The sequence below is a fragment of the Genypterus blacodes genome, unplaced genomic scaffold, assembly GCF_046128005.1.
Source record: "Genypterus blacodes isolate CSIRO-AG114 ecotype Tasmania unplaced genomic scaffold, CSIRO-AGI_Gbla_v1 ptg000214l_1, whole genome shotgun sequence".
NCBI lineage: Eukaryota > Metazoa > Chordata > Actinopteri > Ophidiiformes > Ophidiidae > Genypterus > Genypterus blacodes.
Window position 1 is genome coordinate 3,769,544 of NW_027467013.1, and position 144,179 is coordinate 3,913,722.

General features: G+C 45.2%; 4 protein-coding genes, 1 long non-coding RNA gene and 2 other non-coding genes across 8 annotated transcripts; 2 read left to right on the plus strand and 5 right to left on the minus strand.

Moving 5' to 3' along the window:
• The first annotated feature begins 9,263 nt into the window (after positions 1-9,263).
• On the plus strand, positions 9,264-21,278 carry dcbld2 (discoidin, CUB and LCCL domain containing 2). Its single transcript, XM_076169787.1, has 15 exons — positions 9,264-9,820; positions 11,518-11,742; positions 12,512-12,649; positions 15,396-15,447; positions 15,527-15,599; positions 18,102-18,235; positions 18,368-18,408; positions 18,525-18,740; positions 18,870-18,994; positions 19,454-19,601; positions 19,690-19,830; positions 19,960-20,053; positions 20,153-20,202; positions 20,293-20,427; positions 20,714-21,278. Exons 1-15 carry the CDS (start codon positions 9,715-9,717, stop codon positions 21,115-21,117), a joined length of 2,082 nt encoding a protein of 693 aa, XP_076025902.1. The 5' UTR covers positions 9,264-9,714; the 3' UTR covers positions 21,118-21,278.
• On the minus strand, positions 11,699-14,527 carry LOC143015731 (uncharacterized). Its single transcript, XR_012965469.1, has 3 exons — positions 14,471-14,527; positions 11,882-11,945; positions 11,699-11,782 (listed from the first exon to the last, which is right to left on the minus strand). It is a non-coding gene; the product is annotated as an uncharacterized LOC143015731 (long non-coding RNA).
• A 2,903-nt stretch (positions 21,279-24,181) lies between the features above and the next one.
• On the minus strand, positions 24,182-26,946 carry tmem30c (transmembrane protein 30C). Its single transcript, XM_076169788.1, has 7 exons — positions 26,580-26,946; positions 25,777-25,893; positions 25,571-25,678; positions 25,374-25,464; positions 25,078-25,230; positions 24,772-24,984; positions 24,182-24,551 (listed from the first exon to the last, which is right to left on the minus strand). The coding sequence occupies exons 1-7, from the start codon at positions 26,775-26,777 to the stop codon at positions 24,364-24,366; spliced, it is 1,068 nt and encodes a 355-aa protein (XP_076025903.1). The 5' UTR covers positions 26,778-26,946; the 3' UTR covers positions 24,182-24,363.
• A 683-nt stretch (positions 26,947-27,629) lies between these two features.
• On the minus strand, positions 27,630-49,172 carry cmss1 (cms1 ribosomal small subunit homolog). 2 transcript variants are annotated; one of them, XM_076170035.1, is made up of 10 exons: positions 49,075-49,172; positions 29,824-29,962; positions 29,585-29,645; positions 29,185-29,317; positions 29,024-29,083; positions 28,830-28,932; positions 28,682-28,742; positions 28,503-28,590; positions 28,303-28,391; positions 27,630-28,173 (listed from the first exon to the last, which is right to left on the minus strand). In XM_076170035.1, exons 1-10 carry the CDS (start codon positions 49,121-49,123, stop codon positions 28,090-28,092), a joined length of 867 nt encoding a protein of 288 aa, XP_076026150.1. In that variant the 5' UTR covers positions 49,124-49,172; the 3' UTR covers positions 27,630-28,089. The 2 variants fall into 2 exon arrangements, with proteins under 2 accessions (XP_076026150.1, XP_076026149.1); XM_076170034.1 differs by having other exon boundaries at positions 29,585-29,647; positions 29,817-29,962.
• On the plus strand, positions 41,733-47,077 carry LOC143015895 (filamin A-interacting protein 1-like). Its single transcript, XM_076170033.1, has 2 exons — positions 41,733-41,878; positions 43,146-47,077. The coding sequence occupies exon 2, from the start codon at positions 43,285-43,287 to the stop codon at positions 45,868-45,870; it is 2,586 nt and encodes an 861-aa protein (XP_076026148.1). The 5' UTR covers positions 41,733-41,878; positions 43,146-43,284; the 3' UTR covers positions 45,871-47,077.
• A 15,179-nt stretch (positions 49,173-64,351) lies between the features above and the next one.
• trnal-caa (transfer RNA leucine (anticodon CAA)) lies at positions 64,352-64,461 on the minus strand. The gene is made up of 2 exons: positions 64,424-64,461; positions 64,352-64,397 (listed from the first exon to the last, which is right to left on the minus strand). It is a non-coding gene; the product is annotated as a tRNA-Leu (tRNA).
• Positions 64,462-85,725: 21,264 nt separating this feature from the next.
• Positions 85,726-85,819, minus strand: trnai-uau (transfer RNA isoleucine (anticodon UAU)). Its single transcript has 2 exons — positions 85,782-85,819; positions 85,726-85,761 (listed from the first exon to the last, which is right to left on the minus strand). It is a non-coding gene; the product is annotated as a tRNA-Ile (tRNA).
• Between the last annotated feature and the right edge of the window lie 58,360 nt (positions 85,820-144,179).

Consider the following 144,179-nt stretch of genomic DNA (forward strand, 5'->3'; position numbering starts at 1 on the left):
CTGTCAACTGTTTGCTACGCTTACACAAAAGGACTCTTTAATATTTGGACTTTGAGGGTGAACGCACATTGAAATAATCTGTGTAATGACTGTAAATGTTGGCATTCTCTCTGGGCAGGAGAGAGAGAACAGTTAACGTAGAGTCCACAGTCCCAGGCCGCTCATGCAGTATATTAGGCCGTTTGCAGCGCGACCCCGTGTTATTCCACCGCACACACACACTGTCTCCATCATTAAATATCAAACCGAGGACTCTGACACGGCAGGCAAACGTGCCAGATATAATATCCTTAAAGAAACACAGGGCCAACATTTACAACATAGCACAAATGTTTTTGTCTTCTGTGACTTCAGGCCTCAGCGTGGCTCCGGTCCCGTCTGACTGAGGGGCGGAGCAAAAGCATGATGTCACAGGGGAGGAGGTGATGTAGGTGTGTGTGTGTGTGTGTGTTTGTTAATCATATAAACGGGGATACTGGTGCACACTTTCGTTTCTTAGCTGGAGAGATATTCATGCAGCAGCAGAGACTCAATGATGGAAAGAAAAGGGAATTAAAACACCTTAGAGGCTAAAGATGTGTCAGTACTGACTCAGGTCACACTTAAGTGTCGTGAGATCCCAATGACATCGTGCCAAAATGTCATGTTTTTGTTGTTTGGTTTGGAGCTCAGCAAACCTCTTGGGCTCGGAGCTGAGATTGAACACTTTGCACTTAAGACTTAAGACACGTTTAAGATGCAAGATGTTCATTTCACTTTGTTTGGCTCGGCTGACAGATTGGCTTTTTCCTCTGCACATCTTCATCATCTCCCATTGGCAGGTTTTGACATTACGGGTTAGGGTTTAATATAATATAAAACACAAACAGGAAGCTGGTGAAGGAGGAGCCTACAGTGCGCTCTCTCTCTCTCTCTCTCTCTCTCTCTCTCTCTCTCTCTCTCTCTCTCTGTCCTTCTGTCTGTCCTTCTCCTCCCCTGCTCAGGCGTTGGGGGTCAGCAGGCCTCCAAATCACAGTATTCTGATAAAATACACAAATGTTGTTTCTGAATCATCGCTCCATCATTTGGTTTTCCTTGTTTTTGACTCTGATCCAAACATTTGCTCCAAATGTCTCTCTTTCTGCTCATCCATTCCCCCCTCAGGCTGCTCTATTTAAAGGCCGGTGGCTGTTTCCTGCTAAATTCCTTGTCAGTTATCTATTCTGAGGTCTGCAGGTGTGGCAGCTTTAATACATGAGTGTTAAGACTGCAGGGGAAGGAGGCGGCTTCTAGCAAATATTTGACACGTTTCCATTTTTTTTTTACTCTTGGCTGCAAAAAGTCCTGTTCCTCTACTTGTGCGACATGGATGATCTCTGACACCCTGGGACCTTCACACCACAGAGGCATGAACACACCACAATGAGAGTGTCAGCATGTGGCAGCTCATGACTCACGTGTGAAAAGACTGGAAAGAACTTACAATTAGTAAACTTGTACTGTTTACAATGAATAACTCTCACTACATACGTGAACATGAGACCACACACACACACACACACACCTCATGGACATATTGTTCCATATAGAAAGTGGAGTTGACCTTTGAACCCGTCTATATATGCTTCTCCTCCACTGTTAAATTGTAGAGCTGTAATAAATAAAAGCAGCTCCAAACATTTTGAATAAATGATGTTCTGCTGACCTGCATGTATTCATAAGAAATTCATTTCCTGTTACCTGATTTATTGGATTATTTTGCTGAAGCTGATTTAATGTGAGTAAGAGTTAAAATGTAATTTGTATCCTTCATTGGAGACAATTACTCATCATAAAGACAACAAATAGGTCCATATTTCACTGTTGCCACCCAAACCCTGCATGTGGAGCTCAAGCATACTGAAAAGAAAATACACAGCACCTGGACAAGGAATGTGTCTGAGCAGAACACGGAGGCTGGACAGTCAGACGCAGCGAGGACCCACCCGGCCGGGTCCGTCTCACGTCCCACTGTCTCAGTCCCAAGAACCTCTGGAGCCTCCAGAATCTGAGGCCTGTGTTGTTAAGTGTTCATTTCATTCCATCAGGGGTGCAGAATATTACCTGACTGATCCCCGCTGGAGCAAACGGAGAGCGATTCATCTGCAGTGCTGCAACATCAGAACAGGCCTGCTGGATCACCGAGCGTGTAAGAGTTCCGGCTCAGACGTCAATCTTCATCCATCATCAGCTGACTGGGAAAAGTGATGAAAAGGCAATGAGCTGGGAAATGAATGAATAAAACAATGACACAAGGCAACAAAAGGTCAGGTTTAAGTGTGGATGAACTCTTCTTACACAAACATGATGAGAGGGATTTCAGGGGCGTGTTCAGCATATATGTATCAGGTCATTTCTTGAGGACAGATGAGACTGATGAGACTGATGAGACAGGATGGACATGACAACCCTTTACAAACCTACTGTCTATACACTTATGAGTAACCGTGGAAGTTCCATATTAGTAATAAATTGGCAGCTGGTGGAACAAATGAACAAATGTGCGCTCGCTCGCTCGTGTGCGGCTGCAAAGGGGCGTGAATGTGTGTGTGTGTGACATGTGGCATAGCTAACACAGTGAAGAAGCAAACACAACAGGCTGACATTCCTCTCTGTATCGGAGCAAACATAAGAGCAGAGGAAAGGTCAGAGGTCATATAGTGCCGACCCACCGTGAGCGGCGATGCTGTATATCATGAATGCTGCTGCGTTTAAGTGCTGTTGGAAATTGGGAAATACAAAATTTACAACTTGGAAATTGCGATGGAAGAGGCGGCAAAGTTGAATGTTCAAGTTGCAAATTTGTGATTCTGCAGTTGTGATGTGTGACCTTTTCACCTTTTAGGCTTGTAAGATGATGTTCATGCCCATAAACGGGAAATGAACCTGAAGGAATGATTGAATTTAATTTAGGTTTTGTTTTGTGTTCTGTTTTTGTGGCCCTGTGTTCAGCAGGTGGTGTACCTTCGTCTTGAAAAGTGAGAGCGCTGCCGAAGAGGAAAATGAGAGTAAGGATGTGAGTCTGCTGTCACGTCTCTCGCTCACTTGTGTCAGTGTGCAAGTTTTATGTGTGTAAAGAATCCAGATGATCAAACAGAATGTGTAGAGGACAATACATGTAGGGGGATATCTGAGGTCAGGATGGCAATGAAAGACAGAGGGAGAGGAGGAGGAAGAGGAGGAGGAGGAGGAGGAGGAGGAGGAGGAAGATGGACCAAGAAGGAGACACAATTCTTCAAACAGTAGGATTGAGGATTTGGGCGATTATTTTTGTAATTGATTACAGAATTGTGCAAGAATTGTTTCAACTAATACTTGTTTTTACAATTGGCTTCCATAATCTGATTACAATTTAGATTTCACCTTAAATCATAGAGCAGAACTTTGACAGAATACTAAGAACATTACAGGTACTAAACGCATCAATCTGAACACCTGCATCAGTGTGTGTGTGTGTGTGTGTGTGTGTGTGTGTGTGTGTGTGTGTGTGTGTGTGTGTGTGTGTGTGTGCGTGTGTGTGTGTGTGTGTGTGCGTGTGCGTGTGCGTGTGTGTGTGTGGCCTGTTGGGGTGGGGAGAGAGTGTGTCCATCTCTCATCACGTTCACACACCGCCCCTCCTCTTTTCTGGTTTGATGGCTGACTGGCACATTTGTTGAAAGTACACTCTCATATAAAATAAACTACAGTCAAATGTGTGTGTCGGGGCGGATACACGAACACATAAACATGAAGGTGTGTTTGTTATTTGTGACGTCAGTGCCGCCCTCAGCTCAGTGTGCTGATGTTAATGAATGATGACAAAGAAATGTCAATGGAAGACAAATGGCTGCCACACAGCATGAAAGCATGTCATTGTATTTTGTTCTTTAGAAATGGTGTGCCACAGTAAGATTATTTCTATATATTACAATTTCATTCCTACAGAATTTAGTCTGTGTGCCACCAGGGGGCGCTTCGGTGTATAGTTTAACACAAACTACAGTTTTACCAATAAAGAATTTGAAAATGTTGGCTTTGTGACCTAAACAATCTCAACAAATAAGTGAGAATCCCACATGACAACACATCTCACACATCTGAGGGTTCCAGAACTCACACATGTGCCTGTTTGAACCACCAGAGAGGTTAGTAGTCCTGATGAAGAGGATGGAGGCTTCTTTTGCCATTATTCTCTCCATTTCTGTCATATCAGGCGTCTAACTGTATCGTATGTCTCTCTCCTGGTTCTTCTGCACATATGCGTGTTCGTTTTGTGAACTGGCTCTTTGTGCGTCTGTTTATCCGTGTCTATTCCCCTCTGACTGTCCCAGCCTGTAGTTGAGGAAGAATGACACTCCTCATTTACTGTCACCCCTGATTTACAAGATCTTCCGCTGATTATTTAGTCCCCAGATATCAAGGGACAACAACCACGTAGAACCCGAATGAACAGTGCAGTGTGTGTGATTGTTGCTGCTGCTATGTCTTCCATACATTGTGTGTTTGTGTATGTGTGTGTTCCTGTGTGGATGTGGGTGTCTGCAGTCTCACTGGAGGAGGCTGCGGTGAGAGCAGACACTGGTTAATGGTCGTACAGTGTGAGACCACCGGCTATGATCTCCCATAAGGCCATGCTGGTTCACTGACACCGACTCATCAAGTCACATGCGTTTATTTAATGGAACAAAAAATGCGGAACAAGCCAGTTAACCACATTTCCTTCCACATCCCTGAATCCACAGAGGAACGCAGGCCTGTAGACACTTAAAGCACACGGTGCCTCTGCCCACCGTCTGTGAAGATTGATGGAGGATTTCACGCAAACGTACACACACACACATGATTTGTATGTGCTCATGTATACACTGAGACACGAGCACATAAATAAAGGTAGATATGTGTCACTCAGAAAAACACATACGCACACACGCACATACACGCACACACACGCGCACACACGCGCACACACGCACACACGGAGGGGATCTGTTGTCTGGATAACCAAAGCTACATCAATCATGGAAAATACTGTATCATCTTTTTGATCACACACAGAACTGAAACCACAGAACATACAGGTTATTTATACACCAAACACAAACTTATATAATACACAACATATGTCCATTGTTCAGTACTGTCCTGTCCTGTAATAGTATATACGTATTATTATATTATGTACTATATTGTATTCACACTGGAGTAAAGTATATTTTAAAAATGTATGTAAGTATGCATTGTAGTAATTCACAGTGTTATTGTGGTGCAGATGGACACCAAAGTCCAACAAAACAACACAGAATTAGACATGGAGACACTGCAGCAGCTGTAATAAATAATAATAAAACACACAAAATATAATCTGTGGACAGCTCCAAGATCATCTGAGAAAAATAATTCAATCCATTATTTTATTTTATTAATTTATGTAAGTTTCCAAATTTTAAATCATCACAAACTTTCCACTTGACAGTTTTATCTTGCATTATAATAGTAATAGTTAATGATTAGTGCAGTGTGTTTGTTACCTCTTGGAGGCCACTTGTACCCTGTAGTGACTCCTATTGGCCATATTGTTTAGTACACCAGTTTAAGTCGGAGGATACAACAGGACAGGAACCACTGGTGAGATCTTAAACTGTATAACTGCTCTATAACATACTAAAGACAATTCAAACTTAAAATGTTCGGAGAGAACAACATTCATTTCTAATTCTACAATGAGGCTGATATCATTCATAACTGTGCCATATGTGTTTCCCTTGATGGACTGGTGTTTGGCACGATGCATCCATTTCCTGCATCATCTAATCATGACAGCAGGCATTACAGTGAAGCACAAAGCCTGCACTCATCTAATCCCATCAGCGGGCACTAACCTGAATCTGCTCTCAACCACAGAGAGACATCAAGAGGAACCAGAGCTGTGTGTGAGCGCTGATGAAAGACGCCCTGTGACAGGACAGAGAGGAAGCAGAGGTGTAAACGCTGCTCAGTGAGGGGAGCTTGGTCTGATTTGTTGGTTCCTGTATTAATCTCTGTGTTTATTCTTGTCTAGACCTGAAGCCAGAGGAAGAGTAGGGCCAAGTATGTGATAACTAAGCTCTTCCTCCTCTGCAGTCTTTGTTCCCCACAGACTGTGTCCAAGCTCATTCATTTGTCTCAATGAGGTAAAGAGGGGAGACTTACTGACACCTAATGATCCATCACTGTCCCACCCACACACACACTCTGTGATTATGAAACATCTGCTGGTGTATTTTTAACACAACAGTGGAAAGCCAAGTATTTTACACTAGAGCAGCATTTATACATTATTGTTCCTGTGTTGTTGTGATTATTTAATGAATAACATATGAGTGTATCTTCTACTTACTATGATTTATCCTGCAGTACTCAAACGCACCCTGCATAAATCTTTGCAGGCAGACTTTGATATCTTTTTTTGTCAAATAAACTAAATTAAAGTCCTGACTGTTAAACTGCATCATTATATGTGCAGATTGTGACTTTGCAGGTGAGTTTCAGACTCATATTATTGTTGCCAGGGAGTGACTTTGCTTGTTATATACTTTGTGTCCACCAGGTGGCGCAATCTAGTCACAGCTCAGCTTTGGTCAGGGTCTCTTTGTTTCCAGCAGGAGTCCTCACTGTAACACCTCAGCTGGTCAAGAACATTCATGATTGAAAACTCAAACTAAAAGCAGCATCTTACATTTATAGCTTGAGAATTAGATGCAGCTTAAAGCCTTGGAGTGACATAAACGTGTAAGTTTGTCTTATTGATAGTACCAATACAAATGCCTTTCATATTGATCAAATCAACTACGAATTATGTCTTTGTACTGGTGAGACACACGGTTGGAAACAATTCTGTGAGCAATCTAAAGAAAATCTAATAAAGCCGTCTAGATCCATGATACGAATACAATAAAGGTTATAATGTTCAATCATGTTGGTACTGTGTCAGCGAAATATGAAGAACACTATCCAACAAAATCCAATATAAGGCAGTACGATCTTCAACTTGGCACAAAAGTTACCACAGAATTGAGTCAACATCTCTCCAAACACAATTTGAACACGGCAGTCACAAAAGTTGGAACGTCACGTGAAATTGTAACAGGGTTTGTGTGTTTGTGTGTTTGTGCTCATCCCTTGTGCCTGGTTGGTTTGGACTTGTGTGACCGCCTCTCAGGGGAGCCTTGCTGCTGCTGGGAACACAGTGGACTTCCCCCTCGTACGAACGTGTTGGAGAGATGCAGTAAGGAAGAGACGCAGAAGGAGGGAAGGGCCGAGGGAACATGGACGACTGCAGCATGACTGTCTTTCTGGCTGCTTCTTTAAACATTACACTTACTGCACACCCCAAAGTCTCTCTCTCTCTCTCTCTCTCTCTCTCTCTCTCACACACACACACACACATGCATGGACGCACACACACACTGGCCCCGGCGAGGATCAAATTGTGAATCATCACACATATTACTCACAGGCCACAGGCTGAACACATTGTTTGTTGTCCCAAGTTTCTCTTGGTTACTCTGTCTGTTGCATCACATTGAACATTTTTGCCAAGTGAGGGTGGACTTTAGAACAACAATAACTGGATATTCTTCAAACTTTTGTCTCATTATTAACGTAGCTCTGTTCGGAAGATGACCAAGCTCAAGCCACCATGTGAAGGAAACACAATCAGCCTCATTCTGTGTGGTCTCACTATCAGTAAAGAGACCAATCAACACAGGAAGTACTTCAAATGTTAAAACTTACACCGTTTTTCAGTTTCTGCATATAACTTAGGAATCAAAGATCAAAAGAAATGAATTTAAAAGTCAAACGCCTCCATACAAGGGAGTTTTCTGCTTTTACTTTTACTGTGAATTTGAATACTTTCCCCTCTGCTGTTGACTGAAAACACTGTGTGATATCCGTCTGTTAACCTTGACAAGTCACAACAAAACACCAGGCAACTTTACATTGAAAAATATGCCAGAAAAAAGTCCAAGCAGTAGATAAACAAGTAAAACTACAAGGGCTCTCATTCTGCCAAGGCTGGGCAAGCCTCGACAAAATATGTCTCCTTCTATTATGTGCTTGAGTAAAGGGAAGGAAACGACTGTGATGAGTATTTCATTGTTCGGGATCTTTCTCAGTAGCTATTAAAGATGAGTCAAAACTGTTTACATGCCACCACAGAGGCCTGGTTTCAGCCACACATTAGGATTGGCTGCTTGTTTCCAGCCCTAAGTGTTACTGTGGCTCAGCTCTATAGCTGTGCTCCCTGTCCAAGTATAGATTAGTCCGTATCTGCATTCTCCCCTGCATCCAGACCCGATGGCACCGATTGATCGTCTATGACAGGATAAGTATGCTGGAGTCGTCTCAAGCATTGGTTTATTAGTTTTGAAGAAACAAGACAGAAAACTAAATTTGACAACGTTGAAGTGACATGCTGGCAGTTTTATTGAAGGTTTTTGGAGATCATGTTCCAGGTCAGTATAGGGCCATGAATGGATCTCTATGGATCCATAGGAAACAGAGCATGAACTACATTGAAAAGCCTCTCAAAGCTCCACTATGTGAAGTTATAAGATACAAATAACCTCACTCCAGCTTCAGAAAGTGTTTTGCTATGATTTTTTACCCTGAAACATCTGTATTTCTAATGGATTCCTATCCTATTGAGTATCCTATCCTATTCATTCATTCATCCATCCAATTCAATGCAATTTTTTTGTATTTAGTTGTACCTTTGATAGGCTCTTATTTTTTTTTTATCTCTTATCTTAATGCCCTTTATTGATTGGCACTATCCACTCTGCTGCTGTAACATGTGAATTTCCCAGTTGTGGGACAAATAAAGGTTTATCTTATCTTATCTCATTGTAACTTCCAGTATGCTGCTTGTGTGATGTCGCCTTATAACATGAGAGAACGCTGTGTTTTCACTGTGGGAAACATATTACCTATAGAAAATGGATTTTATTTATCTTAAGGCATTACTGTCATTATAGCACATCACAGTTCTGTTGGGAAATATATGATCTGGTTTGTGCATGCAAAATTTAAATTAAATGCTCAAAATCTGAAAAATTGTTAAAGGAAATCCTGGATCCACCCCTGGAACCTGGTCCAGAACGAGGGCTAATGACTCAGAAATCTTTCAGTTGTCCTGCCAAAAGACAAACTAAGGACACTTTTATAATTAACAAAAAAAAAGTAAAACTACCCATTAATTTAGATGGAATTCAGCTTTTCCAGTCAAACGATCTTAAATTAACATATTTCTTTAAAATCCTTTTAAAGATGTCTTATGTCTTTATGTTGAGGTTCTGACCCATTTAAAGAGGAGGCGGCTCCGTGTGAACACTTGTTGGGGATCCGGGATCAGCGTAGACCACTTGGGGGACTCTGGTGTTCCAGCTCGTAGTGGGAGGAGGAGCGGAAGTGGAGGAAGTCGTTCCACAGATTGGATGTGTGTGTGTGTTGATGAGAGAGTGTGTGTGTGTACGCGTGTGTGTGTAGCAGTTGCCTCGGTAAGTGAGAACGGAACTAACCACGGGGATCATAGACGGTTCGAGGCGAAGGCGACGCGAGAGGAACAACATGAGGAGTCGGAGATCCGGCGTTTAAACCCTCCTGGTCCCGGGCGGAGCGGAGCGGTCGCAGCCGGTCCCCGGAGCGCAGCAGTATGCATTCAGACTGCAGGCTGCTATGGGCAGAGCGGTAATGGTGGGCAGGGGACCGACAGGGGCCGCCGGGGTTCTCCTCCTGTCGACTCTCATCATTCTCGCCACGGGACGCGGTCGAGCTCAGAAAGGTTGGTGCTCCCACGCCCCGGCGACACTCTTGTCTTTCACCCCGGCGGCGGCGCGTCGAGGCGCGGACACGGTCTCGAGCAGGAGCCGCTGAGTCGGAGCGGAGCAGCCTACCTTACATGGCCGTGTTAGCCGAGATACGCGCCGCTCCGCCAGGTTCGCTACGCCCGCTGCCGCTCGTCACGTCACGGCAGTGGGAGCGAAGTGTGGCAATACCGGGCTAACCAGTCCCAAACCCCGGGCTAGCTGCCATTTGTCGAAACTGCTGGTTGAAGCGGAATAAACACAAACTCTGACTGACACCTCGGGGGGGATGAGTCGACTTCCACCGCCATCGGTTAAACTGCCAAATTTCGTAATGGAGTCTGACGTTCTCTCCCCCTCTCTCTCTCTCTCCGTGTGAGACGAGCAGCTTGTGGCCTTGTTGCTCGTCTCTTCCCCCGCACAGCCTCGACGTTTCCCCCCATGAACGTGACGCTTAAATCACGTAAAGTCTGACAGGTTTCGGTCGGTGACAGTGAACGCTTTGCACTTTGCCCGAACCTCAACGCGGACATTTTGGATGTTTTTCCTCAGGTGGTTGGTGTGTGTGTGTGTGTGTGAGAGAGTGAGTGAGTGAGTGTGTGTGTAGGGGGGTTGTCTGTAAACACGTGGACACAGTTTGTCATAATTGCACATTTCAAGAAAGTTTCACGTGTTTTTCCTAACTTTTTGTAGCTAATTTAACACTTACACTAATATTTAACACACGCGTCCCCTGTAAACACGACAACAGGGACTATTTACGGCAGGTCCGTGTTTTGTTTTTGAGGGCTAATCAGGACAGCAGAGTTACACCGTGAGTCACAGTGGGGTTCTGTCCACTTCTTCTGGATCGTGTCCACCCGTGGGGCTCTTACGTAACTCCAGACCGGCCGAGGATCCACTTAGCACCGTGAAGCGTGACTGTTCAGTGTTAAAGACCGCAGAACACAACACTGTCCCGGCCTGTCTGCAGAGCCTGGAGGGTCTCTGCTCAGTCTAAAGGTCACACCAGGCCTCCAAACACAGATGAGGTCACAACTCCATCTCCAAAAGTCATGCTGATTCTTCTGTTTTTGTCATAACTAGCTGTGTAATAATTTGCTGATAAGACATTAAAGCCAAAACCAGAACAAATCCCCATTATTGACAAACAACAAACCCATATCTGTTTGATTCTAGCACTTAACCTGTAACAAACCTGTTTAACATGTAAACAATGAGGTTGCCACTTGCAGCAGATCAGTTTCCTGTTTCAATTGTCGATTGAAACCTTTGGTAATAATATAAGTCGTACACTTGTTCTTGGGTGTCTTTTGGTTTTGCATCTAAATCTCTTGTTAGTCACCGTCTGTGATGTGAGCGTTGGATCAGGTCACGGCTGGTTGCTGGTGAGCGATGAGGCCACAGGAGGATCATCGGTCTGCATGTTAAGCTCTGTGGCTTTTCCCGTCTGATTTGGTTTCACCGTCCGTACATAAACTTGATTACTTGAAAAGCAAATGCAGAACTAATGTATTCAGACTAGATCATCTCACCTGCTCATGTGCTCTCGTGTGTGTGTGTGTGTGTGTGTGTGTGTGTGTGTGTGTGTGTGTGTGTGTGTGTGTGTGTGTGTGTGTGTGTGTGTGTGTGTGTGTGTGTGTGTGTGTGTGTGTGTGTGTGTGTTGTCCCTCAGGTGATGGCTGTGGCCCCAGTGTGCTCGGCCCCAGCAGTGGCACCCTGTCCTCCCTGGGATACCCGCGCACGTACCCCAACCACACCGTGTGCGAGTGGGAGATCAGCGTGCCGCAGGGCAGCAGGGTCCACTTTCGTTTTGCTGAGCTGGACATACAAGACAGCGACTGCCAGGTCAACTACCTCTGCCTCTACGACGGCATCGGGCCCCAGAGGAGCAAGATTGGTGAGGCAGTGGGCACGACATGGAACAGTCCTGGGAATTCCTGTTTTATGTAGAAGGGAACAACATATTTAAAGCTTAATTTGAGTGTGTTAGGGTGGTCTGGGCTCTTTCTCAGTCACATTGTGCGTACACACATCACCTCACATGTTGTATTCACTGGTCACATGCAGACTCATAGTAGTAAGCTGTGTTCTGCCAGAGCGCTGCAGGGCGGAGTGAGAGTGAGAATCAGATTATGATGAATGCCTCCCAACAATATCTGTTTTTCTACACTTCTTCTTTTTGGAAGACAAAGACTTCCAAAACATCCAAATCACTTTGCTGTACTGTAGTGTTGCAGACATGTATCAAGGGAGATCTGATCATAACTGGCTACAAGCAGCATGAGTGCAGCAGTGACCTCCAGCCCACACACAAGCAGAAATACATCATTCATTATTGAAGATTTGACCCTCTTGCACAACTCCATTACTGTTGTTTGGCTGCAAATCTCTGGAATTGGTTCTTCACCAGATGTGGCTGCAGCTCAAGTCTTTATTTTTTTAAAGCAGCACCTGGAACTAAACGTTGCACTGCTGCTGGTTTGAGATGCAACAGCTAAATACTGAATAAAGCTTCTCTCTGCAGTATCTTCTCATACTATAAATTGTTTTCCCCATTAACCTAAAGTGAATGTGCTCATGTAGCTAACCAGAAATGTCTCTGTCCTGTGTCTCCCATGTCTCCGATGTCCCCCCCCTCCTTGGCTCTGGCCCTCGGTGCCGTACAGTGAAGTACTGCGGTTTGGGTCTGAAGGTCAAAGATCTCATCAATTCCACCGGCAACAAGGTCACCGTCCAGTTCATGAGCGGGAGCCATCACACGGGACGTGGATTCTACCTGTCCTACTCCACCACAGAGCACACAGGTACACACACACACACACACACACACACACACACACACACACACACACACACACACACACACACACACACACACACACACACACACACACACACACACACACACACACACACACACACACACACAGAGCGCTCACATCTGTCTTCCCTGCCGCTCTCTTGTCTCTCTCCTCGTACGCTGGAGGTCCTGAGGTCACGTGATGGAGGTGTGACAGACCGGATTGGTATTCTGCTGAAGTCATCTGAAGGTTGAGCTTGGGTTACACCGCTGTTTGGGGCCCCCGGGTGCAGGAGTTGCCTTGGAAACTGTATGTTTGTGTGTGAAAGTCTTTAATGTTGCCAAATTCTATTGTGAGGCTCATTACAGCTGCTTCAGTCTGCACCACCTACTCACTTTACTCTATCAAGTAATTATGGAGTCCCGACAGACTCACAGCACCGATCAGGCAGTGACTCGTGTGTCTGTGTTTGTGTGTCTTTTCGTATCAAAGCAGATAATGAGCATCTGACGCATAAGCCTTCCAATCCATTCATTATTGAAGAGGTGCATGCTGGGCCGTGTCAGTTTAGGGGAGCGTTTGTAATGCGGCATGTTTTAACACAAACGCGCAGGACAAGATGAACGGCTGGTTGTGTTGTGATTGGCCGTCCTGAACAGCCACATGTCTGGAGTTCCACCTGGCGTGTCTCAGGGTCATGGAGGCGTCGGTCACTGCCTCACGTTGCTGTGTTTGAATTCTTGCGGACCGAAGCTAAACGTGTGTGTTTTGAGGGTCGCCAGGCGTTCTTGGGTTCTGACAGCTGAGCACCGATGCGGCAGAGATGCAGGAGAATGAAGATGGACAATAGGGGAAGTGAGAAGCAAATCAGGCCGCACGATGAGGAATGAGGAAGAGGCGTGAGAGGAAGTGAGAGCAATTGAAAGGAATGGAAAGTAATAATATTTGGTGGATATAATGCCATCCTGTCTCTGACGTGATTTAATATTGTGGAAGAAATCTGATAGCAGAACGTGAGCCTGCAGACACGGATGTCTCACGAATGACTTAGTGTGAGAGAAGAGCCACCCACACACACACACACACACACACACCACTAAACGCTGGCATGTAAATGATGATGATGATGGTTGGATATGACGAATGTTCCTTCCAACAGATTCTAAACTTCATTAAGAGTGCAGCATGGCTTTGTTTGGTACATTTAATGAGGCGTTTAAATGATATTCTACCTCCATTCAGACCATAAATCCTCTGTGACCAGACAAAATCAGCCAAGGAGGGGTCTGTTCAGGGGCTGGTTCCATTATGAAAGGGAAGCTTCCTCTCCCGCTGGTTCCCACTGCTGTGAAACGTCAACAGTCTACAAACGCCATAATCAGCTTTAATTCCTCATAAATCAGCTTTAATGCGCTCTGAGTAACGGGCCGACTCTGCTTTCTCTCCTAAGCTCATTAAGGAATCTGTTGTGAATCTGCGGCAAACGACTGAATCCTATCACATCCACTCGTGTGTGTGTGTGTTATATTTTATAGCATTTGTATACAAACAGGTTTTTAATGTGCCAGTGTGATGCTGAACGTCTCTTTGTCATTGAACGCAGTCATAAAATACAATAATCGGCTTGAAATCAGCATAAACTGACATCGATGAATCAATGAAGGAAACATTCTTCCTCATCTGATCCTCTAAAGCCACAAACACAAACCTGTCTTAGGTTAAGCCTCCATCAGTTTGAGTGTAGACATTTTCCTAACATGTGTTTAGGTTAAAAGAGGGTTTAGAGAGAGAGAGAGAGTTTGTCTGTACCTGTCTGCCACTTACCTTCATGCAGAGGGGGGGTGTGCGGCTAGAGAGAGGACCCCAGTCAGGCCGTCCTTCATGTGCCTGAAAGGAACCACGAGCAGATTCATAGTAAATAATAAGATGAAGAACTGTGAACATAGATGCAGTAACAATGACTCACCTGGTCAGAAGTTCTTATGTAAAGAAGACGAGTTTAACCGTTTGTTTCTCATAAACATTGTGAAGTTATTGCAGAAATGTCAAAGATTTCAATGTTTTTTTCTCCAGTATTGTTCAGCCTCAGTTTCAGTGGACAAACGATTATTGATTTTCTTATTGACATTTATCGCTTTGCCCCATCTGTTGTCGTGGGTTACGTGACCAGGGAGCACATTTCCACGCGGAGATCTGCGGCACACGAGCAGAAGTCACGCCGGCGCTCGATGCGTTTTGTCGTGTGTGTGTGTGTGTCTTTTCACCTCGTGTGTATAACAGCTCAGGTGAGCGTGGGCGGACAGTTTGCACAGTGCCGTCACCGCGGCTACTTGTGGTTGCTGGGTTATTGGGTCCGCTGACTCATCGGCCGGTCGGCTGAAGGGGGTTTTTTCTGAACGTGCGATCAGCAAGAATGACCGCCGCCACTGCAGAGTTACCCACAGGATTCCTGCACACACACACACACACACACACACACTGTACACCAAACACATTGTTGTTCACCCTCATGCTGCACTTTGATGTGTTATACGTGGCTTGTTGTTCCGTGTGAACATGATCTGGTCAGTGGAGAACGTGTTTTTATCACAAAGGCAGTGAGTCAACGCAGTGTGTGTGTGCTTTAAATACTCACCAGGGGGAGGGGGGGGGGGGTCGACTGGCCAGAGAGCAAAACGGAAAGATAAAGGGACGCAGAGATATCAGAGCTGTAAATAAAACACACACTATGTTCGTTTACCTTTTGCAGATCTGATCACCTGCCTCGACAAAGGAGCCAATTTCACCGAGGCAGAGTTCAGGTAAACGCTTTCTCCTCCATTGTTGTCGCCACAGCGCCGCCCCGCCGCCGCTAACGCTTGCCGTCTCCTGTCTCCTCAGTAAATACTGTCCAGCCGGCTGTGTGACGAGCGTGGAGGAGATTTCTGGAACGATCCCCAACGGCTACAGAGACGTGAGTACACCAGGTGGACAGGAGAGACATGAACCTCTCCTGCTGGTGCTGGATTATAAATGTATTCACACACACTCAACATGCTGCTGTTTGCCTGTGTTGTATTTAAGGCTGAAGTGACTCAATGTGACGTCGGCGTCCACATGAGTGATGAGAAAAGAAATTAGTTTTATTGTCTTGATTGGATTAGAATGAGACTCCAGGGCATTCAGCTGTGTGTGTGTGTGTGGTGTATGGTTACACAACTGTGTGTGTGTGGGTGTGGCTCTTCTCTCACAATAACTCTAACATCAGAGTTCAGTTCATCTGGCCTGCAAAACAAGAAGTCACATAGAAAATGTCGATCGAGAGAGAGAGAGAGAGAGAGAGAGAGAGAGAGAGAGAGAGAGAGAGAGAGAGAGAGAGAGAGAGAGAGAGAGAGAGAGAGAGAGAGAGAGAGAGAGAGAGAGAGAGAGAGAGAGAGAGAGAGAGAGAGAGAGAGAGAGAGAGAGAGAGAGAGAGAGAGAGAGAGAGAGAGAGAGAGAGAGAGAGAGAGAGAGAGAGAGAGAGAGAGGTTTGTGCTCTGTTGCGTTTGTTCCTTGATTTCATTCGCTCCAGAGTGTTCCCAGTCTTGGACTGATGACCTCACAGCACCCCCCACCCCCCCAACCCCCATGCAGGAGATCCTGGGCGCTGAGTCTCTGGCTGATGACCTCATGCTCTAGACTCAGGGGGGCTGGAAGGAGGGAGAGGAGAGGAGGGGAGAAGAGAAGTACACTTAGGGAGAGAGGTGCCCCCATAGGAGCAGAGGAGGGGCAGGGTCAGGAGGTGAGGAGGACCCGGGTCAACAGTTTGGATGAAGAAATGGTCCTTTAATCCAGTCCAGCTGCAGAGAGGGTGGTGTGTGTGTGTGTGAGAGAGAGAGTGTGTGTGAGACAGTGTGAGTGAGAAGTTGAAGCGAACCCTTGCATGTCTCTGCCTGCATGTTTGCCTCAAAGTGTGAATCAGCCTGGTTCACGTGTCATTAGCCTGTAATGTGTTGGTGTGTTAGTGTGTTGGTGTGTGTGCAGGCTCCAGTCTGTATCACACACAGATCAGAGACTCCACCCAGAGCCTGCAGCTCATTTGCTCTCTTCTTAATTCTGTCTCAGTCTTGGGTTTCTTGCTGTGATCACTTTATAAACTCCTGTATCAGTTATCCTGTACAGTGTGTGTGTGGACATGAGCGTGTGTGTGGTTTCCTGTGTTAGAGGCAGGGTGCGGCGGTTTGGAGCAGTGCTGTGTGTTTGTGTTAGTGGTCTGGTACGGTGCTCGTTTCGGATGTGGTGTGTGTGTCTTTGGGAAGTTTTAAGAGTCGTGGGCCGAAGCGTTGATTGCTTGTGGCAGCGCCGACTGCTGTGCAAGTGTGTGTGTGTGTACGCTTGTCACTGCACAGGTCACCAGAGGTTTCCTGCAGTCTTGTCTTGTGTGATCTCCAGCGTGGCTCATCTCCCCCGGCTGCTCTCAGGGAGGAGCAGCGGCCGGAATGGAACTCTGCTTTTCTCTGCGATAGGACAACAGGTTTAGATTGGAATGCGGCCCACAGTGAATCATTACCAGTGCCACTGGATTTTCTCCCTGCAGGGGGGGGGGGGGTTGTGTGTGTGTGTGTGTGTGTGTGTGTGTGTGTGTGTGTGTGTGTGTGTGTGTGTGTGTGTGTGTGTGTGTGTGTGTGTGTGTGTGTGTGTGTGTGTGTGTGTGTGTGTGTGTGTGTGTGTGTGTGTGTGTGACATCATGGTGACTCACCGGCTCTTATCTGAAGGTTATGAACTTGTGCAGTGTGATCACGCTGCGGCCTGTTCACACACACGCTGCCCCAGGTTCACACACACGCTGCCCCAGGTTCATGAGGCTGTGAGGGCTCCAGCTATTGATGGATCTGTGTATTTAGGGACAAAACTCATCAAAATTCCTCTTTAAAATGAACCAAAATGATCCCTTATAGCCTAAATGTAGGACATTGATCAGCTCAGTGTTCTGTACTTACCCATGTCTCTGCTTGTGGTCTCTGTCCCTCCCTGTCCCTCCCTGTCCCTCTCTGTCCCTCTCTGTCCCTCCCTGTCCCTCCCTGTCCCTCTCTGTCCCTCTCTGCCCTCTCTGTCCCTCTCTGTCCCTCCCTGTCCCTCTCTGTCCCTCTCTGTCCCTCCCTGTCCCTCTCTGTCCCTCTCTGTCCCTCTCTGCCCTCTCTGTCCCTCTCTGTCCCTCCCTGTCCCTCCCTGTCCCTCTCTGTCCCTCTCTGTCCCTCTCTGCCCTCTCTGTCCCTCTCTGTCCCTCCCTGTCCCTCCCTGTCCCTCTCTGTCCCTCTCTGTCCCTCTCTGCCCTCTCTGCCCTCTCTGTCCCTCTCTGTCCCTCCCTGTCCCTCCCTGTCCCTCTCTGCCCTCTCTGTCCCTCTCTGTCCCTCTCTGTCCCTCTCTGCCCTCTCTGCCCTCTCTGTCCCTCTCTGTCCCTCCCTGTCCCTCTCTGTCCCTCCCTGTCCCTCCCCAGTCGTCTCCTCTGTGTCTAGCAGCCATCCATGCGGGCGTGGTGTCTAACGCTGGCGGGGGGAGGATCAGTGTGGTCGCCAGCAAAGGCATCCCTCAATACGAAGGCACGCTGGCCAACAATGTCACGTCCACTGGGTAAGCGTGTGGGCGTGTCCCTCCATTCAGTTGCTCTGTGTCATTCTCTCCCCTCAGCTGGTTGTCTGTGTGTGTGAGTGTGTGTGTGTGTTTGATCCTCTAACGTGTAACGCTTCTCCCCTCTCTCCTCAGAGGAACTCTGTCAAACAGCCTGTTCACCTTCAAGACCAGTGGTGAGTGAGAGCAACACGGCCTGCGATCACAACTCTGCTCACCAGCTGCAGGGCGTCTCTGCTGTAAAGAGGTAAAAGTATTCAAGCGTTTCACTGCGGCTCCTCTGTGCTGGCAGGTTGCTATGGAACCCTGGGGTTGGAGTCCGGCGTGGTGGCGGACGCTCAGCTCTCGGCGTCGTCCGTGTGGGAGTGGAACGACATCAACGGGCAGCACAATGTGTGGGCCACGTCAGGGGCGAGGCTGAAGAGGGCGGGGCTTCCCTGGTCACCCGCTCACAGCGACCAGCATCAGTGGCTGCAGGTCGACCTGAAGAGGGAGAAAAGAGTCACAGGTATACACAACGCCACACAACGCCACACGGGTCCACTCACTCCATCCAGCTCATGAGTCAGACGAGTCAGCTGACATGTGCCTCCTCTTCCTCTCTCTCTCTCTCTCTCTCCCCCATCCGCCCGCACAGGCATCACCACTACAGGCTCCACCGTGAGGGGGTACCAGTACTACGTTCTGGCGTACCGGGTCCTGTACAGTAACGACGGGCAGCAGTGGCTCACTTACCAAGAAGTGGATTCCACAGGAGACAAGGTGATGGATCAACCAGGTCGATGCTCTCTGCAGTCACGTCATCGGCTTTAGAGATTTCCTTCTGTCAAATTAGTGCAAATGGGCTGAAATGTCACTTTGGAAGGCGGTCGGAGCACACAATTGGATTGTTTCCATAGTAACTGGTATTGACTAAAGGATGTTTATGGCAGGAAATTGGAGCGGTCAGTGGTTTGACTTAAGTGCTGCGGTAGACAAGTCGGGACACTCGGGCATTAATAATGAATGGATATAGATTCAGGAGCCGGGCTGCTGGAGCTGCGGCGTTATTGTGTCGGGGAAAGTAGTAATTAGCTTGCCGAGCTGAAACATTATCAGCTTAGAGTTCATAGAGCATGTTAGAGTGTGTAGTGAATTCCTGTGTAGAGTTTCCTTCATTAAACTCCAGCTTCAGTCCTGCAGTCGCTCTCACGCCTCCGGTCGTTCCTCTGTTCACGCTAGGTTTTCCAAGGCAACACCAACTACCTGCACGAGGCCAGGAACAACTTCATCCCCCCCATCGAGGCGCGCTACCTGCGGATCAACCCCACCCACTGGCACCAGAGGGCGGCGCTCAGGCTGGAGCTGCTGGGCTGCCAGATCCACGCAGGTGAGCCGGAGTGGAGGCCCAATATCAGAGCGGCTAGGAGATCCAGCTCCGTTCTGACCTCTCCTCTCTCTTTCCATGCTCTGAGCAGCCAGGCCGAGGATCTCCTCCCCGCAACCCGCTCCCCGGGCGCCCCAGCCCCCCAGGGTCACCCGCCTCCCCCCTCAGCAGGGCCGCACCACACACACCCCCGACATCAGAAACACCACCATGCCCCCTCACACAGGCAAAGGTGCGTCGCCTCCATCCTGTTTGTTAGAATTGTACTGTTGGGGCTCTGGTTCCGACTGAGAACCTGCTACTCCTCAGAGCGGGTCGGACCTTAGTTCAAACATTAACGCTGTGTTGTTTCTTCTGGTAGACGTGGCGTTGACGGCGGTGCTGGTGCCGGTGTTGGTCATGGCTCTGACTGCTCTCATCTTGACGGTAGTTTGTACCTGGCACTGGAAGAACAGGTGGAGCTCATAACCATGGAGAGAGAAATGATTAAAGCCTTTAAAGACTAAAGCCAACACTGATAAATCTGTGCTGTGTCTATTATTCTTTCTTTGTAGGAAGAAGAGCTCTGAGGGAACATACGACCTCCCGCACTGGGACCGCACAGGTTAGTTGTAACTCCGCCTCTGAAAGTCTACAGGCGCTCATGGAGAGTTCACGTTGGCCTGTGATTGACGGCGTGCGTTTCCCTCTGTAGATTGGTGGAAGAGCATGAAGCAGCTGCTGCCGTCCAAGATGGTGGAAACGGAGGATTCAGTGCGATACAGCAGCAGCGAGGTGGGCCGGCTCACGGGGAGAGGAGCCGTGCCAAGACTACACGCAGAACCTGCAGGTAAAGATGGAACTCTGTCCTTTTGCTCCTTTATTGTGAAAGGAACAGCTGTTAAACAATCACAGATGGAAACAGAGTAAATAATGAACAATCAATGCTATTGAAATAGTCAGGATGGGGTTAATTCTTTGGTAAACGTATTGATGGTCTGATACTGTGGCTGATAGGTGTTGACGGTCGATGAAGTTTCCCCAGCTGCTTCACAGAAACTGAACTCGTGATGACTTCAGAATGTTGGATGTCTTTGGTGATGTGTGTGTGTGTGTTATGTCATGTTGTGTTCCAGAGTACGCCCAGCCCCTGGTGAGTGGAGTCACAACATTAGGTGCTCGTTCAACCTTTAAACCAGATGAGGGGCCGGACCCGGGCTACACCGACCCAGATCTGTACGACGCCCCCATCTCCCCGGACATATACCACGCCTACGCAGAGCCCCTGCCCGCCTCGGGGGCCGAGTACGCCACGCCCATCGTGGTGGACATGGGCTGCCACCCGTCAGGGGCCGCCGCCACAGTGTGTAGTTTCATGGGCACCGGGCCCGGCGCCACGCTCACACAGACAGACAGCGGGCAGTCGGGGCGGTCGGCCTACGACACGCCAAAGTGTGCCACTGGACAGGCCACGCCCACCGAGGACTCCACCTATCAGGTCCCTCAGTGTAGCACTCAAAAGACAGCAGGACAGAGCTGAGGAGTAAAGGACGCACACAGCCTCCCCCTGCCCCTCCCCCTAGAGTGGACACGCACGCACACACACACACACACACACACACACACACACACACACACACACACACACACACACACACACACACACACACACACACACACACACACACACAGACACAGACACAGACACAGACCCAGACCCGACGGAGGAGTGGTGCACCAGTGAGCCCTTGAGCCCGGGCTCAAGTCTTGAACGAACACTACCTTAGCTTTAGTTTCATCTGGAGATGTCTGTATTGCCTATTTGTTTCTGCATGGCCACCACCCGCTTGTGTAGCGCCATAACAGTCCCATCACTGAATCCACAAAGATGAATGTGTAAGTCGGTATGTTTACATGCACTCAGACATGTGATCCTCCTCACCCAGTGAACGTGAACGTGTTGCGTAATGGCAGCGCATTGAGGAGACGCACACACGCATGAGGAGCAAACCTGGACCTGGATGTTTACATGCTGGGGTGCATTGATTCCATTTCTGCCCTCTTTCTGTCACATTCACTTTTGAAAAGCAGATTAATTGCAGTACAATCAAAGTTTTAAAGTGCATGTAAACGTACCGAGGTGTGTGTGAGTGTGTGAGTGGGAAATGGCTGGAGGGAGGCGAGGAAGAGGAGAGAGCCGACTACTGTTTGAGAAGTTCTTTGTCCCTGTTCTGTGATTAGTAGCTCTTTTGCATTTTGTGAAACTGTGATTGCCATTTGTTCTGTTACATACTGAGGTGGGTCAAAGCCCGACACCACGGGTCGCGTTCATCACAGGGTCGCATCCACACACACACACTCACACACACACGGTCCAAAGAACTCCTCCTGTCCAGAGACCCTCTGAATTCCACGGTACGCTTTGTCTTACTTTGCTACGACTTGAAACCCTGTATAGTTTTAATAATTCCATCACTGCAAATCTGTAAAAACAAAGAAAATCTCAAATGATTTACTGATATTTATTCTTTCACATCCTGCTGATAAGGAGACGTTAAAACAAACCAACCGACCCACCGGGACCCTCGCTGACTACAAATGAGCAGAACTGTGGTTGCACTGTTGTAACACACACACACACACACACGAACGAACACACACACAGGTGCATGAACTTGAAGAGGCTGGAGCCAAAAACGTTTAACGGAACGTTTTTGATTGTAAAAGACCAAATGATCAAACTTTCACACCCGGTGCCATGAGTGTGAGTCACAGCCAAATCAACCTTACAACAGTCTTAATGTAGAACACAGAGGGATTTGATCACATGTCCTAGAGAATAAGGTACAACGAGAGGAGGTAGTTGGTTCAATCTGAGTTTCTTGTGTTTGTGATATTTTCTTTTAGCGTTCTTGTGCGTTGTGGTGTAAATGGGTGTTTGGGTGTGACTTGCGTTTTTGTCTTTGTATCCATGTGCATCAGCGTTTCTACATGACAGACCTGTGTTGTTGTTGTAGGGTTTATATTTGTAGTAGGGCACGTTGGTTCATTCACTGTCTGACACACCAACACGGTGACCGGAGGCCACAGTGGACTGCATTCCTCTCCCATCGTCTGTGGTACTGACCCAAATACTGGCCCACTAGAGGTTCAGATGGAGAATGGAGAATGAAACAAGCTGCTTTATTAGAGGAGCGCAACCTGGAGCTGTAGGAAGGTTGCCGTGTCGCCGCTCGTGCTTTGATAAGCGAGGCAGTGTGTGGAGCGGCGACGGAGCGACGGTGCTCTGCAGTCACACAGGGGTTGCATTTGTCACTGGCTGTATATAGAGAAATAAAGAGTTTATAAAAATACAACGATTTATTACAGCTTTTGGTTGTCAAAACATTCATAAGCCTGTTACAGAGCAGAACACATGGCTGATCTGTGCCAGTTATCTTATTGCACACACACACACTTAAGCCTTCCCCCCTGAGAGCTTCTGTTAAGACACTGGCTGGAAATGCATTTCATTAGCGACGCTGCCAATGCAATGCAGCGGCCCTGGAAGAGGTCTGGGCTTTGTAAGGCTGCTAATGCTCAGTCTTTACCGGCACAGAGGCAAGCTAAGGTCAGGCTTTATAGCAGCGTGGCTGATTGATTACAAATTTGGATGATTTGTGTATCCAGGTGCTCGAAAGACTTGCATTCACACATTTCCTGTTCTGGATCCTTCCTGTGATGTGATTGGTCGTTACCAAATCAAAGCCCAGCCTCCCTCTTTGTTCCATGGACCGTCTCGACCCATATTTCTGCCCCGTCACTGCCCACTCTCAAGGTGCATGTACACACTTATGCCTCATCTATTCGTCTCAGCTCTACTCGTCGTGTCAGAGATCCAATATGTCCGACGCATTACAAAGCAAAGAAGTTCCCAGAAACAATGACATAATGCTCTCAGGCAGCACATCCAGACAAGGAGACTGCGTGTTAATGGGTCTATAGTGCTGCCTGTTTAAATTGAATCCCCCTCATATACATGGTAGACAAAGTAAAATAATACAACCAAGTGCATCAACTTACTTAAGTCTTTGGCTCTAATTGGATTGAATGAATTGAATCAGTGCCTCTCTGACACGGAGCCAACAGAAGCCCAACAATACAATCTAAACAAAGATTGGATTTATTGCAGGGCTGCCACATTGCATTTGATTGTACAGATGTAGCTAATAAAGTGGTATTTGATCAACAAACTCAATCTGGTCTAACGTACAGCTCAGGGGAGAAGAGCTCTGAATCACATCGTCCCTCATCTGCCAATTTAGACAACATGATTATAATCCTCCATCATTGTTTTCTCATCACTTCTTCAGGCAGGACTTCACTTTTTCTACCGCAGTGCTTCTGTAAACTCAATACTTCCACATGAAGACAATGAACTCATACTGGCTGCATGTTATTGGTGCTGGAGTTGAGAAGTTGTATTCCTGGTTGGTTCCCAAAACTGAGCTCTGCCAGTTTGCAAAGGAGTGAGCAGAGAAGCTTCCACACATGTTTACATTCATTTATGTACAGTAAAAAAATGAAAAACTATCAAAAAGAGTAATTGACATTTGACAATTGACAATTTTTGCAAGATTTACAGCGGAATTCTTCATCGTTTTCCCTACAATTACAGCAGTTTCTTCTTAAACATTCTCCTCATCCTTCGATTCCTCAAACCTTTCCAGTCCTTTTCTCATTTGGGATGAGTTTCCTCTTTGGAACACACACTTTCCCCAAACATCCCTGTGAGCTGCGTTTACCTTCACTCCTCCATGTTCCTCCCATCCTTTCCAAACTTCCACCAGATTACTGTGAGGAAGACGGCCACCAGGAAGATCAGGCCGCCGGTCACGAGGTAGGCGATGGGCAGGAAGTGGTTCTGACCTCCGAACCAGGTCAGCGTGGTCAGCACCACCAACTTTCTTCCTTGGAAGAACTGCGCAGGAAAGTCTGGGGGAGGGGGCAAACGTCAAGGCTGAAAATAGGCGACGTCACTGGAACATAAAAACCTCAAAATAGTCTCCATGGTTTCACAGGAGATGAGACGGAGGAAACACGCTCACAATGGGATACATGTGTTTCCTGTGGTGGGTCTTGCCGTCTTGCACACTCCCTCCTCCCTCCCCCCCTGATAATTCTCCCTTAAAAGGCTCAACAAGCTGAAGGATACTGTAGGATATGTCGATGCTGTAGCTCCCCGCCGGCAGCCCGTTGGTGAAAGGCTCGTCGGCCCGATACAGAACCCCGTACAGCTTCTTGAAGTTGGGGAAGGCCGCCTCTCTCATCCAGACGAGGAAGTCGTCGTTGATGAAGCCGTTGTTGGTTGGGTCGCTTGGGTCGAGCTCGTAGATGGGCTTCTGCCAGTACAGAGGCTGTGCTGTGCCTGTAGAGTCAAACACACATTAACACACTGCCTGAGACCCACCGGCCTCTCGGTGCTCCACGCCACTGGGCTTGAGACCCGTGACTCCTTTACCATTAAACACCTGCGCCAGGGTTTGGTTCTCCGTTGTTTTCGGGTTGCGATATTTGACATTTTCGTCAGTGTACCAGGCGATGCCCCTCCTTAACAGCGTGACGGGCCGTAACGACGGGGACCCGGGCTCGCTGTAGCTCAGAGTGAAGGAGTCTGGGAGGAGACAGAGACAGAGACAGAGACAGAGAGAGAGAGAGAGAGAGAGAGAGAGAGAGAGAGAGAGAGAGAGAGAGAGAGAGCACTGAGAACACGGAGAATGTGATGATGTAACGTTAAGTGTTGTGAGCTGCGTTTACCATTGAAGATGCTGTTGGCTACAGCACCACAGGGGGCAATGGGGACTCCATTTGGGTCTCTGGCAAACGGGACGCAGTATGACGTGGGGTTCTAGTCAGAGAAAGAAACGGAGAAATCATTATTGAGTCATAGCTTCAGGCATCAACTCCAGATGTGCACAGATGTATTTCAGTGTCCTTTAGGGTTTGGGAGTTACCTTTAGGTTTCGCATTCTGCCAACCATCTGCCCGTCATCCCTGGAGTCCATGTACCTGCGGAGGTTCTGATGGAAGTTTTGGAGGCCGTAATACACAAACACGTCTCCCTGAGAGAGAGAGAGAAGCAGGACATCAAACATCAAACGTCAAAGCTCAGACTCACTCAGAATGTTAACGTTTGGGTAAACTTTAACCTCATTCTTACCTTGAAGGGCTTCTCAATGTTGAATATCACTTTGCAGGTGCATGGCTCAGACGCGAGGCTTACATTCTTACGCTTCTCATAGCAGATATTACACGTCCCCGCCTCTGTGTAGTCCATCTGACACAACAGAGGAGAAGCAGAGACACCAGCAGGTTAAAGAGATACTCAGGAAACTTCACAAAATGTCATAAACTTTGTCACCAACAATGTATTTTGAATGTTAAGAGCAATTTTCCCCAATTCCCAAATAGATCTATGAAGACAGTTACACCTGGCAAACATTCTCTCAGCTTCTACTTCTACTACAGGATGACAATCCACGAAAATCCAGTATTTCAGGGTGAAATTTCATAAGAAAAACAGTTTGAGGCACCGGTGGTCATGTTTGTACCTGAGTGAGTTCATAACCTAATGTAGAGTGGCCATTAGAAGGCTTCTACACGTGTTCCATAGATCCATTAGGGTCCACTCAAGGCCCACAGAGCTGGTAAAACGGGAAATATCTCAAAAATGCTCCGACTCACAAATAAAATCAGATTAATGACCCGAGTTATGATATAAATTCATTACAATTCCTCACATTTTATTTAAAAACACCAGAGCAGTATCACTTCAAATGGAGAACAAACATTAACCTTTCATCTCAGAGACACTCCTTTTGTTTTACAGCTCCCACCTGCTGATCAGAACCCGGTGACATCACACTGCTCTCACACAGCAGTAATGTACATATTTAAACACAATAGGTTAATACTCTTCCTTTATAAGATGTTTCCTCCTGTAAGACCTGTTCCCCGGCTCACCTTCATCTCCTGGGTCCGCTGCACGGTGACCAGCAGCCCAGTGCCCACCAGCATGCACAACAGCGACACCAAGAAGAAGAAGGGCAGCACGGTGTGAGCGGTTAGCATGGGGGACCAGGCTGGGAGCTTCTGCTGCTTGAAGGCTGAGTTGTCCGGCCTGCGAGCCAGAGGACCCGGCTGGGCCTTCGCTCTGTCCATCAGAGGAGCCTGGACGTTTGAGTTTGGCGCCTGGAAAACTTAAAAAGGTTGAATTAAAGTATAAGCAGCCTCCTGTCGTTTCTCTTCCTGTTCTCTTTCAGCGTTATCTCTCTGTTGGCAGATTTTCCCAGCATGCCTTTGGGGTCGAATGGCTGTTACACATTAACCACAAATCGTTTGCTTAAGACTCGACTACACGCGCACACACACAGAGAAAACACAATCTCTCCCTCACACCTACACACACACTTTCCGTTTACAGTATATACACGGATGTTTCCTTCAAATAGTACATGAGCATTTCCTCTTTTACTTTCTGTGGTAAAAACTCTCTCTCTCTCTCTCTCTCTCTGATGTTCTGGTAGATGGGACTTCCTCGTGGTTGAGTAAACTCATGACCTCACACACTCTTGAGGGTGTGTGTGTGTGTGTGTCTTCCCTAGCTCAGAGTAAACAAACAGAAGGATGCTGGTTTGGTTCACAGTCCCTTTATTTCAAAGTGTCACACTGGGACCACAGGTCTGAACAAATAACATCACACAGTTGACTTGGGCACTGTTTCCTGAAAGCATCTCAAAGAGAAAATGATCAAACATCTGAAAGTGAAGAGGAGTTTCCAAAAAGCATCATAACACAGTACTCTATTGTAGGTTAAAGAGTCGTCCTATAAACCTGCAGAAGACTGAGAGCATCGGGTGAAGGCCCACCTGAGGCCCGTTTGAGTTCTTGTTACTGTAAACACGGGCAATCTCCTCAACGTGTCTACATCTCTGGGCTGATCCTTGCTTCCTCCGCTCAGCCAAAGCCCCGATGGAGAGACGTCTAGAGCACTGGATGTTTTTGGAAACATCAACATGTTTAAGTGAAGTCATTTGTTGTTTTATAGCTTAAATTGTTTAGACTGTCAATATCATGACTGTGAGCAGCAGGAAGTACTGATGAAGCTCATATCAGGAAGCTTTTACAGGCCCCACTCATTACTCTTGCTTAGCTATTAAAATGGAACTATTATAGATAATAAATGTGAAATGCTCCTGTTGTTTTCACGTGTTTCATTGATGCTTTGTATTGTGTGGCTTTACAAAGAGCCAGGTGGATTCACTTCTCCTCTGAGACTGTTACCAGGAAACAGAGCCCTTGGTCTCCTTAAGACGGTAAAAGCACAAGACAGGTTTAACACACACACACACACACACACAAAGGGGACTAAACAGGATGAGGCCCCTCAGTGTGTAGTGAAGGACAAACACAGTGTGTTGCTTTAAACATCAGGTCTTTGTGTGGAACATCAACAAGAAATGACAATGTGCAGTTAAAACAGGCCGATCTTCACTTTGCCTTCTTTACACCCATTCAGGACACCGCTGTCCAGCAGCTTCATCAGGTCCACTTTGACCTGAAACACACACACACAGGTGTCATCAGTGGAGAACACCTGAACCACACAACATGATCCAGGAAACAAGCCTGATCACGAGTGCTATGTGCCCGTATCGGTTTAGCCCAGCAGGGGGCAGTAGCTCACCTCAGGAACGTCGGCCATCCTTCTAAGCTTCTGGTCTCTCCAGTTCCAGTCCAAAACCAGGTACCGCAATGCTTGCAAGTGTAAACCCTCTGGGGGCAAAGACAGAGTTTCCACATGACGAGAGGGTTTGAGATGTCTGAGTGTCACAGTCAGGCTCAGTCACAGTCAGGCTCAGTCACAGTCAGGCTCAGACTCGTTACCTTTCTCTATGAGAGCACAGATCCTGCCAGGCGTTCCCACTCCGATGTGAGTGACTCCCTTCTGAAGCAGCTTCACCTGCTCCTCCACCTGTGCAGACACAAAGACGGCATTTTGTTCCCTTCGGACTAAACCACTCAACACAGCTCTCAAATCTGTGTGTCAGCATCATCTCCTCTACCTTGATGTGTTTGGCAAAAAGCTTTATGACTCTGGCTTCTCCTTTGAATGTCGTCAGCTGCCTGGAGACAACAGGGGACAATCAGCACTCATGAAGACTTCTACATGAAAGGTTTCACAGAGATGAACCTGGCTGATCTGTCACTCACTTGATGAGCTCGATGGTTCGTAGAGCAGAGCAGCACACGATGAGGATGACCACAGCGCTCTTCTCTGTGTGGTTCTTCTGAACTTTTGCCCACTTGGGACAAACTAAGAACAACGGGGAAAAGACAGGATGTAAAAGTGTCCTGGCAGAAATAAAGATCAACTTTGCCAAAACTAAATATAGAAAAGCCCTCACCGTGTTTGAGATAAGAGGAGAGGCTGTGTGTGAGGTCATTACTGGAGGAGAAGCAGGAGTCTGGGAGGAGCGGGACACAGAGACGACAGAGCTGAATCAACAGAACAGCGAATATGGACCGGACCTGTACAGGTTCAAAAAGGGCAGTGACCCAGACTCACCCTGCAGCTTGAGCTCCTCCAGCTCGATGACTGACCGCTTGTCTGAGAAGTACAGAGACATCAGCGCCTGAAGGTCTGCAGGACAGCCCGCTTTGGGCTCCGATGAGGCCAGGACGTCCGTTATTGTCTTCTTCTGGAAAACAAAATACATTCATGTAGATGCACAACAACGACTCAGGGACATCCTGAGCTTTGAAGTTTGAAGCTGACCGCTAGCTGAGCTCTTACAGTTTGACTCTTTGACATATCAAACCCCTAATTCTGGACATAAGGCACCTTCACTGAGTCCATCTGCTCATTTTTGATCAAAATCCCTGCCAGAGCCTCACAATAAGGTCACAAAAGTTGTTGCTGTACCGCTTTACAACAGCAGGTGTCGCCAGCGATGTCACACTCCTACCTTCCTCTTCCTTTTGGGTTTTGTGGACTTGTCCTCCTCGTTCTGATCAGATGGACACGGTTTCTGTGTAACAATACAGGAAAAGGACAAAAGAACAATCAGGTGGTGTGAAAGCATCTTTACGTTTGAATTTTTCATTTAATCCTCAAAAGTTGAGGGTCTAAATCTGCTCATTGTTGAATGGTTTCTAATGTTATTCAGTATCTCACACACACACACAGAAATATAATACCTGTTCATTCTGTTCATTCTTTTTCTTCTTTGCTGTGACTGATTTTTCCGTTACATTCTTCCTCTTCTTGGTTTTAGCCTGCGTGTTTGGTTTGTCGGCCGGCTTGTCCTCTTCTTCTTCAATTTCCTTTTCTACCTCAGACGCATCTGAAAGGAAACAGAGTTATTAAGACGAGGCGACCCAGATTAGGCAGATACACATCTCAGCTTCATACTCAGGCTGCAGACTGAACCATAAATCTGCACGTTACCCTGGAGACTCCTCACTGAATGGGCACTTAAAGCATAGGATGGATGTGGGCTACCTCTGGGTACAATGGTTCCTAATTTAATTATTTTAATTATGAACATCAGGGCAGAAAGCACGTACTTCCCCCTCTGTGCCAACAGCAATCCCATCAAAGCCCGTCTATTCAATCTTCATCACACACTCGCATCACTAACTCTCTTTCTGTCTTTCCTGGGTGCAATACTATCAAGAGAGCATATGAAGTGAGAGAGGAGGTGAAGGAAGGATGAAGTATCTGGGGTTAAAGTTCAGGCATGAGTTGTTTTTTCATTTCCACCTGTCCACATGATCTCCACTTCTTAGGCTCCATTTCCTCTGTGACCCCTGGACCTTTGTCCTTTATCCTATGTGTTAGATCTGTCCATCAGGGCATGTGATCCTGCTCAAGTAAGACCACCCCCCCACCACTGATGGACCAAGATACACATTTCCCCACACCCCTGCCTCCCTTCTCAGCACACACACCCCTATCTCTCTCTCTCTCTCTCTCTCTCTCGCTCTCTCCTGGCTCTCATCCCAGACTGTTGTAAAGGGAAGGATACAAGGGTGCCAAAGACAAGGGAGGAGCAAAGAAGGAAGTTAAGTTAAAGGACATGTCCAAGGGGCATCAAAGAAAGGATTAAGGATGCAAAGATACGACACAGATTGAGCATAAGGCATCTTTACGGGTCCACCTGTCCTGGAGGAGGTAAGGTTCATCTCTCTGCTCATCTTGCCGTCTGACCTGGATTTAGTTTACTTGTGTTTACCAATCAAAGGGTTTTAACCATCATTTATTATGAATGCAGCTTTTAATGAGGGTAAGAAGTACAAACAAACCAAGTAACATTTCACAGTCATCACCTTGTCAAGGAGACGAGCATTAATTCTACTTGAAAGGTTTAACTAGTGGGGAATAGATTGTAATAACTTCCCCTTCCTCCTCCACACTGATGTGATTCATACACACTCCTGCTCATTTCTACCCTGCAATTCAAATTGTAACCAAATTCCTGGCACGAGATGAAGAGCAGATGATGCCAGACTGACAGCGTGTTTAAAGCCCTATTCTAATCTCATTAGCACCACAAAGCCCAAACTGGACAGGAAGCCACTCAACGATGCTGTGCAGGTTGAGCCGCTGATTCAGCACGCGTTTGAAGTATTGTGTGAGGGGTGGTATCAGGATACCTAAGCAACCGTGAGGTGCAGCCACACACTCACGGTATTTGCATAAACGTGTCGGAGGATAAATAAGACGATTATGCTTGAATGTGAAGATTTCTCATTAAATTCATCTCACTAATACACAAACAAGGACTGCAATCTGCATCATAACGCATTAGCAACATGGATCCAGTTTAATGACCTCATAGTAACTCCCCACCCCATCTTATTATGGCCTCTATAATGGTTACTGCTCTTTTATTGCAACGCTGATTTGCTTTGAATAAACTCAGCGGGTACAGAGAACAACCTTCCTCGCCATCATTCCCTCATTTGCCTGTTATTCCTTACACGCACACACACACACACACACACACACACACACACACACACACACACACACACACACACACACACACACACACACACACACACACACACACACACACACACAGATAACACTCAGCACATAATGTGTTTGAAACATTCAAAATTAATTAGTAAATGTGGCTCAGAGGGGTGGGCCATAGGGGCGGACTTAACCTTTGCCCCTGAAAGCCTCCAGGCCGCACTCACTCCAGATGGCACAGGGACAGAAGACAAAACGCTGTGCTTCTAGGGGAAGTTAGGTCAGTGATTTTACAGCTCAGATAACTTCAGATCGATGGAGGTCAATGACTGGAGAGGGATGAGATGGAGAGAGATGGGACGGCGCAGTCATCTTTAATGGGTGATCAATACAAGTGACTGGTTTTAATGGACGCTCGATGGCGCCGACTGGAGGTAATGAGAACCAATCGACCAGTTTCCTGAAAATGGGCAATTCTTTCAGCTCCGGGCAAATGGCATTGTGATGGCTGACTGATCTGGGCTCTCAGATTGGAGGATAGTGTGTGCGCTGGTGTACACAGGCACGCCGCCTAAACAGCAGCAGCCTTCCATCCTGTCCTGCCCTCCATGGCAGTTTGTTGGTGATTAGCCCATAGGGGGGGCAGCAGCTTTATGTAGCCTTAGAAAAGCTCCTAATCACAACAGCTTAGGCCATTAGGCTGATTAAAGCCACCACTCCCCCCTGTACAGACAGACACAACAAACTAACAACACCTTAAGACCCCAACGCAGATGATTGTGTTGCACGTAGAGGATAATGTTTGCGTAAAATTCTGTCAAAATGTAGCAATCTCTATGATGCAATATAGTATCTTCTATTAAATCAATACACCACGTTTCCATGATCAATACCTCATCTGCACATGTACAGATTGCCTGAGGGGGGAGGGGGAAGCAGTTATTGGTTAGGGTGGGCGGGGGGGCTGTGTCGTTCCCCCTCTTTAGTGAAGACGAGCCGTATAGACGAACACTCTGGTTACTAATTCAGCTAGAATGCAACACTTTGCTTCTCAAGTCATTCAGTCCTAACATTTCCACTTGTTTCCCTTTTGGGTGTTGGGAGAGTAAGCCCTGGCCCTGGCCTCGTTCTACAATAGATCTTTCAGACTTGGCTAATTGGGGGCGAAATAAAGATAAGATAAAACATGAAGTCCAGAGAGGATCCACTTTGTCTTGCCTGATTAATAAGCTCATCAGATAGGAGGCTGGGGGTAATCGTGTTACCAATAAAACATCAGGGAATCCTCCAGTCTTTTGTTAGACTACCATTATAACGTTCATCTTTATTGTCCGTCTTCAAGGCTCATAGCTAAGACGTATGAATGTGGAGAGACAGAATCTGACCACAAGGGGGAGCAATGCATGCACAATAACACTGAAGGTTCAAACAACAAGTTGAAATGAAACCAAAGTTGGATTTGATGTACAAACCTATGCAAAGACCTGGAGCTCACTTTGAACACAAACCTGGACCTTTCTTACTGTTCCATGTCGTGTTTGTATGTGCACTGGAATAATGTGTTAGGGATGAAGAGAGAAGTCTTCCTCCTTCAGCAAAGCATTATGAAAACAGGCTTCTAGTGTTGAACGGCACCAGCATCAACTCATACAGCCAAAGTCAAACCTCCAAGGGCAGAATTGTGAAGAAGTTTTAAAATAAAGGTCGTCTATGTTGAGCTGACTTGACAAAGATGTGAAGGCAACACACTCTGCCTCTCAGCCTGGGACATACACACTCTCTGATGCTGATCTCCAGATGGAGTGAGATATGAAGTATTTAATGACGGTGATGCAGTTGCTGGATTCCTCTCCATACATCCTGGGGTTCTCCAAAGGTTTAACACTTTTACAACCCAGAACCCACATTGTTAAACCTTTGCATAGCTCCTATAGTGCTTGTTCCCTTATAGGCCCCAAACAAATCTATCTGCCAACTGTTATCTAAAGCAACAAGACTTCTGACTGCATTCTGGTTTATTTGTTCTCCCTGTTAACGTGGCCACTCTCCTCTCTCTCTCTCTTTCTCGCTCTGCGTCTTACCTACATACCCAATCCTAATCTTTGCAGTGACTTCTCCCTCCCTCCCCTCTAAATCCCCCAGTGGCAGGTATCATATGGATGAGATTTGTAACACTGCTCTCATCTTTCGCTCCCTATCAATCACCGCTGCAGGACTCTGACGCAATGCCCTCGGAATCTAGAATCTGAAACTGAGTGAGGCGAGCGGTCAAACATGTGTGTGGAAGGTGACACAAACACACACACGCACAAAATCACAGTGCTGCAATTAGGCGTCCTTCAAATCCAGTGAGCAACCCTTTTTCTACAAACACATCTGACATCACAACAAAGGTATGGAGGCCATGTTGCATGACATCACCGACTGCCAAAGGGTCTGTTCTACTTTGAAGAGCCCAGATTCACTATTAAAATTAATTTATACATACAACACACAACCAAATACATATCTAAAGAACACACAAGTATCATCAAGATGGTAGGAACGTAATTTCTTTTACATTAGTTTACATAAATTCTGTGCACAAAATGTTTTTAATAAAAACAAATATAAAAGAGCCGGCTTAGTAAAGTCATGCATTACCTCAAGCTCATAAAAACGGATGGCAGTAAAGTGTTTCTCATTCACAGATCCACAGAGCAGGAAACGCTTCAGATCCAAGTTGAGCCAATTAAACCTCACACACATTAAGCCCACATCATAAATTCCTCTAAACGGTGAAAGGAATCAATATCTTACAAAATGATTTGTAATTGGTAACAGCTGGGCCCGGCTGAATCGTATCGATGAAGGCTCGTAAAAAGTTAAGATGGCTTATGGAAAAAGTTAAATGGAGAAATATAAAATACTGACATTTGGTCCAAAACGTGTGTGTATAAAGTTTGCCCAGACTGAGGTGGAGGATCAATCTAAAGGTGCCATGCAGCTGGAAAAATGTACGGCAGCAAGATGCCAAGTTAGAAGAGCGGCATTACTATACAAGATTAAAACAGAAACACAGTGAGGTCAACATTTTCCCCTCTCTCTGTATAATGTCTCAACACGAAGTACCGTGCTGCTGCAGAACATAAATCATCAAGGACATCAAGAAGTGCTATAAGATGCCAACTTGACCCTGCAAACTGGCAGCCGAAGCAGACCAGAGCCAACGTCCCGTGACAGGTGGGCATAAAGTGAATTTGAGCTGGAGTAGACGGCCCGAGCCAGCCTGGATACAGGCAGGCCCCCTCAGGGCTTTATTAATGCTTTAATATGAGAGTGATAAACCTCAGCAAGGTTTACTGCTGCTTACATAGCTGGGTTGAAAATGTCAGGAAATAGGTGAGCGTGCTTTCCACGACCACATTACACAGTAAAGATGTCACTTGCGTGCTTGTATACACCAGGTCTGGGCTCTGGGGTTTGGAGGGATTGCAGGAGGGGAGATAATTTTTTGTAATTATCAATAGTTTACAGCAGGGGCAGCCAGGGCACTTTGCAGCAGACAGGAGTAAGCAGGAATGCAGCCCTGGGTGATGTTCAGATAAATGAACAGAGGCGGCCAGCCACATGTGTAACTGCCCACCTGCCTGCCAGCACAGTCCTTAGTGGGGCAACCCAGGCAATCATTATTAAAGCCAACTCGGGCTCGGAGCCAGGACTAAAGTTAGAACTATTTGCACACGCCTGGCAATGTGTGAGTAGATGCTTGGGCATCTGTGTGTGTGTGTGTGTGTGTGTGTGATTGTCTAGACATTATGTACATGCTACAGATGGGGAGAAAATCTGACTCATGTCATCCATGTGTGTCTGTATGTCTTAACTATGAGGTGTTCAGACCTCATCCACATCAGTCATTATGAGGCCGGGGGCAAGGAAAGAGCATCTGGTGTCTCCTGTCTGTACGACTAACATCAACAGCACTGCTGATGGATGGCCTGAGAAAAAATATACACAGTTGATTTGGAAAGAGACTCTAGGCCACCAAAATGTGCCAAGATCACCAACAACAGCTCTGCCGCACGTCTTCATCATGTCCGACTTCATCTGGACCAACCCCACACTAAACGTATTGAAGCCGACTGGTTTAGGTTCTCTGTAATCCAATACCTCCAGCATTTCCCTTCAATGACTCTGCTCCGTATTCTCTCCTGTCATTGACCAAGACTGGAGCAAAGGAATGAGCCAAGGCAGCTTCATGTGTCTCTGTAATTGAGACCATGATAACATCAGGAGGGAGGGAGGTTGCCAATGTCAATCTCTGTCTCCAACATTGATACAGAGCAAGATAAAATGTAGAAACAATGCATTATGTAAGCCAACATTCTCAACAGGAATGGAAGGATGGCTACAGTCCAGTATTCGTTGCACAATATTCACCCCTGACGTAACACTGTTCCTCTTGTTTAGAGAAAGTCAAAGATGCTCTCAGGTCCTGATGGCATGAAGCAACAGTGAGAGAGAGAGAGAGAGAGAGAGTGCTCCCCTGTTCAGTAATAGAATTCCACAGGCCTGTGGACATTTTAAAGAGTTTTACCTAATTGCCTGTCTCTGTTTCCACAAGATAGGAAACAGAAGTGTTTAGTTACTTATCTTAAGAGGCTTGACAAACAACACTGGGGAAAAAAGCACTCTGTGCCAATATAGGAATTTTAACTAGAGAACAAAAAGATGACATCATTTCTCACCAATATGAACCTATAAGGGATAAAAAAAAAAGCCAATGCGGAGAAACCATGCTGGCTGGAAAGGACACAAACACACACACACACACACACACACACACACACACCTAGCCCTCATATGGCCAGTAATCAAGGCCTGATTTTCTGGCACTGTTTGCTCCTTTAATCTGCCAAGTTAAGTGATCGCTGTCAATGTGCTAAGAGGGAGACTATGAGATGACATAATCCTACCACAATGAAAATGTTGAGGGCAGGCGTAGGCTGATGCGTTTCAGCAACACTGTTATGACTCTGGATAAGGAATAGTGATATCATTGGCATCAAGCAGTAATGTATTGAGGTTGTACAATAACCACTTGTACTATGATGACACAACGCCTGGCCTTGGTGATCAGCTTTACTCAAATTTCTCTTTAAAGAAGCACCGGAACATAGTAATGCATGACAATCTCTCTGTACTCTTAATAGGTGGACTGAGATATGGAGAATGCACGGTTACAGCAGCAAAGTGGTGCCACAGAGTCCCCGTCATTATGACAAATGCAGCTCAGAGTCAACGTTTCATCCCATCCCACCCCCAAGACTCCCAGGCCAGAGGGAAAACACAATGAGAAACAGGAGAGAGGAGTGGGAGGACAGACGCTTGAGAGAAGACCTGTCCCGGGATGACTTATTGTTCCTACTCAGTTTGCTGGAAGGGGAACTACAGGTAAGAGAAACTGTATTATCCAACATGCAATATCTGTCTGTGAGTAGAGACAGAGTGGAATGAGTCATTCATTTGTTCAAGACAGCATAGTGAATGAAAAAGTCATGTTCTATTACCACATTCATCACCCCAGGCCAGAGAGGAGGAAATCACAGTACTGAGAGCAGAGAAGACGGACTCGGCTCTAGTGGAGGCCCACTATGGTCTTCCAGTGCCGGAGGATGTGCGCTGTGCCCTGCAAAGAGATTCCCTACGAGCCCAACAGGACCACCTGCAGGATGTGTACCAAGACCCTAAGTCTAAGGTAACAGAAATGAGCTGGACCTGGATCTCATAAAGTCCAGGAGCATTACGTAGAGATGTGGACCAATAATGGAATCAACAAGGAATGCTGCCTTCAACCTTTTTTGGTCATTTTGCAAGGATAGTTAAAAGACCTTTGTATAGAACTGCAGATGTTAGGATTGAATGGTGAGCCTCTTACTGCTTTTAAAGTAATAATCCAGGTAATTGGACATCTTCCTCATTACAGCAACTTTTTCCCCTCCTGATTTTCCCCTCAGCTAAATCACTTGGTGGAGACGCAGAAGAACTCCTCCAGACTGGTGCTGGAGCAGCTGGTGGAGGTGGCCCGCTCTCACAGCGACACCCTGACTCGGCTGGAGGAGCAGGAGAGGAGCCACGAGGCCTTCATCCAGAAAAGCAATGACCTCACCACTCTACTGGAGCAGGACAGAGAGAGGTTGGTGCATGACACGCCTAAGCAAAGACTGGATGGAGAAATATACAAACATCTAACCACACCTTTTAACTACAGGTGTGACGGATGAGGAGTTAGAGCTAGCGTAGAAGAAGGTATTAAAGTATTTCGGCATACTGTACGAGCCAGATCGGAGCTTGGCAGTGTGTGTACAGTACATGCAGTCTTTGTTGGTGTGTAATGCTCTTTGTGGCTGACAGAGCCAAGGCGCTGTTGGCCACTGTATTTCTTCCAACCAGAGTATACGACCTCAAGAGCGTACTTACAGCTACTCTACTAAGACATAGACCATTACGGCCCGGGCTTGGTTAGCCCCTGTGGCCTGCTTGGCTCTCTCCCTTGTAAACACATAAACATGTACAGATATGTAATTATATGCACAATCCAAAGTCAACCTCATGCCCAATCCGACAATACCACATAGCGCGGGATGAATGCTAACTCATCCAAACTAAGTAAATTGGTTGAGGGTTTGAGGGTGGATAATAAGAGTCCCCTCCCAAATAACTTGCAATCAGATGAGCCATAGGAATATCACAAGGGCTAATATGAAGGTGGTCAACGGGTCGGTCAGCTATTTGAGGCCCAAACAGCGCTGCTGTGTTGAGGTCTTTGGTTGTCTCGGCTCATGTACCATCGCAGTCCACTCTGTAATCTGGCTGTGTAGAGATTGGACGCGCTCTGGGCTCGCAGCCTTGGGAGGAGACTACTTGTCTGCCTCCGTGTGCCAAGGAGCGAATGTTTTTACTGATCCACCACAAGTACACATTTAATTAAATACCAGAAATAGCCATGTCAGTGGAGTCATTTAGTTTACTAGTATTTTGTACATTAAAATACAATGCGAGAACCCTAAACATGCGCACATAAAGGCTCAGCGGTTCAACTGGGCCTAATGATGATTAATACAGGAGTAGACAGCGTGTCTGTGGTGTGGTGTGAACCCTGTGTTGCTCATACATTCCTGACTGCTAGAACACAGAGGGCATTTATCCCCCTGCCTACGTATCTCATTAGGAACATGTGCCTAAAACATATCACACTTGAACTTATCCCACAAGCTCAAATACGGACTGAGAAGCTTTTTAAAATCATGCAGCGACTCAAACTGGGTGGTTTGCTCACACATACAGGGCCGTGATCACAAAAGGTACATCTACAGGTCAGCTTTAACCTAAGGGCGACCCTCGTCAACATGCATTCTAAATGTGCATTACGTCATTAACGTGCTCAGTGTGATTGGCTGTCGTCTGCAGCGCGGCCACAGATAACGAGGTTAAAGGGTCTCTGGTGCGCAAATCAAAACATGGTGACTTCATGAATGAGCTGAAATTACCCCGGCAACGCATTTACTGTCAACTGTTACACAAACAAACATAAACAAAGGGACGCTCCCATGACAACAGTGTGTTTACGTTTGGTATCAGGCACGCTGAGATGCTTTGCAGTTGGAGCCAAGTCATTGTTTGCATTTATCTGTGGGGGTAAACACCACAATGCAAATGGCAATAAGCCCGTCACATCCCTTTCATCTTCTCCTCTATCACAGCCTTCTTTCCATTTGTTCTGGAGTAGCCACGCAAAGAATTTCCACCCTTCTACTCTGAATCATCTTCATCCATCTTCTCCATCTCCGTCTCCAAACTGAGCCGTTCATCTCCACGGAAACGTGAACTAAGATAGAGGAGGTGCCACATGCAGAGCAGATGACTTGTTTTTGCTGTGAACAGTGAGATTGGGTCATGACATGGAATCCCTAAATGCCATGGTAGGATCCTTGTTGCGTGTCACAGGATGATTACATCTGCACAGCATAATGCAGCATGCCGCTTGTTCCAACCTCAGCCATCAGAACAGACGTGAAGCCTGTGTCTGTTTCCTCTGGCCTGTCACTGGGCTGAAAGGTTCTTAACATTAACCACACACACATGTTCACCACACACAAGGCAGTCATACTCCAATCTGTCCACTTGAGGTCTGACTCACAAACACTTCACATACTGTACTCTATAGGCATGAACCCCTTTTCAACTCTTTCATGTTTCGACTCCCTAAATGCTGCAGTCGCCTGATCGATGCACACACACTGCATCATCAGTAAGTAGCAGAGGTGGAGGAGAGGAATCCAGAGATTAGACAGATGGCGAGTAAAGACGAGACGATACATTTTGTGGGCTCTCCTTAAAGGCAAAGCACAAAGTAAACTTGGCTGTGCCACATCATAAACCCACAGCTGTTCTGTCCATTCCACACTCTCAAACACATCCAGACTCAGCCTGCTCAGCCAATAATGTGTCAAGGAGAGATGTGCATAAATTACCATTGGACTCTGGCAGTGTATCACTTAACAGAGCAGAACCGCCGCTCTGATCTCAAGCTGTCGGGCCCGCTCATTACTTACGTGCGCACACAAGGACAGTTGAGTCACTTTTTCTCATCCAAACAACTAATAAAAGGGGACATGAAAACCAGTACCGTCCGCCTGAACAAGCATCTTTCCTTTATGCATCACAGTCTGCCTTCTCAGTGACCCTATGTGGCAGGGCATCGTCCAAATGGTGGATTCTGTGCATATACATACACACACACACACACACACACACACACACACACACAGATACACACAGAGTCTTTTTAAATTATACCTCTGGATGAAAATGTGAACTATAATAGAAGAGAGAGTGCTGCTTTCACATAAGGGGCCTATTACATATCGGCTGAGAGGGTTTTCCTGGAAATGCCTTTGAGGGATCAGATCATGCATGTAATTGAGGACAAGCAATGCAGATGCCAGCCCCTCCTTAAGGGAAACGGGACCTCGCGAACTCTGATTTGGGAGTTGGTCTACGGATAAGAAATACAAAGAATGAGGAGGATTACTCCGTCACATTTTCACGGAGCAGAGTTCTTATTTGGGGCCAGAGCACAACAAACAAACATGATACCCAAACCTCCTGATGATTTAGAGCCACGAACGGGGGCTACAGCTAATTTTCCAGTGTTTAGCATAATGCCTGGCAGGAGTAAAGACGTCTCCCGCAATTTACAACAGTCATTTCCAGGTTTATGTTAGGGTGTTTTACAAATACATGGCAGATGAGAAAACGTCAAAGAGAAAATATTTCATCTTAATGTGGGATTAGAGCACTCAGCCTGGAGGTATAGCTTCCTGTCAAAGGCACAGGATTCCCACTTGTAGTTGGAAATGTATGCCACATTAAGAGAAGTAGTTTCCCCCCTGCAGCTCTGACAGTACAATGATTGGTCAATCAAAAAGATGAAGGCTCTTTTCTTTAACTTTATCAGTTGTGTCATTTCTCTCCTGATAGATGATACTGCGAGTTAAAACTTATGAGTGTATCAGCTGACATCACTCCTTGCTCCGCTGAGCACTGTGATTTGATTAGAATAATCCATCAGCACACAGGGAGGGGGGAAAAAATTGACAACTCTGAGCTAGACGGTAAAAAAATGGTGAGAGACAAGGAGGAGATTATGAGAGAGCGAGAGAGACATATGGAGGCAATTGTGGGCCAATGAGCTGCTGATGTCATATCTCACAGTCAGGTTATCGGCCCTCAGGCACATCAGCTACAACACAAAACATGTTTTTTTCCAAACACCACACAGTGTACAGCACACAAAACACATGATGGAGATTAAGTGTAGCATGGTTAAAATCCCAACTAACCCCATAAACCTGGAGTGTTAACCTCTCAAGTTTGACTTGTGACTGAAGTTTCAGCGCCCCCTTCCCTCTCTCACACACTTTCTGTAGTTCCCATTAGCCTCTCTGGCATGGCTACACGATGACCTCATCTGGAATGGGCTAAACTCCAATAAAAACACACACACACACATACACACACCAGCAGAGACTGTACCGTCCCATATAAGGATTTGCTGATGATGTAATGGGCGCCACTAGCTGCCAGTGGGGCTCTGTGTGCAGAGCACTTCTCATAATGTTTGGTTTTCCGGGTGGAATGTCCACATCACTGGGGACGCCAGGAAAGAAAGAGGTGAAAGACCAAAGACAAACTATTCTCTGGGGATTTAATGACAGAGGCCAACAGCACGGCACAGGTAGGAACAATCAAAGACAACTTTACCAGCAGAAAGTTTCTAATGCAGATTTAGTCACATGTGCAGCTTCACTTAATTCAGAGTAAAACTGTTAAAGGAAAACTCTGCACAGGCTGTGTTGATACGATTCTAAAAGGTGAAAAGAAATGCTCCATTAAAGTAATTTATCCTAGACTTATTGGGTCACAACGCTACAATCAGAACTATGCCTAGAAAGACGAAAGTTATTACAGTGACAGCGAAGAGGCGGCCCATAGAACTAAATAGAACTAAAGTCCAGCAGTGCAATAACATGATCTCTGTCAAACCTATGAGTTTATCAATACATTTCAGATCCGAACACTAAATTTAGGTGCTCGGTGTGAAAGCAAACTGTTCCTACTTACTTAAGATCATCTGTAATAACAAAGAAAGAAAACGTTATTTAAACTGTGTAGTCTTGTTCCCAGAGTAACATTAGCTGCCCCAGATGTCTCATTCACAAAGCAAACATAGGGTCGGTACAGAACACCGATCCACAGAGAAAAGCTGTCTTTTTGTTAACGTGGGCACAGAAAACCTCCCAGCTGAGCCTCTCGTCTATGTGAAGTGTAATGTTAAGGACAGTTTTTTACTGTAGACTCGCAATGTAAATCTGCAGTAAGTTGACCTACAGGTTGTTGCTTATAGACCTGAAAGTTGCAAGAAAAACTGATACCGCTGTGTGTCTGCGTGTCTCATTTTTAAGATCATCAATCAGGCTAATAAAAGCCAAAATCTAGTATAACCTTTACAGGATTACAGTGAAAAGAGAAGAAAGGACTAAACAGTATCATATAGTCACGCAGCATTAACAGCTGTCCTGTGGTTTATGTGATAATGTGCTGAGATGCAAGATCATCTGTTGTGCCACACATCGTAAAGAATAAACTTTGCTGATGCGTTTACATACAGTAAATTCATAGTGTGAGGTTTATATGAAGACACACATACACACACACAGAAACGTGCAAGTGGAAAATATAGAGAAACACAGATTCTGTGTAGGTCAATATAATCGGGAGGAAATTATGTCACTGCCATTTCTTTCCTGTCTAAAGGAAATCCCAGCACGTTACCGGCAGCATGTTGTAATGCTTCCACTGTTTATACTGGAAATAAACAGCTTAGAGAATTACTGGTGTTTAGAATTAAGGGCTTAAGATTTAGAGTTAAAAGTTGATAGTGTTCTAACTGCCTGTAATAACAGTGAATTGTTCTGACAAAAACACAATTTGTCTCTCTATAGACTCAAGATTCTTCTCCTAAAGGAAAGAGAATATCAGGAGATAAAGGAGCAGAAAAGCAATAAAGAAGTATCAACTCTAACAGAAGATCTGACCACGTTGAAGGCTTTTGCATTGCTGGTTGTGAAAGAGCAGCAGTGTATGAGCGAGTTGCTGGAGGAACAGAGGCAACGTGTCCAAAAACTGACCACCATCACTGACCACACCAAGGAGGCACTCAGCACGGCTTATTCCAGAGCAAAGGAGGAGGAGCTCAAAGCCCTGCATCTGGAAGTGGAGCTACAAAACCAAGTTTCCATCTTCCATCAAACTCAGAAGAGCATGACAGCGAAACTAGCTGATGAGGACGCACAGAATCAACAGCTTCGTCAGAAACTAGTGGCACTTGGCCATCAGTTTGATAAGATGGAGGGGAAAAGGAATGTTCTGAAGAACGCAGAAGAAGAACTCTGGGAGCTGAGGAGCAGGATGAGGCATGTGGAGGCAGGCGGAGAGCGGAGATCAGGGACCCAAAGCTTGCTGTCTGAGGTGGAGATATTAAGGAGAAGGGTCCTGGAAATGGAGGGAAAGGATGAAGAGCTTATACGCATGGGGGACCAGTGCCAAGATCTGGACCAGAGACTGGTGAGGGAGATCAGCTACTGCCATAGTCTGAAAGAAGAGGTGGATAAGCTTAATGGTAGAATCAATGAACTGGACAGAATAGAGGACGCTTTAGGCAAGAGCAAGCAGGAATGTAGTGTTTTAAGGAACAGCTTGGAGCGAGAGAGAGATGTTAGCAAGGTGCTGTCCACTGACCTAGACACACTTAAGGTTAGGGTGAGGGAGCTTGAGGCTTCTGAAAGCCAACTGGAGAGGAGAGAAGCAACAATTCGACAAGACCTGAGCAAGCTCAGGACACTGACTGTAGCTTTGGTTGAAGACAGGAAGACCATGGCTGAGAGGCTCCGACAGGCTGAGGAGACACTCAGCGAGCAGGAGAACAAACAAAATGAGCAAAGCAATCCAGCAACTATGACAGAAAGACTGCGAGAGGAGAGCCAGCAGGCACCACATTTAGAGGAAAGGATGATGAGTGTTGCAAAAGAAAAGGGTGAGCTCCAAGCCAGGCTGAAAACAGAGGAGGAGAGGAACGAAGATCTACAGTGTAAAATAGCCATGATGAAAAAAAGGTTACAGGTCTTGGAAAGGAAAGAAAAAGAGGAGAGAAGAGAAAATGACAAACAAATCTGCAGCTCTTTTTCAAACTCCGCCCATCACTACCAAACGGAAGACAACAAAGTGAAAGAACTGACACAGGAAATGGAAAGGCTCCAGAGGAGACTCAGAGAGAAGGAGGTGTTGGGGGAAGAACTGATGAAGGTGGAAGAAGCCTATAAGTTGCTAGAAAGGAGGTTCAAGGATGAGCAGAAGAGGCACCAAGCATTAACAGAGGAGCTGGAAGAAGCCAGGAGGGACGTTTCCAAGTACCAGCAGGCAGAGAAGCAAGACGTAAACCAGGAACATCATCTCCTCTGCCGTCTCCAGCAGGAACAGGTGAAGTCCAGACTCTTACGCAGGGAAATAGAGGCCCTAAAGGACAAATTCCAGAAGCTGGTGGGGACCGACGAATCCATCTGCAGGGTCCAGATGAATCACTCTACACTGCAGAGCAAACTGACCCAGCAGGAGGCCAGGAACAGAGAACTGGCCAGAGAGATGGAAGAACTGGTCTCAGAGCTAGACAGGTACAGACAAATCAGCAAGAGTCACAGGCAGAGTGCAAATGAACGGCACTTTTCTGACATGAAGTCGACCAAAGAGGTACAAACGGAGCCAGAGGACAACTTCACCTCCGACTACAGCACCCAAACTCCTTTACTGCACCAAAGGAAACTGGATGAAGAAAATGACATGGACCCGAATCACAACAACGAAGTGATAAACAGAAGCAACTCAAGTCCATTCAGCAACCTGAACAGCCTGAACAGTGCAAATAACAACGTGAGCCAATACAGCAGCCAATCAGCTAATAGCAACGATGCACACCAAACACTAAACGGAGAAGTGATGATGCTGACACACACGCCGGGGCAGCCGCTGCACATCAAGGTAACACCGGACCATACGCTAAACACAGCCACATTAGAGATCAGCAGCCCGACCGGAGACGCTGCCACGTCCTACACCAGCACGGCTGTGGTCCCAAAGAGTGGAGCCTTGCCCAAACAGAGGATTACCATCATTCATAACGCAGCACTGTCCTCCATTAAGACCAAGACCTCCCCTTCCAGTCCCGACGGCGCCAACTCTCCACTTAATGAATCGGCCATAATGCGGGCATTAAGTCCAAATCCATCATGCTCCATGGCCCCTGAACACGGCAACTCCCCCATCCAGATTGTAACCGTCAGTTCTTGTTCTCCGGAGCCAACAGAGGTCGCAGGTCAGGCCGCCTTCTACAAGACTCCAGACTGGCAAAATAGGTGGCATCACTCAAAGTCCCACAGCACCAACACGAGTCCCAGTATCATAACCACAGAGGAGAATAAGATCCACATCCACCTGGGAAGCACTTACATCCAATCTATGGATGGAGCAGCCCACGGCGGCCCGCAGCCTGTTGGGCCGTACTATCTTCAACAAGAGCAAATCACTCAAGTAGTCACCAATGGCTGTCACGTCAAAGGTGTTGGCAAGATTACCAGCAGCATCACCATCACCCCCGCTACCTCTCCAAGTGATTAGATCAATCACCACATCCTCTGTCACATATTACTGACCAGTTCATTCTTATGAGAGGCCAAAGTTTACAGTCTTTGGCATAAAATAAACAGAGAATACATATTTTGTACCTTTATATTGAGTTAGGTGTATAGAGTAAAGTGTGTGATGCATTTGATGCCTGTATGTGAGGAATCTTCAGACCTAAAGCAGTGAAATACGTGCATTTGATACTCTTGTTTTATTAATGTATGTTCCTATTTAGTAGCACTATATAAACAAAATGCTGTGGTATTTCTTTTTTTAAACAATTAAATAGCACTGTTTCTTCATTCTGTCTACTTTTATTATGTTATAATTAACATCACAATATCCTAAAATGCATTGTCAGTACTTTTGTGTACCTAAACGAGCCAAATAATTAAAAAGCCCCAGCTTAACCACAAAGGATGTAAATGTGTGAAACCATTACTGAATTGAATGAACTGTGATTTGTTTGGCAGCTCCACTCAGTTATGATCGTCAAATCTATCACGACCCAACGCCATTTAAAGTCAAACCAGTCGTGCTTCATAGAAAATGTACATCTGGTAGAAATCATATGAATGTAGAGTGTGAGTAGCACTTCTGGTGAGCAATGCTTATGTGATAATGTCATAATTTTCCACCACATTCTCCGAGCTTCATCGCGTTATGAGGTGACGAACTAATGAGGCGGCAACTGGAGGCACGCGACAGAATTCCATGAAAAACACCAGTTCAGTTAAAGGATCAAATGTCAGGAAAACACCTTCTGGGGCAACGTGAACATATTTGTGTGCAACAAAACTTTCATTGTTACCTTTTCAGTATGTTCCACGAGCTCTCAGGTCCATTCTACTATGTGAATGCCAAATATCATTCTGTGTGTGTGTGTGTGTGTGTAAGATAGCATATGGATCATAAAGAGCTAGAAATGTCAGAATGAGTTGTGCTGCTGAGCTGATGCACAGTTTGAAATCACACATCTCTCTCTCCCTCTCTCTCAACCACAAAGCAACTCCCTATAACTCCCTCATTCAATGTGTGTGTGCGTATGGGTTCACTCCTAAAAGCAAATAATGAAAAACACTTTTATTCCACACCCTACTTATTTTTCTGTCCAAACATCTGCTCTAATATGACACTGGTCTCTAAGTCGGCTTGTTCCCAACTTCTGTTACCTCAGCTCTCTATTTGCTGCCAAAGCTTGAATGACAAAAATGTAATTAAATAAACTTTTCTATTCTGTATGAGCATGTTGGGCTTATTCTTTGTATACATGTGATGAAATGATAATAACCAAATAATGAAGTGCACAAAAGACCACAACAAATTGCAGGGAAATGGCACCGATCCAGACCTTTGACAGAAACAGACAAATGAAACAGCAAATTCAAAGATGTAATCATTTGTTCTTAAAATGATGAGTAGTGTGGGAGGACAAAGTCATATTTATAAATTGTGAGTCTCCAGAGTAATGAGGTGGAACTTTGACAGTGCACAACGCATATTTGGGTCCATAGTGTTGCAGAAATGTGCGGCCTCACACACACCTGACTGCTCTTCTAGCCTTTCATACACTGCCTTGTTGCCAAAACTGGACATGAGACCTCCTGTGGTGGAAACATTTGGCAGGGAGCTGAACTAACAGGAGCAACACCGACCAGCCCAACATCACCAGCTGGCAAGGAGGAGGCCAGATGAGGACTTTGATAACAGTCACTGTAACATGACAGAAGCCTCACGGGAAGCTTTGACATCAGGGGTGAACACTTAACAAAGCTCGTCACCATAAAAGTCTCTTGTCTCTTACAAAGCTCTCTTCCTTTTGAATACTTCAAAGTAAATTTCATGCTCATTCTAACAGAATTCCACTCTTGTCTGTTCCCACTTACCCTCACAACTTTTACATTTCTCTGATATACAAATGAGGTCACGGACTGGATGTCAGTGAGAGTAAAAAGGAGCCGAGCAGAAGCAGACAGACAGTCTCACTGCCTTTCTCCGTGGGGAATCACATGCAGCATCTTTACTACGCCTCGTAATCACTCTGATGGCTGCCATATTGATTGGCTGTGTATTAATGTCATCTCATTAAAGAGACTAACCACACACATTATTATTATTAGGTTTATGTATAGCCACATGCTCCTCCAGTCCACATTTCATTCTCACAGCTGCAAGGATGACTAAATCTTTACACTAACACTGCCTGACAGATAGGAGTATCTCTATCCAATTCCTCTGATCAGACTCCTCTGGGGTCGCAGCAGGAGACAGGAACCAAGAGGATCCCAAAGCCCAAAGGAAGAACTGTTAACAGAGGAACCAGCAGAGCTCTCAGAATTTTACAGAATACTCTAAACTCTCTGACGCTTAATTTATTACTTGGGGAGCAGGGATAGGATGAATGAGTGTGTTTTTATATTACTAGTATTAATTATATACATTTTATTCTATAATTAGTTTACCTGCATGTAAACACGCGTTAGGCCGTATGGTGAACTTGTTTTGTTTTGGCATGATGCCGTTAAATGATAAACAGACAGAAGAATGCTTTACAAATGCTCCTTGAATATAAACTGGTGGACACACAGCAGCTCAATAAGCCTTTAAAGCACACGACTGCCCTCTATTGGTAAACGAAGGAAATACAGATGTGCAGGGGAAAGCGTCCTCTGCTAATCGATTACAATTAAAACCCCAGGAAAGCAGAAGTAACGCAGAGTAAAACGTTGTGTGTGGAGGAGGCGAGGTTCTGTTATAAGTACTTGATGTTAAAACTTTAACAAACACTTGTCAATTTACTTTTACTCCGATAAGACGAGAGATGGCCACACACACCTACATACACACGTGTTAACTTGTCACCGTCTACATCTCCGAGCTTACACGAAGTGTCGTTAAAATTCATCCCCGCCTTGTCAAGTCAGCGACAAGATAGAAACAGTTAGAGTGTGTAACAGTTGTGTCGCTAATGGCGTCCAGCGGTACAAACAAGGTTTTTAGCTACTGACTGGCTGACCGGCTAACACTAGCTTACTGTTAGCTAAAGCTAAGCTACAAACACACGTTGGGACGCTTCAGTTTAAAGCGGACATGACGCGTCTATTTGTCACTTCTAGTCAAGGAGGAGACACCAGAACCTTCCCACAGAACGTCCGAGACACTTGAGGACAGAGACATTCAGGGGTTAAGCGGACATACCTGAGTTACCCTCGTGTTGCCACCACTCGTCTCCCAGGTCGTCCCCCATCTTTGCTTTGCTCTGCTCGAGTCCGAATCTGCCGCTGAGAGCCGTGATGCGTTCACGAGCAGCACGTTGAAAAGCCGAACACAAACACAACAAAACCTAAACTAAGACGCTTGTCCTCACGTGTTGATTTTGAATAAAGACCCGACAGCTGAGTGTATGCAATGTTTTGTTGAAACATATACTTTCTTAATAATAGTAATATATAATGTATTGCAGCTGCTAATAGCCACGATTACCAAGCTTGTTTGAGGTGGGAGTTCATATTGATAACGTGATGTGTTCAATGCATTTTGTATTTTTCGATTTAAAAATCAATCACACGCACTGTGGACATTTGACGAGTGGACCTCTCAGACTGCACAACTCTGCTGTACACACTGTAAAACTCACAAAATCACTATTAATTGTTAGGTGACTCATTGCAAAAAACACACACTTTCGTATTCATACACTGCGACACAGTTTCCCGAATGGCTTTGGCTCCTTATCAAAACCATGCAGGGGGAAAAGTCTTCCACAGATTCCCATAAAAGCATTGAAAGTTGATTAAAACGTCCCATTAAAAGTATATTAAGTAATTGAGTGTCTGGGCTTGTGGACAATCTCTCATATCAAACAATACCAGAGAGAATATTCAGAAGCATATGCTTTTATGTGGACAGTGACATCACAGACCTTGATCTTGTTTTGTATTTTGAATTGCAAAGTCACCATCTGTCGAAGTCATCATTTGCAGCTCTTGCATTTTGCTAAGAAATCACAAATAGTGTTGCAGGGGCTCTTTCCTGTTGACACGCTCCCTGGTGTCTGTCTGAGATGTTGCCAGATGTTTTAGGTTTTATGGGTGAAAGCACAGAGTACTCCTAATGTTTTTGCTGGTATTATTCTTATTATAATGATGACAGTGACAGTGGGTAGAGCGCCAAGACAGACCCAGGAGGACAGCATATGATTCACAATTACTGGGATGGTTATTCTGCCATAATGTTTGAGATAAATTAGGAAGCATACAAGCCTCCTCCTGGCATACACACACATATATACATAGCCATACCATAGAAGACATTCTGGAAATGAAACAGCACCACAGACACATCATTGGTGGTGGTGTGCTAAAAAAGTTACGCTTGTTCTCTTTGGCATTTAATTAAATGCAGAATAAAAGAGGTTTATCAGTTATATTTAGATTGCTACCATCACATTGTAACCTTTTTATAAATGACACGTAATTATATGAGGATAAACCCTCATTATTCTTTACAAGGTGAAGTGATCAGTGCTCCGCTGTTCCCTCCAGTGAGTTTCTGTGCGGTGTACAATGCAAAACTCTCCACACTTCTTTGACATTCAGAGCTGCACTGGGTGATCTAATTTTCATAGCACAGAGAGAAAAGAGGAAAGTGAAAAGACAAGAGGAGGAGGAGGGTTTGTTTGGAGCGGTGCCCTCTTTTCTGCAGCTGTAACAGTGAGGAGAGAAGGAGGGAAAGGCCCTCTGGGAATAATTGCATGCTTTTTTGTGTTGTGTGTCAGAATAACAGATTTTCTGGCTGTGAGAGGCTGGGAGACGTTTGATTAGAGCTTAGTCACAAAAAAGAAAAACAGGATGATTACGGTGAGAATTAGAAAGGGGTCAGAATGGTTATGCTACTGTATGCAACCCCCAAAATGAGGGAGAAAAACAAATCAGGAGAAAGAAAGGAAGGATGTTGTCAACACATGGTGCTGCGGTCTGCCAACATTCAGGCGGGACAATGGGCTCTAAATGGCAGCTTTGTGTGTAATTGAGCATCATTCCTGGAAGAAAAAAACAGGCGTCTTACTTGTCCTTCTCACTGCTCATCCTTTGGCTGCAGTTTCACAGTAAAGATGTCCTTTAGAAATAAAACAGCAATCCTTCTCTCAGAACCTCAGGGAATTCTGTAAATCTGCTTTCCTGCATTGATCATCCAATTCAAGTTAGAAAGAGAACAAGCAGGATTCCATTTCGAAGAAGACAAAGAGAAGGACACCTATGGTCACCACCTTGAGCATAAAGTCAAGGCCAAAAAAGCAACTGTAGAGAGACTTTGTCGAAAGAAATCTCATCTCTGTAACTTCTCTATAATATCTGAGCTTGTTTTCCCAGTGTCTTATTTTCTAACTTACCCATTAAAGCTACAACACGTAACTTTTAACATTATTGTTTGACACGAAAATAGATGATTGTGATTGTAATTAAAGGCGTGCGTCTGCCTCTGTGGACCTCTGTGATTGCGCGCTGTAGTGCATCGGTGTTAATGTGTTTGTTTCGTTTGAAAGCAGCTGTTCCTCCACTTTCTCATTTTTAATGATCACGAGAAGAAGATGTGTTATTTTTGGACGCCACCCTCCTCTGTGACACCCAAGGTTTTGGTAGAGAGAGTGAGAGCGGACACAGACTAATTATGGCTTTGAAATGTTCACTGCTAATTACCATACTACACACTAATAAAGGCATGTAACACATTTCCACTGTGGTAGAAGAAGAAGAAGAAGAAGAAGAGAGTGTCGTCTTTATCTGAGATCTGCCCTCAGCCCTTTTCCCAATAACAAACACAGAATTTTTGTGTGTTTGTTTGTTGGCTTCGGCTGCAGCAGTGAGATAATCCATCTGCAGCTTCACATCGCAGCTAAAACACTAAACACATTGGTTTAAGGGATTGAGTGGACATTCTGTGTATATGATGTGATGATGTACAGATGAGATCATGTCAAGGTGCAGAAAAAGGTTATGTAGTGAGCTATTTGTAGTAAGATTGGATGGAAACTTGAGGTTTTGGTTGTAGAGGTGATCTGATCTGAATGTGAACACAGTGTGAACTAGATTGCTGTAAAGTAAATGTTTGGAGGAAGTATTGCAAAGACCCCGGCAGCATCTCTAATGATCTGCTTGTGTCAAACTCCTGTGAAAGAAGTGGAAGAAAGTCCAGTTGCTGCTCTCAAGACGGTTTCCAAAAGTCAATATGTGTGCATCACCTCTGACTTCTGGAACAATGTCCTGTGGAAATACGAGGAAAAAGTTGAACTTTTTGGCAGACAGGCACAAATCCACTGAATGTTTGGTGGAAAAAAAAGGCATGAATACCAACACACGCTCTCTCTGCCTCAGAGCCTGGACTCCATACAATCACCGAGGCAACAAGGAATTCAAAACCGGACAGAGAAAGGTTGGAGGATAATGTCAGAGTCAAGTCCTTCATGCAGAGAAAGATGCTGCATGGCGAGACCTGAAGACGTTCTACTGTAAGGAAAAACTAAATACTGATGAACTGAAGTAGATTTGTAAAAAGGAACGTCTGCAGAGAATCATCCTATTGTGATGCAAGTGAGATCAGCAGCTACAGGGAAACTGTTAATGATAAAGGAATGTGTTCCATAAAGTACAACTGTTTGTTTGGGCCAGATTGTGTTATATAACTTCAAACTTTTGTCTTGCAGCTGCATAAGGATACATTATGAAAGGAGAGGTTGAAAAACAAGATGATGAATGAATGAAAAGAAAAAAAGAAAAGAAAGAAAGTGTCATGTTGGTGTGCCAGAGCCAGAACATGGGGGTCAGGGAGGGAGTCAGCAATCTGACAGTAAGCCACCGAGTGCTAATAAACAGGAAGCGACCTTGAGCTTTCTAAAACTTCCCTGTGTGTAACTTGTGCCTCCACTTTACAACTGTATTCATGAGCATCTGGCTCAGCCTGACCTGCATGGAGACCTGCTGCATTCTAAACACTCCTGAATGCAAAGAGGCCATCGCAAACACAGATAAGTCCATTTGATCAAATAGTACAGATTAGGTATTTATTCGATTTATTTTCTTTGTGTATCCCCTGTGATATCAATCAAACTGGGTTAAAAAAAGAAAGTAAAAGGTTTTGCTAAGTAACCCTACATGTGTGTTGTTGAGTGTAGGCTTCAGTCATTGGATCGTTGCTTGCACATTGTCCAGGTGCTGAGGCTTGGTCACAGATGGGACACTCAGGTGAAAGCCTTCCTGTCGATATGTCAGAGGGTCAGAGGCTGAGAGGTGAGACAGAAGGCCTCTCAGAGCAGGCATCTTCCTGGCAAAGGTCCCAGTTGCTGTCACCCTCACCAAATGTCTGACCACATGGGTCAGGCTGCACCTCATGGAGGATTTTAGGCAGCGCAGCTTAAAGGCTGCATGATATTTTAGATTGATTTGTACCCACAGCAGTGTTACATTAGGCAAAGCTCTACTCCATTCCAAACATTTTCACAAGATAATGTGATGCTGAAGTGTGCAGGAACAGCTCACAGGTCCAGCAGCTTACAGGCCTTGTTTGTGAGTTGATGTGTAACCGAAGTGCAAAGCTGTGACAGTAAAAGTGTAATAAAGTGCTGATCCCTTTTTCTCAAACTTGTAGAAGTAGTTCTGTTTATTTTGTATCATAAAACTTAAAAGCAGGTCAGAGAGACATGAATGATACCTTCACTTAAAGAAGACAACTGCACCATAATGTGCAATAATTTGATTCACTGAAACTCGCATATCTCAAATCCCAATCAGTGAATCACACGTTTTCTACTTCTGTACCAAATTTGAGATTGAAAGGAAAAACTACTGAGATGTTACAGATCAAATAGTCAGATCAGATCACAAGCTTATCCAAAATGGCTGAAATGTGAGTTCAAGGGATCAGACTTTGCTTTCTTTGCTTGAATGGAGCAGAGGAAAGGCGAGTGAGCCCTCCTGACGTACGGACGTTTGATTATCTAACGCTGCAGACATGAGAGACTCGTCACTGTGAGGAGGGTGACATGACATTCTGGCCCCGCTCTGATTAGAATGCTAAATGACAGGGGTGATTGTTGTAAACTGCATAAATGACACCGCTAAAGAGCAGAGGGCCACACACACACAGCTGGCAGCTCAGATACATATGTCACCATGGTAACACTGTAGACATCTGCGTCAGCCAAAGGGACACCAGGGCACAAAACAAGGTGAGAGGGGACTTCTGGGTAGTGCACCTGTCAGATAGGACCTTGCTGCCTGTGTGGCGTTCAGTGACCCCAGAGGAGCCGGACAGGATGGGAAATAAACAAACAGGGGAGGAGACGTCCCTACCAGCTGTCATGTCTGTTTTGATCTCCAAAAGGAAAGTTGATGGACTAGTTTCCACAATTTTCTATTCCGTCTTTGAGCCCTGTCCTTAACTCTGGAAACACTCAGACTGGTTCCTTTGGTAACCACTGTTGAGCTTCTTGTTGCTAGTTCAAAGAGATACCAAGTGACAAATACAAATGACTCTAACACCGCCACTAAATCTGCTCTGCTGCTCCATTCGCTCCCACGCAAAAACAAATTAGAGATTAACTTCATCAGCTTCATTTCGCAAAACAATCTCCTGGTATTTGTTGAGGCTTGGAGTTGCTGCACTTTTGTTTTGTTTGCTCATGAGCCTAAAGCCCTGACTTAAATGAGTTACTGTCACAAGTTTCCACAAAGTTCATTATTTATTCGGCCTCGGAGATAATTACAAATACCTCAGATTGAGAAACCGTAGCTGTTACTTCCTTTCAATTGTCTCTCTTCCAGTAGCCAAAACACTACACACACACACGCACACGCGCACACGCGCACACACACACACACACACACACACACACACACACACACACACACACACACACACACACACACACACTTGTGAGGCTTTCAGATGCCATGAACACGCCCTGAATCACAAACCCAATGTGAGTATTGATCAACCAAACATAAGCTGAGCAAAGACAGAGTGAGTGAAATGTCTGCGTCTGTCCATCAAAGTGCAGATTTGACATTTACACTCTCCCTTTTTACAGACCTCTCAGTTTGTGAGCTCTGCATTGAAGAGATTATAATACGGATGGGATTTATTGATAACCTGCTATGTGTGATTAGGAAATGATAATTGGCCGCTTGGCGAGCTTTTAAAGGCGACGTATTACATTCTTTAATGACACAGAGTACAGTAATGTGTTTCAAAATGTCATCATCATCATCATGCTTTATCAGGTGGGACCTTCAATGGGCTGCATCCTAAACTGTGTGTTTTCACTCAGCAGACACAGTGGCCCAACAGCAAGGGAGAGTAGAATCAGGTCAATGTGTGTGTGTGTGTGTGTGTGTGTGTGTGTGTTTAAACAGTGCAGAGGTATTAAACTGAGCCCTAAATCAAAGTAAGAACAGTGAGATGTGTGTAATGTGTCTCACAGGGAACTTTGCTGAGGGCTTGGTTGGAAATATCATGTCTCAGTAATGTTTCTACCGTTTAGTTTGACCACATTGATCTTTTGTGTTGTGTCTTCCAGCATGATCTGTGTCCCTGTGAGCCATGTTTCATCACAGGTGCAGCTCTGTACATGTTATGCTGGAGCGGAGCGGCGTCATTAGACAAATGCAGACAAACGCACACCGGCTGGACGAAGTTCACACAGTGCTGTTGGTTCCTCATGTCTGAACAGAGTTTAGGTAAAGAGCTTTAAGACGCCACTCAAGTCACTTTGAGATGAAAATGTCTGAAGTAATCATGTTCTTAAGGTTCACTGTCTTATGTGTCTTTGCTTTTTAACTTTGGATGTCTTAATGAACTTATTTAAAACATTTCTCATACCTTTAACTTGACCTAATTTGCAGAGGGTCGCTGTTATAATCATTGTGTTTTTACAGTCTAAACCGATCTCTGCCCTCTTTTCTTTTGATTTAATTGGACTTAACAGCTTCATGAAAGGTAAAGGAAAAATATATAAAGTAAATAGTTTAGTTTTTAATCTGATGTAACACAGAGAGCTGAGTGAACAAAGCGACCTCTGTTCTTCACACTGAACTGTCTCCATACATTCATACATAAAGGGTAAGAAGAGTCCAACTGCACCATAAAGCATTTACATCACAGCATCACCGCACACACAGAGTGCAGCGGCATCCCTGTTATGATTTCAGACAATTAATCTTCCCTTAAGCTGCATTTGTGCTGAATTCGCCCCTCGATCTGAAAACAGCATGATAATGTGACGAAATCATTTCAAAACCATACGGGGTCTATTATTATGGTATGATTGAACACTGTAATACATCTGACACATGACAAGCAGAGCAAATCTAATCTCATATCATCCTCCTTTGTAAAAAAAATGCAGTTTCAGCGATATCATCCACAAACTAACCTGCAGGAAGACGACAAGGAACAACAACAGGAAATGGAATAGAAACAGAGCCGAGGTTAGAATGCTGGAACTGAACACAGCATGTATAGCATAACATACTGTAGCACTGTATGGCTCCGCCCCCCCCCCCCCCCCCCACCCCTCCGCCTCCCCATCCCCCTCCCATCATCAGTGTACTATACACGTTTATGTAAATGGAGGTAATCACTGATGAGTGCACAGTAAACTATGGCACGTGAGGATGATGAGACGGGAGATGAAAGAATGAGGAGAATACAGGAGGAGAGGAGATGAGAGGAGCGGAGCGGAGAGAGAGAGGAGTTAGATGGAGTTTGACTGGTAGCAAAGCAGCACCAGGGCAAGTCATGATGTCCCAGAGGTTATGAATAAAAGAAGAAAAGAATAATTTGAGTTTTTCTCAGCCCAGTACAGAACGTCACAGCGCGGATATCAAAGAGATTAGTAACACTGAATCATATCTCTCTCCCTCTTTTCTCTTTTATTCTCACTCTCCCTCTCTGCATGCACACACTCTCTTACTATCGCACGTGTGTAGTTGTGCACGGGAGACCACAATCGCACACCGTATTTACATTATCTGTGCATTAGTATGGCAGGTTCACAGTCACCTAGGGGAATTTACATGCTGCAAATTAGGTTGGATCTCATCCTTAGAGAAGCTATTAGTCCCTCACCACCTCCCTGCACATACAGCAAATGTGTGTGTGCAAGCATGTGGGCGTATGTGTGTGTGCGTGTGCAATGTGAAGAGTCCATGGAATCTTATCAAGGCATCTCCACTTCCAAGTCTCGTTTTCTTCATCAGGAAAATTAGAAGATTCTCTCATCTGACACGCAAATGAACAAACTTCAAACCGCAAAGAACAAAACACCAACAGGAGCGGCGTTCTTAGATGTAGTTGTGCAGCATGAGGAACACTGGTGTGGTGATAGTAGGCAGTAATTCATTTTCTGATCTGGGCGGTGATAGAGCCTGTGAGGAACCATGTTGTGATCTCTAAAGACTTCCTTCTTAAAAGGGGAAGATCTGTCTTGTCGCCATTTCTCTTTTTTTGCCGCTTATTACCATTTCACAACCGGGCGCTCCAGCAGCTGTTGCCATCGATAACAGATTGATTTATTTATCTGTAATTGTGGGGAGATGGGTGAACGTTAACACGCGTGTGTGTGCATGTACCGACGTGCAACTGCTGCGTGCCTGCAGATATCTAGTCTGCCTAATGTTATCTGAAAGGCCCATACTAGAGTGTGGAGTGTCATGCAGAATGTTTTGCACACAGCCGAGTAAAAGAATCTGCAGGAAATGTTCCACAAACACTGCGCTGCTGCAGGAGAGGAACTTGTAGCAGCAACATAATAGATTTTTATTATTCTGCTGTTGGCAGAGATAAGAATAGGGAGGAAAAACATCCTGCCAGCTCCAAATCTAACAAGATACAGAGCAACATCTCCATAGTGCCGTGCAAATCAGTGCAGAAGCAGCTTACGCTCTCCCCCTCAGTGACAGAACGGCTCGGTGGCGTCGCTCCGGCCGCCGACAAGAAGGCAAAGTCGGTAATTAGTTTGAAAATCTCCTCTAAATGCCGGTCGTCAAAGTTATTACCTCCATCAGGACCCGGACGCATGGCGGGATTCACTGCAGCAGACATTATGTTTGCATCGATTCAGAGTTTATCATCACGGCTGGAAGGATGGGAAACTCTCTACTGTGACTGTTTTTTAATTAAGGTTTTTTCCTACACGCCGTAGAGAATTAGGGACAAAAGCAAGCCGGCCCAAAAATAGATTTGATTTCCTTATTAAATACAGTTTGTGGAAGGAGAAATGAACAGTTCAGTCAGACCGGCCGTACATATTGATCTGTGGTGGAAACAAAGTAATCACCTGCAGCTCACAATCACACATCTTGTAGGCATAAGCATTATTTTCTCACTATTTGTCATTCATTTGTTGAGATTTGATGTTTTCACTCCTCTCTCCCCCCCCCCCCCCCCCCCCCCCCCATCGCTCACTGGATATCTAATTTTGGATCAAAACTAATTTCAAACCGATTTCCGCCTCCTTTGACGATCCAGAGTCTTTATGGATGATAAAGGATTGAGCCGCACTACGTTGACAAGCTGTAACTAATCATTCCAGATTAGTTTCTTGGCTTGAAGGAGGGGAAAATGAAAATGTGGAGGCTTGGCAGTGATGAGACCAAAAATGATTTGAGGGAATTGAGTTGGTCTTTAGTTCCCATCAGCCACCGTGCAGCAGCTTGATTCACTGAGCCGCCAGTAGATGGAGCTGAGATCCTCCCAATGTTCCTCAGCTGACTGCAGAAATGTAATATGTGTACGTGTGTGTGTGTGTGAGTGTGCACCTTATCATAGAGTTACTGAGTGTTAAAATGAAAATGTATCTTGGGCTGAATCTGTGTGTGTGTGAGTGTCTGTGTGTGTATGTGTATGTGTGTGTGTGTGTGTGTGTGTGTGTGTGATACTCTGTGGTCATTTTAGTTCATGCGGTCAAACAAAACAAGAAGCATGTTTCTATTAACAACACACACTAAGGGTTCTCAATGTTGGGCCTCGTCCCCCTGCGCTGCACATTTGCTGCTCTGATTAGTTCCTTTGGTGCAAAAAATGTTTAATCTTAGAGTTGTTTGCATGCGTTGGAGGTCAGAGGAGGACAGCAGAGGACACAGGAGGACAGACAGGGCCTGGTGTTTGTCTCCCCGGCCCATAGCGGTGCAGAGGGACGATGAGGCCGTCCTGCAGAGGGGGAACCAGAGTGGGCTTGTGAGACGAGCTAAGCGTGTCCCCCTTCCCTCTTTAGCTTCCCCTCTCATTCTATCTTCCTCTCTCACGCTCGCCCCAGCGGCCGCTCTACCCTCTCCGTGTCCCTCTTTCGTTCCCCCTCTCAGCCCGCTGGCCCCGAGGAGCATCTGCGCCCCCCCTCATTACCCATATGCCCCGTGCCTTTAAGCCTGCCCGCCCATGCCGGAGCCAATCACTAATTCATCAGCAACATGAATTAACAATCGTTTATTTTCCATCCCACCAACAACCTGATGGTTCGTTTCACCGCTGACCTGCTTCTGGTCGGCGCGGCGGTCTCTTGTTCATTTCACAAACACACAGATGGCACACGGGCTAGCGAGAAACTCAACATGTAAGTCATTTTTAACGAGCAGCCGCCAACGCAGGCGGTGGCCGACCCCGGGTTCACGCTGCACCATGTAGGAACACGGGCTTGGTACTTCTGCACTACATCGAGATTTATAATTCAACGTGAGATTAAAATTGAATAACATGCAGTAAAAGAGAGAGTTTTGTAAGAGAAAGCATTGGAGTGACTGTTGGAAGAAGGATCAAAGTTGTGATATTAGGAGAAAAAAGATGACATGATACAAGGATTTAATTTAGGAAAGGAGATAAGGACACAAGCATTGATTGATTGATTATTTGAGAAGCTGAAATTTAAGTGTGGACTTTTTTCTTCTCTTTATTCTCAGATTGTTGTTCTTCCTCATCAGTGACCTCATTACTCTGTGGCCCCAAACCTAGAACACGGTGGAACCTTCTGGATTTTGGAAGTAAATAGTGACACAGCAGAGTGGATGTAAATGAGAGAATGAATATTAGAACACGTCCCTGGTCGGGAGCCGGTCTGGGTCCTGGTTGGCGGTCGATAAACGGATTTGTGAGTAATCAAAGAAAGAGAAATGAGACGGAATAATGAGTTTGTGAATACACATCGGAACAAAAGAGGGGAATAAACAGGCTGGATAAAGGTTAGACGCTGAAATAACTCCAGCACGGCCCGGACTCCTTCTTTCCCTTCGCGTTGGCCGACATATTGAGACGTTTCATACCAGTCAGTCAGGCGGTGATGTCGTTAGAAGAGAACATGAGCAGAATTTGCTGTAATCAGACCTAAATGAAGAGGAGTGGACTTGATCTTTGACGCTTTCATCCCGCAGACACTCAGAGACATTTCTAGCTTTTATGAAACATCAAAGGCGGAGCTTACAAACACGAGAGGATTGGCCTTCATGCGTCCCAGCGGCGCCTTAGAATAAATAGGAGCCGCTACCCTGGAAAACCGCGTTAAGGATATGAATTGTAATCGCCTAATTGCCCTCCTTGGAGTCACAATGATTGTGCTGACAAATGCAACCTGTGGCCAGTAAGAAGTAATTGCTCATCTGGAGGAATGCAAGACTGTTAACACCCACCGATCCCTTGCTGTAGCCGCAGCCAAGAATAGTGTGTGTGTGTGTGTGTGTGTGTGGAATGGGAGCGATTTGCTGCTTTCCGAGTGCATCTGTCTGGATACATGATGTTAGTATGTGAGGAGATTAGAGGGAGCTTCTGTCTCTCTGTATGACAGTCAGAAAAGCCCTCACGCGGACACGGTTCAAAGCATTACCTGGTGTCAGTCAAGCCCTTTGAAGCCTCTTCGCTCACACTCCTGAAAAGGGTAGATGAGGATGAAGAGGAGGGGCCGGCTGGAGCATCAGTGTTTTCTCATTCAGCCGTGCGCGGAGTGTGTTGCTGCTCTCAGCTAGAAGAGACGCTGCCAACGCCTTCAAAGCCTCTCTGAACTCCAACCTTCCCAACTGACACTACACACTACACGCCACTACCTAGTATGTGTTGCTTAAGCTTCCTCTCCCCTCCCTCCACCCCGCCAGCACCCACCCAAACTCACACACCTTCATCCACCAGCATTTGGGCAGCGGAGCCCAGAGCCACATTAGCACGGCAAACTCAGCGTGACGGTAGATTTGCTACAGCGCTGCTAGTAATGGAGTCGATATGCTCACAGTTCGGGCCACTCGGAGGGGAAAGCTTCGGTTCCCCCCCTCCAAAGTGTGTTATCACGCAGCCCACAGTGGAGCTGGAGGGAGGTGTGGGTGGAGGGAGGGGGGGTGGAGGTGTTACGGGATTGGAGCCCGGTAAAGACTGCAGGTGAGCTAAGTAGTTGTAGTTCAAACCTGCGGCACGTGACTGCATGGTGAGCGAGGAGGAGCTGCCACACACGCATCACAGGGAGTTTAGGGATGAGGTGTGTGTGTGTGTTACAGCAAACGAGGGCCTCGCCTGCACACACACAGAGAGGGAGAGAGGGAGAGAGGGAGAGGGAGAGGGAGGGAGGGAGGGAGGGAGGGAGGGAGCGAGAGTGAAAAAGACAGAGGGAAAATTTGCAATCATCTCCTCTCCTCCTTGTGTGGGAGTGCAAAGTCACACGCGATAAATATCCAGCAGCACGCAGAATCCCGTTTGTTGATGAAAGGCAGAGCATAATTGCTATTTCGTCGACGACAAAAAAATGTGAAAGTAAATAGATTTCATGCAGAATTAGATGCACTGTTGTTATTTCACCCAACAAAACAAATCCTACCAAGTCAGTTTCAAGCTTTTTCCTCTGTGTGTGTGTGTGTGTGTGTGAGAGAGTGCATGTACTAAACTTGCATGTGGACACAATTTAAATGGCTCTTTGTCATGTTATGCATCAAGATTTTACATGTTTATGTGTAACAGAACTAATTTCCTCTATAGAATCCTCTGCGTTTCGCTCGAGCAGGGAGAGAAGGAAAACATGCGGCGCAGCGGAACGGAAGGATCCGGATTGAAAATGGCTGATTATAAACAGATATAAACGTGAAATATGGGGTCCCAACAGGCTGATAAGATGGATGTTTTTAACCTTAAATTGTTCCTCACCATATTCACACCACACTGAAGCTGATTTCTCATCACTCTGCTCGGTAATGATGTTTTTTAAAGAGGTATAAAACATGGGGATGGGAGATGACATCGTCTCACAGATGGGAGGAGAAGGAGAGAAAACGCAACCTGTTAAACTCTCTAATCACTTTCAGCAATCAAAAGCAGTTGTAGCCTGTAGGAGATATTTATTAATCTCCGGTCTGAATACAACGACGGCACAGCTGCATTCTGTTTTTAATCTTGATTATTACACCAACAAGCCAGCAGCCAGGTGTTCACGTTGGCAGGGAACAGCATTACAAGCATCCGCTGCACTGGAGAACAATTACCAGCATCGTCACTCAACTTCAAAGCTCTCTGTACGTCGTTAAAAACAGGTACTGCAACCTGTGTGTGATATCGTACGCTTCCCTGCCGGAGTCAGCGTGTGATGAAGACGAGGCTTATTTAATCAGATTCTAACATTTTTACAAGAGGGTGGAAACAAACAACGCGGCGGCCATGCTGAGGCTGTTCTCTGCCTTTTTACATGGGCACTCTGCCCAGTCAATTAATTTAGAACAGAGGATGCTTCACCCCCACTGACCCGTCCTCACCCCAGCCTTCAGCTCACCTGTTTCCATGGCAGCACACAATGAATGTCCTGCACTTGGGATATTTTGAAAAGCACTTTCACTATTCACTATTCATCCAGTCTGCCGTTTAGTGTGAATTAGACCGTGAAAAAGTAAAATGTGTAGGAGTGTGTGTGTGTGGAGGCGTGTTCATGCTGGCACTGCACTGACTCCTACTGGGGAGCTGGGACAACTGCATGCAGAGAGCATATGGGAGGGATACACAGAGATAATTCCCTTACTAATGTTCTTCCTCTTTCTCTTCTCTCCTATTGACTCATGGATTTTCAGGCAAAGGTCAAAGGTGAGAATTTGACCAATGGTGTGACAGTAGGCGTGACCCTATTGTACTACATTATGGAAAAATTGGATTCCTCATGACAAGTGTTATTAAGGGAGAAAAAAGAAAATCACAGAAACTGTCCTCATAATGTCTTTACATTTACAAACCTACAGTATGTTTATGTTTACATGCACATTGTACTGGGGGTTTTGTCTAAACAACAAATGAATAAATGTGTCCAGGGCCAGGATGAATAAGATGCGATTGTTTGCCGGATAAACTGTGTGTGATGCATTGATAAATCAGAGAATGAAGGAAACTCTGCCTGGAAATGCATGTCAAGGTTCAGACTCCATTATGAGCTGATGGATCATCTGCATGCTTGTGTAAATCGATTTATAATTGCATAATCCAGGTTGGTTTAAATGGATTAAGCCATTTTTGATTTATGAGGATTTCAACCTAATTCTGGTGTTTCTATGGCGATGGATTCTAACATGCATGTAAACACGCTGCATGAGGCTGAAATGAAGACGAGTCAAACATTCAGACTGATGAGCTGGAGCCCGTTTTCACTCATTTGTATTGTGCGCACAGTGCCGACTTTTGGATGAGCTCTGCTTTGCTATCAACAGTCTTGGCATGGCTGACCAGGCATCATGATTAAATGAGACAATCCAGATTTCCAAGCACTCTCCCCAGCAGAGACACAGTTTGTCTCAGTAATTAAGCTGAAAGTAAGTTTTGATTTCCTGACAATAAACATTAAAAAAACTCTGAAATCTAGCACAAATGCATAATTAAGGACAAACCCACCCCTCCCCCTGTCTCTCTGTCTCTCTGTCTCTCCTTCTCTCTCTCTCTCTCTCTCTCTCTCTCTCTCTCTCTCTCTCTCGGAAAGATATTGAAAACCATCAAAGTGACTTGATTTAATCACACCTGGATCCTTTCATCAGAGCTATGATATAGAATGACATTTCTTCCTGCACCGGCTCTGCACTCGCTCTTCATTTTGGGGTTGATTTGAGATCTTATTGTTAGCTTCAGCTTGCAGAGCTGTTAAATCTCTATGAGCTTACACGCAGCTTGAGTTCCTCTTGCAGTGGCTTTTTGGCGATTCTAGGATCCGGGCTAAAGACTGAGGGTGAGTGAGTCTTAGCTGTCAGGGCCTGTCTGTCCTGCCAGAGGAGGAATCCAAACCATCCAGAATTATTTTGATTATTATTATTATTATTATTATTATTATTATTATTATTATTATTATTATTATTATTATTATTATATTAGTAGTATTAATATTATTGAAAGTGACCAGCAAGGTTATCACTAAAGATGGATTGGCTGGATGGACCATGACTTCATGTTCCAAAGTTCCAAAGTAAAAGCATCCAGTTAAAGTTAAAAATGCTGTCAGAAGCGGGATTCGAACCCACGCCTCCATTCGGAGACCAGAAAGCCCTTTGATACAGGAAGGTGTTACCTTGAGTCTGGCGCCTTAGACCGCTCGGCCATCCTGACAGTGAGAGACATAGCAGGTATCAATAAGCAGATTTCTGCCACAGTGAGTCCCTGTAAGGCGGCATGAGAGCAGGACAGTGATCAGACTGCTGTCGGCTCTATTAGTGAGAGGATTTATTCTATTTTATACGGATTAGCAACGTAGTAATTTAAATAGCTGCTCCATTTGACAGTGCTGCACATACTGTAGGTCTTCTTCTACGCTACAGTTAATAACAATAACAATGGTTTCCTATTTCTAATGCATACATTTAACAATTCATCTCTCATGTCAGATAATTATTCCTTTCTTTACTTCCTTCCTGTGTGAGCGCTGTGAACAGAAATACCCACAAGTGTCTAGCATCTGCCATCACCAATACCGTCTCACTGTCACATATGAAAGTATTGATTATACATGAATATGGTGACAATAACAATAAACAACAATACAAAGATGGATGAGAAAGGACACTGAATGTGCTATTGATGAGGATTGATGGTGTGTATCTCAGAGTGTATCTCACACTGCAGTTATGAAGCAGCCCATAGGGCGGGGGGGGGGGGGGGGGGGGGGAGGAGGGGGCACACATCACCTGTCCTTCACCATTTATTTATTATATCTATTGACGTAAAACAGACAGAAAACTCATAAAAACCCCAGACACACAGATGGATGCGGCGATATAAAATAAAGTTTGGATGGGTTCACCACTCAAATATGGGACTTCAAAGACTTTTTTTTTCCTACAGTGGTTTTAATGAAGCCTTCTCATAGGGGAGCAGGCAGCGAGACTCTCTTTATTAGAGCGCAGCAACTAAGGGCCCCCTGTGGACCCACATAACAAAGTGTGTCATTAAAAATTAACTTTGGGTGGAAGAGACTTAGTCACAGAGGAGACAGGGAGAGCGTGCGGAGATCAGCCGGGTCTGTGGAGGCGTCACAGTGAGGAAGGAGCCCCGATGCTGCTGGATCTCAGGCCAGGTAAACAAACATTCTATCTACTTTGGGATTAAACCAAATAAAGCTGCTTTATTATGTCTTTGCTGGTCCTACAACCTTTAGGCCTACAGGCAAACGTTACAAGAATCTTACTGCTCCTCAAAATGTTGCCAGATATGTTTGGACTAACCTTTCATAATCATGGAGCCGTTGAGAAGATGAGAGAGCTGAGCCTGAAGGCAAAGCTGTCAGTTTACCAGTAGACTCACAGTCCAACTCTTTCCTCCAGTTATGAGCTCTGGGGTGTGACTGGAAGAATAAAAGCGTTCGGTACAAGCAGCCGGGGACGGGATGAGGAGCTCGGACATAAGGTGCGAGCTCGGAGTAGAACCGCTGCTCCTTGGCTTTGTCCTTCAGCACCTAATCAGTATGCCTGCAGACGGCTCCTGAGGGAGGTGTACCAGGCCCGTCCCAGTGGGAGGAGACCACGGGGCAGACCCAGAATACACTGAAGAGAATAATCCATTTGGTCTTGGAATGTATTGGGATCCCCTCGGGAGGAGCAGGAGAACGTGGCCAGAGAGAGGAATATGTGGGCTGCTGTGCTTAGCATGCTGCCTCAGCGACCCGGATCAGAGTTGGAAAAACAGATGGACGTAGAGATTGATGGTTGAAATATAACTCTTACATAACAGGTGCAGTTTCCAGAGTTTTCAAAGCCGCATCAAGTCTGTACGCCTGTTGGTCTATATGTGGAAAGACAGAAAAGGAGATAGATGGCAACTGTAGCTAGTGTGTGTGTGTGTGTGTGTGTGTGTGTGTGTGTGTGTGTGTGTGTGTGTGTGTGTGTGTGAGCGAGAGGAAGAGGGAGAGAGAGATAGATAGAGCTTGACACAAGTAGAGTAGCTGGTAGCTACAGAGATATATGACAAATGCAGCCAGCAACAGAATTAGAGACAAATGTAGATTAGAATGGGAGTGAGAGAGATAGGAATGTCCTGCAAGAGAGACAGAAATGTAGACAGATAGAGAGACCAGAGACGGAGAAAGAGACACACACAGACACAAACTTTGACTAACTGGATTGTGATGAGGAGTTAGAGTTGTCCGGAGATTTTTTCTTATTATAAACCAAGACAATGAAGAGGACTCCTCCTCCGCCTCCTCCTCCTCCTCCTCCTCCTCCTGTCAGCTAATAAGGGGTGAGGACGAGGCTACTCTGTCCCCAGACCAGTGAGTGGGAGAAGCTGAAATCCCTTGTGCCCCTCACCTCGACGGATTCCCCTTCTTCCCCCAACAAGATAAGAAATAGCCCCGGGCTCCTCGACCAAACTCCCTCCAGCGGTTTGTGGAACTGCTGGTGTAAGTTAGCGAGGTGCTGAGAGCTCTTAATATTAGTTTAATTTACTGCTCACTATTATCTGCCAACTTCTGCAGGTGCTCGCTCTTAATGGTGTGTGTGGTTAGGAGATGTTGTGTCTAGACGTGGTGTTCAGTGAGGCCGAGTTTATCCTTCATACGTTACAAAAGTGACACAATTGGAATGTCTTTTCTTTTTGTAACCATTAAGTGACTCATGATTCTGCTTACACTGTTGGTTTTGGATGGAGGACACTAGTCTAGTGTTGCACAGAGAGGACCGTTATACCTCCTATCTCGTCTCTGGGCCTTGGCGTGTTGTTCTAGAGGCTCTAACCATCTCTTTGAACTAACTCAACTAACAGATACAAAGGTGAAGACAGTCTATTAGCCGGTGTGACAGCAGCACGCGTTTGTGATATTTATGCAGCGTCTGAGCGCCCTGTCTGCATGCAGATTACCCCCGGGAATCTGAAGGTGACCTCGCAGCCTAACCCTGGATTCTCTCCCTGTAATGCCTGACAATGCAACTGAATCATGTTCACCTGTGGATCCTTTAACCTTTGAACCCTTCCCTGTTATGCCTCGTGTGAGCTTTAAATGCGTCCCCAGATAGAGTTACAGCATTTAGGAGAGGACTCAGACTCTAAACCAAGAGATTATCCAAGACATAGAAATCAGATTAACTTTGGAGAATGTAGTTTCTGTTTCTGCCAAAACATCTCAAGTTATCAAATCACCAAGTGCGACGGCGGGTACTAACAATGCAACACTTGCAATAGCTGTCCTCAAATATACACAGAGGCAAACTTTGCTTGCTTGCACGAGGAGCGAAAGGAATGTAGAAGATTTCATAAAATTGCTTTATTTCTGTGTGTTTTTTTCATCTTTCGGTGCGTCGTCTTTGTCAAGGACGTTTGTGCTGCAGCAGGCTGTTTATCGCCTCGCGCGTTCATAAGGTTTTATAAGTTGCATGTCACTTCTCAGAGGTTTGCTCATGCTGCCTGACTCCGCTGGCGTGTGAGGAGGCTGGCAGTCAGTCTTTGAGATAAAACTGTCAGGCTATATGGGAGTCTCTATATCCCATACTGAGACATAAAAGCTATGGGAGAGAACAGGGGTTACGAGTGTAATTTGTGGAGCTGCATCTCAATAGTGGATACATCTGAAAATGCAGGGTTTTCTTGTTGTTGTGTGGATGAAGGAAACACAGCAACACAGCAGGTGATGTATGAGAGGACACTTAGACAGACAGATGACACTTTAAGGACAGAATCTACAGAGTTTCACAGGAATATGACCAGGATTAACTCACTCTACCCGACTGAACCCTGAATCATTATCAGGAGGTCTAGTTTGAATTTAAACATTAATAAACCCTGTTGTAGTTTGTTTCTTCCCTCTGAACTACAGTAGTTGTCTTTACAGCGTCTCATCCAGACCTTTACATGGTTTCCTTTCAGACTTTCTGACTCCAGGAGTCCAGCCGCAGGCAGAAACACGTCCTCCTGCTGCTGACACGCTGCAGACAAGGTTGGACTCCAACCATCTATGTTAGCTCTGTGTTTGTTCTTCTGCTGCACCATTTTCAGCCACGGTTATGAGAAGACTTGACAGAACTCCAATCAGTCCTTGTTGTTCTTACTAGTTTGAAGATAATTACAAGATTTGATCGTAGACGTGGATAAACTGAATTTAAAGGCTTTCTTATAGGAACCACTAGGGGGCGTATTCAGAAGGGATTGCTGAGTGTTTGCTCCGTATATGCATAAAGACAGGACCTGGGCTAGCGGGCAGGCAAACTTCTCTTCTCCATATAATCAAAGTCAGTCATGGCCTCTTGTTGTGTCACTTCAGACAGACCGCGGATGTCGGCAGAGGACAAGACGAGTGCAGCTCCATTTAGGATGGAGGCCAAAGGTAAAGGATGACTGTATGCTGCCTCCTCCCTCGGCTGTCATCTTTGAACGCTCCTCTTCCACACAATGACCATGAGGAGAATGGGGTTAGAACAGCCGTCACCCTAATGTCTCCCTGTCTCATCATGATGAGCTCATAGATCCACTCTTTAAATAGGCCGGTCTTGGTGTCAGCCACATGAGGGAGAGCTACCGTACACACAACGGGGCATCACTTACTTAGTATTATAGCCCAAAAAACGGAGAATGGTGCTGCCAAGGGCCATTTTTCACGGCTGATTACATGCAGATTCATTAAAATTATATTACATTGGATATGGATTTTTCTCTGTCTCCTTAAATGCCATCTAAGCAATTGGAAAGATGAAGTGTGTGGAGGGGACGACATTCTTATCTGATTTCTTAGCTTGCTGCTTGGGGCGAAAAATGTGCTTGACCTCTGTGCTGGGAAACTGGAGCTGAGAGGTCAAAGGTCATGCATTTAACCCTCTGCTGACCTATAACTTCTGACCTCCATTCTCTCAACGCAACACTGTAGTGGAGAGGGACACGGCAAAACATTAATATCTTATAACTCACTTACTTTGTATTCTTCTGTGTCCCATTAATGTCAAAGTCATGGATGCAAGTGGAGCTAAAGATCTCACTATCTCATAAAAACATATTTAGGTTCAGGGGGCCAAATTGTGACATGAACACTGACATTATAGGAATCTGGACATTCTAAATTGAGCAGGTGAACTCCAGAACCTCACATCCGTGTTGATATGTTGGTGCTGCGCTCGTCTCTGCGGCTCTGAGCTGACAGAGGCCGTGTGGACGGGAGAGAAAGAGGCAATTTGGTTCCTCATTAAATTTTCAAAAGTCCTGATGGTCCTGTGAAAATTGAACCAACTGTTCCAAAGCAACCTTAATTTTATGCTACAGTAAGTGCAAATTAGTTTCACAAAAATTATTTTTAATCACTCCGCTGAGTTAATTTGCTGCGTGGTAATTTTCCGTGCTCTCCCCTCTGCCCCCTGCCCCTCAGCATCACGCTCACACATGAACCGTGATACACCGCTGCTGCGGCACTAACATCAGAGTTCAGACTGCGTTTCTCTGCTCAGCCATCCTCACAAACACACCGTGTGGGAATGCGTCTTCATGCACAGCAACACGGCACAGCGAGGAAACCTGAGGAGTTACCCTTGGTTACCGCTAACATCATAGTAACAGTGAGCGGAAATAGAATGCTGGGCTGCGCTTGGCACTCTCTGGAACATTCCTTCACCTAAAGTAAAAAAAAAAACCCAAGATGTCACACAGCTTCAAGATAGTTTGCTTGCATTGAATAACTTATACTAAGACTGAAACAATAGAGATACTCTGGCTTCATCTTGCAACATCTTGTTCTGCAGCAGTGATTCTCTCACAGCTCCAGTTTGATGTATGCAGTATGATAAAAGTCTGCGTCCGGTTCCATCCACTTTGTCACGTAGAAAGCCATTAAGCTTTTGTCATAAGGTTGTGTAATTATCACACTGAGGCCTTTTATCTTCTACTTCATGTGCAAGTGGGTTTGCATATTCTAATTATTTCCATTTAGAGGTCTATTTTAAAACCTTCCTACTGCGTAATGTGGGGGGAAAAAAAGTACTCAGTCACTTCTAGATGCCTTGCTGTAACACCGCCGACCAAGTGAAAACGGATAGCTTAAGTGGTTGATCAATATGTCAAACTACTGCTATAGAAGTAAAGGACCAATCAGAACGAAGCTTTCAGTTCGACACGTCCTCCCCACAACACTATATTAAGATACAAAACTGAGGGGAAACAACTCAATTGCATCAGATTTGCCTAAAAACCTTTTTTTTTTGCTAAATTAATTTCCTTTGTTTCCATAAACTGAATTCCTTTCTTACATGAACATAGATGTTTATTTTACTAATAAGCCCATATGCTGAATAACTATGGCAACAATGCATTTTAGAATATGATGTATGGAGCGTTGGCCTCTTCTAAACTCCTACAAACTAAAGGCTTCACCACTGCAATTATGCTGTTCAACGCTGCAACAATTTGCTTTTCAAAATTGTAATGCTTCTTTATTTTTCATAATGAGCCTGGTTTATCAGCCTCTTAAGGTATTTTCCCATGTAAATCTGTATGTGTGAGAGTAATTACAGCTGCGCTAATTACAGCCTTATCTATCAACAACGTGTACACAAGTGGGATACACTCTCAAGCCGGCTATTATCTGCGTGAAGAAAAGATGCAAGCTGCTTGCCGCTTGCACGTTCGTAATCCAGGTTCATTGACACTTATGAGGAGAAGAGGAGGAAGAAGAAGAAGAAGAAGAAGAAGAAGAAGAACACCTGGAGTTCCTCTGCCTGCTGGTGAAAACACTTTAGGTGCCATGTTTTGTTTAAGCTCTTAAACAAAATCCACATTGCAGATTGAGGCGAGGAAGAAAATTAAGTGAGTAAGTTGAGTTTCTATTCTGTTATATAATGTAGGGAAGTTCACAAACTCGATGGAACCTTCTGGAGACAAGCTTCAGACATTAGAAACGTATTGAAGTTCCATTATTGTGTCATTTTTGTGTTGCTGCCCAGCTCTTTGTGCTCATGCTGTAAAAAGGTTTGCTGCTGGGAATGTTTGATGATTTTGTTCTCAGAAATGTGGAAATGGCGCTGTGTGATTTCCATCCTTACATAAATGTGTTTTGACAAATAAGGTTGATTCTCATAAGAAATAAGGGTCGAAATTTATTAGAAGAAATAAAAAGCTTTGGCGTCTCGGCAGAAACTACACAGGTAGAGACAAAAGCACAGTAGGTGACATAAATCTTCAGGTAGCAAGTGACAGAATGAGCAGTTTACAAGTTATCAACGTCCTTTTTAAACCTTTGTAAATACACTTCGGCTGGATAATAAAAATGAATAATTCAAAACTATACAGCCACTTCCTGCTCCAGATAGCCCATGATGTAGTGGTGTGTGTGTCGTTGCTCATTTCTCTCGCCTGCCTGCCTGTTTTTGATAATCTCTCCTGTATTCTCTGACCACAGTTCCTCTGCCCGTTTCTCTGCCCTGCCGCCCTTTTTGCTAATCTGTCATTTAAGGAAAGACTGCTACACCCTTGAAACTTTGGATGGAAAAGCAACGACTCAAAGGCAATTTCAGTATGACATCGTCAGCGTGGAACTTTGAGAACATTTCATGACTTTTCACCTGTAGTGGAAAGAGTTTGGAACGTGTCCTGGACCTCTGTGGCCATTTCAGAACCAGCAAATACACGACAGCTGTATCAGAAGTCACACGTCAGGTTTAAGACACAGCCCGGTGCTCTTTCCAGGGCATGGATGATCAGACTGAGAACACTGTGGTCCATATAACGAGGCGTTGATTCAAAATTGTTGTGTGATATTTACACGCTTAACTGAATTGTAATGATGCAATCGACTTTAATCCGTCACATACGCCGTCGCTACAAATGTGAGGAATTAAATAGCGACGCTCCAGTAAGTCTCAGATTCCCGGCTTTTGTCTGCTTTACTTGTTCGGCGTCAACACTGTGTCTGTCGATAGCTGCAGGGTCTGAGGGCTCATTGAAGTCCTGTTATCCACTGATTCTCTCTCTGTCCTCTGCCAGCATTCTTGACAGCTGGATTTAATAAATAAAGCATCTACAGAATTGCTATAAGAACATGATGAACACTTAGTTGTCCAATATAATGGATAAACAAGGACGGTATTGATGCTAAAGTGAAGACAGATACACCCCCCCCAGTCCCTTTCTACTCCTGTCTGTGAAACTATTCAAAGGGGGAGCTAATGGTAGAGTGGCAGAGGTGCGTCCATTTAATAGGCCTCCACCTGGATGAAAATTGGATGTAATCATTCTCATTCACAGCATAAGTGAGAGGAATATCCGCAGAGTTAATTGGCCTTTAACAGCAAGCAAGGGCCAACAACTGGCAGCGTGTGAGATAAGGCTCAGTCATGTTGCCTGTTTGCTTCTGTGGTTTAGAATGCAGGAATGCTCTCACATATACGGGGCATTTAGTCCAGGTTTGGTATCGGTGAGACGGGCGTTGAATCCATGCCAGTCCATCAAAGTAGAAGGTCCGACAGAACAATAAAAAGCCCCTCGGGAGGTTTGCCAAGTACCAGAGTTGGATATTGCGCTTTCTTCTGGAGGCAGTGTTCCCTCGGGCAGGATGAAGAGCTCTGCCTGGCAGGATGGAGGAGGAGGAAAGATGAGTCTCTCCATCTGTCTGTGGATCCAAGGAGCTCACAGACCTTTACAACCCACCCGCCCCCCTGCTGGACGGTAAGAGAGGAGGGGGCCGACATCATCCCAACACATGAGCTCAACACTGAATGCTCATCAGGAGCCATTGACAATTCTTTATGTTTTATTGCATAAGTAAGTGAGTGCTCATGTCCATTTAGTTTATATTAAATTAAATGGACATGAACACACACACACACACACACACACACACACACACACACACACACACACACACACACACACACACACTGTCTGTTGAGCAGTGTAACCCTTATCTTCATGCCATAGCTCAGAAGCCCCCCTGGGGTCTCACACTGGAGGAAACACAAAGGGAGAAGAGATGACAGACAGGCTGACTTATGGGGATGGAACCAAAAAGAACAAGCAGTCCAAGAGAGAAGGAGTGAGAAAAAAAAGTTACACAGCAATGTTGTCAGTTTGCCAGTTCAATCCCACGCCTATCCCCCCACCCCTCTTCTTGGTCTGGGGTACAAATCAATACCTTGTTATCGACAAAGATGGAATTTTAGAGGTGTGTTGTTGCTTCGTCCGCAGGTTTAATCCCACATCACGGTGAGGGGAGCAGAGGTTCCTAACTGTGGGGCTATGAGGCGACACAGAGTGGAGGATGTATGTTGGTTGACTGTGTTATTGCTAAGTGATGAAAGGCTTTATCACTAAATCAGGACACACACTGACACATCCTCTCAGGGACGCTTCCAGACCTTTTATTGCTTCTTTTTTACAGGAACACTCCAACATTTGGGGAAATTAACTTTGAGAACTCCTAACAAAAGCTCAGTGACTTCTGAGTGTATTGATCCCTTTAGAGTGGTGTCATTTTCACTTTTCACAGTGACTGTGACCCTCTGCTTCCAGCCTTAGATCCGAGCTCAGCCAAACACATCCCTGACCTAACAGAAGAACACAGAAGAGAGATGAAACCCATTCAATCTCATCTGACTGCAATAAGATATTGAAAAATGCTCGAGCATTTCTTCAGATATCCTGCACCACGGGATAGGGTGTGTGTGTGTGTGTGTGTGTGTGTGTGTGTTGTCTTTCAAATATGGAAATGCATGCAAGCAGAAGGACATTTGGAGAACAGAAGGATGGAAACAGTAAAGCGGGAGCAGGCAGACTGAACAGTAAAGCTCTAAACAGGTTGATCACTGTAATGATGTGTTGTCCTTAGGACTAAAGAGTAACTAAACGTATGTAAATGTATCTAAGGTGACTTAATGTAAAGGTAATATAATGTAAATCATTACTTCAGGGAACCTCAGGCCACTCTTAAAACAACCAGCACTCCTCTCACTCTTCCTCCCCTCTATTATTGGTTCACACACACAATCGCTGCCTGTAAAATGAAGAGCTTATACACTTATGGAAGTCATAAGGACAGGGCGGGTTTGGACAAATGTGATTGAATACACACACACACACACACGCACGCGACACACACACACACACACACACACACACACACACACACACACACACACACACACACACACACACCGACCCCCCTGTTGTTTGCATGCAGCCTCCCCTGCAGCTTGAACTCAACAGTTCTCCTATAGTTTCATTTCAAGTTATTAAAGTTATTCTCATTTATAAGCAGTGGCTCCAGCTTGTATTAAGAGACCTTCTGTCCCAAAGGTCAAATAAAATGTCAGCTACTGAGCTTTTTATTCATCCCTTACAAACACACACACACACACACACACACACACACACACACACACATCTTTCTTGCGAGCTTCACTCCTCCAATCGATTTTGAGTTCCATTTTCATTAGTTTTTCTTTTCAATATTATTTTGAAGTTTTATCTCATTTTCACTCCAGTTTTTCCTTTTATGTGTGTGGCCTTGCTTGAATAAATTACAAACCAGCACATTGATATGACAAACATTAAGATAATGAAGCTAGAAGATAGTTTGAGTTTAGTTGAGTTTCTATTTTGAGGGAACTGTAAAACCCTCAGTGTGAGGGAGCAGCCATGGCTCAGAGGCTCCGCCCACACAGAAAACACAAGGTGGGAGCAGCAGAACTCTTGTTGTTTATTTCATGCACAAGTCCGCCGTGTGAACATTTGCTCTCTCTCGGTGGAGAATAACAAAACTAGCTGAACGATATTCCTCCACATTCTCTCTCTCCCCCATTTTCCACCTGATTTTATTCTGAATATAAAGTTAATATGAAACCGACTAAGAGACACTAACATCCTCGAACGCAGAGCGAGAGCAAGAGCGAGAAACGAGATGAAGGACGGGCAGCAGGTATCAGAGTGAATGCTTGATGACTCAGGAAATAATAAGGATGTCATCTCCTTCCCTTCCAATCACACATATCATCTGTGCTGCGTGTTGGACATGATCCCTCAGCCCTGAGTGTGACACAACTCATAAACCTCCGCCGGCTCTGTACTTTTCAATTTGGATGATGCTACTTGGCATAAGACACAGCAGCAGTGGAGCGCTAAGAGCCGAGTTATTAATAACCCTCATGCACAAGGATGGTGTTGTTGAGCGCTGCTGTTTACATACCCTAATCGCCAAAGCGTTCAAACAGAAGAGCAAAGGAGGACAATAATTATGCCTCATTTTACACAACCCTATCTCTGAGAATAGACCTGTGTGCGTGTGTGTGTGTGTGTGGCTCTCAGTTTCTCTCACATAGCTGACAAGAACAGGTCGTTTTAGCGCGATGAGGGACGATACCATCAAACGGGCTAGATTTCCATCTAATCAATAGCTGTGCATTGTTAATATAGTCGTGAAACGTCTCCTCTGACAGCATCGACTGATTGATTCGTCCCAACTCCTGCAAGGGAGATTTGCTGGAGTCCATGTCACGCTGAAGTGAAGATTCCATTTCAGTCCGTCTCCAGTATAGATCACCTATCACACTGTGTAGGCGGGTGTGAGCCACACACTGATGCTGACACACAAGGAAATGCTAGTGCAAGTGAGTCCTGGTACTATAGAAACAACCTGGGAGATAGCAGCAGTGTTTGGTAGAGAGGCAGCTTCAGCCTGTTGTTCAGCCTGTTGAGTCGATAGCAGAGATCAGAGGTTCTCAAAGGGGGACTTGCACCGTCACACAGACATTACAGGGGTGACATCATTCATTAACAACATAATTAAGGTGTTTTAGGGCCTTTACAAAGTCCTGATTTGTGAGAGGAGTTCAGCAGTCAACACTTCTATACGTCTCTGTGTGATCCATGTGTTTCTTAGATACGACACGTTATGTTTGATGTCATGTGTGTCGTCACTCATGTGTGTTGGTAAGACGCGTCTGTTCTCTCTCTTCATATGTTGTGTGTGTGTGTGTGTGACCTACTTGTCTCAGCTGGGATTTGATCCAACAATGTTTCACTCCGCAGGCTGCATGCTTCATCACTCCACAATCTTCAGCCCTGATGGGAGCAGATATAAACAGTTTATGAAATAGGAAACTGAAGATGGGACCTGTGCAAGAATTGTGCAGTTACAATAATTTGTTATTTATCCAGGATCCAGAGTTTGGACTTTACTCCATATCTGACTTGACTGTACTTAATGATGCTTGACTGAATCTGTCGATTGCTGCGATTCCACTGAAATAAACTCAACTCAACACAGCACAGACAGGATTTGCAGTCATAAACGCAGATGGGACTGCACTGGATACTCTAAACAAGCGATCAATCATTCTCACCAGCACATTATGTGAGCGATTCTGCTCACTAACAAGTGTGTGTGTGTGTGTGTGTGTGTGTGTGTGTGTGTGTGTGTGTGTGTGTGTGTGTGTGTGTGTGTGTGTGTTTAAATCTCACCCCAAACTTGATTTTTTTAAATCACAGATTTTGGAACAGCAGACTAACCTTGAACTCATCCAGTGTATCATCACCGTTCATACTGAGCATACTGGCAGTCAAACTGAAGCTGATTTTAATAGAGACGTGTGTGAAATGAGGTCACCTTCAGTGCAAATCTGCAAAGTCTTCATACCCACTTACTTCACTTCCTTAAATGAGTCCCACAATGACTGCAGTTCCATTTAGATCAAAGCGATGTCATTCATACATGGAGCACAAAAGAGCACAGGAGGGTGAGGAGGTAGAAGGTTTCGTTTCCACAGGGGGACGTGACAGAAAGCACAACACAGCTATAGATGATCATTTGGAAATGAATCAATATAGATTGTTTTTAAAGGTCTACATCTCCAACGTACTGTGTCGAGCTGCAATGCAGCACAGATGCTCGGCCTCCTCATTCTGTCGTAATTAATTATTAGTGGATCTGGGTCCTTTGGGTGAACAACGCTATCAATACTGCATCTACTTTCAGGGATCAATAAACAAGATATTCAGAGACTTGTCCACCCCCTCCTCTCACGCTAACCTTTAGCTCACTCACGTTTACCTTCATCTCCTTCTTCATCATGGTTACCTTGAATAGAATTCACTAACTCACATAAATTGCCGCCCTGCATCAGAGCTGAACCCTGTGTGAGTACTCTACAGCTCCTGGTCATTCTAGTCTACACTAAAGCCCCCTTGCTTTCCCTCCATTGCGATGAACAGTCCATTAGCAAATGCCAATAAGCCCTCCGTAGCGTGACAGCATATTCTCAAACAAATTAGAGCCCTAAAGACAACGAGAATATTGTTATTTTCATTCCTCCATCATGTGTTCATTAATCTTCATTTGGACTTGATGAGTGTGGCAATCAAACAGCATTAGATCCCTATGTGGGCCTCTTGTGGACCTCCCCCCCCCCCCCACACACACACATGACTCCTATCTGAGGCACTACTGCCAGCTATTTAAACATTTCTAAATGACTTTAGATTAATATACTCTGATTAGCAGCTAAATATACCAGCAGCTCCTTCACAGTCATTAACATCGACAACAGCGTCAGGAGCAGAAACCACAGCGAGCAAACAGCAAACACACTACAGCGTACCGACACACTCAGATCCTTCACATACTCAAGGATAAACATCTTAAAGCAGCCTTCGCCTGATTATGCACACTTGCCTGTGTGCTGTGTTTGCTGTGCGATCTGAGATTTTGCCTGGTAATTAGAAGGTGTGCGTTCATGGCCTGACTCCATTGCTCCAAATCACTGTAATTGGCCCTGATCTCCTCTTAAAACATCACTATTCATTCCCCTGTAATTACCGGCACATCTGCGCGAGCACACGCGCCTCTGTCCAGGCTGACATCACTCTGCCGTCTGCCCGCACCGGCGTGCAGCTCCAGTGTCTCAGCACGCACTGCACGCCGAGGAAGAGGTTTTAATTGCAAATGCCTGTATGTTAATGTTATGTCGTTGCTTTTAGCAAAGTCCTGAGTGTCAGGCCTCTCTGTGGCACTCGGCAGCAGCAGCATTTACCTTTTCAGAAAAGTCAAAGAGGCATTCAGCAGCTCTGTGTCAAAAGCCACCATTCAGAGCATGATTTCATTATGCAAAGTGTTAAGAGGAGAACTGTGGAGAAGAGAATGACAGTGGTTCTCAGCTGCAATTTGCTCTTTGATAGACATGGCTTGAAATAATTGCTTCCATGGAAGAGAAAAACGCCTTGGCTGGCCCGAAACGCATTAGAGTTGTTCTTTCCATAGTTCCCAGGGTTTTGATTCTGGCCTGTGTATTCACCGACTTGTCACTGGTCCAGAGACAAAGCACATCACACAGACGGTCCTTTAATCTTACTGAGAAATACTTTCTTTAACATTCAGTTTGGTGAAAGTCACCACCAGAAAGTAACACTGCACAAACACATCACCATACAACCTGTGTGTCTGTCTGTCACAGTGTGTCTGTCTTCACACACTGACCGAGGGCAGTGGACAGAGAAGCAGAAGTTGTATAAAAAGAGCATTATTGTTCTAAAGCCTGAAAGCTGCTTGTTTTCGAGGTACAACATTTCAAGGACCTAAACATAAGAGCAATTACATTTCAAGCTTTGCATTTCAAATTGAAGTCCTGATTGCATTGATTTGCCAACATGTCAGCTACACCCGGTTTCGTACGACAAAACAATTGCACCAATTATTGCAAATGAACAAAAATAAACATTTCCTGGAGAGTTCCACGCCTGCTTGCGTGCGTTTCTCGTCACTTCTGAAAATTAAAGTGCCATGGTGCTGATTGCAATAGCCTGACAGATGCTGTATTATATAAAGCATACAGTTTGTCCCTAACACTAGACATGTGCTTCCTTCTGTCATCGTTGACCAAGTTGGACGCTGTTGTAACGGATGAACATGAGGAAACTTTGAGGTCGCGTCCATGTGAGCCTCAGGCTGTAGAAATCACGCGTGACCCAATTCTCAGCTGTCCCAGATATAAACGCTTTGGCTTCAAGTAGATTACTGTCGTCCTCAGCTCACCATCAAAGACATCTAGAAACAACCGCTGAGGGAGACGGAAGGATGACAGAAGGTAACCACAAAAGATGAGTAAGGGAGGATGGGAGGAAGGTAGTTAGGAAGTTGCTAAGGTGTTGCTGTTTAGTTGTTCGGATGTCGATTAGTAGATTGTTTCTATGTTGTTCTGGATGGAGGACAAAGTCTGGACAAGTGTTTGCTATGATTTTAGGTTGCTATGGTGTTAGTAGGTGACGAGCAGGATGTTCTAGTCGGGTGCATATCTGTTCTGATTTGTTGGTCTGGCATTACCAGATGGTTACCAGAGGGTTACTGGGCTTTCTAATTAGGTGTTTCTAGATGGTTGCTAGGATGTTTGGGTTGTGCTGCTTGTTGATTTGTGGCTCGTCTCAAACATCACAAACCGTCCGAACAAGACATCCTCTTAATCTTCACACACCAACGTGCAGACTTACATGATCAAATCTATAGCGGCAATTCAGCAGGGAAGTCTAGCCTCGTTGACAGTTACTGCAAATGTACTTGTACTGTGATACCAGCATAGGCAGAAGATAACATAATGTGTATAACGGCAACTGCAAGAGAAGCAGAATCCCTGTGCAGAGAAAGCTCAGGACAGAGCGGTGATCACCATGCAACTGTGACCGTGGCACATTAACACCCACCCGCTTATTTGTCTTCAAAAACCTCCAATAACCCCGAATAGCAATTAATCCTTAACCCGGCAACAGATTTGACAGAAAATAGGAAAAACTTGCACTGAGAGGCTCGTTAGTCAGTCTGTAATTGACTCTGCCACAACCTGTGTGGCTGCAGGCTTAACCAGAGCTGACACGCAGAGGAGCAGTTATGTCCCGTCCTTGTCTCTCCGCCTCCCAAGCTCTGTCACTCAGGCCCATGTAAACACAATGAGAGGCAATATTAATCATCCTAATCTCCCTCCATACCCAAGATGCAGTAATGAAAATAAACCACACTCCAATGTCCTTTTATCAAACCCAAAGCTATCGAATAACAGCTGTTAAGTGATAATCCTCTCTCTCTCTTTCTCTCCCCCTCTCTCTTCTGATCTAACAAGGTAACGTTAAATCAATTCAATCATTTTAAAGAAGCAAAATGTCGGGGTCACCACTTATTTGTTACGGAGTGCCTGAAGGCCGATGTTTTCCATGAAGGTTTCTCAACGTCCTTTTTGGAACCAAAGAACGATCTAAGCTTGCCAGAGAAGAATAGAATAAATCAAATTGTCTGTCTGTGTGTGTGTGTGTGTTCCCTGATGAAACAGTGAAGTATTTCTGCTTGGTGTCATCATATTCATTATGAGACAGCCATTTATAGATCTGAGAAGGTGCTATCACATCCTTAGAATAGCCACCAGGTCAAACTGAGAGGAGCTTTACTTTGAGCAAGAAGAAGTGTGCCAGGCAGGAGATGGAAACATGCAGCACATCATGCAGAATGATCTCGCTAATCTGTAATGCATCGACAGCAGATACTTTAAATTCATCATATTCTCCCTTTAACCTCCTTAAGACCCTGTGTCCTCATATGTGGACACAACATTTTTCCTTTCCTTCACCTTGCATATCATTGTGCTTCACTTAAACCTGTTGTCCTCATGTGTGGACATTTCTCACTGCCCCCTAGTGGTATAATTACCACTTTGGGTCGCTAGAAAACATAGCAGACAGGAAGAAATGTGTTGTACTCTTTGTGTTCATATGTAGCACACATATCATCACGTTCTTCACTTCTTTTTTTGTTTATACTTAGATCCCGCTAATCCCAAATAGGCAGGAAATATTCTCACACATGCTTACACCATAAATGTCAGAGTCTCAAGTCTAAGTTACGATCAATGCGACCCCACCTTGCGACACACCCGGGGATACGAAAAAAAACGTTCCCTATTATTCAGCGAGCTTGCTTGTTGTGTGAACGATTGGACCTTTATTCCTCCTGTAGGGATTTCAACTCGGCGTAGCAACATCATTCTCTAAACGCTTGCAGGTTTTCACGGGCACATTTAATTCATGTGTGATAAAATACTGATTGCTGCCAAGTGGATTTATCTAACAGCTGCTTTATTGTAATCACAAGGAAAACATAATGGTAAAGGATTGCTTACTGAAACAATGTCCTCGTAAAGATTACCCCACTCTCCCCTGGAGTTTCTGGATATCTGCCATGAGAGTAATAACACCCCACATTCAAACACTGCAGAGGTCCAATGTAACAATGGGATGTTTGAAATAATAACGATCAGAGGGGCCGTTCACTCAAGCTTCGTTTAATCACCCAACTGACTTCTCCCATTCTTCCCATCCCTCTCTCGGTAACCTCACGCTCAATACATCTCTACATACCCCAGGAGTCTCATTCATCATTGCCAATCCAGAGTGGATATTAGTACCCTCACAACAGGATTCAGGAGTGTATTATCTCCCCGCTGCTTGTCTCCTTAGTTCATCAGAGAGTTGCTTGTGTAATGAAGTAATTTCCAGAAAGGCTCAGCAGCTGATTAGAGTTTTATTGCCAGGTCGGCCTTGTTTGGTAGAGTCATTGTGTTGATTTATGCTGACCTTTTGCTATTTCGCCATAGCTGTAGACACTTTTGTACCTCTGCTCTCTCTGGCCTCTACTGTGCGTCTCCGATGTCTTGTTTGCCCAATAAAGACACACACACACGCATGCACCCGGCCCGGAAAAACCGCAAACAAACAAAACTGCATTTCAGGTGGCAGGAAAAAGGCCAAGGTTTCTGCTTTCAAATGCGTAAGGTCGCATTGAAAATGTATCTCATGCAGGCACAGAGACGCCAAAGAGGAAAGTTCTGAAGGTCTGTTCATTCGCTGAATATCATTTCAGTGACGGCTTATGTTAAAGAGTGCAGGCGTTAAAGGGCTTACGGAGCATATGGCAACTCTCTGAGGACTTCCTTTGAAATCCTTTCCCTCTATTTCCCCTGCAACCAACAGAAGTCTTGCCTCGTTGATATTCTCAGTGCGGAAGCTCGTGCGCCTCCCTGTGCCCTCAGTCTATGGGTGGCATTATAGACTCAGCAGGGTGAACAGTGGGGGTCAGGCCCAGCGTTTAACCCTTTGTACCTCCAGTAGCCTCTCTCTCTCTCTCTCTCCCTCTCTTCTGGACACCTGTTCTGCGTTGCTGTGGATTGGGAGGTGAGGCCGATGACAGAGCGCAGAGGTAGACGGATCGCTCACCGACCGGAGGGATGATTGCTTAGGTGAGAACGGTCACGCATGACTCCGTCTGAAGCCACTAAACCAGGCACACAAGGCACAACGCCGCTGTTATTCCTGCTTCCTTTCGCTGTGGAAATTGAAATACTGGTCCAGCTATGTCAACGGGGATTTCTTCTTTGAGCAACACAACAAAAGCTTCTCATATTGCATATGCGCATGAATGCTTATGCTGTATGTGTGTGTCTACGGCAAAACAGGGGAAGAAGAATGTAAATGTATGTATGAGGTCTCCATGCCAGAAAGACAGACTGAGAGAACACAGAATCGGAGGAGCCAATAGGGAGGGGCTGATAGAGGATTTGGGTCATGGATTGCCAAGAGGGATCGTATTGTGTGTGGCTGTGCACGCGTCAAGGTCTGTGTAAGTGTGTGCTGGCATGGATTCCTCTCTCTGTATTTCTGCACTCTCATGTGTGCCTGTATCAGTTCACACAACATATTTCCTCATTAAAACCAATTAGATTGTCTTTCATGTGCAGAGGAATTCTCTCCGATATGAAAGAATACACTTTGATGTCTCCATTAAGGAAGGAACTAAAGCTATTAATTATTACAGTGCACGGTTACGCTTTTGTTTTTTCCATGTGGAATATGTGTTGAATTTTGTAGGAAATGGAGCGGAGTTGAGAGATTGATGCCTAAAGTAATGCTTTGTTTGTGATTTGTACATTAATTTAATTTGAATTGTATTTATGTATGAGGCTAACAAGCAGCACCTACAACAACCTGCAGTGTAGCAGGAGGGAAGAGGGAAGGATTAATGTGTCTCTGCACCTTATCAAGAGTGATCAGATCAGACACAACAAGATCTGGAAATAAGCTGAAGTGTTTGTTATTGAGACAAATTGTCCAATCTGTAGTCCTCCTCTCATCAAGTCTCATCTCAAATTCACAAAGAGTGGTTCACACACACGCGCGCACACACACACACACACGCGCGCGCACGTGCGCGAGCACACACACACACACACACACACACACACACACACACACACACACACACACACACACACACACACACACACACACACACAGAGTCACAGATGTCCAAAGGCCAGGCTCAGACTCATGGTCGGCTGTAATGTGGGTTGAATGCCACCCTGGCAGACATCCAGCTGAAACTCTCCCATTGGGTGGAGGTCGATTTGATCATTGACCTCCAGAGTGACGAGCGTCCTTTCAAACTGCAGACAAACATGGATAATAAGCTATTAGCCATATTGATAAAAAAAAAACACTCCGAGGCCGCTTGGCTCTTTGTGCTCTAGGCTTGATTTATGTGTTTGATGAAGTGTTTGATGTGGAGTGTCGTCACTGCGTGGCTCTGGTTTCCTCACAGCTCCAGGGAGAAACACACAGTCTACCTAAGCAAAGCGCCGGCCCCCGTCTGTCATTCACTGCCACGCGTTGCATAGATTTACACTGTTTATGCAGGTCAGAGGTCAGGGTTGATGACCCCGCTACTCCCGACTGTCATCACACGACCTGGCGGTGACATCGCTCAGGGAGGAGGCCTGTGGACTCAGCGTTTCTGCACTGATCTCCTGTCAGTCAAATCAAGTGGGAGGGAACCCCATGGTCAGAGGTGATGCTTAAATGTTTTCCCTCCGTGGCGTTCTGTCATGGATGTTTCTCAGTCGTTGTAAATATCCTGTTGATGTAAGAAGGAACATCCACCTGCTTTCTAGCTCCGTTCTGTCTTCATGTCCCAGCCAAGGGAACAAGTCTCACTCTCCTCTTGTAACTTCTGAGAGAGAAAACTACACTTTGAGGACACAATTAGATTCACCTCTATGATCCAATGTAGCACCTTTGCTTTGAATTGAAATATATATCGCTATAAAATGAAACATCTTTCCAATATTCTGCCACCTTTGTGTGTGTGACTGGGTCGGAGATATGATTATAGACTTAGAAACACCTTTCAATATGATGCAGTCTCATGTCAAAGCTACACAACTATTAGCACTGAGGTGAATCAACGCCCACTGGTGGATAAAGTAACACAAAGTCGTACGAGAATAAAAGTAGAAATATAAGAACATACTGGTGTAAAAGTCATTTAGCTGCTGATGCTAAAGACGAAGTTTTAGAAGGATTGTTCGGATCATAACTATGGAAGAATTTCACCTTCTCACTGAGGTTTTTCAGAGGAATTTAATTGAATCTCAATCTTTTTTCAGCTTTATTTTGAAGAGTTCTTCAAAACGTCATGTTCAAGTCCAGTCAAGTCCATTTTATTTGCACACACACACTCAACTACTGAAAGAATATGTTGCAGTCAAACATCAATGAGAGGAACTGACGAGAGCATTAAAGAGGGGAAAAACAAAAAAGAGAGAAATGACTGGCAAGATGATGTCAACGTTCCTTTATATGTTCCGCTTTAACATTTAGTTGTGTCTGGTTTTTATCTAAACAGTGATCCTAATACCCTCATAAAAGTAGAGATTGTATTTAGTGTGTGTAGTGAAGAACTCTGGTCTGATCATTCTGTGTTGACCTGCAGCGATCGTCCTCTTCTGAACTCTCTGCCTCTTCCTCTGCAGCGAGTAAATGTTTGAAGTTTGGACATTATTGGCATGTAAATGTTGAATTGAGTTTAGATTGGAGGAAAGATTGAGGATCAGTCTCCACATGGGCCAGAGCTATCCAAACATTTCATATGATGAAATATGGTTATGAACAGGCTGAGCTTCATTAACACAGAGTGAGACTTTCTCAGCTGGCCTGGAAGCAATGTTTAATAGACTGGAATCAAATCCTATGATTGAAAATGAAGCAGAAAAAAAATGTGTCTCAGAAAACAGAGTTCTAAGATTCTAAGGTTTATCTTGGGCTGCTTACATTGGAGGAATACAACTTCTGGGATATTGGATATATGATTCACACACACACACACACACACACACACACACACACACACACACACACACACGCACCACCGTCTACAAGTGACCAAAATGTGATTGATTTGCATATCGAGGGCTGCAGGTGAGTCAAGAGCACTGATAGGAGAAACCTTACGTACATGTTCTTGACGGTTGGGCGAAACCCAGGCAGAGACGAGAGAAGACGCCGGGAATCAAACCCTTGACCTTCCTGCTGTGACCCACCCTTCAGCCAAAACTGTGCTCCAGGTGAGGCTCGAACTCACAACCTCGGCATGGCTCTACAGAGTACTGTCATATAAGTACCGCGCGCTAACCGATTGCGCCACTGGAGCTCTGTAGAAGCCCAGATGTGTCCAGTTCATGGACTGACAGACATTTTGGTGTGTTAGTCCAAACAGAAACTACATTATGAAACATCCCATTCTAGTTTTGCTGAGAAGGAACTGAGTGAAAGAAGTGGACTACTTGAATTCGCATTTTGCTTTTGAGTCTTTGCCGACCCTCGCAGCTCTCGGGTTTCATTATCGCAGCTTTGACTAAACTTTTCAATGTTACAGGCGCAACTGTCATGGCCACGAATCAACATCTGTGAGTGCTGTAATAGTTTAGGCTAATGTTTTAATTGGTTCTCGAGAACAGAGGGCAAGTCAAATTGCTTTAGTGTCCCAGAGGCTTTCTCTCTTAATGAGATATGCTCCCCTCTCAGGATCAGAGGGGTCCTGACCCGTGTAGCGTCACTGGGATATTATTGTAGCTTACTTCCCCCTCTCTGGTGGAGCTCGTGGAGAGGTTAATGAAAGCAAGAGTCAAGGATAGTGTGTGTGTGTGTACAGTGCAAAGAAAATGGCTACATCCATGCATTCAGACACAAAGTTCTGCTGGGAACAAGAGCGAGAGAGAGAGAGAAAGAGAGAGACAGAGAGAGAGAGAGAGTGAGAGAGCATGAAGCCTCACGTGAAGTGCTTACATCAATCCAACTCCCACCAGATTTACACTTTCAATCAGTCCATTTCACCCTAATAACATCACCTAGTGTTCACTCAAAGACCTCAATTCAGCACTTAGATTCATTGCATACCGTCCCAAAGAGACGACGTCCTTCAATGTAGTGAATAAAGTCAGGAGTTATTTTGGATCCTCTTAAAGCTGGCAACACAAGATTAGATTTTAAATTAGATTTTTATAACCACTGTGTGGTCTTCTTCTGGGAGCTGCACGGCTGCCTGCAAGTTCATCATCACCTTTCCTCCGTTAATAAAAGAGAAGAAAAAAAAGAAGGAGGCAGGCCGGAGCAGAAAGGGGGGGATGTCCTTCACCTGTGGTCATCGCAGACAATGGCTCTTCAGACGGACAAATGAGGAAAGATAAGAATCTGTGAAGGGATGTCAGGGTCTGTGTGTGTGTGTGTGTGTGTGTGTGTGTGTGTGTGTGTGTGTGTGTGAGTGTGTGTAGGTGATTGTGTGTGTGTGGTTGGGATACATGTCCTTCTTAGTAAATGTGGAAAATACGAGGAAAGAAAAGAAAGAAAAGAAAAGAAAGAGAGGGATAGCGCCAGTTCAATGGCCCCTTGTCCCCCCCGGATATTTTTTTGTTATTCTTCAAAAGGTTTTTTGTTTAAGTGATACAACAGAGATATCAGAAATCCAGGGCGCAATCCCTCTGTGCTGATAAGAGCACACCTGCCTGCTCCCCGCGGGCTAAGCAGGAGATACAGCAGATAACAGGAAGATCTCTTATTTTGTCTCTCTCTGGCCTCCCAACACCTCCTCCTGCTTGCATAGTCCTCCTCTATTAGCAGGAGAAATCAATGTGATACGCCCCCCCCCCCCCCATCCACCCCCGCCTCCCCAGATTAAGAATCAAGTCCCAATCTTAAGGTGACATCTCTTTCCAAGGAAGCAACCGGATGATAACCTGAAGTCAAGGAGAAAATACAACCGCAACAACTTGATTATGAGATTGTTAAGCAGGCAGAAGATAAGAGGGAAATTTGGTCAGAAGTGAAAGAAATTGCCTTCGGAATGGATATGATACAAGTTTCCCTGTTGGGGTAATCAAAGGTCCACTCAACGCGTTTCCATGGCGCCACAGGGTGGATGAAGTTCCTGATGGGAATTTCATGAATGGTGGAACTACGCAAAGAAAAAGTATTATTAAACTGCTAAATTGGTAGGCAGATCTCTGTTTACTATAGTTGCTATGGCAGCTATTGATTGTGACGCTGATTCTGTTGTGAGAAATGATTCGCAACCAATCATGCAAACTAGCAGAGCTTGAATCAGGCATGAACTCCTGAACCTTTAACCTGAGCCGAGAGACAATTAAATCTACAGCTCCAGTGTCAATCAGTCGCCTCTATTATACAGAACGTGTGTGTGTGTGTGTGTGCTTTGACAGTTGTGTGCCCGCATGTGTGATTGAAAGAAGGTGCGTACGTGCTTTTTGTGACCTGGTCTCTTATGAAAGACATGACTGCCAATAATGCAAAGCTATAAAGCAATTTCGCGAAGGGCTGCAAATCTAATATGGCTCGCTGGTGTTGATGCCAGGCCAGGTTAGCGTGAGGCTGGAAGGTAAAACTTGAGGGAGAGAAGAAATCTGCCGCGCTGTTGACTCCCAGAATCCCTCTCTTGTGGTATTTGAGGAGAAGGAGATCAGGTGAACAGAGAGAGAGAGGGGGGGTGGGGGTTCATGGCAGGAACAGTCTGCCTCAGCTGGGCTCCTCTGACGTGACGATGGCTGCTCGCCCCATTGAGTCTGTATGTGTGTGTGCTTGAGACTGTATTAATTTGAGTTTGCGTGTCTCAGTGCAGTGTGAGGTGAGGGAGTGCTTGAACTGCTCAGATGTGCTTTTGCCGGGGAAATTCCAGACAAATGTACAAACCAGTAGAACATGCGGTGCAGCTCAACTGAGGAACACGGAGCTCTGACCCAGATACCCAGAAGGGTTTTCATCTCCTCTCTCCTTTGGAATAGACTCTTGGCCTCCATTTCACTCATTCCTACAATCCACTCTCTATGATTTTCAATGTTGAGAGATTTTGAGATCAGATACCTCTGGTGAGTTGCAGACTCACCAAAACAGGAAAGAGCAAAATTCATATGTGTGTTTCTTTAGTACACACATCCGTGAGACCAATCACACACCAGGTTTTCCTGCTTGGTGAGTGTGAGGAGCTGCAGTCTAATCACACTGAATCACAGCGACCTTGTCCATGTTCCTGTTCCTGATTCTCCCAAGATCCTTCTTGTTTCATGGAAAATTAAATTAACATAAAATCAATTAATACATTAATTAGCGTTCTTTAATCACACTAAATGCAGTATAGTTTTTACTTTCAATTATTTATTCCATAATTAATAGGGCGTAATTAGCACAGCTAGTATCAATATTAAACACCACAATATTCCCACTGAGTGAAACTGACGTCTGAGGCTACCCACTAACTTATCTGACGAGTCTGTAAGAATGGTAATGAGGGCGTGGTTACTTTTGCTTTAAGATCAATCACTACTCAGACACATGTAAAGGTTTACATTGTGTGAATCTGTTAGACCTGTTTTGAGAAACAGCAAGGTAGAGTTTCGCCACCAAAAAACCCACAAATTAAAACACACAAAATCTAAAAGGCAAAAACAAATAACCCCACAGTAACACAAAACATCCTTCATTATACTACGGTCATGAAAAATAAGTATATCAACATCGTTAAGAGCCGAGTTGCCGCCCACACTTCAGTATTCACCTGACAAGAGCAGTTATTGTTTGCTTCACATTCATTTACTGAAATAGGACTCCAGCATTTTTGGCGCTGTGAGTAATTAAACATTTGTAAACAAATTAGAGGGAACATTTCACTGATAACAATAAATGAGTGATTAATTAATTAAATAATTCATTTCCCAGGGACATCTTGGGACAGCTTGTAGTTTCCTTGTAAGCGACATGTTTTTGCGTTTTGCTTTTGCGGAGGCTGATGAGGAAGATTGGAGCGCGCTGTAATAAGTTAGATAAAGCATGTATGACATCGTGCTCCTGAGGTCTGCATCTAACTGTCAGTCTCTACCTCTACTGCTCCATCTCCTCCCCCCTATTTATCTGTTTCGCAGTCACTCACTCACTCACCCGCTGTCTCTCTTATCTAGCTGCTGGGACCACAGCTCAAGGTGATATGGCAGCTAATTAGCAGAATTATCAGCGACCCCGTTAACAAGCCTGTCATTTAAACCTGTACACTTCCCCCGAGAGTCCAACACTCCTGCCTGGAACTCATGGGAGGAGGAGGAGGGAGCGAGAAAGAGAGAGAGAAAGGCACCAAGAGACAGAGAGAGACAGAGTGACAAGAGAGAGAGAGAGAGAGAGAGAGAGAGAGAGAGAGAGAGAGAGAGAGAGAGAGAGAGAGAGAGAGAGGCAGACAGAGAGAGATGTGAAATTAGCAGACAGAAATGTAAAAAAGGACAAGAGCCTGAGGAGGATTGAGACACGGGAGCGAGGAGTGGGAGCAGTGAACAAACACCCAGGCCTGAAAAATTGACATTGGAGCGGATAAGCATGACACAAAGAGGAGGAGGAAGGCGTGGAGGAAGCACGCACGCTACGGGAGGAAATGGAGCAGTTAGGAGCTGATGGCTTAATCTCGGTGAACGTTTTCCAGGGAAAAGAGCCGGAGAGTAATGGAAAAAGGAGATGAATCTGCCCAAGTAATGATTTGGTTATAAATGAGGATGGACATCCCTGCTCCTCCTGTGCTGTCCTCACCTTTGAGTCCCTGACAGCCCACAGCATACAGATGGCACTGCTAATTACACACTGCAAAGGGAGAGATCCTGCTGCTCCACAATACACAGCTACAGTGCAGATAGGCGGTGTATAAATATACAAGTATGCCAGAGTCTGTGTGTGTGTGCAGATTTCATGTCTTGCTGACACATGTATTTGCTCGCTAAAATGAGCCCCTTCACGTCAACGACCAAGGACAGAATCTGCAAGACGGCTGAAGATTTTCCATTCAAAACACACACACATACACACACATACACACATGCTGCATTTTAACACAGGGGAGGATTCTGCCTGTCTTTTGCAGAACAAGGTCAGATCCAAACGATAGATTTGATAAAGTACCTTCACATGCACACTAACCCTTTATATGCTGTTATGATCACTGGTGTGTAGACTCAACGTGAGTGAAACACAATATAATGTTCTTTAGTCTTTTTTGTCTCCATTCTGCAATAATTTGGATGAAATCATGTCAAACTTGAAAAAAGGCCTGGCACGAATTCAAAAAAGTGGATGAAAATCAGTGTAAATAAGCCTTTATATACAGTGGAACATTGTGTGGATTCTCTCTTGTAGTGTTGCTGTTTTATGCAGTTACAGACAACATTTTCTCTTCACGTTTGCTTTCAGATGTAAAAGGAAGATGAGGGCAGCTATTATGGTTTTGATTTAAGAACCATTTTAACACACTGCTACAAAATCTCCTGCTTACGGCTGATCCATGTCAAAAGAGTTTAAAATGTAATTGATGCAATATGTAAATTAATCATACAAACACTGTAACAGCTAAAAAAAAAAAAAAAAAGACGCAAAGATTGACATTGTTGTAACAGTAAACATTCAATTTTTTTAAATTTGCAACAAGTCATGTTCCCTCAGAAACAGACACACACAGTACACACAGATCACAGCAGAGGCAGAGCAGAGACTATAGTGTGCAAGTCAACGTACACTCCAAAAATGAAAACACAGAGGGCGATGGATGAGCATCAAAAACAAATTATTCATGTACCAGTAACCCATTTAGTTGCATAACACCAGTGATTATGTATGCATAATTGCGCTCACTGAAGCCGAGAGATGTTGTGAATACTTACAGTGCTGCCTGATGGGACACTTTCATTCCCCCCCCCCCCCCCCCCCCGGTCTCCTTGTGACTGCTTATTCCCTTTGGATTCACTGAGCGGATGTGTTTGTGCTTCCACTCACCTGACTTCATGTTTCCCGTCTATTTTATAAACATGAGGCTGCGATCATGAGGAGGTACATTAGCTGTTTAAAGCAGCATTCTGTATCGTTACATTATTCAGATGGCTGAACAGGAGAATGGAAGGAATACTGAGTTTACACCCCAACATGACACCCTGCCACATGTTCATCTAAGACCACAAGATTGGGATGTTTATGAACGTTTCAAAGCCTAGTTTTGCTTTGGAATGTCAACCAAGCGCTCTCTGGTTCCAGATCAGTCAGTAGATGAGTAGATCACATTGTTATTGGATCAGAATTAAATCAGATTATGTTTAAAATAGTTTAGCTGGGGTTGTTTGAGTCTGCAACAAGATGTTAACCCCTTTCATAAATGACATACGGATGGACTAACAGATATGAATCAAAGCCTTTCTAACGCGGCAACAAAAGCTGAAGACTACAAGCTATGCAAAAAAACATCATTATAGTGGGATATTGTAGTGGATTGTGTTAGATTGCACAGGTGTAGCAAATAAACATGAAATACAGTACAAATTACTTCCTCACTGCTATTTTGGACCAGCAGGGACCACTTTCCCTCATTTCAACAAGAAGCAATTATCAAGGCTGGTGGTAAACTCTACTCAGCTAAAACATCACAGCACAGCTAATTAATATACTTGTTTATCTTTTGTTCACAACCTGGCAACCCAACTCCAAAAAAACACCCCAAAACAATCGAAAAACGTACAGAACCTCCTTCCTACAACCTCGCAGAGTAGATGCTACATGTTGTAGAGGTCAGCAAGGAAGGACATGATGAATGGTGTGGGTCAAAGGTGGAGTCGGGGGGTTGAAGAAGAGGAAGATGAGGAGAGAAGTGTAGCTCCGTAACGATAATGGGGCCGGAAGTTGAGGAACGGGGATGTATCCTGCTGTGCATGTAAAGGGAAAGGATGGAGTGATGATGGAGCGGAGCTGGAAAGTAGGATGTAGTTAGAGTGAATGATGTGCGTGCGTGCGTGTGTGTGTGTAGTAGTCGTAGTAAGGGGAGCTGGGGAAAGTGCTCGGGACCTTGGTGACGAGGCTATCGCAAAGGTAAGCCGGCGCCAGGCTTCATCATTCACCACCAACTGCAAGCGGCACAGCGCGGGGAAGCGGTCCACCATGGGAAATTAGACACGAGCTTGCCCTCATTTCTCCTGCTGCCCTGGTGACTTTTCCTCTTTCTCCCCTCACCATCTTACTCCCTCCCTCCTTTGCTCTTGTTCAGTGTGAATGCTTTTTAGAAATGGCTGGAGTGATCAGGAGTTGGCTGAGCTCAAAGAGAAGTCTTGTTGTGATTTTCTTCTTGCATAGATACTTTGTTCAGGGCTTTTAATAGGGAAAGTGTCAGTCAACTTCTCTGAATGAAGTCAGGCTGAAAAACATAAAGCAAAGAGAATCACTTGTGCCCGTTTTTGCTCCTGGAAAGACCCATGCAGCTGTACTTTTCCCATTATGTCGCGTCAGAGCCCTCACTGCAACCTCGCAGGTAGAGCACCAACCCCGCTGGTGTGTCATTACAGAGTTCAGAGTGCAAAAGCAAAAGAACTGTGAACAAATTGAGTCCAATCCTGCAATCAGAGGGCTGCAGAGAGATGTGGGCTGCTTCTAACTGACCTGAAGTGTTTTGGATTGCATTAACTGACAAGAAGTGGCATGGTGAGTCTCTCTCTCTCGCTCTCCTCCCCTCTCTCTATCTTTCTATCTATCTATACCCAAGTGTGTTATGATCACACATGCATGCAAACCGCAGACCTATCATACAATGTGTACGTTCACACCGCACGACAGCATCTGATGAAACCGCTTGCAATCTGTTCTCTGTACACGTTTGTAACTCCAGTTTCACCTGATGTCGTGTTGAAGAGAATCCACTGAGAATCCACCTCAACCCTCCAATCAAGAGTTACGGTCTACAGCTCTCTGCCCAGGATGGAGGGTTTAGGTCAGGAGCCACAGACCCTGACGTCATTACTCATAATAACAATGATGTACGAGGATTTTGTTGTTGTTGATGTTACAGCATTGAAGTCTGAAGTTACATGTAGACTTAAGCCTGCCTCCCCTGACCTTTGCTTATCTACCCCCGGCCCCCCTAAAGCCCCCCCCCCCCCAACCTGGTTGCCCGTCATAAGCCCTCCTCCTTTATCGCTGCGATCAGTCTGTCCCCCGTTGGACGACTTCGCCTCCTGCTGCCGACGTCTTTACCGTTCCTGTAACGTTGCTGTTGATTCAAATAAAGATTGCTTAGCTTTCTCCTCTCTCTGCATCTGCTTCCGCGTCGTGTTTTTTGGGTACAGCAATTACACTTTAATGTGTTTATAATGCTTTAAATAAATTAGCACCTCCTTATATAAAAAGTTATCTTTCATTTTATGTCCCAGGCAGAACAGTGTAGTCATCTCTCCTCTGAGATGACTCAAACGCTTCCCATAAGAATACTGGTGAGGCTGCCTGTTTATGGCCCTGAACTGTGGAACACCACGCTGCTCGGGTAGACGAGTTCTTTTAGTGCTTTAGAGAAGTAATTAGAGCTACAAATGAGTTAGTATCATCATGTCTATCATTATTACTATTATTACGACTTAAGACTTGATCAGCATTGTGGCATACAGTGTGCGTGTGTGTGTGTGTGTGTGTGTGTGTGTAGCTACATGAATGTCTGATTCACCCTACAGCATGATGAGCAGACGCAGGTATGTATTCATGCACATTAACACAAACACGACATCTATTACCGAGGCGAGGGAGAGTTTGTCTTTTTGGCTTGGGAGTGGGTGTGTGTGCGTGTGTGTGTGTGTGTGTGTGCGTGTGTTGTCATCTTGTCTGACTATCAGAGGTAGTTTACTGCACTGCTGCACCACCAACAGATGGCCATTACCATACTGTAGCAAACTCAACGCGAGGCAGGGACCTCTCTCGCTTTCAACAAAACCTCAGGCACATCATAACACTGTGATGTCTGTATTCTCTCCTCACAACCATAGCCAAATAAATATTCTCCCATCACCAGTAAAAAGACGCCTTTATATCACTCTTTATGGGCCGACGCAGTGTTACGGAGTGATTACAGTTCCTGTTCTTCCAGCAAAACTGTTTGGTTGTTAGGATAAGTGTGCGTTGCTGAAATAGGATTGAAGGGACTGAGCCAGTTAAAAAGCTCATATTCATTTTTGAGTTGGTACAGAACCGTTGCGTGGAACCTGCAATGCTTGTGGGAACGGGCAGCTTATAATAAAGAAAGGGTGCGATAAAGAAAGAGGGAAGGAGCATGTGTGATGAGCGGTGAAACGGCGTTAGGAGCAGCAGTTGGTGGATGATGTCATATCGCACGCTGATGTCAAGACACCAAGACTCTCGAACACGCGAATAAGAAACATGAAATCTGCTGTTAGAATATGTTGGAGTATCCCTCTGTGCTTGCTTGTGTGTGTGTGTGTGTGAGGGGGGGGTGATATCAACAAGAACCTCAACATGCCTCAACATGCCCCCTAACAATCTTCCTCCGAGGGAGCCACTGGCAGCAGATCTCTGGGCGGTTGACCAAGCCACAGATGGTGACACACACTCACACTCACACACACACACACAGCCTCAAGGACACATACCCCAGGCACCATATGACTCCCTCTCAAACCCACCACCCTTAAACTGGGAACAGACTGAGGGGCCACCAGCGTGGGCCCTTGAAGGTGCCGCCGAAGCTCAAGCGCAGGAGATTTACACTTGACTGGTTTTCATTCTTCACTGAGTGATTAGTCTCAACGTCTGGCACCTTCAGTTTCATTACCAGAACATTATTACAGGGTTTTCAATGGAACTTACAGAACAAAGAATGCTACCGGCTACAAAGGTTTGGCTTCTCAATGTGACTTCATCAATAACACAAGATCAAGCTCTTATTTCCGTAGAAACTTGTCAGAAAGTATACAGAAGGAGATTAAAGGTGTTTTCATACATGATTTAGCTGAGTTTAACCCTTTGCTAGCCCTTGTGGCATAGTTTGTTCGGGCAGGTCTGATCAAAGCGAGGCTGGTCTTGGTTTGATCTCTGGAGTGGTTTGCTTTCATCCAATAATGATATGTTATTTAGAATAAATCCTTTTTAAGTGACAAAATGATCTCTTCAGGCTCTATCACTAATTTGTTCCTTTGTTTGTCAATGATGATTGCCAAACTATAATTGTTGCATTCAACGGACAAATTAGACTCTCACAAGGTTAATGGGTAGTAAAGTATAACTACTCATCAAATGGACGCTGTGATGAAGCTGTAAGATGATTCAAATTGAAAATTGAGGATTGGGTTGTCATGGTTTCACCTACTGTATCTCACATGTTACATAAGTTATGAACTGTGACCCCATTAACTCTCAAATTGTTGTTTCTGAGTAAAAACGGAGAGAAGAATGAGCGTGCAGAAAGAAAAGGAGCACGCTGATGGGGAGACATAATCACATGTTACATCTGTGCTCCTCCTTTATGGCTACACACTCACACACACACACTCGGCTCCACAGCACCCACTCGGTTTTATATGCTGGGCTGTCAGGCCTCTGAGTAGCTCCATGCTGTAAAGTGCTATCCAGTCTGATTTGACCACTCTGAGGTCAGGCTGAACACGAGCCCTCAGTTGTGAGCCCACTCAACATCGTAAGGACAGACAGAGCGAGTCCAGGGGTCTACTGTAAGCCCTCTAACAGATGGGACGGGAGCAGAGAGCATCACCCGTTTCCAAATTTGTGGATTTCACTCCAGTTTTGTTTGCCAAATTAATTGAATTGCGTCTTTTTGTGAATTATTGGCCTTTTACATCATGAAACTGAACCGGTGACAGAGTCGCTTGTCATAGCCCGGTTCATTTCAGACGGAAAAACATGAAAAGCGACCATAAGAGGAGAATAGCAGCCAGAGAAATAGCACTCATGGCTGTTTTGATGTAATAATGCACACATCAAGCTCCACTCTGCCATGCTTGACTGGCTTATGTGTGTGTGGGCTGATTGTTAGTGATCCAAACGTTCTGTGGAAATGTCTAACATAGGGAGCAGACTACATTTTCATATGTGTGTGTCAACATGACGCAAGCGTGTTTGTGTGCGTAAGAGAACAGAAGTGTGAAATGAAGTCAGTGGAGCTGTGTTTAAGGAGTGAGGTCACAGCAGGGTGACCACAGGAGCCCCGCAGTGGCTTTCAGCACCCATCTCCTCTTTGACAATTAGTCCTTTGTTAGAGAAATGAAATTAAGCAACAGGAATCATCCGCCGCCGCGATGCGGGCTGACAGAAGCAGCTCGCTAATGAGAGTCTGAATGAGAGCAACAGTCACCAAAGTCTTAACAGCACACACACACGCAGACAGCGGAGACAGAAACACTTCTCTTTGTGTTACAGGATTTTGCTCCAGAAATAGACGCCGCAGTCAAATCCCAGCACTTGATGTGTTCTCCTTCCTCTATACAAAAGCTGCATTTCTGAGAATAATCCATCCACCTCTGAGGAAAACTCTCATTGTTACAAAAACTACCTGAGTGATGCCACTAGCCTCAGTCCCTCTTCTCTCTCTCTCTCTCTCTCGCTCTCTCTCTCTCACTCCCTCTCTCTCTCTCAGGGCTTCCTTCTGTGGATTACATGGGATTTTACTGTAATAAGTCACTGTTCTAAGTCTCCTAATACTCTGTGCCGCATGGAACTCTTTAGGAAAGGTTTTGCTTTAGGTACAATTCAGTCGCACCGCTTCACAATGTTCTTTCTCTGTGTACAGCTTTGACTTTGGCACTGAATGTTCACCTACAGAATAACCAAGGCTGCAAACATTTCCTGTGTTTGTTCTGTTAAATCAATGAGAAGGAGTGGATTTACGCTGGTTTGCATCTCTTGGGGGAAGCGTGCCACACGTGACCTGCAGTCTGAGGAAGGTGAGCTGCTAAACACACCCACCGGCCACTTAATTAGCTACACTGATACAATCCTATACACTCCAGTATAACAGCCAGTTTTGAATCCTTCCTTTGTGACCCTGATAATGTTCAGGTGTTGTTGACATTGGGTCAGAGAGGTGTTGACTGTAATTGTTGTGGCCGTAGCTGTGTTGATTGGTGTTTATAACATGTTGTCCAATAAATTCACACACACACAAGAGGGACAAAATATTGGAAACACATTTCAGCACAATGCAGTCTTATATAACACACACACTCACGGTGGACACAGCAGTGACCACTGACTTGAATCTGTGGGGGAGGTGACAGAGAATATGCACTTGACTACGCAACTCGGGCACCTCTCTTGGGCACCAACCCTTGGTACGCAAATGCGCACATATGGAGAGCTCATCTTAGGTTGCGCATGCCTACGTCACGTGCAGTCCTGTCTATAATCAATAATTAAAGCTCTGTATAGGGCCTGGGTGAGTTAATATTCAGGTCTGTATCTTCTGGAATCCTCAGGGGTACAAAGGCTCTCTCTCACTCCAGCACCCCCCCCCCCCCCCCCCACACACACACACCCCACCCCACCCACCCCCCTCCACCATCTCCACCATCTCCTATCCTCCACTCTACATTTCTATTTGTAACCGTCTCTCTGCTCATAACTTCATAACTCCCTCGCCCAGCCTAACACAGTAGTACAAACACAAGCCAACTGAACCTCAGGACTACAAAGTGCATACATGTGAACGCACGCATGCACACACAGACACACACACACGCGGGCACACAATCACCATCTCCTGATTCATCTTCTGTTTCTTATGGTTCCCCTTTCCTCCACCTCCTCCTTCCCTTCCCTTCCCTTCAGAGGAGAGCTGCAGTCTAAACCTAAATATAGAGATCTCTGAGAAATATGTCATTTCCTCTCTCCAGCATATTCTACTTTGGAAAAACAAAATTGCAGTGAAGATGCATTTTGTTTAACCTCACTTTGTAATTCACACGTGACTTTTTGATGTGTTTGGAGGCCAATATGCTGATATGTGTGTGAGGTATAGTGATATGCTGTACATTCCCTGGTGTGCTGATGCTTGGGGCCTATCTGAGAGTTTCATGTTTCTCTCTCTCTACCTCTCTCTCTCTCTACCTCTCTCTATCTCTCTCTACCTCTCTCTACCTCTCTCTACCTCTCTCTCTCTCAGTATGAGCCTCCTCAGGGTTCATGTTTACGATTGGCTCTGACTCTTCAGAGTTTTGATGCTGAAGAGCTCAGTACTTGTTTTCCTGCCATCAGCGAGTGAAACCCCTCTCTCCACCACACCGCTGTGAATAATTAGCGAGGAGTGCTTTCCGTGGCGACAAGAACTCTCCTTCAACCCAACGCTATAATCACCTCAACTCGTCCGCATCCATCTGATAAACAGCCTGTTTGATTTGATAAAGACTTTTTTATTTTCATAAACAATGGTCTCAAAGGAAACAAGAAATTACTTTAAACACTTAAGCATGCTTGGATATAATTATACTGCACCAAACCAAATAACAAGTTCTTTCATGACCCAACTAGACTGACAGCTGAATGAGGGACTAATTTTCAGATTGTCTATAATTGTGGATGTGTTGGATTTGTGCGTCTTTTCCATGGGACATCGTGGCTCATGTGATTTCTGCTGCTTGCTTATCTTTGGGTTTATAATGCTGCTTGATTCTGTGGATCAATGACATCAATCTTTTTTTATGGATATACAACAATATATGTACAATAATAACACATAAATAAGTGTTGTTGTTTAGAAACAGTGATAGGTAATTATACTATATTGGGATGCTCATGTTGCTCTGTTTCTGTCAGATGTAAGCCTGATCTGAGTTGTGTATCTCTTTCATGTGTTATCTGACACTCCAACAACCTTTTTAAAAACACGTATGAATACAAAACCAATAGATAAAAGCAACGCGTCACGGCATTTGACAATCCTATCCGTGGCTTAATCTGACTGATGCTTGAACGGCGCACATACAAAGACAGAGAACCAAGGTGCAGCCGTTCTTTGCAGCCCTTTGATTTGCAAAGTGAGCAAAGGGAAAGAAGGCGGCAGACCATAAATTGTCTTGGAGCCCCTTGGCTGTCACGGCTGTAGTTTAGCTGTGCCTGATATGCTGCTGCTGCACGGCTCTTTATCCCGAGCGCACATGGCCGCGTTGCCTTTACATACGGTCGCAGGATGGATGTGACACCCTCAGTGAAAAGTTGTCTGGGCAGTCACTCCAGCTGATTTACAGCAGAAGAAGAGACGTTAAAATGATTGGAAATGATTTTATCTGATGTTGTTTCATCTTGAGAAAAAACTGCGGAGAATGATGAGTAACAGCCAGCGAATGAGCTTACAGATTCTTGTCAACGCTGTCAGTCTTATCAGGAGGTTCCTCTGATGCATGCCTGAAGTTTGATTGGCTGGCTGCTGTGTGCTCATGCCTATGTGAGTGTGGCTCTATCATCTCTGCTAAAGCTCTCAGGGACTGTCCAGAACTTGATATTCAAAGCGGTATGTTCTTGACTCCCCTGGGGTCAATGTGCTTTCTCTCTCCCTTTATCTGCCTGCATCTATGTAGCACTGTGAACCTGCTCTCGCCCCCTCTTACCAACACATCAGCCTCTGCTCCTTAATGTCTTTGCTGACACCGACTAACCGCTATGGCAGCCGTCGCAAAGCTGTCAGTGGAACATCAAGTCTGATGTGAAAGTACAGAGGCCTGCTGGTCCCTCACTCTCTCTCTCTCTCTCTCTCTCTCTCTCGCTGTGTGTGTGTGCATGCTTCTCTGTGTTTTCTATAAAGCCAGTGAGTGAAAAGCATGTAGAAGCAGGGAGGGAGGAGATAGGCGTCACAAGGCTGTGGGCGCCAAGCTTACAAGACCAATGTAGGAGCCAGCAGTGTCAGTGCAACTCTTATTTAGACTTGATAACTATTCGCTTTTTCTCTGATTTTTTTCTATTTTATTCATTCAAAAGTACTGGCATCCTCATGTTGTTATCCTCCCAAACAAATAAATGATCACCCCGGCCTCACAGATGTATACCGTCTTAAAATACGGAAGGAAGCTGATATACAAGTCAACAGAATCTGGTCTGATACATCATGGCACTGCTAAAATATACAAAATCATCTCAGAGAGGAGGGAGAGGAAAAAGAGGCCAAAATCTATGAATATATAAATACTTGGACATCTGGATCGATGATGAACTCACCTCAGAGCGCTGGACTGCAAATTAAAGGTGGAGATAAATACGGCGAGGCTTATGGCTGCATCTTTCTGTCTCCTCTCCCCCTAAAGCCTCTCAGTGTCAGACATCACACTGCAATCAGGGTGAAACTAACAGGGGGCTCTTATGGCTCACAGCGGTGCACAGTGGAACATATGAGACTTGTTTTATAGCCTATAGCCCTGAGCAAACTACTGGAAGAAAGCTTTCTACTGTACATATATACGCTTTGGTGTTTAGACATGCTGCCCCAGCCTCCTGGACTCTCTTGGAGCAGACACCAAAGCTATCAAAGATTCTGTAGTACGACTAAGGAGTTTCAGAGAAGCCATTAACCATGATTAACTAAATGTGAATGCCTCATTTTCCTTTTGTGTGGTCGTAAGCGAGGTGTCTTGCTCCTCTGTGTGTATTGGCAGTAAAGGTTGATAAAATACTCTGTAGCGTTCCTGACTGCATATTGAGCCTCATTTAATAAATGTGAGGCATCAAATCACATAGATGTTGATGCGTAAGCTGCATTATTCTAAACGTAGGAGGAAGCTAACAGCGACACAATGCTCTCAAACGCACTTCCGGGGTTCATTGTTTAATATCGTCCCTTTGATGTTTGTCACAGCCTGGATACACTCAGTGATCAGAGGCCATGCAGTCTCTTCAAACTGAATGAACGATGTCGCTGCTCAGCACCTCCTCAGCAGACATCTCTTTCTCTCTGTCTGTCACACACACACACACACACACACACACACTCACACACACACACACATGCATTCTCTTTCACGCACTGATTCACACAAGAATCTTCACAATAGCTCAATTCCATGAAAGCGTTTGAGAACATCCAGGCCGAGCCAGGAAGAGACAGCCATGTTCACTTCCACAACCATAGAGAGAGGACAGCTGAAACGCTGACGGAAGCCAAACTATGTTCTTAAGGTCGTCTACATTCCTCAAGTTAGTGGAGTGCAGACACTAATTCTCTCCCTCCTTCAAACTTCCTTGCTTTAATTTTGCATCTCTGCACATTTGCGAGGCCAAAATCCAGTCGGGACTGTGGCCACTGTATAATTATATAATATAATTAGATCAAACCTGTGTTTAGAAAAATATTTGTGGTTCTGACAGGACGGCAGGTGTTTGGGAAGATGACAGCGCGGGAGAAAAGGGCAAACATTGTCTTGACATCTCCGAACAGCTGGTCTGGAGTGCGACACCTGTGTGCCCGCCCAGTGATATGTCGTCCCTCTCAGGTACAAACTTCAATCAGGCTTCCACAGCTGAATGGGAGCCGTACCAGCTAACAGCATCTGTCACAAATCACCAGGCTCACAGGGCGACGATGACGCATCGATTTAAGGAACAGAGGGCGAGAAACGTGGATCTGCACACATGTCCTCCTCGTCCATGAAGTCTGCTAGGTCAAACGGGCCGTCCATGACGTCAAACCTCGCTTGCGTTCACCGCACAGTTGGACTGACTCGTATAAATGTGAAGCGTGAAAATGCTTGAGGTCGATCTCGAGCTTTTGCAAAGACAAATAGTTCTGCAGTCCTTTCATGTCTCACTCATATAAACATGTTTTTCAGGACCCATACCCCAAATTAATTCAGTTTCTGCTGTGGTAAGAGAGACGGAAACAGACACGCAGCTGTAATCAGAACATCACAGCCTCATTAAAAGCGGGAGCACGTTTGGAATGAAACGACCTTGTTGCTGTGGAAGACTTATTGGAAGTTTTTCTGTACTTTGTGTCCACTGATCCTGCTGAGTGGTTGCTTAGTGATTGGGGAAATTACCAGGTAGACTGGTCGCGCACAAGTAAAGTTTCTTAGCAACAGAAAATGTGTGTAGGTGTGAGCAGAATGGCTGTTCATAATTTGAAATCTAGCCTTTAACACAAATGCTGTTTGAGCTGCTGTATTTGCAGGGAGCAGAGGAACTATGGAGACTCTATACTGAATCATCTAAATCTGCCGGCTGGAGGAAGGAAATTAGGATTTTGTTACAAGCACCTTGCTTTGTGGGCTACTAGACTTTTGAACATATGTAATTACGATGTTTATGTGTGTGAGTGTATGATTGCAGAATTACATTTGGTCAACTAAGCTTTGCTGAAAACCTAGACTCACTCAAACGTCTGTTACAGGAGGGATCATCTCACACAGCGTCTGTGTCTAGATATACAGCAACTCCTCCTCCTGCTATCAAATAATGACCAAGTCGCTGGCAAATGCAGATTGCTACGCATATCACTTTACATAACCGTACTGTAAAGCTCAGAGGAATTTCAATTGGTGCAGCTACATTATGAAGCCAGAGCACTTTTGTGTCAGAGTATCGATTTCAGACGCCACTGATCTCCTATCGGTCGTAGTTCTTGCAGCAAAACTGTCCTCGTGTTTTTTTGTAGTGCGCACACAAGACTTTCTAATTAAAGGAAATATTGCTTTGTGGTTCAGCGATTTTGAGATCTCTGAAGTGGTGTCGTCTGAGTTTGGCGTGAGTTAACTTTATCTGTACATACGCAGATGGATTTTAATATGTGTCAGCTTTATACAAACACGGTCTGGAAATCCGGGATCAAATATCAGCCGCATGCAGTTCCCAGACGTCATTCTGATCTCACCTCTTTAGCAATCCTATTATTCCTGAAGACGTGATAAAAGGGACGAGTTATTAACTGCTGCCAGGTTTTGCAGTCCAAAGCAGCTCTAAACCTGTCGACACGACTGAGGCAGGCCCGTCGCCGCACGCTGACTCAGGGAATGAACTCCAGGTTTTTCTGCGATTACATCCTCTCAGTAATATTCACTCACTACCCTGTCACTTTTGAAACATTCCTCCCTCATTTCCACGCCGTTCGCCAGGCTGGCCGGCTCTAAAAAGCTTTGTTAAATGTTGTGGAAGATCAGCGGCTGATCACCACCAAACCAGCTCTGCCTCCTGCGCCTCCCAGTATGTCATGGATGGATGCGCACACTTTCAACACACAAACAGCTGCGATATTTGGTCTCAAGTACACACTAACCATATGGCTGTGGGAAAGTGATTAATTCAAGGGGTGTCACGGAGAGAGAGAAAGAGAGAGAGAGAGAGAGTGGGACAGACAAAGAGAGAGAGAGAGCAATAAAAAACAAATGTAGAGTAGATAACAGTAATATTAAATGGTGTTTACATTGTTCCCAGATGTTTCTGCATATGAAGGCTAAAAATTATTTATAATAAACTCAGGTTACACTTGCCTCCAACAGTCTCACTGTGTATACATTGGAAACACTCATAAGTCACCCTCCATACGCACAGAGTCAATAGATGCGAGGGAGCCAAAACTGTTTACTTCATTTACCTCCAACAAACTTCAAACTGAAGGGCACTCAGAGAGCCTTTATCTCCTGCAAGGCCAAACACTCATCATTTAGCTTTTTCTTAACCGAAATAAGACCATTCTTTTCCCTCCATTACCTTAAAAGCAAATGTTTTATAATGCAAATTTGTGTGTTATTGTGGATGTCATCAACTTCTGCATGTACAATAATATCACAAAAGTTGAAAATATTTCTGAATCAGTAGCATCACGGTGGTAGATGCAGGTTGTATTTCTTAATGTACGCTGTAAATTGGACCCCTGTTCCAGCATACACTATATTTCAATACTCCGCATCTGGATCAATATCTGGATATGGGCTTAATTGCACCTGTTGATGGTCCATTATAGGATACCCATGCCTGAATTCCAACCTTTTTCCAACTTTTTGAGATATCCTGCTGACAAACAGACGAACATAGGCTAAGATTCCGAATCGACGTTTGGGATAAACAGAAATGGGGAAAATGACAAAACAACCAAACAACGTGTCCTTTTGTCCTTTAGCTGTTATCTGCCATGCCTCTGTTATCTGGCCGTGACCCCCTGAAAGGTCAAGGGATCATGTTTGTACTGTTGGGTCAGAACATGGCGTCTGTATTTATGGCCCTCTCTTTAATACGTCAAGACAAAATGAGACGGGATTGAGTGTGTGGCGACAAGAGACATTTTTCACCGTCCCCCTCTGTGCCCACTGTTCAAGGTCCAGATACTCTTCTCTGGCCTGTGAGAGAATCTATCAAGGACACATGGGTGCTCCCAGCAGACATTTGTGAGTAGGGGACATTTTAAAGGGCAAAACGAGGGGGAAAAAAGCTGGGTAACGCGCTCCACGACGAAAGACATGATCAATCTTTTATCAGCGTTGGGACTGACTTTTCATTAATGGAGTCCTGTGGAGCTCCAGCTCCTAATTACTAGACTAAGCGTCCCACCGGAATATTAATTATACAAACTCTGAATAAGCTCTCTATCATGGCTTAACATGTCTGAAAAAGATATTAAAGTTTCTCACTCACCTGTGTGTCACTGTACGAAATGTCTTTGTTGGCGCTGGGGTGAGTAGTTGAGTTGTGAGGGCACTAAATCTTCCCCATATGTCCTTTATATTGGGGTCAATATCTATCATCTGGGTGAAGCCCTTGAAGCCTGGAAGAAAAGTAACAAGAAGGAAAAACTGGCTTAGGGTTGTTTTGATGTTATATATCAAACTACACACGGATAGACTTCATCAAATATGTTTCATAATCTATGACATTTGTGCAGCGTACATTAACATTTTACCATGTGACCCTGAGTTCAGTAGCAAAGCTAGAATCAGGAACAACTTTCACTTCACAGAGACAGTAGATGATTTTGCACTATTGTTTCACATTCTAATTACTCAAAAATGAATAATTCAATAGAGAAAACTTACACACGGATGATTATGGAGTCGCAAAATTGAGGTAAGGTCATTTTCCCCCCGCAGTTTCTTCAAGTTTCATTGCATTTTACTGGCATCATAACACCATAAAACCAGTCTGTGCCGGTTGTGCTACCCTGTTAGCGTCTGTAGCATGCTAACGGTCTGCTAGCTTCCCCACTTGGCCTACTGAGCTTCATATTTGCCCCCAAGTCCACCTTAATCAGCCATAAACTAATTAAATAAACTGATTAACAACTGGAGAGGAAAGGTGAGTGACTCCCTATATGTGCTTAAGTCTGACGTTGTCCATTTTGGGAGGATAAAGTGTAACAGTCTTCTAGTTAGCATTCTATGTGTTTGGTGATGGATGCTCTGTGTTTAGACCATCTTGTTCCTGGGTCATTTACAGTGATGTTTGAAAACAGAAGAGCAGAAATGGATGCAAATAGACAACTTATTCTCTCCCTCACATCTACAGCTTGATAACATGCGCCTTGAGCGTTCCAAACTAATTCAACTTAACTATGTAGCAGTAAACTGAAGCTATTTCTGTACTGTTATGTGGCGTTATTGCAGCTCATATATTGCATCTGGGTCCGTGCTCACTATGCACACTGTTTAACCGCTCTGTAATATATAGGAAACGATCCCTGTGTGTGACACAAGTTAAGAGTTATGGAATCAATATGTGATCATAAGACAAGTTATGGCACTGTTAGGGAGGGCGCGGGGCTGGGGCAGCATTTATTGGGGGTTGCGGCTCTGCGTTCAGCCTTCTGTTACTGCAGAGTTTATGGGGACAGCCAGGGTCTCTCCACGTGTCCACAGCCCCTCCCTCCGCCGCTGTTCTGATTAGTGACGGTAAAAATTGACTTTCTGTCTGGTCACAGAATGATCCGTTCACATTCAGTGCATTAGGTTTTACATCACCGTGATGCCGGGTAGATTTAGCATTCCAAACTTCTCTCTTGGTCTCTGTGAGTGATGACGGCTGCTCGTACAGCGGTAGGACGGCAGGCTGCTGCACTGTACTCAGACCTAATGGACGGTGAAACATCCAGCCCAGTTTTTTTTACACAGACTCCCTCTGAATTTTTAGTTCCTCATCTTTATATTGTATATCTCAAACACATGCACTTTGCTGTTATTACTTGCAAATTCCAAGCAGCCATTACAGAAAACTGCATCCTTAATAGCGTGTGGTACTATATGAAAGGCATCCTGTCTGTCAGGGAAGTAGTTAGTATTGCTTTGGCAAATCAGAGACACATATTTTTTGTGGGGGAAAAAATCAATACAAACGAAAGTACACTATAACCAAACATCAATAAATTCAGTTTTTGGTTCTTCCCTCAAACTAAAAACCCTATTTATGTATCCCAGCTAATGGTGAGAAGGATTGCCCTGCCCTCGTATGAAATGATGCTTTAATGCATAAGTGCATGTCTTGCAATTCTGCAAATTGAGTGGGATGCACATAGAGGCAAAAACATGAAAGCCTTCCTGCAGCGTGTAATTCTCTGTAAACTCACACAGCCTTTTCAGTCTAATGTTTCCTTTCTATTTTGAGTTAGCAGAGCAAATCTGATCCACTCTTCTGGTTCTAATGTTGTTCAAATGACTGTTGAGTGCCACGTACATTATCGCCCCACAAACCGCTGTTCAGAAGCTCAATGAAGGTGACAGTCGTGTAAATGTGCTGCTGTAGCTCTGCAAATACAATGCACCCTGGCCAAAGTGGTTGGTGTGTGTTTCAGTCCAGCAGATGAGTAATTAAAATGTGATTATTTGTGTGGTTCAGTGGTTACTTGATGTCCCCAGAACCATCACGCTGTGGTTATGTGTCGCTGGGTAACCAACTCACAGCACTGCATTGTGGGCTTTTTAAGTAAATGTACACGCATACACACATACAGACACACACGCACATGCATTTACACTCAGGCAGCACTGTGAAATACAAGAAAAAGAGGGTCAGTCCCTGAAACTGTGAAACCCGAACAAGGGCAGGGATTGTTGACGGCTCAGAGAGCTGATTACTGCTCCATCTTCCTCATCCTCACCCCAAACCTGCATCACCACGTGCTACTGTGAAGACATCGACGCTGGTTCTGTCTGGCAGAGATGCATCAGGCACAAGGATGGGGATAGATGGAAAGAGAGCAGGCCCTGAAATGGATCTGAATGTGTGAAGAAGTACTCTGCCAATAATGGCTATAAAATTTTAGCAACAGCAGGCACAAACCCATGAATCACAGTGTGACAGGATTGTGGAGTGCAGTATGGCAGGGACGGGCTTCAACAAAACCAATACATAATCTTCAGCATGGGTCTGGTGACTGGCATAAATCTCAATGTGATCTGTGTAGCAGGAAATGATAGGAGTGAAAGAATGAATTGGTTTGGCAGCTTGCTGTGGTGGTTTTATCTTTGCCTTAAACCGCCGGCAGCTCATTCATTAATACATCCAAATTAGAAAGATGTCGACTGAATTGGATTTTAATGAAGAGTGGTGACCACAGATGTACATTAATAAGGTGCTGTTTTGTTGTTTGGCCTCAAACACAATGCCCATAGAGAAGAGAACATTGCCTCGCCCCCACTCAGCCAAGGTCAAAGTGTGAGAGCCTCACAAACCGACGTAAAGACAGAGATTTTGCTTGCTTAAAATGCTGCTTTTTTTTTAGTGTAGCTGAAAAAGATATACGCTAGGTGTGTCACTAAGTGATTTTTGGGACATTTTTGTCTGAACTACAGTCGCTGGTGTTTCCTGGCGTTTACTTACCAGGTCGCAGTCTGTAGAACGGACGTGAGGCATCAAAAGCCTCTCAAAGCTACTTGATGTGAAGTGTTTCCCTGTGACATTTCATTCTGAAGCATTTGTATGTCCGTTGATATCCTGTAGTAACATCTACTCTTGTAGTGCCTCCTCAGCTTCTGCAATGTGAAGTAGCTGAAGGCGTTGCAAGGAAAAATAGCACCCAACGAAAATTGATCTTAGAAGGCGTTACCATAACAAAGAGTTTGGTTAACCCTGAAGATGTGTCAAGCTTTTATTGTGGAGGGCCTAACCCCTGTCTTTGCTGTGTTGCAGAAATAACAGATGGCTCCATACAGCTTTGTTCTACAGAATACCGACTGGGAAATGAGGCCAAGTATCTCCACAATGCTCCAACTGACCAAAGAAAACAATGTCAGTATCAAAGTTTGGACATACATTTCCTCCAACTCATTCATGTTGTAGTTTTGTATTGTTTTAAAGCAGTTATCCTTTACCTTTATTCTAATAACCTCATCTAGAGATGCAGAGGCTACTCCAGCCCAGCAGGTGGCAGCATTTACATTTTCTCTCTAAGGTGCAGTAGAATTACCCCTTAAACGGGCGAGTTTATATTATTAAGATTATATTAAGCTTGTATTTATGCATTTATGTTTAAGCCCAGATGGTTCAAAAACAACTTTCCACAGAAAAGAAGGATTTGTTTGTTTACGCCACTGGGTGCCATCAGCTCGCTGCGACCCAGCTAAACTAAAAACTTGAAAACTTTGCCCAGCCTCAAAACCGTCGCAATTATTTCCTCCTGGAGGCTGAGATGCTTTTGCAGATGCAGAAATTCACAGGCTTCAGCTACAAATTATTACTTACTGTGCACTATATAACTAAACGCCCAACATCTCCATCTTTTTTATTCCCCTTGTTCTTATTGTAGAGTACATTTCCTACTGAAGAATCACCTCAGGTAGTCTGATGATGAAGAGCATGTAGATTAACGTTGCTGTTGACAGAGCACCCAGTGGGAGTGTGATTGTGAGGTGTTTCCAACACTGTGCCCTCACATCTAAATCTTCTGAAACCTCCTACAAGTCTACAGGGAGACGGAGGGGATATACAGCCTGCCAGAGGAAGACAATAGAGAATGGCCAGCAGAGGATCCTCTCATCAATCTCCGGCTCACTTTGCTGCTTCTGTCTCACTCCTGCAGAGACGTCCTCTTCAGCCTCTAAACGGTGAAGTCTCTCCCATCCGGCCGACGTGGAGGTTTGTATTTTCTTCTTGCAAACATTGCTTGAGATGATGCCGGAGGTATCACGTTGTTGTACGTCCTCATATTTTATGCATCTTCTGAGGGACTTGGTCGTCTATGATGAGAGACTCCAGTCGGTCCATGCCGGGGTTGTAAACAATCAAGAATACCATTTTGCTGAGAATAGCTGCATGCTGAGAAGTGTAGTAAACATCTTTATCATAGGAGACATTTACACCTTACATGAATTGTTAATACAATGCGTAAACTAGCCAGCCACAAATGCAATTTGCTCCACCGAGACACATTTACGAGATCAAACCCTCATTGTCTCGCCGCCTCGCTCACTCTCTGCCCTTCAGTTTGTGTCAGAAGTTGCAACTTGTCGTAAATTGGGTAACAACCCCCTAGCAGACAGACAGAGACAGAAAAAAGGGTATTTTAAAAATGGATGAAGCTCATCAATAAACACAGGCTTCCTTTGAGTAACGACCTGCCCGCCGAGATCACAATGCAGACGGAATCCAAATAACGCTTTTATTTAACACGGCCCGACAATGGATGTGATTATCCAGATAATACATGGGGATGCATTCATAAGGGTGTAAAGAGGAGCCATCCATTGCCGCACTAAATGTGTGTTTTCGCCACACTAATCAGTGGAAAGTATGGATTTACAATTTTAGATGCATAACACAGTGATTTGTTTTAGCATTAAAGTTCGTGATTGCCTGACTTTTGGTGTTTTTCCATCTTTCTTATCAGACACTGCTCCTCCATGACACGCATTAGAATGAAGTAGTTTGATTTGATTTAGTTTGCTACACACACAGGATGTCATACGAGGATACATATATATTTGTACGAGGAGTAAAATATACCAAAAGATTCTTCTCGGATGCAGGAACCTTTCATTTGCCTGAGCCACAGTGTGGGATTCAGTAATATTACATTTCTGTGATGTGACTTCCAGCAACACTGATGCCTGTTATCATAGCTGCGGTTGTTTGTTGCCGAGGAACAGCCGGACAGAGGCCGAATTTTGGTCGAGCTCCCACAAATAGCCTGTTGTGAAAATTACAGCCTTCCCCACCCTCCTCCTCCTCCTCCTCTTCCTCTTCCTCCTCCTCCCTCCTCTCTGTGCCTGAGTCTGCTAGCGATTTCAGGCTTCATTTGCGGGGCAGCAAAGTCCCGCCGCTTGCCTTGTGTGCGACACGCAGGCAGACTCGCTGCTGCTAATTCGGGTTGCGGCATATCTGACCTTCGTGTTCAGAGATTTGCGTGGCTTTCATGAATTATCTGCCGCCCTCTTCGCCTTCCCCTCCGTGGGTTAGTGAGCGCAGCATTGATGCAGTTGATGAGAAAATGCACAGCAGGAGTAAGACAGAGAGAAAATTACAAGTTGCTGGCCTAGATTAGAAATCTATAAACAATCCCTGCAGAAACAGCGAGACTTGCTGTTTTCCTGACAGCGAGCGCAGTCGTACCCTTGAAAAGTGAACCAGAGGAGCCAAGCAGTTTATTCACAAAGTTGTTCTTTCTTCTTCCGCTCTCCTCCCACATAGCGCTTCGGTTGACTTAGACGTTACCTTGGATTGCGAACGCAGCGTGTTAATATAGCGTATAATGTGACACTAAATATGCAGATTTGTACAGCGCAACACCTGATTCCACATCTGAGTGTCAAAGTGCCATCTGTGGGGGTCACCTGGTGGCCTCCCGGTATGATGTCACTGCGAGCGGCGGACAGGAACAAGGGAGGAGGGAGAGAGGGAACAAGAGGGGAAGGGAGCGAGGGGAGAGGGAGGGAGGTCATGACTCCGCTCCTCATGTGTTTGCCCACAAAGAAGGAACTTTTCAAAGCAAATCTAATATTTGACAGAGGGACTAAACAGAAGGAAGTGTGTTTGGAGGCGATGAGGAGCAATCATCTGGCTTCACCAATATGAGGCTGTGATGTGCAGAGAGGAGGCGCTCCCAAAGCCTCAGACATTAGAGAACTCTATTGAATCAGTGAGTCACATTCACCAAGTTTCTGCAGTAATTGCTCCCAGCCTCATGTTATCAGTATTACATTAGCCCGGAGTGCGTATTTGCAATGTGATTTGAACAATTTTCATGTCAATTAGAAAATAAATCATCGCTAGTTTAGTTCTAACGTGCCTGACTTCTGCCTGCAACGTAATGGAGGGAAAGAAATGTGGCGTTTACCTTCTCTCCCTGCTCCACCTGCATCCAACCGGCTGAATCCGGCTGCAGGTTATAGTGATGTCATACACTCACATGTTGGGGTTTAATAGATTCCTCTTGATGATCAGAAAAGATCTGAATCGACACGTTTCTGTAAAACCAAGAGGCAGGACCGGCGTTGTCCTGTACCTAATAACCTGGCACCTGTGTGTGTGTGTGTGTGTGTGTGTGTGGAATATTGAAACCTATACACACCCCCAAAGCCATCAGACAATGATTGACTCATCTTCTTCACTGATGCTTACATCTGTTGTTTTCCTTAAATCCATAAAGCCCTTCTTCCCCGTCATCATCAACTGAGCCGCTTGTGCGTCGTCTGTCAGCACTTTGGTCTTAATGCCAGGTTGTAAACATCTATGTTCTCATAAATACAACAGCATACACAAGCTTTATAGAATTAGTATTAGGCAGTAAATATTTAGATTTACTCTCTGACACTGTTTGGAACTTTTTTAACTTCCTTTTTCTTTTTTTTTCCGGTTTTCTGAAAGTGGCCGGCTGCCAAAGTGGCTTCTTTATCTGAACGCTCAATCTGCTGCTCTGTGCATCGCTGTCAACAATTATGTCAGAATGTTAAAGTACGGGAACGGGAGAGAGAGAGAAAGCGATGAGCGGGATAGAATTTTCAACAAATGTGTGCGCGTGTGTGTGTGTGTGTGTGTGTGTGTGTGCGTGTGCGTGTGCGTGTGTGTGTGCATGTGTGCCTGTGTGCCTGTGTGTGTGTGTGTGTGTGTGTGTGTGTGAAATTGGATGACAGCGCGTTTGTCACTGCAGTCACACTCGGCTGCTCTGGAGTGGCACTGCAGATGGATGTCTCTCAGACGCCTGAGCGAGCGTGCCAATTCTCCAGCTTACACAGATGCTTACTGCAGATAGAAGCCTTAACTGCTATTTGCTTAACTTTAAAGGGTAGAGGACGGTCTCTCGCAGTGCCTTTCCCTCTCTTTAATATCATCTATTAGCTTTTTTCCTTGAACATTAATGCAGCGTCGTTGAGTGATTCTCTGATATTCCTCCTGGTTGATGCAGTCATCAGCCCGTATTCCCAGCAGACGCTTTATTTCTCCCTCATTCAAAGTGCATCCAGGCTGATATACTACTGTATATTCCCCCTTTACCATATGCATAATTCATGTTGTACTTCCTTTGATTGGTCCTGCTACCACTTTGGTTGTGACCGTGGCGACAACACGTTCTCACCTGCAGCCAGTCGTACCGTAAAAGTGTGATTATTCTTCAAGCTGTGATCACGCCGCCTCACATCCCGGGACGTCCCCGCTAATAACAGGCAGCTGTTACAGAGCTACGGTGATGATGTGATGTGATGTCACAGGATAAGCCATCAGCGTTCAGTCTCCGCTGCGTGAACACATTTCACTCTCATTTCATTTCAGACATTATAGAATCCATCACAGGTGGGAAGCGATCCATTATGTCTCGTCATTGTTCTCCAGGGATTTGCTGACATTGGCAGAGTCGCACAAGAGGAGGAGAAGGGACCCACTGCCCCCCAAAACTACTCAACCAGTACTTTTACTGCACTAGTATTTGTCCTTTAAGCAATTAAAGGCAAAAATGTGATTTAGTGGTTTGCATTTCCATGTAAGTGCAGTATGAGGCGAGTCGATGTTTACAAGCTGGAATAAATCGATTTATAATCTCATAATCGGGGTCTTTAACTCAGATTAAGTGTACTTTGGTGCAGAAATTCCTGAAGGCGTATACGTGGTGTTTGCAGTGTAATGTAAGTTAAGTGTGTGTTCCTGTGTGTGTGCTCTGAGCAGGCTGGCCACCGCGCTGGAACAGGTGTCACACCTGGTTTGTGTGATTTCCGGTATTGGGGTGACCTCGCGGTGTCTAAGCAACACGCTCGTCGCATGGCTGACAGCCCCTGCAGATGTGTGTGTGTGTGTGTGTATATGTATTCAGCATGCGTGGCTGTTTTCATGCATGTTTGCGTTTGTTCTCCTGCGTCCGCTCTCTCTCAGAAGCTGAACGGTCGAGCTTCAGGACGACAATCCTTCAGCGTATACTATCACACGGTGTTATTGAGCTAATATAAAAACGGGCGCAATTCCATCAGAGACAAATAGGAAGCATCTCCAGGCTCCCACACGCCCCCTCCTCTTCACAATGATGGCATTCCTGGTTGTCATCTTACCTCCCGTCTTCTTCTGTTACTTAAGAAAGCCTCGGAAATCCCTTCCCCCGGCCCTCCACCATACACACACACACACACAGGGAGAAAGCACACTAATACAACACTAATCTCCCTCTCTCAGTCTCTAATGGAAAGGATTCAGCCGAGTAGCTGGAGAGGAGGAGAGAAGCGTGGAGTATGAGGCACCTATGTTCAGAGCCGGAAAGGAATTTAAAAGGACACAAAGGGGAGAACAGAGGGAGCAAGTTGGAACGTCTGACGATCGGGCGGGCACGAGAGGAAGACGCCAGAGAGAGCGAGGGAGGCGAGAGAGAGAGAGAGGGAAGGTGAAGAGAAGCGTGGAAGGAAGCAAGCAAAAGGCGAGGGCAAGGAAAAGGATGGCTCGTCTTATTTCACGACTCAGGACGTGGAGCTAAAGTGAAGCACCGCACACGTCATCCACACCTACACACTCTGGGATTATTCTCTCTATCCTCAAAGGCTCTGCCAGGCAGTCCCTGTCGTGATAACACACTCGCACACACGCGGTACATACAGTGCAACACACACAGGGTTTCACACAGACTCATCCTCATCGCCGTAAAACGTCAGACCGTAAAGCTCTGTGAAAGTGATTTGCGCCGCTCTGGCAAAATGAGCAGGAAAATGATTTATCGCGTCTGTCTGTGTGTGTGTGTGTGTGTGTGTGAGTGAGTGAGTGTGTGGTTTATGGGTATGTATATACAGACGGGGGTACGCTTGTATCTGTGTGAGACAGCGCCTCCCCTTCCCTTCCCTTCCCTTCCCTTCCCTTCCTGCTGATTGTCCTACGTATGTGTGGACAGCGATCCGTATTTAGGAATGCGTGGGATAGGAGAGAGCAGGCAAGGTCATTGGGAAAATGTAAATGAGCGGAATGAATCAGCTCGTCCAAACGTAGGCTGTGCATTAGGTTTCCAGAACGGCTGCGGCTCCAACAAAAGAGAATCCACTCCGGTGTGCCTCTCTCTGCTTTAGGTGGAAATAAGGAGCTCCGTGTTCTTCTGCCAGAAAGCTTCCAGAATGACAGGAGACAGATCCAGCTGTAAATGACCTCTAGTTGTGCTTCCCCTGGTGATGTGGTCGTCTCTTCTTATCTCTGTTGCTCAGGTCAGCCTGCATGTAAACATCATATATATGAGGCTGACCCGGATATCCTCCATTATAAACATGCAGGTCTGCAGGGCACAGAGAGCACTCGCATGGTTTCCCCTCAGTAATGGTGCTCACCTTTGCTTGTGTGTGTAGGTGAGAGAGTCCCTGTGTTTGTGGGCGTGTGTGCGTGTGTGTGTGATGTGTGTTGGAGCACATTAATGTGATTGGATGTGAGGAATGGTGCTGGTTTGTGCTCCGGCTCCCATTTATTCTAATCTAGGACTTATTGGCCAGCATGAGGAGGCTGTTTCCATCAACAGAGGTTATTAATCATGTGTCCCTGATAATCACACAGCGCACACACCACTGTGATGGACACAGATGGAATTACCCGGGCTGTGTGTGTGTGTGTGTGTGTGTATGTGTGTGTGTGTGTGCCACAAAACACTATTATCAGTGGCCTCATTATCCGCGTGTCAAACTGTCAGAATGGCTCAGATATGAGAATGTTCGGTTTCTCCTGTGACAAAAAACACACAAGTCCTCATGCAGGCCTGAAGACTGTAAAGGAACACCTCACATACACACACATACAGTATGAATGTATGGATTTATGATTTCCCAATAGTTTTGTTTGAGTGTCACAAGGTGTATTTATCTTTTGTTCACAACCTGGCAACCCGACCCCACACAGATGGCAAAACAAAACTCAGACAAGATTCCTAGATTTGTAATATGTATTTTTATTTTTATTTAAAGAAAAGATTCATATTTTGAGATTTGTTAATTCACGAGGTTTGAATGCCACACTGAGTGATTATCCCAGAAAATCATCTTCATTAATATGGAATAACTATTAAACTTTAATTTCTGAATCAGACCTTTTGAGTGTTTCAGTAGTTTGGATTCTCACCACTTGCTTCAGAAGATGCTGTCAATTCATAAGATGTACTTTAGTGCTCATGGGCAAACACACATTGGGTTATATTTTGCGTAGCAGCAGGGGTTTATGTTCTACAGCGAGTAGAGCCACTTGCTTTGAATTAAATGGATGTACACTCGTGCTCGTTAGAGCTCTTTAATGAGCAAAACATGGCTAAGGAAAGCAAGATTTCCAAGTGGGTTTGTGGAGGGAACGAGAGAGAGAGAGAGGGGTAGAGGGATAGAGAGAGAGAGAGCGAGAGAGGGGTAAGGAACGAGCAGCAGAGTGCTTAGAACACACACTGCTCATATTCTGTGGTTAAATAAAGGCCGACGCTTCATCGTGCAAAAAGCCTACACACAAATGTTTTTTGTCCTGCTGCGCTGCTAAATTACAGGATCCCAAGGGCTCCATGGAGACGCTCGCCACGACGACTCGGCTCGCTGTCAGACACAGCACGGGTCCCTCTCAGGACTGAGTCACTGCAATCCAAACATAGACACACACACACACACACACACACACACACACACACACACACACACACACACACACACACACACACACAAACAGAGACATGTGTTGCTATGTATGCACTCATCCTGACAACACACAGAAACAACATACACACACACACACACACACATGCACTGTGAAGTCACTAAGTACATTGAAGCAGTAAAGCACCTCAGTCCAGATTTCATGGATTATTTAGATTTTGCTTCACTATTTTTCATTTAGGAACATTGAACAGTGACACATTGATTTGATTTCTACAGATCGATTGCTGCCTTTCCTTTCATCCTTCCTTCTGTCTTTCTTTTCTTCTTGAGGCGCTCTTCTTCACGTTCTGTATTTGATATGTCGGTGGCTTTACAGTTTTAAGCTTGAATGTAAAATGGGGATGCGTTGCTGTTTCTCTGCGCTGCTGCATCTAAAGGCGACGCTGCATCTGCTGCAATCTTGAGCTCATATCTTCTTTCCCCTATAAAATGCCCCATGCAGAGTGTGTGAACAGTATTACCAGTAAACAACCCCTTCAGGTCTTACAAGTCATTACATCAGCCAGCACAAAGGCCTGTGTGTGTGTGTGTGTGTGTATATATATATATATATATATATATATATATACACACTTTAAAGCGAGCGGCTCCATTCTGTGCTCAGTGTTTCACAGGCAAACACCAAATGTTGTGTTACTTCCATCTCAGGTTGTCAGGTGTGTTTTGATGAGATATGATCGGTCACTTGAATGCATCTGTCGTCCTCAGAGATGTGTGTGTGTGTGTGTGTGTGTGTGTGTGTGTGTTTCCAAGGGAAACCCAGATGTTCCAGTACAAAACTTTGCTGAAGTATCAGGCAGGAAGATTTCCCAAGCTCACATCTGCGTTGAAGATCTTTAACACTTGCTAGCTGACCTTCATTGCCTTTGTTTAAATCGTAACATTGGCTTGTAAGGGATTTTACTTGGATTCAAGTTGGCCAACTGGATCCAGCTGGGGCCCAAATGTTGTCCAGTGAACCCATCATCATCATCATCATCATCATCTAGTGTGACCCGTCCTCTTCCATTACAACCACAAAGATTCAATTTTTGTGGTTTTGGCAAAGCGAGTGTTGGAAACAGAACAGGAAACAGACAGCGGAGACAAAGTGTCGGCTCGTTGGTCTTCACTTTTACAAACATTACATAATCCTTTTCAAACAGAACTTTCGCTGAGCTCAAAGTTTCTCTGACATCATTCCAGTTCCTTCCTCTCTAAACTCAATCCGTCTCTCTCTCGCCTCTGCTCATGCACAATTTCGGGAAGGAGATTTATGGGGATTGAGTCTCTGGAGTCGTTGTTTAGGAAATCAGCGGTAGCGACGCTTCACCAAAGACCAGTTGTGTAACGTGAACCGCCTCATTTGGCAAATCCAAACAGCCGGCGTCCACTTTGTGCAGCCTGTCATCCGTGATAAGAGCCCAAGAAACAACAGAGAAATGGCAGATATCAGATCACATTTGTGTGTAGTTCTGGGCTTCACTTTAAATCCCTTCCACTCCGACTCTGTCCCAGTGAATTATAGCTTTAGATGCCCTGTGGAGTGATGTCATGTTCAGGGCATCCGGCTCCAGGTGCTTTGACTTTAGCTCGTATTCTGTTTCGATTTGGGTGTATTTTTTTAATCATACCGCCCCATAAATAATGCAGCTAGTCACTCTGGTTCAGAATTGTATTGAAATTGTATTTTTGCTGTTGTTGAAGGTTGACTGCACAAACACACACAAACACACAAACACACACACACACACACACAAACACATCAGCCAAAGGTGGCGCATATAGAAGCACAAGTGCCTGATTTCAATAGTACGGGATGTTATGGATTAACCTTCGTATACTTAATCTTGAATTCACTTTTACCTCGTGAATGTGTAGAATGTAGAACCCTCCAGTTACATCATTAACAACAGGCGACCGTGTGTGGATGTGTGTGTGAGAGTAGAAGAGTCTCTTTGTGCCTCTGCGTCTCCTCTGAGTGGCTGCTGTTGATCCAGCGTAGATTGCAATATTGTCATCCTCCCTATAGGCTTCAGCCTGGTGTAAATCTTTTCCTTCCTCTTTCTATTGACAACACCATTGTGCGTTGGATGGGATGGATGGAAGGATGGACAGACGTTCGCTCGCTTGCTCGGCTCTGCTCTCAGCAGGTTACACCTTCGTCTCGTCGACCCTGTCTGTCTAATTTGGTGTTTCATTACAGCCCAACACAAATTGAGTTCTGTTTTTGGCGTTGGATGGCTGCACAAGCTTAAAATGAGGATTTAGTCTTGATACACGAAATTCGACCTCTTCAATGCGTCGCTGGGCAGGATTACGCTGCACACACACGTACGCGCCGGGGCTCAGATTTGTGTCCTGCGTTTCATTTGAAGTCTGGCTCGTGCGCTCCGTCCGTGCAGAAACTACTGAAAGCGCCGCGGCTGTGGCGTCAACTTCTGTCACCTGCACCGCCACAGCCGCACAGAGGCAGATTCAGCTCAGCGGGATTTGTTTAACGGCCTCACACGCCGCCATCTGTTGTCTCTGTCGATCTTACCGTAAATAATCCAGATCTCCCTCCATTTTTTGCCACCTTGTTCACACGGTTGAGCGAGATCGTAAGCCGTTTTTAAGGAGTTCCAACGCGAGGCCTGCCATGATTTACGTCCCGGCCCTGGCTCCGCCTCCTGGTGGATACAGTCTGCGATCATCCGGGTTGACAGAGCACAGAAGTGAATGTGAGGGCTACACTGATCCACTGCAGCGTGTGTGTGTAGTTCAAAGTGTAATCCTGCTCTAATATTAATATTAATGCTGCCTCAAAATGCTTGATCAAGCTGTTTTACACTTGCAAAGTTGTCTGACAAGATTAACACAAATAAAGCCAAAGCACAGAATGTTCCTATGCTTAAAAAAGAGAGGCAAAGACAGACGTGGACATGGCGTTAGTCTGGACGAGCTACATGTCCACGTGTGTCTCAGGTCTGTGAGTAAAAACAGTTTGTTTATCACTGGACTGATAATCAATGAGCCTCACGTCACTCAGGGATCAATAGAGAGTTGAAAGGGTTCAGATGATCTTTACCCCCGGGGGGCGTTAGGCTGCCCTCTTATCTCTGTCTCGCTTTCATGTGACAACAAACAAAGGCGTTATTATCAATTATTACACTTTGATATGATGGAGAAGGAACAAAGGAATCAAAGTGAGGCGTCAGTGACACAGAGAGGAGGGAATCGTCTTCTTCTTCATGTTGTTGTTGATGACGTGTGCTTCATCATCACACTGGTTATCCATGTCTAATGTCCCCATTACCTCAAACTGAGAAGTTAATGCATAATCTTGCATGGATGTTGAACTTCAATAATCTGCCACTGGGATAAAACTCACACACACCTCCTTCTTTTTTGAAAGTGTGGATAATTGCAGCCACGCTCAGCCGAGTGCTGTGTTAAAAGCACGGCAGCGCCTCCTCTCCAGAGTCCTTTGTGGAATTCTTCACGTCTGATGGATCTAATGGGTTAACGACAAAGCTCACCGCGCGCTTGTGATTGCGTTAATTTAATGTGCGTCTGTGTGTGCGTGTGTGTGTGTGAGAGAGACTGAGAAAGGCAGGGATTGATACAAACGGAGTGTGTTTTATGTAACAGTGCAGAGCAGATCAGAGAGAGCGCTGTGACCTAGATCTGGGGCTCTGAGGAGACGATGTGCACCAGAAACCATGAATCCAGCTCTTCATAAACTTCAGCGGCAGAGGACTGAAAACTTACTGATCTTTCTTTAAATTGTCGCATCATGCAGCAGTTTGGATCCCTGTTCATCCTCACACACACACAGCACAAGCCAAAGGAGTGTGATGGGGATGTGGGCGGGGCCAATTTGTGCACGTTAAGTTCACGTCTGTGTTACCCTGTGATTCAACTGCTGCTCTAATGTGCAACATGTTGACCAAAGCCTACACTCCCTCGCTGCAGCAACTCTATGCACACTGAGTGAAAACAGTCCTTAAACTATATATGGTTCTGGCAATCTTGAATTTATGTGTCGCTGACAAAACCCAAAAGCGCTGCATATTATGGCAGCAGTCATTAGTGTGATGCAGGCAGATCCAGTATATCAACCATGTTAATGAGCTGCACTTAAGATAATCATGATCCGCAATCAATTAAAAATAGTGATTAACTCTGCACATGCAAATCTATGCATGCACAACACATGTAGCATGATTTCATCTGGAATGGAAAACGAAAAAGATCACAGATTCCAATCGGATAGAAGTTTTAAAACGTGCAGGCGGTCAAATGTGAGAAACTGTCCATGGAAATGTGAGCAGGGACGATTCCACTGTGGGAACACCAGTGACATTTTCAAAATGTACTCCCGGTATTGTTAACATGCCTTCAAGCGACAAAAGCTCTACCTCTGTCTCCGCACACACACACACACACACACACACACACACACACACACACACACACACACACACACACACACACACACACACACACACACACAAACACATTCTGTACCTCCCCACCTAGGATCATTAGGGCCTGTAAGTGGAGATACCAGGGGCAGAAAAGTTTATCTCTACTCAGACAGAGAGCTGCCTGGCACTTAGCCTGATCCCAATGCCCCAATCACCACTTGTGTGTGTGTGTGTGTGTGTGTGTGTGTGTGTGTGTGTGTGTGTGTGTGTGTGTGAGAGAGAGGGAGAGAGAGAGAGAGCTTGCCAGGTAGCACTGAGCTCTTCTTCTTCTGTCCAGTCCTGATAAACCATAAATGCTCCTCTGCAATAGGATGACGTGTGCGACGCTGTCACATCGAACACAAACTCACATCTACATGTTTCATTTCTCAGGACAGATTATGGAAAAGCGTCTATCATCCTTTTTCCATTCGTCTCCTCTGTGTCTCTGTCAGAAGCGATTTTTTCTTCTTCTGACTAACGACAACAGGAAGCGATGTGGGTTTTTGGAGTTGAGCAAACTCCAAAGTGTGTCTCTTGTTTCATTGTGTCTATATATATTTCAGCAGAGTGGGATGCTCTGCTTTCTACTGGCTGTCTTCTCCGTCTCTCCATCACTTTCTCTCCCTCCTGCTCTTCCCCAAAGCTTCTATCTCTGCCTCCCCGTCTCTCTCTCTCTCTCTCTCTCTCTCTCTCTCTCTCTCTCTCTCTCTCTCTCTCTCTCTCTCTCTCTCTCTCTCTCTCTCTCTCTCTCTCTCTCTCTCTCTCTCTCTCTCTCTCTGTGGCGGTTACATAAGCTGGTGTGAAGGCCTGGCTGTGTGGGCTGCAGAGTGGAGGAGTGCCTCGTCACTTTCTGAACCTTCATTCACTATGGAGCTTCCAAGGTCAGCAGCCCGCACCTCCCTCACTCGGCTCCATGTGTCGGCATGCGGGGCTATTTATGCACCCGCCTCCCTCCCTCCCTCCCTCCCTCTCTCCCTCCCTCCCTCACGTGGCGCATTAGCATTCCAACAGCCTCTGTGTTTTCCGACGCTCTCCTGCATTGTAAGTCGTACGTTTGAGAATCATTTCTGTTGGGGAAAGACTGCATAATTTGGATTCTTCTGCTTTTGCATTGAATTGACTTGAATGGACCACTGGTGTAGTCATGGTTGTGCCAGCGTGTGCATAATGGGCCCCAAAACCTCAGCTTGCACATCCAGATGAAATGATGGTTAACTGGACAGGAAAGGCTTTTGTCACACGCTATTCTGACTCTGCTTGATGCAAAGTGATGCAGCAGTGAAAGCGAGTCTGTCAGCGGACGCAGTGCAGCCCGATCAGCAGTCGGGACTAAGGGTCACGGGGATGAGACGTATTTCAGCCAAAAGCAAAGAGGAGGAGGCTTAACACTATGGATACAGAATCACACAGGACGCTGGATTCATCAGCGCTGTCGCCACTTTCCCACCCATGTTAGAGATGTCAGGTTTAGTAAAGCAGAGACTGGAGGCAGCTCAGTTGAGTGACAAGCATGAAGCCAGTAAAGCATTTTGATACATATGCTGTAATCATTCTGGCTTCTCTCCAATGAGTAAATTACATTTTTACCAAATTCTCTTACATCATGACTCATCTTTTTATCACTCACATTGCAGTAAAACACTAAACGTATTTTTGACTCAAAGGGATTGATGACTTTAACTTTTCAGCAGTCAAAGAGCTCAATTAAATTTACATCAATTTATACAAAGAAAAGCAAAAGTTCTCACATGAGAGACGCTGTAATTACATTTTTTTTCTTCCATCGGCGACTAATTGATTTAACTTTCAGCATTATTCATTTTTACCCTTCCAATAAAGGCAAAGCCAGTGTGAGGCGGTGCGAAGCCGTCTGGTCTGAGCCACCTGTTACGTGTGTGTGTTTGTGAGTGTGTGTGAGCTCTAAACCTTATAAACATGCATGCCTGGAGAACAAACAGCTCCACATGCACTCAGTGTTCTGGTCTCATCTCAGTCAGTGTTGATTTTGATGATGCCGTCCAGGTCAGATAAAGACTGAGCGTCACTTCATAACGTCAGGAGATTGGATTAGTATCAGCACTTAACTAATGAGGGACATCCTTCATAGTAATCTGCCGGCTGTCAGACAGGAGGGAGGCAGGGGAGTCTCTCGCTCCAGTTCAGATCACTAATGACACGCCCACAACGCACTGGGATCAACACCACCAACCTCACATGGAGTAACACACACACACACACACAATGGATTTGTCAACAATACATGTACAGGAGTGTGTATGTGTATGTGTGTATGTGTCTGATTTGTCAAACAAAAGGCGTTTGTCCACGTTGGTGTGTTTTCTTTCAGGGAGTTTTTGGGGATTTGATTCATTAATTGAAAGCATTTTACTGCAGAACAAATCAATCACAGCGTATCATGAGTCATCACTCAAATTCATGCAAAATCATTCACAGCAAAATGATGAAGTGGAAATCTTTTAACACCCCTCCTTTTCTCACTGTAGGCTAATAGTGTGCTCCTTCTGTCCTTCATCCCTCTCTCTCTCTCTCTCTCTCTCTCTCTCTCCCTCTCTCTCTCTCTCTCTCTCCCCCTCTCTTTCTCATTCACCACACATTCCCATACAACTTTCATTAAGATGCTTTCTTCACCAACACTTTCAGGTTCTGTTTTTGTGTGTGTGAGTGTGATTGGAGTTTCCTCTGGCTGTGTGACTCAAGCTGATGAGTGTCTTTGCGTCTCCATCATGCCAATGCTCTCATTCCCTTCTCATAATGTCGCTTTTGTCTGAGCCTTTGTCCTCTTTACCTGTACGCTCTGACAAACGACACACTACTGCTTTCAAACTAGCAGTTAAAATGCAGTTTAAAGTCTTTTGTGTGGATGATTGAGAAAAGTGGCGTGTAAGCACTAATTTAGAAAACACAACACTAAGTAATGTGCAGTATGACAGCAGTGTGGCAGTGGAGTCAATTGGTGTCAGTTTGCCGTGAATAGAGACAGATTGTGCGGTGTCTTGATTGCAGCACTTACACAGCGGACCACAAACACCCGGCCTTTGTCGCCTCAACTTCATTCATTCAAGATGACTGCAACCCATTAAATGTATCAGTCACTGCTGTAGAAGCTAGACATACTGTTTCATTCCATACATCATTATACTGTACTGCCCCTTACCAACAACCAGTCATATCCATAACTATGCCACATCATACTATGTGATTACAGTGAATGAAGAAGGAGCTCAGGGTGATTGATTGATGCCCACCGTAATTAAATTTGCGAATTCATTCATCTTTTCTGGGAATATTAGGACTAAACTAACGAGTCATGACCTCTGAGTTATAGTCATTACCTGCAGGCCAAAGGGAATGAGCTTTTGCAGGATTACTTTTAGTTGAGGTCAGTGTGGTTGTCATTGATATGCTGTGTTAAACATGAAGTGTGGGAGGGAACCCCCCCCCCCCCCACACACACACACACACACTGGGAAACAGGTCAAAAACTTGCAGGCTGGCTGAAGTGAAAACTAATTCGCCCTCAGGTGTGAGTGTGAGTTTTGCTGTCTCTGCTTCTGTGTGCTTGCATTCTCAGAGGCATAAGGGTTTATGGGGACATGGACCTAGAAAGTGTCAAATTTGTTTGAAAAATTCAGACGTGTGGTCACAGAATGGCTTTGTAATCACGTCTATGCCTCATCGTTAGTAGAGAATGAGCCATGAATGTGCTTTATAAATAGCCATGGAACAATCATCACCAAATGGAATACTTTTGTGTTTGGCCCTTAGAAAATTTTCCACTAAATGTTGAAATTACTGCAACTGTAATTTGTCTCATTTTGTAATAGCCAAGAAAAGATTTGCACCATGTGCGTGAGCTTATTGTACAATGTTCCAGGTAATTGGTCTTGATTTCTCCTATTAAGTTATTCAATGCAATTTTCACCAAGAAGGGAACAGAAACAAGTCTGAAAAGTTATTTCATCACAATATCTATTAAGAGATTTCTTTGCTTAATTGCTTAATCAAGGGGGTATTCAGGGGAAGGGGGTGCCTAAGGTTTGAAACCAAAGTTTTGCTGTTGTCATGTTTTGAGATCTTACTTACTAGCTCTTACTAGTTTAATCACTTACCAAAGTGCTGATATGTATTGGGAGTGTTTAGTGTTGTTTTGAAAAATCAGGTTGTGCTTTCTTGTCCCCATTGTTTTTAAGAGATCTCATTCAGGCAGTTTTGTTGAGATTCCTTGCTAGGAGCAGACAAACAAACACACAAATAAACAAATGTGCCCATGGCTGAGGTATTGAGCGGTGTCATAGACTATTTCCCAGTGTAATAATTGGGGTTGTAGGCGACGGTTTTGGTGCCAGGCGGGAGCAGTGAGTGATACAGTGGCAGCAGATGTTCCAGCAGCTGTCTTTGCGTGTTCTCTCACTAACAGAGGAAAGACAACATGAAAAGTACTTCACATGTCAGCTTTTTTTTCATATACAGGCTTTTATTTTGTTTTCGCCGTTGGGTTTTATAAGTAGCTGGTGGATGAGAGGCTTCATTGAATTTAAGACAAATGAGTTCTATTAAATTAAATCCTGGAACAAATAATGAAATGAAACGGGATCCTTTTATGTCAGCTGTAATAACATTTCTGATAACTGATATGTTGATTACTGACTTTGACGGGCCTAAATATAACATATCAGCATGTAACCAAACAGTAGGATGGTCCCAGGAGGGTTTGGATCTTAGGACAGGTGGGTGTTGTTGGGTCTTAAGAGTAAAGGGGTTGGGGCCAAACTAGTGTACAGTGACAGTATAATTACATTAACTAACCCATAGATATTGCCAATGGTTATACCAATGATATCGCTCAGTGTTAGTGACTGTAACCAGACCCCAAGGCTCCTGGAAAAGGAATCACAAGGGTCAAAGGTTTCTTTAGGACCAACAGATGAGTTTCATTGGCAGTGCATGAGTGTATTTAGCTTTGTGGACCCTGCTGCATTGTGACTGAGCTCATTGTTTTACTTTACTGAACTGAGGCATTAGTTGGCACCGAGGTCTTTGCCCTCCAGATGTTACGATGTGCTTCACTGTCAGGAGTTTCTCTGGAGAAGCATCGACCTTGACCTCCCCTCTCACCTCTGGGGCGCTCAGGGTTTTTGTTTCCTGTTTGCATTCTTCTCCTCGTTCGCTCATTCCTCCACCATAACATCCAGTTTCATTGTTATGCAGACGATACCCAGTTCTACATCTCACTAAAACCACATGGAATTCCTACAGTGCTCTTCTCTCATTCTCTTTCATGTGACAACTTAGTCCATAACACCTCCCGTTCTAAATCAATTCTCTCTATGTGTTGCCTAAAACAGAACACACTGGAGCCATAAGCACTTAGGGGAGCATTTGATGAATAGCGAATGAGTTGAAGACTCACTAATGTTAAAACAAGCTTTCAATTTTATAGCACACAGCAAAAGATAGTTTGAGCTTTAGCACAAATTGTCTGTTGTATCCAGGATCATTTACAACCTATTAATGCTATATAGTACATATTGCATATTTTGTAGCCATAGTTTATTAAAATCATACTTGACATTATGCTCTTTTTCTGTGGAAAAGAAGTAGATAGTATGCTGTAACTGTATGCTGAACTATTTTTTGTTTTGTGCTTTAACTTTTAAACATCAAATCTAAATTGTGTTATAAAGGTTGGATTGTATTGAATTTTGAACCTTCTTGGATTTTGGGTCACAGGTCATAAAAATTATGTTGCCAAAGCTGGACAAAAATGCAACTTTTTGTACTATGAATATAACTTTGTCTATACTGATGCCATTCTCGATATCAATTCTTCAAGCCAAGAATCTGCCAGTCCTGTTTTCTGAGATCAGCCTTTCAGGGGTATAAAATGTCTCTTTCTGTTATTGATATCTCCTTTATATATGCAGTGTAAAGTCAGTTGCCGTCCATATGATTTCCATATTTCAGCTACATTATTGACTGTCTTCATGTTTACTGTTCTGCATATATCCAGGGTCAGAATGGATCAGTGATTTCAGCAGGGAAGCCAATCAAGTGAAGGCCCTGGAGCCCTAAGGCTAAATTAATAAAGAAGAGAATGTTATGAAAGTCTCCAGCCACATGTTTGTGTCCTGAAATCAACATTAATTCCGTTATTATGGCATTGTAACATGCTGCCACGAAAGAGACAAAGAAAGAGGTGACGATAGTGACTATAGCATTCATGCCTACGCTGCTATCAGACAATTAAAGTGCACATATAGCCTGCCTCTATACCACCTGCAGGAGACCCTCTGATTCTAAAACAGAGCCTAAAACAATGAATAAATCATCTCCACTGCACTTAAAAGCATCCCTTTTGTCCTTCAAACCATTCAAACACTTGCTGTTATTGCAGCTGAATGTGAGAACAGAAGGAAGGGAGATGTGGTAGATAGGGAAGTTAGTAGAGTATACAGTTCTTATCTCTTTTCCTTCATTTGGGCCAAATTAGGCTTGAAATTACGTTTAATTGGGCATAGTCTGTGTAGCATATTTTAAGACATTTGGTGTTCTGTCTGGAGGTAAAGGGTCATTGAATTGCTTTAAGTCTCCACCAGCTCTCTGCGACATGACAACACAAATGAAGCGGACATTTGTCTCTCACGAATGATGGAAGTCTCTGTGTAAGAACTTGAGACCGATGCAGGCAGGAGAAGCAGGGCTGAGACTCTGGACACTAGCTGGTATCACATGTCACTGGCATTATCGCTATAGCAACGGATGGTAACTCTGAATGTGTGTGTGTGTGTGTGTGTGAGAGAGGGAGCGAGAGAGCTACGTCAACTGCGTTACCTTCCCCCGCCTAGAAACCTAATAATATTAATGCATATTAATTGATCAGGTAGTATGAGTGTATTAGAAATGTGAAGTGAGAGTTCAGAATTTTACACACGTACTTGTATTTGCTGTAATCGATTCTCCAAGTGCGACCCATGAATTCTGTCCTCGTCCTGAGAACAGAACGCCTGGAGTGAGCGAGTGTGTCTTTACAGCCCTCTGGCTCACTAAATGGCAGAGCTGCTTTTGTCATTGCGCATCTTTCAAAACGTTTTTGTTCTTTTGAGTCGTCGCTCAAATCCTCTTGTTTGGGACTAACGTATCCACCTGCTCGGCTATACGTTAGCAAAGGAAAGTAATGTATGTTGAAAGTACACACAGTGCGGCACTAGCAGCCCCTAGCAGCAGCACAGATCATAGGAGAAAGACGAGGCGTTAGAGGCAAGGAGAGAGTCTTTCATCCCTCCCCACGCTGCATAATAGGCTGTAATTGTTTTACACGCTGGAGTGCTGACTTCCTGCAGGCTTTTTTCAGGAATTAACTGGATTTTATTTCCATTTTCAATTCTGTGTGGATGAATCCTGGCCCCCACTGTTAATAAGCAGATCTGCTTCACTTTGAGCACTGGCTTAATTACTGATTGTTGGCTGACCTTGCTGTCTGAACTTTGCTTTAGAGCATCAATTACGGCTCGTCAATTTCTATGTTAATGAACACCAGAGGCGAAGGGGAGGGACAGGGGAGGGGACAATTGTTCTCAGACAAAGTTGATGTTCCGAGAAGGAGTTATATTAAAAGCTCTTAAGTAACCTTGTGTCGAGAGAGATTAAAACACAAGATGACAAACGCCATCAATTGCTGAGGTTTAACTGCTGCGCAGTGGCACGGTGTCAACTCCTTCCTCAGTCACACAGTGCTCACAAAGCTGCATTACGGACCTGCACACTGTGCCAGATAGAGGACAAGCTGAAGCTATGAGAATATCACGCTGAGAGGTTACAGGCTCTAAAATCTTTATCTATCAGGGCCAAAACTCCAAACACTCCCTTGCACTTCCTTTGCTTTTTCCCTTTTTTCATCCGTGCTCTCCTGTTCAACCCCCTCACACTCACCATGCAGTGCAGAGCACGCGTTAAGCTTCACGTGATGGCACCTGTGGGATTCTATCTCCCCCCTCTCTCCCTTTATATCTCTCTTTCCTCTCTCCTGTATCCATTTGGACCCCAAAGCGCTGATCCGGCTTCAGTCCTCTGATTAAAAGGAGAGGCTTTGGTGTTCCTACCGGGAACCATCAGGAATGCTCCCATGACAGCTTGGAACGCATGCTCTTGATTGGATGCTTGATGTATAATTCAGGTTAGATGGGACGCCTTAATAAGAGTGGCTAATGATGTTGACAAGTGTCTCAGCATTCCCACCACAGGTGCACACACACAAATGCATTAACATAGTAGCTACGCCTGCTCCTCTCACCCACGCTGGATTGTTGGGTTTCTGCTTTCACTCTTTCCCCCCTTGTTGTAATAGTTCCTCTGGGTTGGATACGGTTTGTTGCTGCAATACAGAGGGAACTTCTTGTTCCCCGATGAAATATTTAGCAGAACCCAGTAAGTGGGAAGAATCTAAGCCAGTTGTGCTGTGTGATGGTTGGAAATTTACCCTCGCTTCTGAAAAACTCACAGCGCAAAGTAAAAATAACAAGCAAGTGAAAGAGATCACACTAATACAGCCACAGCCTCCCTCACTGAGAACTGTCAGCCACCATGCTCAGACAAGAAACTTACATTTTCTGATCAAATTTCCAGTTTTGCACTCTTTTCCAAGATGTCGTTCATCAAAAATAAATCTCAGCATTGCACTGCAGTGATGGGTTGACTCATATCTTGAGTGTGAATGTAGTGGGTGGTGCATTCTTGTGTAGTAGGTTTCCAGTCACTGCTTTCATCCAGCAAAAGCTGAGGGGGATATGTTGCTGTGAATAAAACACCGCTGTGTGTTCAATTCTTCAATTTATCCGTAACAATCGACAAAGACACATGCTTGTTATTTCGAAATGTATTATAAATGACCATTTATTAAAAATGCCATACCGTACTGCAGTAGCAGAGCAATTACAGCGAGCTGCAAGCTGGCCTGTCTATCTTGTAGGTCTTGGCAGGCCAACAGGTAAACTATAAAGTTAATGCGTTGCCAAAGGGAACTCATCAGAACCTGTCAGCGGATGATCGGCTAATTTTATGAAATAATCCAGAACAAAAAAATGCGGCCAAACATCCCGGAGCCATCGGATATCTTGAATTCATTTTACGTCTGTGCTTTCATGATCGCAGCTGCACGTTTTGGCAATCAGTGCACAATCACAGAGAAAGCAAATCAAGCATTAAGAGAAGGTTTTCATAATCAACTAATCAACTCTTTGGATAGTAAAAATAAACCCCTGTTGGATTGCGAACAATAAATGTATTCTCATTCTGATCTCTTCTTTTTGTTCCTCGCCCGTGTGCTTTGGCTGTCGGCGGGTTTGCGCTGGCACAGATGTGCGTGCCAGATGAGCAGGGGAAATGGCATCATCTCTACAATTACAGGAAGGTCACAACCTGCTGTCACGGCAACGGCTTGGCTTCCATTTGGAAACTGCTTGGCACCCGCAACCTGCAGATTTCATAAACCTGCAATTAGGCAATGGGCATGTATCAGTCAGCGCTCCCTGTGAAACATCTGCTTGTCTGTTTGCCTGTGTGTGTTTGCGTGTGTGTGTGTGTGTGTGTGTGTGTATGTATGTGTGTGTGTGTGTGTGTGTGTGTGTGTGTGTGTGTGTGTGTGTGTGTGTGTGTGTGTGTGTGTGTGTGTGAGTAATAGATTGAAGGGGATAAAACAAATGGGGAAAGGAAATGCTCAAATTTCGGAGAGAAAGAGATTAATTTCTAATGAGCTGCAACATTATCATCTCTAGTGTGTGCCGCTATATGTAGTATAGGTGACATAAATTAATACGACTAAAGAACCAATTAACTTTAATAGGAAGGTTGCCATGGATACGGAATCATTTTATGTCCCAGTCAAAGTTACAAGAGATAAAATGTAAATTTAGATAACGCGGCTGCATGAACATTTACATGCAGTATTTGCATCAATCCCCTTTTCATCTGAGTGGAATATCAATGCACAGAATTTTAATGCATTAAGTTTAGAGAACTTTAACAACAAACAATCACTCCCTGGGTATTAGCTGTGATAAAAACAAAGGAAGAGAAGAGAATAGAGGAGCCACTTTCATGTTGGAGCCTTTAGTTACAGGGTGTGAGGTTGCAGTTTGCATTTCACAGCCTGGTTTAGTGTCGCTTCTGTCCCAGTGGAAATTCACATTATTGTTATTATTTTTTTAATTTTCAATACGAACCAAGGAAATAATTGTTTCTTTATCTGATTGCTTTTTAATGCAGAGTCTATTCCCGTCTATCTGGGAAAATGGGGCACGATGCTAATTCAAGATAGTGGAATAGTTTAGAATTCTGTAGAACTTTCATGTGGAGTTAGTCAGTTAGTGGAGTGACAAAGGAGCTGCTGTGCACGTCCGTCTGACGGAGGGGAGACTGGACAATGCAGCAGCCGAGCGGAGCTGTGTGGGAGTGAGAAGAGATGGAGTCCTGTGATCTCTCAGCAGCTTCTATGTCATCACCATTTACCCACTGAATATTCAGCAGGCCGCAGAGCGAACGAGTGAGTGAGGGAGTGAGGGAGTGAGTGAGTAAGTGAGTGACTGTGTGAGTGAAGGAGGGAGGGTCGGAGGGAGGAGAGGAGTGAGTGAGTGAGTGAGTGAGTGAGTGAGTGAGTGAGTGAGTGAGTGAGTGAGTGAGTGAGTGAATGAGTGAGTGAAGGAGGGAGGGAGGGAGGGAGGGAGGGAGGGAGGGAGGAGAGGGGGGAGGGGGGAGGGAGCGAGGGAGGGAGGAAGTGACTGACTGACTGACTGACTGACTGAGCGAGCGAGCAACGAAGAGAGTGTGTTATTGGTCCGGCTCTAAATTTTTCTGCATGGCCGTAAACAGCCAGGCATCGACTCTTCCTCTGAGAGATAATGCTGTGGAGGAAGATACATGTGATGAGTTTCCTGCGCCTCAGGCAAGACTGGTTATACAAGACAGCAAGTACTTTCCCTTTAGTTTAGAAACACAGCAAAGCCTGATGGGATTGGATACGGAGAGGTGGATATCCATATATTAACATACTGTATGGGTCTCAAACCAGTTTGCCAGGCAGGGCTGAGAGGCTGCAGGTTTTCAGTCTGCACATTTAAACAATCTGTTCTCTCGCTGTCATGCGGAGAAGAGGGGTAGTGGTTATTGGACAGTGGGCGATTATGTTGTAGATCATACAGAATATGTAGGTTAGGAGAGAGGTTTGAGTTCATATCTAATGTTTGGTTTAGTAAGCTAAAGTACCGTGTCATCACTATTTACTGGTACATGTTGATTACACAGTCCCCAGTGTTGTGTGTTGTTGATATCTTACATATTGATGCCTGGCAGTGTTAGAAGAAGATCATGTAATATGGAAGAATAAGCATGGAGTCTCATAATGAGTCAGTGGTAAATTAAAGAGAGAGGGAGAGTTTGTATTGTCTTCTCTAACAGCGGTTCTCAACCCTGGTCCTCGGGTACCAGAGCATCGCCTTTCACATCTCTCTCCCTGTTGTTTTCACTTGATCAAGACTTCTGTGCCTCGCTGCTCAGGACGGGAAAAGGTTAATGTGTAGAGCGGGAAATAATCCTGTAGCTTTTGGAGTTCTCCAGAAAGCTCTTTTCCCCTGGATTTTCTTCTTTTCTGCTATTGTAGGGCAATTTGTATCCCATCAAAATCAGCAAGCAGACTGACTCAGCAAAGCACACACAACACACACACTCACAAGAACACACACATGCACACACAGTGGCAACACGTGCAGGTACTGCATTGGAGCGTTTCTCATATGTGAGTGTGATTTCAGCTGAGTTGAGCTCTTTCTCTTCCCCTCAGAGCTCTTTAATATAATATGAACCTGCTCGTCACACTAAGAGCCACAAAACAAAACTCCCAAATGTGTGTGTGGACGTTTGTAACATCTCTTCTGCACCATATCAAAATTCACAAATAACAATTCCTGAAGTAAATGCACCCAATTTGCAATCAAATCCAAAATCCAACTCACTCATAACAAGCCTGCTGCTTCAGATGGCTTTCTGAATAAAATTGGTGGATTAGTGAATTTGCAGCTGTCACTCTTTCACTTTTACGATTTAAAGAGCTTCTGCATTGCCGGAATTAAAATCTTTTAATTTGGATGAGTGTCAGACCTCACAGATGTGGGTCTTTGTCTAACTCTTAGATTCTGTAACGGAACTTAGAATTTTCCAGGTGAAGCTGGCGGGCAGGTGGCGACTCATTGTTCTCACAGTCATAGATCAAACATTTTAATGGCCACGGTTTTGCACCCTCTGTTCACTGTGCAGTCTCTAATTGCTCCTTAATGTCAGACGAGTGTGCTCATCGCCGCTGTTATTACTGCTCCGAAGGTTGTTAAAGGTTTTGGTGTACATTACTGCTCCTGTTACACATTTGTAACTCAGTGGACAAAGTAATGAGCCCCATGCAAGGCAAATAAGATCAGAAGTGCCCGCGCTTCTTCCTGCTTGTAAAGCATTCAAGGTCGACTGCACTCTGACACCACAAACACCTGTTCCTGTTGTGTCTCTGCCAGGGTCACTTAGTGGATTCCTGATTTATCTTATTTCCAACTTGCTCCTGAAGCGCATTCAAGTCGACCCCCAAGCCACACACACAAACTGTCAGCGTCAGAATCTAGTGGAAGTTGTGATTGCAACGTAAAACTGAGGTGAAGACTTTGTGTTGTTGGTGAGTTTCATTTCACTTCACTTAAACGTAAGTAACGTTAATATTTGTACAAACAATGAATCTGAAACATGTTAAAGGTAAAGGAGGGGAAGGGGACGTGACGTTAATGTTTTGTTTGTCTTTGTTTCATTATTTTCCTATTACACACTGGGGGAGTGAAGTGGAGAGCAGCTGGGTGTCAAGGGGGCAAATCAACACAGAAACATGAGTCCGGGGGGTAACCTCCCTATTCTATAAGCTGATTACGGTGCTGTGCTGGCTGTAAACATTTACCTACCTAACTTTACCAACAGATCTGTCTACATTTGTTGGTCTAAGCTAGCTAACTTTAACATCAGATGATGATTAGAATGTTGGTGTGTCGCCCACTGACAGAAGTAAATATAGGGATGCATTAAGATGAACTCACAGTGAGAGAATAATGAGCTCATATATGAATCTGTGATAAACACAAACTATGACATCAAATTATTTTTAACTGTAAAGATCATTTCAAGTATAGCCTCATCCATCTCCTCTCTCTCTCTCTCTTTCCCTCCCTCCCTCACTCCCTCCTCCCTCTCTCTCTCCCTCCTTCTCCCTCCCCTCCTCTCTCTCTCTCTCTCTCTCTCTCTCTCTCTCTCTCTCTCTCTCTCTCTCTCTCTCTCTCTCTTTCACCCACTCTCTCTCCCCCCCCCCTCTCTCCTAATAACTAAGTATCCTTTCCCCATTCCGCTCAGCACTGTAGCGTTGACTTGAACTAAGTGTGTCCTGGATTCCTTTCCCGTTTTTCCTCCCTCGTCCATTTCACAGTTGAATCGATGGGAGCGACAGAGTGCAGGTGCAGCCGCGGCGGCGTGTGTGTGTGTGTCGGGGCCAGCAGGGGACGTTGCGCGGTGCACTAGGACCGCGGAGAGATCCTTGCTCGTCGTGTGCATTGCAACAACAGAGCGGCGCTGTGGAGGAAACCCCCCCATCGGATCTGTCCATTATATCCATACATTTCTTCCCCCCATCTACACCGCGGCGTGGCTGAGTGGCGAGCGCACCCACCGGTGCGTCTGGGATGGTCGAGCACCCTGGAGTGGATCCGTTATTGAGGACGATTTGCGTAAAAGTGAGCCGCCTGATTTGAAGGGGCTTCTTTTTGGCAGCTTCACCCTCCAATTTTTCATCTTTTTATTGGTTGAAACGTCATTTGTGTTTCTTTTACAAGATCCTTTCTACCCGCCGTTCGTTTCATCTCAAGCGCGCAAAGTCACATCTGCGTAGGAGCGGACTTGGCGCACTTCTTTCCCCAGAGGACAGAGACAAGATCTCTCTTATTCCATTTGGATTAAAATCGGACGTTTGTCTGCATGGGTGACCTCGCTGAGACACAGACTTTCACCGGCTTCCACCCGTCTGATGGGAATCTGTTCTGTGAGCTGACTTGGAGCTGTGATGTCCAAAGCTTTCCTCACTGACTGACAAACGGCGTCGTACAATTTTGGACTCGAGTTGCAGGTAGGCCGGTTCCCCCCTCGGCTCTCCGTCATGACACGGGATTTCTCTGCATTTCATAAAGTTAACACTGATTTGTTTAACCGATCTTTCGATTATTGCGGCGATCCGTTGCTCGCCTCTGACTCAGGTGCTTCCGCCGGACAGGCAGCAGTGATTGAGGGAACATTTGGGGGTAAAACACAGCGGAGGTGTAATCTTCATCCTTTTATTAAACGCTGGCAAAGGCGGAGAAGTTCGGCTCTGCCACTGTTGCAGCACAGGATGAGCAGAGGGGATGAGGGTTAGAACACACACACACACACACACACACACACACACACACACACACACACACCAATGTGGTTGTATGGCTGCAGCTTTTCTTATCACATTTGGATCAGAACAGGTTCCGTGATGAAGATGCCGGTGAAGCCCTCTGCAGTGCGGTCACTGCCGGGCTCTCTGGCTCGCTGAGGGTTTAGGTGGAGGTGCTGGTGCTGAGGCTGAATCTGAGGCTGAATCTGTTCACACTGAGCCCCGTTATAGAGCCAAACCTGCCTTTACATGCGGCATGTGGGCTGTTGAACGCGCCGAGGCTGCAGCTCGAACAACCCAACTGTTTCTGTAGGTTGCACCACATATATAACTTATGTCTCTCTCTGTCTCTCTCTCTCTCTCTCTCTCTCTCTCTCTCTCTCTCTCCCTCTCGTTCTCTCTCTCTCTCTCTCCCCCCCTCTCTCTCTCTGCTTGCTGCTTTCTTCCACGTCTTCCTCACGTGTACACACACACACATCGCACACACACGGGGAATGTGAGTTGGAAGTGACTGTGTGTAAATGCGTCACTATAGTTGCAGTCTAAATTCGAGACCCAGGCTTCACGATGTGCCCAATTCTGCACAAACACACACACACACACACACACACACACACACACACACACACACACACACACACACACACACACACACACACTGATTATTGCCTCGTCTGTCCTCTCTAACACACACCCACCGTGTTCTGACTGCACATCGGGATCCAGAGTAGTGTGATCTCTGGATCCAGGCTTTCCAGCAGTTTCCAATGGGAAGAAAACGCTGCGGTCCCCTGGACGGAATCGTGCAAATACCGACGCATGACGCAGGCATCTGATGATTGATGATCGTCCTATTTTTGGAAGTGCGCCTGGTCCAGAGATCCCGAGACTCTCTGGGCTCACAGGCGGAACTCGATCAGGGATTTAAGATCTGATTTACTGCTGGTGTTGTTGGTTAAACCTGCGACAACAAAGCTCGTTTTGAAGAGAGATTGGCGACGTGTTGTCCCGAGTCCCGGTGCTCATCTAGAACATGTCGAGTAAGTCAGCGTCTCTCTCTCTCTCCCTCTCTCTCCTCCCTCCTCTCCCTCTCTCCCTCCCTCTCTCCCTTCCTCTGCATATTAAGCAGACACCAGGCTCAGGCCTCCCCTTAGTCAGAGCAGGCACTGTTTTTATTTATTTATTTATTTGTAAGTTTTCCTGGTGACCCATATCTTAGCCGTGCTGACAGAAACGACATGCCAGAGGCCAGTTGGAGGTGAGCTACGTCTCCACTGCACGTAGAAAGCCACGTAGAACAGTGGGTCTGCACGTCACTTGTGCACGTGTGGTGTGTGTGTGTGTGTTTTATTAGCACGGGCCCGGCATTAATGTATTCCGGGGAGTCATTTGTGGAGCGGATAAAGCGGCAGGCTGCTCGCCAGCAGCGCCCCGTCAGAGGCGCGATGACAGGAACTGTCCGTGGTGCTGAAAGAGACAGATCCTTTGTTCGGCTCCGGGCTGAGTTGAGTTTGGAGGCCGGGACGCTCACTGGAGCTGCGTTAGCACCTCACGTCACATTGACGTAAGGACAGTAAAGAGATTGAAGTGCCTTTATGTTTAGTATCCTCGTCCAGTATATGTCACATTAGGGCTTAACTGCTCAGTCCTACGGCACAATAGCACAGGAGCCATGCTCATTGTTGTGTCATGAGCATTAGTGTTTTGTTTGAATGGCCTCAGCATGAGTGCTCAGGAGTGCTGAAATCCATTAGCTGCCCCAGTGTGGCTTAAACATGTCAGAGTGACTCAACACACTGAAAATAAAACATAAATGTCAGAGGATGGACACTATCAGCTGTGTGGACCTGTAATATCTTTAACATGAGTTGTGTTTGGTCTTTAATATGGGAAAAGAAAACAATGAAATACTGCACAAGTCTCAAAACACCATTCAGGACTTCAAAAGTACACTTTAGTTTTCCACTTGCGAGTCACAGTCAAGGATTTTCCCTCAGTCATTGTGTTCCTGTTACACTTCATAAATGCCACAATGAGGAGGAAATGTATGATTCATGTTGGATTTGCTGCAGGTTGATTTTGGATTTCAAAGGGTAAAGCGCTGAAGTGGGCCCATTGTAATGAATAGGGCTCACAATAGGCCTGCTATAAAGCCAGTGGGGGAGCTGATATACAGTTGGAGTGGAATTCGTATTAACCATAGGGGAGCCAGGGCATCGACTGTGTGCCTAATAGTCTACTGCACTGCCTCTCTGTGATTACACTTGCCTTTTTGTATGTGTGTACGTACAGCCGTCGCACAAGCAACCCATCGCCGGCCCAGAGGGGATTGACTGCACATTGCCCCATGGGACTGTCTCCAGGCAATATGTTTGTTTTAATGGTCATCAGATAGTGCTGCTGGAGTCTTTCTGTGCCGGTCCTACATGAGTGATGAATGATATGTGTGTTTTCCCCCAACGTTGATTGAATCAGGCCGCCCCGCAGCCCCATTGCCTTCCCAAGGAGCACTCAGAGGCGATCCTGCGGTGAAGTGTATCAATAAGCAGGCGGATGGAGTGTAAGTGGCGGTGTTGCCACAGGCGGACAGCCGGTGATGAGGGAGAGGGGAGCTCGCTTATAGGGAGAGCGGCGGCAGATTGGGAGCCCTCGGTGCGAGCGTCTGTCTGTTCCCGCCATTGGGGGAGAGAGAGGGGTGGAGCCGCGGAGAGCGTGCGTGGAGCTAACCCAGGGCCGCGAACTGAGCCCTGCTTTCATCGCAGCTTTCCAACCCAATCCATTTCACCTGAGCTGTGATCCTGTTGCCACGGCCCTGATCAAAGTCCTGGCTCTTCAGACCGGTCACTGAAGAACCGGTGGAGCCGCCGCAAAGTGATGGACGCGGCAGTGGTTTCGGAGCAAAGCATCTGCTGAGTGTAACATTGAGATGAGCTTTGTTTGGAAGGTTGCTTGCTTTGACACGGACCCCGACGAGGCCTCTGGCAGCTGAGCTCCCACTGAGGCAGATTGATATTTGTAATTTAAGAGAAGCTGTCACACAGCATCCAGCAGATGGGGAGAGCTGCGGAGGCACGCAGTCAATTAAACATGGTTTGTTTAGAAATAATCATTCTGATGTGGGAGCTGAGGATTCATTCGAGTCAGACTGGTTCAAGTGTTCACAGTGCTCAAGTGTATGCACGGACACACACGTGTAGAATGGCTTAATAATAGCATGCAGATATGGAATATAAAGCGGTCTCAGGGGGGATTGGAGCTCCTGCCCTCTCCCACCCAATCACTGCAGTTTCGGCAGCCATAAAAAAGGGCAGGTCAGAGATTTGTGTGAGTGAAAAAGGGTGGCGATGGGCACACACACACACACACACACACACACACACACACACACACACACACACACCTACACACACGTCCACATTGTTTTCCATCATCAAACTACTGGAATTTATATTGGGAGGAGGGTCATCTTTTAAAAGACCATCTCCCTCTCGTCATATTGATTGACAATAAACGAACAATAGACCACACGGAGGGAACGGCGTTTGATTAACTGGCCTTCAGAAGAATCAAGAGGCGCCAATAAATCAAGTTTCCATCTCACAAATGAGAACAATGACATGTAGATGCTGACTTGAGGAGCCAGGCGAGCTCCAACGCTGGAAGTCTTTCTAGCCTTTGCACAGTGTTGTTAAATGGTGCAGAGATTGTTTTTGATGATTTTAATGGATGGTTAAGATAAAATGGGGTTATAGAGGTCATTAGGTGACTTGTGTTCATGTATTTAATTGTAATAAGTAAATGGGGAAGCTGATCGTCAAAGATAAAAGAACATTAGTCATCCAAAATGCAGCTACAACTACAAATTGGTTGAACAATTGGTCTAAATGTGATGGTGACTGGTGTGTAGTGAAGCCTGAGCCGTTGTTGCTGTGTTGTTTCATGTTGTTTCCCTCATTGTGCTCACATGCTGAGGGGAAGAAAGTGAAGCGGTGTTTTCTAAGGATTACAAGATAATGTGAGATGAGTATGCGTATCACACAGACATCATGTCAGGGTTTCCTGTGAATGGCGTGTCAGTTAAATGGAGTTTATGTAACTGGGGCTGCTTGTGTGATTCACAGTGAATAAGACATAAACACTCAGACACAAAGACACAAAGACCAGAGAACGCAAAGAGGAAATTCTGCCATCAAGACGTGGAAATTAGATTTATGTAACAGCTTTTTAAACAGCAGTCCGGACTGTTTTAGTGCCAGAGAGTTGGACAATAGACCACCATAGGCTTCAAAGTTCAATCAGATAAGCAGAGCAGTGGTGAGTTGATGATGGACGCCTCGCCGTCGCCATCACTCTGCCATGCAGCACGTCCACGCCGTCCCGCTCGTCCGTCTCCCTGCCGCACTCTGACTCCCCTCCCTCGTGCCCTGACTTCCTATCCGCAACACTTCTTCATAAATCAGTAGTCTTCCCCCGTAACTGTACTGTAACAGCTGTCAACGCGGTAAACAAATGAAAGTCAAGCCTGTCAAAGTCACTTTTACCAGCCTGGCCTTTTAATTCAGCTCCTTAAAAGGAAAGGCTGACCCGTCAGCAGTCTTTGAGGGTAAAGTGGCGTTATTCTTCACCCTGGAGTCACGACGCAGCAGGTGGAATTCTCCTTCTTTTGCTCAGACACTTTGCTTTTTTTGATTTTGTGCGGTGTGTTTTAATCAATACAAGAATGAATAGAACCCAGAAAATGAAAGAAAGCAAGCTGAAGTAAAGTGTGTAAAGGAGGCCGGCTGAGCGGAGAGCAGGTAAACCAGACAAGGGGATTAGGAAATGTAATGAATTGAAAGCGGGCAATCAAGCTTGTTTTCATTTGTTGTATACTCAGACACACCGAGCTCTTACGTGCTCCACTGACTATGAATTACAAAAACAGAGAGGAAGGGCGGGAGCGGGATGCCAACGCCGCTGTGAGATTAGAGGGAGAAGCCGGAAAACGTCGGGGAGGGTGAAGGTCGAGCTGAGCAATTAATTAAACCAAAGAGAAGATCGAACACCAAACCATGAGTGGAAATTGAAATGACAATAAGATTGAATGTGAAAATTGGGAAAGAGTTGGAATGTGAGATATGAAGCACTTAGCCCGGGCTGTCGCCAAGACGGAACACTCAGCACTACTGAGAGGAGACGCCTCTGGATTCTGTATCACAACAAATATCCTAATGCATGCGAGTGACTACCTCCACCAAGCTCTGACCAAAATACATCCAATTCTAATAATAAACTTGCATATAAAGACATGAAAGCACTTCAGTGAAGAACTCAGAAGGAGTTTTTGAGATGAATCCTGATCCAGATCCAGATTTTCCTTTGAGTTTGATGAATTACTATTGGAAGAAATTGACAAACAAACACCATCGATCAAAGAAATATTCATAATAATGTTAAGGAATCATCTTTAGGAAATCCTGGGTGAACATCAGAGTGTAATGGATTCTTTCCCGGGCCAGTTTTTAATCAAAACTGCCTCCTAGCTTTATGAATAATCCTGCTAACAAACAAACAAGCAAGCAGACATGATTAAAAAACACAACCTGCTCTGCGGAGGCAATAACAGCATGGGGTCCAGGATCCGGGCCCATCAGCAGAGGCCTGATCCACACACACCACGCCGCCTCGTCACTCACATCATCATCGACAAGCCGCACTGGATCTCACTTTTCCAACCTTATCCATATTAGATTCCCGTTTCTGTCGGCGTGATGCGATTGGACTCGTCACAACGCGGAGACGCTGAACCCCCCGCAGCCATAATGGAATCATTTTCTCTACTGTCATTTTGGATTGATTCTAGGAAAATCTTGCCTCTGTCCCACGGGCGAACATGTGAGAGATGAGAAATGAACAGTTCACACACGCGGTCACGTATCGTACACACAAATGAAAACTCAGATGTGATCACGAGCGGAGGCAGGAAGACGCTCGCTCTTCTTCCTCTCGTTGCGAGACACGCGCCCACACGCACGCGCAAGATTGATCTTGGCAGAATGCCTTGTCTTACTGGATGAAATTTCATTTAAAAGGTGTAATTTAATCGTTTCTTCTTTGTTGAATTGGTGGGGAAAGTGAATCAGCGCTGTAGCGTTCCTTGGAGACATAGATGTTGAAAACCTCCAAGCTGCCGGTTATTGTTTAGAAAGTTGTCACAATCTTCAGTATCTGGTTTGTCGGAGATGCTGGAATTGTACGCATCGATCTCTCAGCGGAATGGACCCCGCACAACAGACACACACAAAGGGGAATACATCTCAATTTTCAATTCTTTGCTTGGCCTGTCAACATGTTCCTAAAATCCACTCAGATGTGTGCGGGGCTCATGGCAACGGAGCTGCTCAAAACAAAATGGAGATGAGGTCAGGAGAGAATTGGTGAGACGTAAAGAGATGAAGCGAAAGGAGGAAGCAGAGACTCTCCTCCTGGTTGTTGTCAGCTGCAGTGGTCTGTAGCACGGAGCAGCGAGTCCCCGGGGACCAGGGACTACCAGAGATGTATGGTGTGGAACAGGAGCCTCTGATGTGTGCAGCAGGCTGGTTAGTAGTGCAAACGGTCAGTAAAGACTCGGTGCCAAGTGCGAGCCAGATGTTAGGGAAGCACCCGCGAGGCGACACCTCCTGGACATCAAACGGCCTCCTGGTGGAGGGACCAGCTGACATACGGACCAGATCTCCTGCATGTTTATTAACCTGGCTGCTCTCATCTCAGAACCACTGAGGCTGACATGTCTACGCTCGCACTTTCACCTGCAGAGCTTCGTTCCATTCAAAACAATATGGCCGCATGCAGAAAGACGCAGAGACAAAGACGACAAACCAGAGAGACATTTGGATCTGACTTCAAGCAGATACAGAGGGAACAAACTCCAGTGGCCTCCAGTCTCCAGTGTGTATGGCTGTGATTTGAATGAGCTGCTGGCTTATGGAGGCTGTGACTTTGCACTGTGTTGGTCGAAGGTCAGTGACATCTATGCGTCTGTTCATCCTGTGTGTGTGTGTGTGTGTGTTTCCTCGTGTGTCTGTGTGCCTCTGCTGTGACACACACAGGCCCAGTCAGTCCTGTTCTTGGCTCGAGCACTGATCTGGCACTCCTCCGAGGCCCTGCAGCCTCCCTCTCCCTCTCCCTCTCTCTCTCTCTCTCTCTCTCTCTCTCTCTCTCTCTCTCTCTCTCTCCCTCTCTCCTGCTGCCTCTCCTCTCCCCCTCCCGGCTCTCTCCTCTCTCTCTCTTCTCCCTCCATCCATCCGTCCATACACCAGTGCAGATCAGCCTGCCCAGGCCTTTGGAAAGGAGTCAGAAAGCAGAGAGAGCAAAGAGAGCGAGCTGACTGGACCTTCATCCTCCCTCTCCCTCCTCCATCTCTGTTCCTCTCTCTCTCTCTCTCTCTCTCTCCCTCTCTCTCTCTCTCTCTCTCCCCAGACGCTTCACATCCATACAGCAGTAATATAGCAGTATTATGGACCTAACTACAGTATATTACATCACATTATACGCTGCATTCATCCCGGGGCTGAGGATAACATTCAACACAGCCTTTTGTGGTTTTCTTCGACCCAAAACGAGTCACAGCAGGAACACAATCGCACCAATTCACCGACTGGTCACTCTGTTTCACTTCACCTCAATCCTTTAATGAGCTTCAGGCTGTGATAACTAGGCGGCTCCTTCCAGGGAGCGCTCCTCCCTCCCAGGCCCACGGCAGCTGCACTGTAGCGTGGAGACAACACTGGCTGGAGAGCAATCAATGATAGCGAGTGTGTGTGTGTGTGTGTGTGTGTGTGTGAGTACATACCATATCTCACATTGCAAATGTAAAAACCTCTAGTTGCACTTTATTGGATGTTGATCTCTAGACGGAGCTGGAGGCAGATATCGGTTTTGAGGTCTCACAGGTGTAACACACACACTAAGGGGAGCAGTGTGTGTGTGTGTGTGTATGCGTGTGTGTGTGTGTGTGCGGGGGGGGATTGAGCAAACAAGAGCAACAGATAATGAGGTTAGCTGTGCTGAATTAAACAGTCTGTGAAGGATCGCCCGTCTTCCCTCCGTCCGTCCGTCCCTCCACCTCCACGTCCCCAGCGAGTGTGTGTGTGTGTGTGTGTGATTCTGTCTGGTCAATAAGACCTCATCTGGTCCTGCACCTTGCCTTGCGCCCCCTGTGTGTGTGTGTGTGTGTGTGTGTGTTTGGCCCTTTTGGTTGGCTGTAGTTATCGTCCTGACACACCCACCAGTTGCCCTCATTGGTCCAGGTTGTGTATATTTGCCCCGGCTCAGACAGACACCGTCCTTAAACCGGCAACTTTCCTTTGTTAGAGCATTTTTACAACTCACAGCAAGTCTCTCTACTCAGGTAAGCTGCTCAATGTGTGTGTGTGTGTGTGTGTGTGTGTGTGTGTGTGTGTGATTAATTCCAGATACTTATTGGTTGATGTATCTTAATAGAAGTGACTTCCTCTTTGCTAAATGTACAACACATACATTTTATATCCCTTAAGTGTGATTTATGATCATATTTGATTTGTTTGGGGTTTAAACCTCTGCAGCTTCATTTCTTTGGGCAACTTTAATTCTGTTGGTGAAACTAATTTACTGCTGTAATGAGGGGACGTTTTAAAATCTACACAACTTCTGCTGCTCAGCGTCTCTGCTTCTAGACTGAAACTCTTATTCCTTTGTCCTTTGTTCTCTCTGTTT

Excerpts from the sequence above, each read along its gene's own strand:
- cmss1 (XM_076170034.1), bottom strand. The coding sequence starts at position 49,123 with ATGGGGGACGACCTGGGAGACGAGTGGTGGCAACACGAGGGTAACTCA. Across the intron at positions 29,318-29,584 it reads AACCCAAAAGGAAGAGGAAG|AAGAAGACAATAACGGACGT; the intron begins GTAGGAGTGTGA and ends TTTGTTTTCCAG. Across the intron at positions 28,591-28,681 it reads TTTTTGCCAAACACATCAAG|GTGGAGGAGCAGGTGAAGCT; the intron begins GTAGAGGAGATG and ends GTGTCTGCACAG.
- LOC143015895 (XM_076170033.1), top strand. The coding sequence starts at position 43,285 with ATGAGCGAGTTGCTGGAGGAACAGAGGCAACGTGTCCAAAAACTGACC.
- tmem30c (XM_076169788.1), bottom strand. The coding sequence starts at position 26,777 with ATGGACAGAGCGAAGGCCCAGCCGGGTCCTCTGGCTCGCAGGCCGGAC. Across the intron at positions 25,894-26,579 it reads AGCGGACCCAGGAGATGAAG|ATGGACTACACAGAGGCGGG; the intron begins GTGAGCCGGGGA and ends CTGTTGTGTCAG. Across the intron at positions 24,552-24,771 it reads CAGCATCGACATATCCTACA|ACTTTCCTGCGCAGTTCTTC; the intron begins GTATCCTTCAGC and ends CCCCTCCCCCAG.
- dcbld2 (XM_076169787.1), top strand. The coding sequence starts at position 9,715 with ATGGGCAGAGCGGTAATGGTGGGCAGGGGACCGACAGGGGCCGCCGGG. Across the intron at positions 18,409-18,524 it reads GTTCACCTTCAAGACCAGTG|GTTGCTATGGAACCCTGGGG; the intron begins GTGAGTGAGAGC and ends CTGTGCTGGCAG. Across the intron at positions 18,741-18,869 it reads GAGGGAGAAAAGAGTCACAG|GCATCACCACTACAGGCTCC; the intron begins GTATACACAACG and ends CCGCCCGCACAG.